Consider the following 131,144-nt stretch of genomic DNA (forward strand, 5'->3'; position numbering starts at 1 on the left):
ATTTAGCGTAGGTGGAAACATAGTATAATGTAACGATGAATTAGTCAGCTATTACATGAAGCCTCAAGAGGCTTGACTCTTTTTTCTAATTTTCTTTTGATAATCATTCTGTGAGGCGCGTACTATTACACGATGCCTCTTGAGTCAAAGACTCAAATTTGACATTTCTCTTTTGATTTAAGTATTGTTGTTGTTGTATTCCACCAAGAAGCAAAAAGAAATGAAAGGGAATGTTGAAAAAAGAAAGAGTGGAAAAAGAAACGTCAAAAAAGAGTCTCGGAATTTTGGCCCACGACTCTCCGGTCAGATAATTTTTTGTTTTATCTTCTTTCTCTTTTGTACTCATTGGTTTTGAAAAGAGGCACGCCTCTTGAGGCTTCATGTAATAGCTGACTTACTGAACTACTTTTAAGATAAAAGTCTGAACACACTACCTACTACTGCAAAGGTAGAAATGTGAACGGACCTTTAGTAATTAAGAAACTAACACATCCCAAAATATCCCACTAGACTGGAAGTATGAAGCGCCCCTCCTGGAAAGGAAGTATCGAGAAGCAAAGACGAGAACCTTAGAAGATATTCTCGAATCTCGAAATTCCGGTATAAAGGCTTGGCCACACCGGAGGGTATGCGGTAGCGGTACGGGTAGAGGTAACGGTACTTGTATGAAAAAAATTCCAAACTGATATATCAACGTTCAGATGTGGAATTTTGTTCATACAAATATTGTTACCGCTACCCGTACCGCTACCGTGTACCCTCCGGTGTGGCCAAGCCTTAAAAGGGCAGCGTAGACACCGACCGGAGACAGTTTAATCTTGAAAGTGAAAGAGTACAGTACAAAGTGAAATAAAGTGTTGCGAATTGTTATGGCGTTTTCGATTGGAAGTCTGGAAGCGTACGGAATCATTCTGAAAAAGTTTTATTCACACAAAACTATTAGTTTTGTGCGAATAAAACGCTTTCAGAATGATTCCGGACGCTTCCGGACTGCCAATCGAAAACGCCATTAGTAGTAAATAAAGTGATTTAAAAGTGTGTTTGTTTGAGCGAATAATAAAAGTAAATTGAGTTGAAATAAAGTGTGTTCTTATTTGAACGGAAATATAAGTGGAAATTAAATAAGTTTTATTGTGAACCCGGAATAAAACATTATAGGTCGTTTCAAATCAAAAGTCCCATGGAAAATTGAGCAAAAATAATAAAAACTCATTCGCTTACTGGAAGGAAGCATTTATGAGGCAGCTGAACTTTTTCTAAAATTACGATAAAATAATGAAGAACAGTTCTTGATATCCCTATTTTAATTAATTGATCCGCCTGTAAGATTCACTGGGTTAGCCTCAGAGAGCGGAGGCAAGTCTCCCGGGCTTGCAACACTCCATATCCGCGGGTAATACAAAAAAACATACAATTATTTAATTGTTTATCATTTGAAGGCAGTCTGGATAACTTTGCCGAAGATATTGTTATAGAACTAGGTGAAGATGGACCAGAAATGGCCAGTTAATATGATAGCAATTCATAACTTAAAACTCTATTCACATCTTTTCATTTGTATAATTGGGCAGTAAATATCTTATTTTTATTTTTCAATTATTTTGGAGTCGTCACCATAGAAATCATTAATAAACAAATTCAGATTTTTCGTTTTCTTATTTTTTACTCTAGCATTTATTTCATTCAAACAAGCATGATTTGTTGTTATTTTTGAGTTGATTTGTCGCAATGAGCCAATAAAATTGAGTTTTTTGTTTATTTGTTCTCAATTTTATTGGAAGGGAGAAAATAAACTCTGAGTCAGGACTTTTGATTTGAAACGACCTATACAATAAGATAAGGTGATATCCGTTTAAAATAAGGTTATTCCACTTAAACTCAGTTAAATTTAATGTGAACTTAATCTTATTTTAATGTAAATGTTCATCTTAAAAAAAAACGACTAAAAATAAAAATTTTAAAGTTATAGTCACACTTTAGATTTACTTGCAGTTTATCATACTTATTTCCAACAGTAAGATAGCACAGTGGTAAGGCACTGGCCTAGTAACCCACCAGTTGTAGGTTCGATCCCCGGTGGCTGCCCGTTTTTTTTTTTTTTTTAATTTGCGCATTCAAGAGATCTATGTGACTTGTCACCTTAATTTAAAGGGATGTCACCTAAATTTAAGGTGAAAGTCAAAGCAAAAAACCATGCAGAAATCCGCTGAAAATTAAGGTCCGATCCGCTTAATTCTATGTGGTCTGTTTTCTTCGTGTGTTATTAGGTGTGTTTTTTTGTTTATCTATATAGATTTTGTGCAAAAAAACGACATCGGGATTTTTGAAATCCATGCAAACATTTGGCACCACTGTACATATATTTGACAGCTGTCTGTCAAAAATGTTGCTTTTGTTTTTTTTTTTATTTTAACTCCGAAGTGGGAAGGCCATTACATCCATGTTGGATGCAAACAAAAATTTTCATATGGCCATGGCATCCATGTTGGATTCAAAAAAATTGTTTTTTCACAAAAAACCAAAAATGATCTGTATATTCTTAGCTACATTTTAAGACCATGACCATTAACATTAGTTGCGTCGTTCTTGTGTTATAAGCGTTTGAAGGTAGCCATATTGAATTTTTTTTCGATTTTTTAAAAATCAAATGTGAAAACTTTTTTATTTTTATTTCTAATTTTTCGACAATACTTTGGTAATTTTATATACATATCTGTTCAACAATCTTATCATGATCCATTTAAGACTTTTATCTGAAAAGTGCATTGCCTATATCTCGAGATATTAACATTTCAATGCAACCATGTCAAACAAATTTTTGATTATTTTTTTCTATGAGAGTTTTTTCAAACCTCGTTTTCTCCGCTTTTTTTTTTTTGTTAATATTTTCAGATATTTCTGTATGAACACAACAATTAAACTACCTTGGCACTACTGTTTTTATCGAGAGAAAGTAAAATCTGGATAATTATCTGGATTTTTCAAAAATCTATACAGATAAAGTTTTTGTTGTTTTTAACACGTAAATTGTTTCGATTTCAAAAATCTCGATGTCGTTTTTTTGCACAAAATCTATATAGATAAACAAAAAAACACACCTATTGCTAAGTTTGACCAAAAATTGTGTGTTGAAAATCTTTTTAGCGCAACTTCTTCAGCATCTTGAAACGTTTATAGAAATTTAAATCATCAATTAAATTGAGACATGAACTACTTCAAGAAAGATTACTCAGTTGCTCAGATAATTGTTATTCCCAAAGCCAGATTCGAAATTTTATACTTAACCCAATGTAAGCACACCTCTTTTTTGCGAATTTGGTTTATACTTTTTCATTTCCCTAGAACTTTTTTCGGTCTCAATATTTTATAGAGAATTATGTATGAAATTGATGTAGAATTTTCTGAGGATTTCGAATATTGCATACACAATTCCAAAAAAAAATTATTTTCACCCTTATAAGGACACTTTTTACTGACCACCTTTTATTTTTGTCCTGCCAAATTCGCACCCGTACTGGCAACGTAGAAAATTAACTTAAAATAAAGATTGAGTACAAAAGAATGCAAATGAATGACTGTTTATTGGTGATTGCAAATTTGAAGTTGCATTCGTCAATTTAATTCAACGAACGCATTCTTTTGATTGGATTCATGAATGCTATTTTTTTTTTTAGATTCCTCTCAAAACTATTACAATCATTTCAACCTTGTACTCTACTTCGACTTGGCGAGTATGGATTACTCCTCTGCGAAGACAGATTCCGCGAACACATATGTAGCTCATCATCATCACCTCGTCTAGGGTTGTCTTATCTCGCTGAAAAATTCTCAATCACTTTTTTCCATTTGTTATATTTTTTTTTTTGATGAATATATTTGGTCTTAATGAACAAGTGTGACAATATAAGGAAGAAGAAGAAGTGCGTGGTAACACTCAAGTCCCACTAACAAAGTTAAAAGGTCAAAATTCTGTTATAACTATATTTCATTATAATAACCATAAATCACCGTTAAATCCTTTGCATATTCATTAATGTAAGTATTCCAAATTTAAAATCATTCGAAGGTCATCTGCTTTCGCAGCATTTCCATCAGTCAAAAATTCCACCAACTTGTTTCTCCATATCAAATTTATACATAAATGTAAAAAAAATTATGAATGCAAAAAGTAAAAAGATCATCAAAAAATTAATATATTGAATAATGCAATTTCTTATATAAGAATATACAACAATATTATTATTATAATTGATTGCCAATTGCAATATGACTAAGGGTTAATAACATACAGGAAGCTTAAGTACCATTTCATGAAAACTAGGTATATGTATAAAAATGTTTGTTGCACCAAGTAACATGAATACCCACATCTATCAAAGCCTCGTGTCATCGTCATAAATTAATATATGGGGATTCATTGCAATCTCAAAAACTTAAAACTAAAACTAAAACTAAAGAGCCAAGTTTTGGTTGGCACAAACGAAGGCAAAAGAAAATTTAATGTGTGTGCTGTGCTTGTGAGCTCCTCCAACCCATCCAATCCACACAACACACCAACCATCCATCTCTCTGTGCTCTGCATCGGTTAAGTTAAGTTCGGTTGAGTCATTTCTGATATATTCGTTAGCCAAGCTTGCGAGCTATTAACATTGTGTGGGACAAGATAAGCTAGCAAGACTTCGTCGTCGTTATAGGTATTTCATTTTCATTTTTTCGTTTGTCGAATCTCGAGCTCGACTCTATATCGACTTGAAAAAATTATAAGCCTCAGCGGTTAGTAGTTTCAAACTGACGATTCAGTTAGTGTCGCGCATACAATCGGGCAAGGTGGAACGGATCAGCCAACACTATAGATACATTTTGAAAGTATCTCAGAGCTCTCTGCAAAAATTTCCTCTTTCATTTCTTTTAAAATTTTTTGTTTCGGGTACCGTCGTCGATACCCAAAATACTGGTTTCCCAACCACTCCATACCTCGATTATACCTGTGTGAACAGAGATTGCGCTGCTCAAAGTGAGGTAAAGATACAAGAAAAACAAAAAATGTGCAATCGTTGTTAGATACTTAACACTTGCATTTTATACCACTACCACTATTACCAATCTATCTCTTTTATTTTACTACCGGGATGGTCTTGAAGTCTCCAGAATAAAATTTATGTTTCCACAATTTAGCAATCGAAAAATGAGTCCAATTATAAATTTTTGCTGACATTACATAAAAATACAAAAAACCAAAAAAAAGTTTAAAATCGGGCCAACTATATAAAAAAAATCCGACCTACATAAAAGTGTTCGAAGCAATTAAGCAGACTTGACATTAACATGGAAAAAAATTGTTAACTTCTTTAGTAGCGCATTACTGGAAAAGATATTATTTAACAATTTTCAAAAAAGATATATCTTGTTTTTTTTTCGATTCTTCCTTGGTCTTGGTACACAAATCTACCTTTAAAAAGCATTGTAAAATGGACAAGACGTTATTGCTTTTAGCATCAGTTACTAAAGTGATAACTTCTTCTATTGAGTTTGTGTACTTTTGCGATAAATGTTTGCAAATATAGACATTTTTTTGATGTTGTTGTAATGTTTGTTGTCGTGTATCTAGTGCAACAAAAGCAAAAAAAAAAAAAATAAAGTGAATAATTATAAATTTCAAAATGTTTTTTGTGTGATTGTTGTTTTTTTTACGCAATTTTTTGAATTCCAGTTTTGAACATACTTTTGCAATTTTGTTTTAGAGGTGATATCCTAGTATTGATACTTTGATACTATTATTTTGTATATGCATAAAAAAAAGAAGAAAAAACAGCTGTGTGTGTGTTATGCAAACAATTTTTAATCATAATTAATTTCAAAAGGTGGTTTATGTTTGATTTAAGTATAAAAAGAAGAAGAAGAAGAAAAAAAAAGTTAATAGTTTGCACTATGTGTTGTGTTGAAATTAATGGATACTCTTTGGTATGAACATTTTTTTATAAATGAACAGTGAACACATACCTAATCACAAAAAACAAAGCAAGAAATGTAAAAAAAGGCAAAAGAAATAATAAAAAAAAAATATTAATAATAATTATTATTATTGTTGTGCAATTAATAAACAACAACTTAAATATTCATCTTTTTAAAATATTTATTGGATTTGGATTACGTCAAATCGCAAGTTTTTAAAATATTTGTTTATTCTTTTATGATTTCTTTAATTAAAATTCTTAAATATAAATTCTTGATTAATAATGTGGGGTATTTATTTTTTTATTATGTATCTAATTTTTATTTTATTATCTTCAATTTAATTCTTCGACCAGTTTTCCACCTATGTGTATATATAATTTCTATATCCTTTTTTTTAAGAGGAACCAAAACTGAATATTTCTTAAAATATTAAAATGAAAAATATAATGGTTTTATACCCCTTTGCTGAATCGAAACTTAAGCTTTTAAGTTCTACATAAATCCTTATGTGACAGTTTACTCAGAGGAAAAAGTAGGGAATAAGAGAATATGGTCAACATAAATTATTTAAGTTTCAATTCAGCAATTTATTGGCCCTAGTAATTTAATTTTATAATCGTGGTTTTAAAAGTATCAGAAATTATTTGATTTTTGAAAAACTAATCACAATTTAAAATTTAAAATCCCAAATTTCATATTTCCTATAAAATTCTCCATACTCCTTTGATGTCATGCATTATTTTTATTCAATTTAATACCCATTTTTTAAGGCTTATGAAAAATTATCGAATTGAGGATTTTAATAGAATTTGATAGCTTTAAAAATTCGTTAGCAATTTTTAAAAAGTAGCACAAATGATTAATATAGGTATAGCTTTTGCAACTGCAGAGCATAGAATTATTCACTATATTGCAATGAATTTTAATGAACCTTTTAAACTGTCTAATATTTTTGGGTTAAAAAAATTTTTTTTGAAAACGGGTTGATGAATTTTTTGGTAATAAGTTTCTTGGATATTATTATTTAAATGGTGTTTAAGAAGTTAAAACATATTTTTTATTTGTTTACACATTATTTATGTAATTCCTTAAAGAAATCAAATTTTTCCTAATTTTGATTTTTACCGACTTCCAAAAATGAGGTCATTTTTTGTTTTTATGTTTGTTACCTCATAACTTTGGACTGAGTGGAAAGCCGGTGCCTGCAGTGTGGTCCCATTTCAATTTCGTCCAGTTCTGGCTATAGAATGTATGAGAAAACAATAAAACCCATGGAAGTCGGTTTGGTTTTTTGATAAAAATATTTTTTATATTTTTCAAAAAAAACCTTTAAAATTAGTACAACTCTTACCATAAGATGATGAACGTCGTACAATTTGCGAATCCCTAAAGCCGTTTCCGAGAAAATTCAATACCTCGAAAACGTTGTATGGTGAAAACCACTTTCTCCCTTATCGTAATGTTGGTTTAGATTTAAATAAAAAATGTTTGACACGAAACCAATACAAAATAAATGGTGTTTGATTTATTGTATAATTTTGAAAATAGTTATAAACGCTTTAAAAAAATTATAAATATTAATTTACAAATTTTTTTTCAAATAAAGTTTTTTATCCTATTTTGAAGAAATTGTTAGTCAACATCTCTTCTCTCCGATCGATGTCTCAAAATTTCAAGTAGTTTCACTCAGACAATGAGAACGTCAAAAATCTTAACTCGTGACAGGTAACGCTTAACTAGCTCTAAAGTTATTTTTTTTACGAATTTAAAATTGCTCTTTAGTTCTGCACCGTTTAAAAAAAAAGGTACTCATACACCCCAGTGACCCTCTATCTGAGTGCACCCTTTGTCCGGTGGATATTGTAAAAACCCCACCAGTTCAAAAGATTCAAGAATGGAAAGTTATGAATTGATGTAAATTCGTTTACCCTGCACGAACAACTACCCTTTTAAAAACACCATTTAACCTTATTTAACACCATTTTTTACCTCTCACCTTTTCCAACAATTTATATCTCGGGAAAAACCCAACAATACCCAACATACCTCATATGTAATATATTAATTAATTGTGGATGTGGTTAGGCAATTTAACTTCAATAAATTATTAGTTATTTATAGTTTAAAATAAATAGTACCTACTTAGAACACTTTTTAATGGCAAATTAAAATATATACATATCTAAATGCGGTTCAAATGTCAACCATTTGCATATGAAATATTCACCCCTATTACGAATGTTATAAGAATTTGTTTAGAAAAAAAGAACTAGGTATTTAAAAAAAAAAAAAAAAAAATAAATAAATAATTAGTAAATGTGGAAATAGACCCTACTTATTCTTTACTTTAAAAAGCCTTTATGTCAAAAATTTGCCATAAATTTAAAACGAAACAATAAAAGTATAGCATTCCATAAAATGATGCACTTTTATTTCCATAACAATAATTATTGTCAAGTGTCCAACTCTCGCTAGAAAAATGCCATTTTTTATTGGAGAAATTTGCTCTTTTTTTAAAAAGAACTCGAAGCTATTTTTTTATTTCTATAATGTGTTGTATGTGAATTGAATGCAAAAATAAGAGTAGCTTATATTATTTTCAAGTTCAATATCTTATTGATAGACCTATTTTTAATAAAAATATTGATTCTTCAGCTAAATATTATTATAAGTTTAAAAATTTGAATTTTGTCTGATTTTATCCGAGACAATTCTACAATCATATACAATATACATGCATACAAAAAAATTATACAAAATTATGTACATCATTTATAAATAAATAAATATAAATAAGTCGTAGGAGAAGCTCCAAGAATCTTGAAAAAAAAACTTCACTCGATTGGAATCGAAATTGGAATTAAATATTCTAATCATGCAACAGCCTTTATGGGATTGGAAGTCTGTGTATACATAGAGACAACAACAAAAAAAATCTGTTCGAATAATTTCACTTGCCCATTTATATGCTTTGTCAATCATCAAATTTACTTTTGTATTTTAGTTGTTGTACATTATATTATAAGTAAATAAGGAATGAGAAGTCGAGAATTTTTAACTTGAAAGTAAAATCGGCACTCGAAGTGTCATTTTAGTTTGAAATAGAAACAAAATTTTGCACCCGCTTTTGATTATATCCAATTCTTACTTATAATCGGAGACAAGAAGAATTAAAAAAAGCTTCTCAATTTTGTTTACTTTTATTTCTATTAGGGTCATTTCCCCTATAATCGAACACCTAGTAGCTTACAAAAAAGTAATCCTCAACTGTGAGGAAATCGTTCAACTTAAATTCGTTATATTAAGTTAATTAATTGCTGGAACTCAAATTGTTTTTATTAAATTTAAGTTTCTTTTATTTACTTTTATTGTTTTTTTATAAAAAAATAAAAAAATGAAAAAAAGCCAAATTTCCCAGTAGTCGAACACTTGTTTCCTGAAGTCGAACATAGAGTTTCCTAATTTCGAACGTAAGATTTCGGGCACAGGTTAAACATAAAAAAATGTTAAAACTAATTTTTGGAATTTGTATTTCAGTTTTAACGAACAAATTCATAGTATTATGAAGTTTTTATTCAATTTAATTGAAATAGGTACGAAAGTAATAAATAAACCTTACAAACATAAAACAAAAAAAAACATAAATAGCAATATTCTTCAGCAAAGTAATTTTTGGAATTTTTTTTTAAATGCAATGTAATGTATAGTGGTACATAGGTACTAGGTAATAAAAGTAAATTAAATATAATAAAATAAATACAAAAAGTTATAAAAAACATAATTCAGTTTTTTTTCACGGTAAGTTTATGAGCCAATCTGCGACCTTGCGTTCCTCATCTTCTGTAAGGACTGTAGAAGGACCCATGCGCTTAAGCCCATCTGCAAATTTCCCAAGAAACGACTAAATTTAGCAACTATTCGAACAAAGGAAACCAAAAATAGTAAGTTTCCTTGATCCGAACACCCGATAAAAATGGGTTCGAATACTGGCCCACCCGATAAAAATGTGTTGGAATACTGGCCCTTAAGATTTTGCTATCTTTATCGTAAGAAAATCGTGAGAATGATTTATTTTCCTATAATATTTCAAGCTTGAGCGAACGAAAACTATTTTGACGAGGTTGCCTATATTCGAACACAAGTGTTCGAATAGCAAACTCGTTCAAATTAAGCTTCCTATGTTCGAACAGTTAAAATATTAAATAAATATTAACTTTTTGGATACAAATTGTATGTTTTTGAATAATAATAGATTTAAAATAAAGAAAAAACTTTTAAGAATGTGTATTGACCTCAATTTTCACACAATACAAACAGTTTACCACAACACTCGCAACACTTTTTTTTTTCTACAAAACCCTTAAACGATGGCACTCTCTGAGGCTTAACACAAACTACCATTCTTATAAACGTTGACATGAATTGTACTAGTTGAAAAGTTCTCAAGGTTTAGGGTAGTAACACATTTAGACTATTGCATTTACATAAGTTGAAAATCTAGAAAATTACACAGTTTAAAAGTGTTCGACTACTGGGAGTGTTCGGATTTAGGCGACTCTACCCTATTTGGGGTTCCTGAAGTTTGTCAATTAAAAATTGGACTGTGAATAGACAAAAAATTAGTGTTCCATCTTCTAGTGGTTCTTCCATATATTCCCGTACAGAATAGTTTTTTTTTAAACAACATTTAATATTTCAACCTTATCCCATGAAAAAAATTAATTATTTAAATTAATGCATTACTCCTGAAATAAATAAATAAAGTAAACAGCTGAGTTTAAATACCTTATAAGTTACTAGAATTGATAATAATAAATTTGTTTTAGCCTTGAGAATATCTTGTTTAGAAATTTAATATTTTTTGATTTAAGAAGAATTTAAATTTTTTAATTTCTTGTTTCACTCCAACTACTGGTTTTGTTCTAAGACAAAAAAAAAAGTCCCAAATAATAAAACAAACAACATAATGTAAATATTCAAATTCAAAATTTGAATGTTTTTGTTAACTTTGGATTCAAAATAAAATATAGGAGAGATTTATTACCAGAAGACATCGTTAGGTAGCAATTACTAAACAAGTTTCAATTAACTTCACATTAATATGCCACATTTTAACGATACTGCATTCAAAGAGTTTATATGTTATATTAATGTCAAAGTGCGATATTGGTTGATTATTTTAATCTTTATCATTTTCCAAAATAAATTAAATAAAAACTACGCAATTATAGAAAATTTATGTTAAATTAATTAAAATTAATTTGAATAAATAAAGAAACCAGTATACAAAATAAACAATTTTGAAAAAAACCACAAACTTGAATATTTTGGTATTTTCTTATTTTCTTTGCAAAATTAATTCTCTATGCTAATAAAGGACAAGTTAGTTATCAAGCAGATTATTCGTTTTGTTTTGCCTAAGAAGAATGTAGAATAACTATCATTAAACCGCACATAAACACAACTTTTTTTCCTATATCACCTACTGACCTAAATATATTTTAGTTAAAGATTTTTTAATAAATTGACGTAATTCTGCCAAACTGATTTTCGCAAGATCCGTTCTCAAAATTAATATCTCAGCTTATTTTTCAAACAATCATTGATCGTGGAATGCGTAGTCAAAATCATATTGATATAAAATGAAAGGGATTTTTACTGTCTTGTCTATAAATCTGTACCAAAAATATTTTTCTACATTTCACAAACTTTACCTACTCCTCAAAAGGTGATTTTATAGCATGTTAACAAGTAATTCATTTGTACTAGAATAAAGTGTTTATGTGTACCCGACTTCGTACTTATGTTCGTTTGTATGTATGCATGTTTATATTTTTGTTCATATGTTCCATCATAACTTTTAAAATAAGTATCTTAATTTGGCAAATGAGATATCGCTGGAAGTTTCTTGCTTATTCCTTGGTTATTGGCACCACACTTTTTTCACTTTCATTGTTTTGACCTGAGGAGGGCGATATGTGTTTTTTAAGTAGGTAGGTTCATTTGTTTCATCAAAACTTCTAGGCAACCATTAACCCTTTCGAACCCAAGCTATGAAAATCAATAGTAAAAAATGTTTTTTTCAGTATTATCGTGTCAAAAACATTCCAACTAAGAAATATAAATAGCAAAAAGTTATTTTAAAAAATAATAAATAGCAAAACTAATGTGTTACTCTCATGTTACATGTAAGTATTATACACTGCCTATGACCACCAAAAAAAGTCGGACAACTGAGAAAATAACTTTTAATGGAACAATAATGTATGCTATTTCTTCTAAGCCAAAAAACAAAACACTTTCTGGATTAACATTTTTTATATCTTTTTTTTTCAAAATTATGGCTATTATAAAAAAAAAAAACTTTTGCAAAAAAAAATACAAAAAATGTGAATTTCAGTCCCTTTTTTCGATAAAAAAATTAAAAGTATGATATTTGACTAATTTTTTGTAATAATCCAGTAACTAGGCATTATTATTAGAGATGCCGCGAACATTGGCCGAAAACAGAATATTCGGCCACGCTCTTCGGCCGAATACCGAATATTCGGCCGCCGAATATTTGGCCAAGGACACTCAGAAAAAAACGTGGGTAATTTCAAAAATTTTATAATTTGTTTCAAGAATAGATGTAGCTTAAAAAATTCCCAACAACATCGTATTGCAACGATGAATAACTGAACTACTTTTAAGATAAATTCTGAACACACTACCTAGTACTGCAAAGGTAGACATCTAAAATCGAATTATATATGAGGACTGTTCGCCAAGATCGAACGGCGGACCCATACAAGTGGTGGTCAACACATACTACAAAATTTCATATTTTGACAACATTTGAGGAGCTGATTTCCAGCTATCGGAAAAAAATTGGAAATGAGATATGCATGTCATTTTTTATATCTTTTCAACGCGCGTCTGATTCAATCAAAAATAATTTTCTTAACAGCACACAGAGATAGTTAATCAATGTCAAAAAACGACTTTATTTCCAAAACAGCCTATTGAACACCAAATATTTTTTCCAAAATGGCCTACGCAAAATGTCCTTTCCAATCAATTCAGTAAAAAAAATATCAATTTGACGTATGATAAAATGCCTCATTACGATGATGGAGGAGTTACAAAAGTAGTTTTCGTCATCACTTAGTTCCGTTCGTCCATCTGTACAGCGTGCTAGGACCTAAACGGTCTAACGATTTTAATTAAATTTTGTGTACTTAAGGGTTTTAGTAAATAATATTAAGAATCTGTGTTTTTAGTTTTTCTCAAAAATTTGGATAATGCTTGTGGTTTTTTTGCGAAAATCGACTTATTTTTTAGCTTATTTCGTACCAATTTTTTTCAAAATTTACAGACTGTTATTTCTTATCATTTAAAAGAATGAAATATAGAGCTATTCAAATAACCAAAATAGACACTCCAAATTACAAGAGCAAGTACGTGCGATCCAGAAACGCATTTTAATTCAATTTCATTTATAAAAATGTATTTTTGTTTCTTGTTATAAACTAAAATACTGATATTGATAAAGGTTTATTTACAAAAAATTAAAAAAAAAAATCGTGATTTTACCTGCAAAAGAATATTTTTTTAATAGTTTTACTTCCAAAAGAAGACATAACGCAATTATACTCGTACTTCCAAAAGCAGATATACCGACTTTTTAATAAGGAATTTTCAATATAAAGACTTGAGATATATTTATTTTGAAAACTTTAATTTTATTAAAATTTCGTAAAGAATAAATTTGTAGAAGATTATTTTGCTCTATATCTTCTGTATTACGAAGTAATGGTTTTTGGCATTTTACTCAAAACTACCTTCAGGCCAGATAGCTGGTTTTGGAAATCACCTCCTCATTTGTCTATATATGAGTCGTTATAAGTGAAATTGGTACTATTTAACATTCTCTAACCGCCAAAGATCCTTCCTGGGGCTAGAAAATGCATAAGCAACAAAATAAAATGTATAGTTTAAAAAAAAAAACTAAAAATACGCTTTTATCATGCACTAAAAACTATAAAATAATTTATAATTGACTTATAGGAAATATAATTATTCCTATCTTTGTGACCTTTTTTTTAAAGAATTTAAATTCAATCCTAAGTGGGTTAAAATTTTAAATAATTTAACTGTTAACTCAAAATACAACGTAAAAAACGCTTCATCGTTTATTTCAACTGTTTCACCAGTTATTTTAGAACAAGGTAGTATTCTTGTTTCGTTTGATGTTGTATCTTTATTAACTAATATTCCATTAGTATTAGAATTGGTTGGAATATCATTCAAAACCATACAAGAATTCAAAAGTTGAAATTCCTAGAAATATTACGTTTTTATGTAACAAGACCTCAAGCCCACTTAGGATTGAATTTAAATTCTTATAGGAAATAGTGAGATCAAAAATAGTCGAGCACTTTGTTCAAAACTTTATGAAAGTACCAACAACAAAAATGCGCTCTACGCTTTTTGATCTAACCATTTCCTATAAGTCAATTAAATTGTTTTATAGTTTTTAGTGCATGATAAAAGCGTATTTTTAGTTTTTTAAACTATACATTTTATTTTTTACTTTTTAGTCTCATCATGATTTAAAGTATGTAGGTTTAATTCGACTTGGGTTGTATTGTATTAGCCTCCAAAATCCCTCTCTTTCGCTCGTACCTGCAAGGCTAAAATTGATTTGGGGTGTTTTGACTCCCCATGCCCCTCCCCACTAAAATATTGTGAATTCATCCGAACTACATATATGTATATGTACAATATTTCAGTTCGATACGATAATTGGAAGTAGGCCAAAATATATTTGGGGTCTTCAACCCCCTCAATGCCCCTCCCCAGGGTCCGGACCACTAAAATATTGTGTTGTCGTCCGAACTACATATATGTACAAAGTTTCAGTTCGATACGATAATTGGAAGTCCCAAAAACAATTAAGCCCTACGAAACCAAACCCATTGCAGTGTATAGGAGAGTATAGGAAAACTCAACAAACTTTGCAAGATAAACAAAGTCGCTCTCCACTAGAAACCTGAGCACTTTGGTGTGGGAATGATTAGGCAAACTCCTTAGCAAAATGTGCCCCGAACCGTATTGCGGCGAAAACCAGAAAAGCACAAGATTGCAAAAAGCTACCGAAACTGAGACAGACCAAAATGATTCTATAAATGAACCAAGAGCGTTTCAAATCCTGTAGGAGTTTGAGTAAGAATTGCCTCCGGATAATCACAGGTTTCCTCACGGGACAATTCAAACCCAGTAAATAATGCGGCATGCAGATTCTGCAATGAACAAAAAGAAACACCAAACCACATTCTCTCCTGTTGCAACGCACAAATACATCAAAAATTCAAACATTTGGGCTGCTACCAGGCCATAGAGGAACAATTAAACCTTATGAAAACTCTATGGTTTTCATGACACGTTTGTCACTTTTCGCATCTGCTCTTCTTAACTTCTAGATGAATTCTACGGTGCATTGCGGATTGGCCTTCAATTTGGTATCAATAGTATTTATAACGGAAATTGTTTGTTAATTTCTAATCATGTCATCAACGTCTCTGTTTATAATTTTTTTTAATTATAAAGGTGCATTCTAGGTTTCAAAAACTCGAAAATACATATTTCGAAATAATTAAAAAAATATATATATATTTGTAACACTAATACCTATTTCGAAATAAAAAAAATTTCTTTAGTACAATTTTGATCTCTTTTTTAATCAATGAAAAATTCGATTGCATGTTTCCGATTGGGGCAATAGCATTTGCCATTGAAAAAAAGATATCAAAAGTGTATTAAAGTATATTTCTTGATTTCGAAATATTTTCGTGTTTTTGAAAATTATGGTTCATGGTCAGGTCTTTAGAGTCGAGAGGGTAAATCAAGAACATTCTGTTTACTGCTTGATTCAATTATAATAAAGTCGATGACTAGATAACGCGTACTTGCTCTAATGGTCAATCAAAAAATAATAGATTATTAAAACGATTACATTATTTATAGTTCCGTTTAATGCATAGTTGACATGAATTGATATTCGCCAGTAGCGAATTTTTTATTTCTGTTATTTTATTCAAATAACATGGGACATTTTGGAATGTTGTAATTTCTAAACAAGAAAACTTCATATGTGTTACTATTTGTTGTTTGGTTAAATTTTGACACTAGCCTGGTGAATGTAGGTTAAAATTTATTGAGCTGTGGAGCAGGCTAAAATGGGTTTAAAGTTGAGGTGCAAGTGTAAGAAAAATATAAAAAAATTAATACAAATAACTTTGAATTCATCATTTTGGAAAATCGCCATACCAAATCATTGTTATGGATTTTCTTTTGAAAATTATTACAGATATCAGCTGTGAAAACTTGTTTTCAGTGTTATCACACTTAAATAAACCAACTATCCAAAATGAGAATTTTTTTTGAAAATTTTAATCGTGGTAGAAATTTTAACCCAAATTTTAACGCAATCACGTGCTTTTCAAGAAATTTTATTACAAAACACTAATTTTGGCTCAACAATCTTACCCGACTAGAGCATTTCACAAAGAGCTATTTCCTTGACGGACTATTAAAATTGTATGTACTTATCAGTCAAAAACTTTTTCAAATTCTGTAAAGACAATATCACCTTGATAACCCTTTAAGAAAATTTTAAAAGAAAGTAATTAAAAAGGTGGACAAGTGGATCAATATTGATATGAAGATATTATCTCTTATAGGTCCACTTGTTATAATTTAACCTTCTTTTGAAAAATTATCAAAAGGAATAATCGAGTTTAGGTAATCTTTTCACATTTTGCAAAGGCTTTTGACAAAGAATATATAATGACTAACGTAATAGGGGTAAATAAAGCGCAGTCAAAATAGTAGCAGGCTGATTTTTTGAACACAGGGTGATATTGAGTTGCCCTTAAATCTGTGAAAAGTCCTGAAGTTTCCTCCGTGCGCTATTCCCGTTGTATGGGGTGTGTGGTTAATTTATTTGCTTTGCCAAAACTTATAAAAAATCAATTGGTTAAAGAACTCAGATCAGATTCTCTCTATACTATACCAAAATATCAAAGGTACAAAATGTCTTCAGTCGACCCTGGTAACTTCTCTTCAGTTTTGTTCAAACAATCTCTAGGAGAATCAGTGTTTTGTTATTAGAATGATTATCTAAACCAAACAAATTTTAAAGATATTTATTGTTTACATTAACTTTAATTTCAAGTGAATAAATTTGTAGAAGATTATTTTGCTCTATATCTTCTGTATTACGAAGTAATGGTTTTTGGCATTTTACTCAAAACTACCTTCAGGTCAGATAGCTGGTTTCAGAAACCACCTCCTCATTTGCTAAAGTCTACCTTTCTTCTCCTGGGACAAGTGTTTACAGTTAAAGACTATTTTTCGAAGCAGGAATAGTCTACGAAGATAAATGTAATCGTTTACTACCAACAAATGCGGAACAAATAGTTTTCACAACACCACAACTTGCCTTTAGTAGATTTTAAGTGCTAAAATTAAAATTTTTTAATAAAAGACACATTTTGGTATAATAATTTATGTCTTTTTTCTTCTCCATTTGGTATTAGGTATTTAGTTTAGGTATTTAGTTTAACTATTCGGCCGAATACCAGAAAAATAGGCCGAATACCGAATAGTGGCCGAATGTTCGCGGCATCTCTAATTATTATCTTTCAATTAAGCCATCGAAACCTAAAAATTATTTCATGGAATATTTTTTACGAATTTTTAAACATATGTTACATGAGAGTAACGCTGGGTCCGAAAGGGTTAATAGTTTGAAAAAAGAGGTAACATTATAAGTATTTTGTTCTTCTGCTGGGTAAAAGCAATGTAAAATCCGCAAATGCAGACCTGCCGCATGAATTGCGACATCAGCATCCGACTCCGCATCCTCAATGAATCAATCATCAATCAATAAATCCATACGTATTTTAATGCGGATGCGGATGCAAAGAAGTTGCTACAAGAAAGAATTTGAGCGGAGCCGGCGAATGGCGAGTATCAATGAAGTATGAAGTTTTTAGAATTTGGAATTCGAACTGACTTAATTTGCGAAATTATCAAATTTGGGCTGCAGTGAAATAGAGATCTTTCTTTTCGGACAAAAAAAAGAGCCAAAATGTGGAGGAAACCTATCTTCATAAAGAAAACTTTACCGACAATTTCTGCCCACTCCATAAATCAGTGTTCCTAGAGAACAATTGTTAAGTAGCGCGGGCTTAATTTATCAACCTCTGTGTGACCAACTTGATGCAGAGAAAGAGTCTTGGGTTTCTACCAGCTTTTCATAAACATTTACTATCTAAGCATGCGAGTACTAGATCACAGTTTTTGTCCTTAGCTAAATCCACACTAAACCATTCCACAAACAATTAAGTTCACAAGAATTATGGTACCAAAAACAGCGTAAATCAGCACTAGTTGAGCTTTTTTGCGCTTTAGAGGTCACCTTTTCTACCTACTTAAGTCCTTGTTGTTCCTAATCATTTCTTTTAAATTCTTCATGCACTCATGTTTCTTTGCTCTGTTAGCACAATACCCTTAGCTTTAGTACACTTTTACTGCCCCAAACCAAAACCATACTCATTAAATAATAAATTAATTTTATTTAATCTAAGTATCACGTATAAGTTCTTATTTTGAGCTATTAAAGTTAATGTTGCATTCTTATTTTAAAGTTGCTTGTTTCTTTTTACTGGATAATTACATTTAATGTTGAGAAAATAACTTTTTGATTGTATTTCTGACTTTTTGAACAAAAAACCCGTACCGATGTCAAAAAACTCCTAAAATTACTAATTTCCTTTCCAAAATAACCTTGGCTTTAAAACTGAGACAAGTATCACTTAACCACGTAAGACTATTGATATCATCAAAAAGGAATAAACTCATTATTATGAGACTGACAGACGACGCGTAAGAAATAGGTCAATTAGAAATGAATTTCATTATGATTTTATGATGTTGACAAACAACGAATTTAATGTTTTCATAATTAGCCACAACTTAAATTTACTCAGACAAATGAAGATTTAAAAATTGCATTTTAAGAAATAATACAATAATTATACCTTTTGTCTGCTATTAAAAAACCTTAAATATACCTACCTTAAATGTTTGACTACCTGTTTTTGCATTTTTTTTTCAATTTGTGTAATTTTAATAGGAAAGGTAGGTACCTATACATAAACCCCTTAAATAGTATAATAATTATTTAATTGAATTTTATTCTAATTATTTCTGTCAATAAAATGCTTAAGTGAATTGCGTGCTAGAAGTAGCTAGTAGCTTAGCTATTCGTAATATAAGCAATCCACTCACGAATTATAATTGTGTAAACACTTCCTTGGCAATTGCTGACATTTTGAAATGCTAGTTAAACTAATGCGCGATGCTACAAATGTGATATCAAAGTGGCCTACCCTATCAGAGGAACGTGATGTGGACCAATGAGCTTAATTAAATATTTTTTATTATCAAGATAAAAATGTTCATTTTCATTTAAATTATTAGAAAAATGAAAATGATTATTTTGAAATAATAATAAAAGACATGGATATTAAATTTAACTTGTTGTAGAAACATTTTTTGATATAATAATCACAACAAAAACATTACTGTTAAAAAAAGAGCCAAGTTCTCCTATGTTGAAATTATGCTGGTACAAAAAGTACTGAGATGTAAAAGTGTACCAAGTTCTAAAGTTTGGGTTCAAATTCGTATCAATAAAATTTTGATTGTTCTCTTGACAATTTTTCTTAATTATCGATTTTTAAAGTTATTTCAAAAATTGCCAAGTAAACAATCAAAATTTTATTGATACGAATTTGAACCCAAACTTTAGAACTTGGTACACTTTTACATCTCAGTACTTTTTGTACCAGCATAATTTCAACATAGGAGAACTTGGCTCTTTTTTTAACAGTAATGTTTTTGTTGTGATTTCACTACTTTTTGCAAGGTATGGCTGTAGAATATAAAATCTCTATATTTGATGAAAATTCAGTGAAAATGGGTGGTTGCCACGCCCCCTGCCTGAAATTCTCAAACTTTAAATTTTTTCCTTTGTGTAAACTACCAGCTCCAACATTCTACCAAATTTCAAGATTCTACGACAATCAGAAGTGCTCTATAATATTTGATGAAAATTCAGCGGGAATGCCGGTTGCCACGCCCCCTGGCTGAAATTCTCAAATTTAAAATTTTTTCCTTTGTATAAACTACCAGCTCTACCAAATTTCAAGATTCTACGACAATCAGAAGTGCTCTATAATAATTTATGAAAATTCAGCGGAAATGGGCGGTTGCCACGCCCCCTGGCTGAAATTCTCAAATTTTAAATTTTTTCCTTTGTATAAACTACAAGCTCTACCATTCTACCAAGTTTCAAGATTCTACGACTATCAGAAGTGCTCTATAATATTTGGTGAAAATTCAGCGGAAATGGGCGGATGCCACGCCCCCTGGCTAAAATTCTCAAGTTTTAAATTTTTTCCTTTGTATGAACTACCAGCTCTACTATTCTACCAAATTTCAAGATTCTACGACAATCAGAAGTGCTCTATAATAATTTATGAAAATTCAGCGGAAATGGGCGGTTGCCACGCCCCCTGGCTGAAATTCTCAAATTTTAAATTTATTCCTTTGTATAAACTACCAGCTCTACTATTCTACCAAATTTCAAGATTCTACGACAATCAGAAGTGCTCTATAATAATTTATGAAAATTCAGCGGAAATGGGCGGTTGCCACGCCCCCTGGCTGAAATTCTCAAATTTTAAATTTTTTCCTTTGTATAAACTACCAGCTCTACCATTCTACCAAGTTTCAAGATTCTACGACTATCAGAAGTGCTCTATAATATTTGGTGAAAATTCAGCGGAAATGGGCGGATGCCACGCCCCCTGGCTGAAATTCTCAAATTTTAATTTTTTTCCTTTGTATAAACTACCAGCTCTACCATTCTACCAAGTTTCAAGATTCTACGACTATCAGAAGTGCTCTATAATATTTGGTGAAAATTCAGCGGAAATGGGCGGATGCCACGCCCCCTGGCTGAAATTCTCAAGTTTTAAATTTTTTCCTTTGTATAAACTACCAGCTCTACTATTCTACCAAATTTCAAGATTCTACGACAATCAGAAGTGCTCTATAATAATTTATGAAAATTCAGCGGAAATGGGCGGTTGCCACGCCCCCTGGCTGAAATTCTCAAATTTTAAATTTTTTCCTTTGTATAAACTACCAGCTCTACCATTCTACCAAGTTTCAAGATTCTACGACTATCAGAAGTGCTCTATAATATTTGGTGAAAATTCAGCGGAAATGGGCGGATGCCACGCCCCCTGAATTGAAAATCTCAAATTTTCGATTTTTTCCTTTGTATACACCACAAGTCCTATCACCGTGTAAAATTTCAAGTTTCTACGACATGGGGAAGTACTCCATAATTTTGATGATCTGTCAGTGAGTCAGTGAATCAGTGAGTCAGTGAGTCAGTGAGTCAGTTACGGTTTTTGCTATTTTTGAAGCCCTATATCTCAGTAACTACTCATCGTAGGAGGCTGAAATTTTGTGAGGTGTTTGGTTTCGACCAGCTCAACAAATGTAGTGAGTTTGAAATTTCTAGCATCTTTGGTGTAGAAGTTAGAGGGGGGTCGAAAATGGCCTGAGTTGTTTCCTGTAAATAAGGGTGTAGTGCCAAAGTTGCTAGAGAACTTGGCTGGGCACTACCGTGCCCCTTGATTTTTATCTGATATACAAAAATAAAGGGCAATGTGGGAAAGGATTAATTACACTTTAATCGCTGGTTAAAAAACTATCACACGTTTTTTAAACAGCAGAGTACAAAGAGGACAGAGCAAAAAAGCTTAAAAAAATTTAAAAGTGTAAATACAATTTATCAACAGGGAGTAGTTATTCGATTCTTACATTACACATTTAAATTAAGTAGGCACACACTTGTTCGGCGAGGCTATAAAGGTTATCAGATTGATTCCCAAAACACCTCTGCTTGACCGGACGAGCGTTTGTGTCTATCAGTAAATTGCCGCAGCGTCACCGCACTTGTGTGTAAATCAAATGATTGCGTCATTCAGCGTGTATGCGCAGCACCAGGCTTTAGGTTTCTATCCGTTTGCGTTTTGTCAAATGAAGTAGGTATATACCGTAAAGTGCAATAGATTGCACAATGCACACTCTGCATCAGAAAACAAAACTGAAAGAAACGGAGAAGTCTGCCATTTCGGGAACCTACCTCATAGAATGTCTTTGTTTTATTATCATGCGACGCCGGCCGTACGAATTGTTCCCAATACTATAGTTGGGCTTTTTAGGGAACTGACCCAATTCATAATGATGTGAAACATCTTCACTAGAACGTTTAATGTTGCATACCTACTTAAATTCACGAAACTTAAGGCCCAACTATAACATGAGGCTATGAGAACAATAGTGGCGTAAGCCATAAAATTCAGTTTTAAACTACGAGAGATTTAAGATAAATGTTTTTTTTAAAACAACACTTTTTTTTAGTACCATCTAGTTTTCAGTGTATCTAGATGCATAAATCTGTTTTTGTATTAAAATAGATATATTAAGAGACTAAGTTTTTATGAAAAACTCATTTTTGAACAAAAGTGGGTACACCGCTATTGTTCTCATGGCCTCATATATTATAAAAAAAATAGGTACATTTAAGTCCGTAAAGTGCGATAAGATTCGCACTTCACGTTCGAAAACAAAACTGAACGAAACTCTGCAATTCTCCATTAAGCGGCCCATACACACCACACTTGTGTGCACACTTGAGCGACAAAATCAAAACTTTATGATTTTTTTTGTGTCGGTGTCATGATAGGTGTGCCGTCTATGGTGAGGTGTACACACAAATGTGCGCACAAGTGTGTACACAAGTGTCTTGTCTATGGGCCGCTTTATGAAACAGCGGAAACATATGAAACCAACTGCCGCGGCCATTGTCTTAAGACAGAACTATAAGCTAATGTCGGAAGCTAATATCGGAAGCTAATGTCAAACTCCTTACTTAAAGTTTCTTTTCGAAATATCAAAAAAATTGAATTATATTCAATCGCTCCACTTAAAATAAAAATTATTTTAATAATTTTTTATTATTTTTGTTATTCTTCTTCGTTATTATCAAAAGCATAAGTTACCCAACAAAGTAAACGAAATGCGAATCTGTTTTTACACTGACACTTGCTTCAGTCGATTGCGGTTGAGAGCGCTGTTCTCCTCCGTTTCGTTCAGCTGAATTGGGCTTTTAAGCAATCTGTCTTAGTCTTTTTCCTTTCTATCATCATAACTGTTTATTAAAAAAGTACAAGAAAAAACCAACCAATCAAATTAAGGCAATTCTGAGGAAAACAAACGCGTACATGCATAATACACGCCACTTTTCCTCAGAATTGAAATGTCAAAAGTTTTTTTTTATTTTTTTTTTCGACACTGACGTTTGGCTTAAAAATCAACTAATCGATAAGTTCCTATTGGGAAGTTCGAACATTTGTCCTTGTCTTCTCTTTCTTTTTACATTTATCATTTTGACGTTTTAAACTCGGTGAAAACCAAAACAAACCACATTTTTTAATAAATACAGCATTGAAATGTATTTTAAATTTAGTAGGTAATTTTTTTCAATTTTCAGACACTAGATTAAGTTTTAGTAGAACGTAGTTACCAAAAAAACACTTGAAATCGATTTGTATAAGATTTTTTTACAAAAAAAGCTTTTAAAAATGCGCGCGTTCTTGAATTTTTTTTTTGTTTTTGTTTTCACCCGGTTTACTGGTTTTTTTTTTATTTTTTTTTGTTTGTTGGTACTGACGGCTGTGCGAAATTCCGAATCCGCCAACTTTAGGTTTTATTCCATTTACTTCTTTATATTTGCACCCTGATGGATTACAGTTCTGCCTTTAGCCAATGAATTTGAATCATTCAACAGCTTCGTCGTTTGGCCAAAGTCCTAAATAAGAATTAATGAACAGAATGCAGTCGCGCGACTGACTGTGAAATAACTTATAAAAAAATGCAGTTAAAAAATCGAATATTTTTTTCTTTTTCTTTTTTTTTGAACAAATAGTTCTACTAACCCACTTAAGAAAAGAAGCAAAACAGCCCCTGAAAAATCCATAAAAGTCAAACTTCGCGCAACGAAGTTGAAAAGAAGTTCAACTTTTTAGCGAATCCCTGAGCGACGAGCGACTGCATTCTTTTCGGCTCCTAAATCTTCTCATGCTCTTCTGATGGAGTAGATGAGTTGAGTTGAGAAAAGCATTAATTTTGTTGAGAATGCCTTGCATGAAAATCGGTAGTAACGTACTTATGAGTTATGAGTATTGTTTACCAACTCCAAAAGTAACGGGGCTACTGTGTCGTTTTTTGTTCGTGGCGCAAAATTTTAAACGAAATAGAAAAATACTAAAGCCCTTTTAGTAATTTACTAGGTTAAAAGTGAGTACGATTTTTGACTTTGTAACTAATATAAATGGGTTTAGCATTTTACTAAATCCTTTAAAATTTTGCGCTGATGTTATTAATTATTTCATTTTAGTTTATTACAAGTAGTAGTGCGCTAGAAGTCTAGGTTTGTATCTCAGCCTCCAACACCTAAAAACATTTTTTTTCGGGGGTGTTCCTACTTTTGAGGAATTGAAAAAGCCTCCAAGAGTATCATTGCCATGAAAAAGTGCATCTTGGCTTAGCCATACTTGTAGTAAAACTGTAAGTTCTTGTAAATTAATAAGTTGCACGTTACTACGCCTTTTCTTTTCAATTATAGGTGTCGTGCCCCAAATCAAGGGGCACGGTAGTGCCCAGCCAAGTTCTCTAGCAACTTTGGCACTACACCCTTATTTACAGGAAACAACTCAGGCCATTTTCGACCCCCCTCTAACTTCCACACCAAAGATGCTAGAAATTTCAAACTCGCTACATTTGTTGAGCTTGTCAAAACCAAACTCCTCACAAAATTTCAGCCTCTTACGATGAGTAGTTTCTGAGATATAGGGCTTCAAAAATCGCAAAAACCGTAACTGACTGACTGACTGACTCACTCACTCACTCACTCACTCACTGACAGATCATCAAAATTATGGAGAACTTCCCGTTAACGTAGAAGCTTGAAATTTTACACGGTGATAGGACTTGTGGTGTATACAAAGGGAAAAATCGAAAATTTGAGATTTTCAATTCAGGGGGCGTGGCATCCGCCCATTTCCGCTGAATTTTCATTAAATATTATAGAGCACTTCTGATTATCGTAGAATCCTGAAATTTGGTAGAATGGTAGAGCTGGTAGTTTATACAAAGAAAAAAATTTAAAATTTGAGAATTTTAGCCAGGGGGGCGTGGCAACCGCCCATTTCCGCTGAATTTACATAATTTATTTTACCTCTTCTGATTATCGTAGAATCTTGAAATTTGGTAGAATGGTAGAGCAGGTAGTAAATACATAGAAAAAAAATTAAAGTGAGAGAATTTTAGCCAGGGGGCGTGGCAACCGCCCATTTTCACTGAATTTTCATCAAATATAGAGATTTTCAATTTTACAGCCATACCTTGCAAAAAGAAGTGAAATCACAACAAAAACATTACTGTTAAAAAAAGAGCCAAGTTCTCCTATGTTGAAATTATGCTGGCACAAAAAGTACTGAGATGTAAAAGTGTACCAAGTTCTAAAGTTTGGGTTCAAATTCGTATCAATAAAATTTTGATTGTTTACTTGGCAATTTTTGAAATAACTTTAAAAATCGATAATTAAGAAAAATTGTCAAGAGAACAATCAAAATTTTATTGATACGAATTTGAACCCAAACTTTAGAACTTGGTACACTTTTACATCTCAGTACTTTTTGTGCCAGCATAATTTCAACATAGGAGAACTTGGCTCTTTTTTTAACAGTAATGTTTTTGTTGTGATTATTATTAAAAGGAAAGGCTAAGTTTAAATTATTTCCATTTGACATGCTTCCCTCTTTTTTAAGCCAAATTGTTGCGATTGGTAACAAAAAATGATAAATCAATTGCCAAATAATGAATAAATGAATCGCTGTTGCAAAGAAAAAAAGTAAACATTTGTTGTAGAACTATATATCAACATTATCAATAATTTATTATTTAATATTATTACAAATTAAAATAAATGTCAAAGTTGATAAATAGTTCTACAACAAATTTTTGTTTTTTTTTTTTCTTTTTAACAACGATTTATTTATTCATTAACTGGCAATTGAATGAATTGATTCATCATTTGTGTTACCAATCGCAACAATTTGCCTTAAAACATGAGGAGAGCATGTCAAATGCAACTAATGTAAACAAACAATTAACATATCAACTTGTTTTTTGTTTTTTTTTTTTCAAAACATGGTTTTGCAAAACCGTGATCACAGCCACGCTACCACCACACTGTTTGCGAACATACCTATTTTTTTTTTATAATCTTCTATCATTCTAATTATTATGTATTCAATATGTAAATTTATATCATTTTAAATTAAATTTAAGAGCGCGAATGTTTTTTTTTGTTATTTTTAAGCCAGATTATTGATGTTGTGTCTGAATAAAGAGAAATTCATTAATTTGGCCTCCAAAAAAGCCGGACTTAACTAATTAAAAAAAAAAAGAAGAATAGGAAAATTCCTGAGTAGAATATAAGTGGCTGTTTTTGGCACTTGGCCCAACTGGCAAATTTCTTTTAAATTGATGACTTTAATTATTATATTATTGAACCTTGGAACAAAACGTTTCCTTTTTCAATTTATTATTATTGTTATTATTGATTTATAAAGAATAAAACTAACATTCTATATTAAATTCACGAAATAAAAATTTGCCATGAAATTGAAGTGAAACTTTAATTGAGGTGAGTTAAAAGTAAAATGAACACTTGAGTAGTTATAAGGTGTAGATGGAGGACGATTTTTTCAATAATTCAACAAATTATAAACAAAACATGTCAAACGTTAGAGCAAAATTCCGAAAACAAAAAATCTCAAATTGCACTTAGCCCAAAACCTATAGTCAGCCCAAACCAAGTATAGGGGTTACGCATCTCACTGTTTTCGCAGGGCCCAAACTGAACTCTTATGCTTTGTTTTGGGAAATTCATTCCTTCAAAAAAAAAAAAATGTCATGAAGGACATTACTTCCCGAGAAAAAAAAATTGAATTTTTAAAGAAAAAAAACAAAAAAAATCTTGACCCCCGCACCACAGCTGCACCACCGCCGTCTGGCGGAAAATTTCGGTGCACCACCACCACAACTGCACCACGTCCGCACCATTTCATTTTGAATGAAAAATTCGGTGCAACAGTGCCACACCACTACATCACCACGTCCGCACCATTCCATTTCGTACCATTTCCAACGCCTTAACCACTCGACCACCAAGTCATGTTTGTATGAACTGGCAATTTGTTGCTTAGGTCAAAATAACTTTGGAGATGACTTAAACATGGTGCAGACGTGGTACGGCGGTGGTGCACCGAATTTTTCATTTAAAATTAAATGGTGCGGACGTGGTGCAGCGGTGGTGGGGCGGTCAAAAACTGGTGCGGACGTGGTGCAGCGGTGGTGCGGTATAATTCCATTTTTCCTCGGGTGCACACGCTATACTTGTGGACTAGTCTGTCCTTTTAAAATAGAATATAAATTCATAATCGAATTATGGGGTTATGTCCCTCCGAGAGGTACCAAAACAGTAGCAAAAGTACCAAACATTTGGCGAATCAAAACGATTTAACAACTGTGCTGCTAACAATCACAATCATTTTATTTATATTTTATTTTAACACATTTTTCAATTACAAACCAGACAGCAAACACACTAATTTAATGATAGGTTAACCCTCGGGTTTTTTGTTGACTTTTACTTTACATTTTTTTACGTAATCCAAATTGAGAGTTATTAACTGAACGTGCCAGTAGTGCGACGAGGTGTTTTAAAGTGAGCATCTAAATATCTTGAGATGCATCTTATCAATTAAATCAAAATATTTAATGAACGTCATCTCAGTCATTACCATGTTGTTATTCTATGTTTGCCATTCAATTATATTACTTTACTTTCAGAATATTGAATGTCAAATAATAATTTCAAACAAACAAAATTGAGTGCACTAGGTATGACCAATTAAACGTGTGACATTTCCGTTGAATTGGCAATTATCACATGCCATAGCAACGTGCAACTTAATCTTTGAATAAGGATGCTGAAAAAAAGGCAGTGTCTTACATTTTTTTTTTCTTCTTGAATCATGGTTAAACCAACTTAAAAAAAACTACACTTTCTGGGTAACTTTGATGATGAATGCGCGAAGAACTGGATGAGACAATCCATACATCCATCATACGTGATGGACAGCTTACGCACATTTTATTGTATTTGCAATGCACTGTGATATTGCGCACCCAAACTGCCAATAACCGTATAACCTTGGAATAGCGTACGAAATATATATGACAAGTTAGTGTGCGTTGTATGTATTTGTATACCCTGGCAATAAACATTTCCATTGTTGGGTTAAGTATAAAAAAATATTTAGGTACTCTATAGCGTATATGTGGCAACGTGGTATTTACCAATTACGTGAATTGTATAATAACTGGTATAATTTAAGCAGCGACGGCGAAGCGATGGTGAACAGTCGCAGCAGCTCTGGGATATCATTATAAGCTTTTTGGAAGCGATTGGTATTTTAATTAAAATTGTTGTCCAGAGATTGTGTTATTTTTTGTATTTAAATAAAAATGAAATATTGGTCACTGTTTTAGTGGTGATAAGATGCAGCTCACTCAGGGAGTTGGATTTTTTATTTGATTCATCTATTTTTTATGAATTGATATTGAATTCAGGGGGTCGAATTACGGCATACGTTCGTTAACGAATGGTTGCTATGTGTCCCTATCGTTTTCTAATAATTAAATAGAGACAGAAATAGTCAAAACGTTAACGTATGATCGTAATCGTGTGCCGTAATTTGACCCCAGATTTTCGTTCATTTTAGCGTTTGATAGTTTTATCTTTTGTTTCGAACTAATCGAAGGCAAGAACATATAGAATTGAGCCTCCATTACATATAATTTAACAGTTTAAGTATTATTATTCACTAAGGCAGTTAATGTATGTAGGTGCATTTATAACCTGATTGCAATTTATGGCCCATTGGGGCAAGCGGGGCGCACAGTGCGACGATTGTATGGAAATGGTGGAAAAAATCAATTTTCCAAAACTTGGTTGAGTTTGAAATTTAGTGTAAATGTAATAACAACAAGTCTTACGGGTCAAAATCATGGAGGTGGAAAATTTGATGTCCAGGCATTTTTTTTAAATCAAAATAACATTTATTTAAAGTTTTTTTCTCATTTACCAATTAAAATAGTAGGCACGCATCTACGAATATATTTGTTTCGGTTAGAAAAGTTTAAATTTCTTTTTTATTGCATCTTATATACCCAAAAACAGCGTTCCCGGACATGTCCATAACTCAAAAACTGATATTCAAATGACTTAAAAACACATTAAAGTCAATTATAGGTACACAATACTTTTCATAAATTGGTGCATCTCTTACAAAAAAAATTAAGTTTTGTTATTTTTTATACATTAATAAAAGTTGTCCCAAGAAAACCAACATTTTTCTTAATGTATTGTAACGATGAATTACTGAACTACTTTTAAGATAAAAGTCTGAACACACTACCTACTACTGCAAAGGTAGAAATGTGAACGGACCTTTAGTAATTAAGAAAAATATCTCACTGAACACATCTAAAAATATTCCACTGAACACATCTAAAAATATCTCACTGAACACATCTCAAAATATCCCACACTGAACACATCTCAAAATATCCCACTAGACTGGAAGTATGAAGTGCCCTTCCTGGAAAGGAAGTTTCGAGAGACAGGGACGAGAGCCTTCGAGGACGTTCTCGAGTCTCGAGATTCCGGTATAAAAGGCAGCGTAGACACCGACCGGGGACAGTTTAATCTTGAAAGTGAAAGAGTACAGTACAAAGTGAAATAAAGTGTTGCGAATTGTTAGTAGTAAATAAAGTGATTTAAAAGTGTGTTTGTTTGAGCGAATAATAAAAGTAAATTGAGTTGAAATAAAGTGTGTTCTTATTTGAACGGAAATATAAGTGGAAATTAAATAAGTTTTATTGTGAACCCGGAATAAAACATTACATTGGTGTCAGAAAAGTGGAATAAAACTTATTTATTTGTGCGAATCAGATAATTTCGCGAATAAAATAAAAAGTGCGCGTGTGTTTTAACAATAAACAAAGTGTAAAACATTTTGAAATAAGTAAAAGTGCTCGCGTTTTGAAAAGTTAAAATGGGTAAAACACTAAATCAGTTAAGTTTGACTGAGTTGAAGGCGGAATTAACTAAGCGAGGTCTTCCTACTGCTGGATCAAAAAATGATCTCATTATCCGTCTACAGGATTATTTAACCCAGAAAAACGAAGATTTGGATACATTTCAATTCGAGGTTGAAATGATAGAAGAACGAGTAAGTACTAGTTCCGATATGTCATCCATGATGGCTGTTCTCCTTGCAAAATTTGAAGAACAGAAAGATCAAATGGAACAACAACGTAAAGAACAAAAGGATGAACAGAAGAATCTTCTCGAACAAATAGAGACACAACGCAAGGAACAGAGAGAACAATTAGAAAAACAACAGAGTAGTGTTCTCGAAAAAATTGAGGCACAACGTACCGAGCAAAAGAGTGAACAACAGAATCTTCTCGAAAAACTGGAAACCCAAAAGAACCTTCTAGATGAACAGAAAAACCTCATCGAAGGTAAGCTTGATGCTATCGAGAACAAGTTCGTTGCTCTTGATGCTTCCATCAAAGGTGTTGAAAAACAATCTCAAGAAAAGTTCGAGAAAGTTGAAGAAAAACTCGAGAAAGTAGAAATAAAATTCGATGACAAATTGAAAGGAATGGAAGTCAAAATGCAAAATTTTACCGAAGAACTTGACAAGGTTCGAAAAATTAAGGTGCGAGAAAGTTCTGGTGAGTATTTAAAGAAGAAGGAAATGCATCCACCAACCTTTGATGGACAAAGTTCTTGGTCGATCTACAAGAAACAGTTTGAGGCAGCTGCCACAACAAATGGCTGGGATGACGAAGACAAATGTATAGCGCTGACTCTTGCTCTTAGAGGTCCTGCTGCTGAGTTGTTACAAACGTTACCACCAGAAAAGAATGGTAACTTTAACGCTCTTGTCCAGGTCATTGAAAAACGCTTTGGAGATGGCCATATGCAGGAAGTCTTCCGCGTCCAACTCAATACAAGAGTCCAGAAAAGAGGAGAAACTCTGCAACAACTTCAAGCAGATATTGAAAGGTTGGCTCATCTGGCATATCCGACAGCAGGAGATGACATTATCAATCAGTTTGCGACAGAAGCCTTTGTACGTGCTGTATCTGATATAAATCTTCAGCGAGCAATTCGAACAGCTGGAAAACGTTCCCTTCCTGAAGCATTAGCGTTTGCACTGACTATGGAAGCAGCAGAACAGGCTTCTCAAGGCGTTCATCGGGTAAGAGAAGTTGCAGTGGAGGAATGCTCTTGTCAAAAACTCGCATTCCAAAGAAACCAGCGAGACCTAGCTGCTCGATGCTGGAACTGTAACAAGACAGGACATCTCCAGCGGCAGTGCAGATTGCCACCAAGAAGAACTGCTTGCGAACACTGTGGAAACAGAAATATTGCCCAACAACAGGTAAGCGATACAACTAACACGCATGCTCATCTTGATTCCCATTCGGGAAACGAGTAAGAACCAACTTCGAGGGGCAGAAGCTGGTTTCTGGTATCGATGGCCCCAGAACCACAATTCAAGTCTCACAGACTAAACGAGACAACAAAAGTCTGACAGTGGAGGCGACCATAAACAACAAACAACACGTGGCTACAATTGACACCGGTGCCACCGCCTCCATTGTACGAAGAGACTTGGTGAAGATGACATGGCTACATAACACCAACAGCTACCGTCTGAAGACCGCCACAGGAGAAGCAGCAAGGGTGTACGGTGAAGTTCGTCTTACGATCCGTATGGCAGAACTAGAGTTTTCGCATGTGTTTTTGGTGGCAGATATATGTGACGAGTGCATCATTGGAATCGACTTCATGAAGGAGCATGGAATCATTTTGGATATCGGAAATCAAGTCCTGAAATACAGAAATGTAGAGATTCCAATGGTCTATGGCACTGAAAACTCGACAACAATTAGAACTGTCATCAAAGAAGACATGTGCCTGCCTCCTTCTTCAGAAGTTTTTGTGTGGACCAAGTTAAAGGGGAACTTTGGAAGCCATCGATACCTCATGGTTGAACCAGAAGTTGAGCAAAGTTCCGAAAACATCATCATCGGGAAGACTCTTGTGGCACCAAAGAACAACATGGTACCTGTACGGATACTTAACATCAAACCGTACCCAATCAAGCTTAAGAAAGGAGAAGTTGTTGGGCAATGTGAATCTGTGGCCGCAATAACTAAGATCAACGAAGTGGATACACAGATGACTACGAACTCGGAGAAACTAAAGAAACAAATTCTCAATTCAGACAACTTGAGTCAACATCAGCTTAATGTTGCGGGAAGGCTTCTTCACGAATATGCTGATATCTTCTCTTCCCCCAGCGGGCAGTACGGCCGAACACAACTAGTGCAGCATCGAATCGATACAGGAGATGCTAGGCCGATTCGTCAACCAGCAAGACGTCTTCCCTTGGCCAAACAAGGTGAAGTTGAAGAAATGATATCGACAATGAAGAAAGATGGGCTGATCGAAAATTCCAAAAGCCCTTGGGCATCACCGGTAGTTCTCGTCAAAAAGAAAGATGGAAGCACTCGATTTTGTGTCGACTACCGCAGGCTGAATGATGTGACAAAGAAAGACAGCTACCCACTGCCAAGAATCAGCGATACTCTAGATGCAATGGAAGGAGCACAATGGTTTTCGACTTTGGACTTGAAGAGTGGCTACTGGCAGGTAGAAATCCATCCAGAAGATCGGGAAAAGACGGCTTTCTCTACAGGAAATGGTCTGTGGCAGTTTAATGTCATGCCGTTTGGGCTATGTAATGCCCCAGCTACTTTTGAGCGCTTGATGGAGTGCGTTTTGAATGGATTAACCTGGAAATCTTGCCTAGTCTATTTGGATGATGTCATCGTTTACGGAAAAACATTTGATGACCATTGTGAAAACCTAAAGGCTGTATTCCAGAGGCTACGAGAAGCACATCTTAAGTTGAATCCAAAGAAATGTGCACTTTTCAAGACCGAGGTTAAATATTTGGGGCATATCATCTCATCCCAAGGAGTGAAGACTGATCCTGAAAAAGTTGACACTGTGAAGAACTGGCCAACCCCTCAGGACAAGCATCAACTTCGGAGTTTCCTCGGTCTGGCAACGTACTATCGACGATTTGTGAAGGATTTTGCGAGAATCGCCAAAAGCTTGCACCAACTTACGGAGAAGGGTAAACCCTTTAAATGGTCAGGTGAGTGTGAGAAAAGCTTTCAGGAACTGAAGCTGCGGTTATGTGAAGCTCCTGTGCTGGCCTATCCGACTCCAGGCAAACAATTCATCATTGACGCAGATGCAAGTAATGTTGGAGTTGGTGCTGTTTTATCGCAAGTTCATGACGGAGAAGAAAAGGTCGTTGCCTATTTCAGCAAGGTACTCTCGAAACAAGAAAGAAACTATTGCGTGACCAGAAGGGAACTTCTAGCTCTAGTATTGGCAACAAAGCACTTCCATAAGTACATCTATGGACAGAAGTTCCTTCTTCGCACAGATCATGGTGCACTAAATTGGCTTTTGAACTTCAAAAATCCAGAGGGTCAAGTAGCAAGATGGATCGAGATACTTCAGACGTATCAATGTCAGATTCAACATCGAAGAGGAAAACTGCATTCAAATGCAGACGCATTATCTCGGCGCCCGTGCAAGCAAGACTGCAAACATTGCACACGACTAGAAGAAAAGGAAGTTGTCGCTGTTAGAAGAACGAGAGCTGATCCCATTTGCGGCTGGAGTAATGAAGAACTCAGAATGGCCCAACAGGAAGATTCGGACATCGAACCCATCCTTGCATGGAAGGAACATCAAGAGAAACCAGAATGGGCCGACATCTCCGACCGAAGCCCCACTCTAAAAGCATATTGGGCACAATGGGACTCACTTCATGTGCAAGAAGGGCTACTCAGGCGTAAGTGGGAATCCGCAGATGGTAAATCCTATGTAATGCAGCTAGTCGTACCTCAGTCAAAGATAAATGATGTTCTCCGAGAGATGCACGGCGGAACTTCTGGAGGCCATTTAGGCATCAACAAGACGCTGGAAAAGCTACGACAGCAATTTTACTGGTTGCGTATGAGAGAAGACGTTGAAAAGTGGTGCCGAAAATGTGATACTTGTGCCGCTAGCAAAGGACCAGCTAGAAAAATCCAAAGCAAGATGCAGCAGTACAATGTGGGTGCACCTTTTGAGAGAATTGCAATAGACGTAGCAGGTCCTTTTCCCGAAACAAACAACGGAAATCGATACATCCTTGTAGTGATGGACTACTTCAGCAAATGGCCTGAGGCATTTGCCATTCCAAACCAGGAAACCAAAACAGTTGTGGATAAGATTGTCTTTCATTGGGTGAGCAGGTTCGGAGTACCCATGGAACTTCATTCCGACCAAGGAAGGAACTTCGAATCTAAGATTTTTCAAGAGGTTTGCTCACTCCTTGGCATCAAGAAGACGCGAACAACACCGCTTCATCCACAATCTGATGGGATGGTTGAGCGATTTAACAGGACACTCAAGGAACACCTGTCAAAAGTAGTCAATGATAATCAACGAGACTGGGACCGACATATTCCATTATTCTTGATGGCTTATAGAAGTGCAACACATAGTTCTACTGGACATACACCATCGGAAGTCCTATTTGGCTCAACAATACGTCTGCCAAGTGAGATAAAATTTGGAAGTGTTCCAAACGAGCCACATGAAATGGATGAGTACGTAGATAACCTGAAAGGAACACTGGCTGACATTCACCAACGGACAAGGACAAATATAAAAGCGTCTAGTGACAGGATGAAAACAAGATATGACGCACGAGCGACAGCAACAGGGTTTCAAGAAGGAGAACTTGTGTGGTTTTACAATCCCCACCGACAAAAGGGACTATCACCGAAGCTACAACAAAACTGGGAAGGCCCTTACACAGTAATAACCAGAATTAACGACGTGGTTTACCGTATACAAAGAGGGGTAAGAGGCAAACTAAAGGTAGTTCATTGTGACCGTTTACATCGTTATAATGGTGATAGAAGCAATGGAGTTGTTCGGGACGAACAATCCTAAGAGGGGGGCAATGTAACGATGAATTACTGAACTACTTTTAAGATAAAAGTCTGAACACACTACCTACTACTGCAAAGGTAGAAATGTGAACGGACCTTTAGTAATTAAGAAAAATATCTCACTGAACACATCTAAAAATATTCCACTGAACACATCTAAAAAATATCTCACTGAACACATCTCAAAATATCCCACACTGAACACATCTCAAAATATCCCACTAGACTGGAAGTATGAAGTGCCCTTCCTGGAAAGGAAGTTTCGAGAGACAGGGACGAGAGCCTTCGAGGACGTTCTCGAGTCTCGAGATTCCGGTATAAAAGGCAGCGTAGACACCGACCGGGGACAGTTTAATCTTGAAAGTGAAAGAGTACAGTACAAAGTGAAATAAAGTGTTGCGAATTGTTAGTAGTAAATAAAGTGATTTAAAAGTGTGTTTGTTTAAGCGAATAATAAAAGTAAATTGAGTTGAAATAAAGTGTGTTCTTATTTGAACGGAAATATAAGTGGAAATTAAATAAGTTTTATTGTGAACCCGGAATAAAACATTACAGTATCAATATTTTAATCATCTAACGTATAAATTGTGCTGCAAGCAGTTTTTAAATTTGATTTTATATAGATTTATCATTCCACGCTTATTTTTATGGATAAATATATAAAATGTATGTAAGAAGCTAGTTTTAGTTTCATTTTTAAGTAGCGTACATCGTACGTCATTCCGGGAACGCTTGTTTTGGGGTATAGTTAGATTGAAATTTTAATTTTTTGGTGATATTATGATCAAAAATTGAGGCCACTGCAATATAATCTCAAAAATATTTCGTTTAACTTTGTGACATAAAAAATAAAAATAAATTAAGGTCAAAACGTCATTTCCGGGAACGCTCTTAGAATCTGAATAAATAATGCAGTCTCATAATTTTGCATTTTTTGGGTATTTTTACTCAGCAATCTATCTAAGTATGGCTGTAATATACACTTTTATCAAAAAAGTTACAAGAAAACAAAAGAAAAAATTACTTATGGCCTAAGTGTTTCGGAGGTGCATAAAAGCATTTTTTTGTAGAAATCGGTCTCTGTCTTAAGAAATAAAGTTATATTTAATTAATTTAGGACCTACTTCCTTAATATAATAGTGTATCATTCACATTGATACTATTTCTAGACCCCTAAAGTCGTTTTGAAGAGATTACCACCATTTCGAGGAACGTTTTTCTAGTACTAATTTTTGGGGATTTTGCGGTAAAGTGAAAAATATACATTTTTGTGCTCTGCCCGTTCATGAAATTTTTATCATAAAACAAAGTTGATTTTTTAAGAATTCGGTCATCGAAAGTTCCCACCTCCATGATTTTGACCCTTACAAAGTTGAGCGAAATTTTCACGCCCCCGCCCCCTTCTGAATATAATTATTTATATCTAGAAAACGGCTTGCACGATTTGAATAAAACTGAAGAAATTTGATTATCTAGGCGAATTCAAAAACACAAAATAATGTCGACCCTGCCACGCCTACTTTTGTATACATGAACTTGAACTTGTATGTATGGAAATTCAGGGAAAAAGTAAAAAAAAAACAAGTGTTTTTCTAGGATTTCTTGATCTTCAGGCTCTAAATTTTAACTCCATTAACTGAAAAACACAACGCACTCGGGCTGTTGAGTTGGGAAACCAAACATCAAAAAGCTCCCTGTTTTAACACATTCTTTTAAAAATACTCATAAACAAACACTTATATTGCTAGTAAAAGTGCAAGTTGCTGCAAAAAAAAAAACTTACTTTTTTTTAAAAAGATATGATTGTTTTCATTCCTTAAGTTAGAACACTTTTTTCCCATCTGACACCTCACAAAATACATGGCTTATCAAAGTCAGTACAGTAAAACGAACAAAGAAGCTTTGATTTGGATTCTCAACTCATTTAACCGGGAACTACAAATCTTACTCCCATTATTTGTTTTTTTTTTTTTTATTGATCTTCTGAGGATCTCTGACAACAGAAAATTTAACTTTACCATAAATTAACTGTCGATTTATTCATTTAGACTTATTATCTTGAATTTGGCATATACTTGCTTGGCAAATTTTTTTAAAATTTGTGGGGCGGTGCCCCGGGGCCCCCAACACTCCAGGGCCCTGACTGGAGACAATGTAGATAAGTCAACTTATCATAAAAGTAACGAAGCAAAAAGATAAGATATTTGACATGAATCACTTCACATAATATTTCATCTACAAAAAATACTACCTCAGGGGCCCCAAAAAAAAGAAAAATGTGCGACCAACAAATGATCGATACATCAGGGGCAAAACAAAAAAAATGTAGGGCGTATACGTACTTTTTTATTTGTTCTTATTTTCTATATCAAAAGGGCCCCCAATATGAAAGGATCGCAAAGTCATCCATTAAAAGCAAATGCAGTTTTTAAATGACTATAACCCCAACAGAAAAATAATTGCCATTTGACGAGTTCGCCGGTTAATTTGTCAGGTTCGCCTGTTGATTTGCCGGATATGTCCGTTAATTTTGCCGAAATTTTCTGTTTATTTGCCGAGTTTCCCCCTTTGGTTTGCCAGGTTGACCTGCTGGTTTCCGGATTCGTCCGTTTATTTTGATTTTTCAGGTTGGCCTAGATTTGCCGGATTCGTCTGTTGATTTGCCAGGTTCGCCTGTTGAAAAAAGTGAATCACACTGTCCTAGATAGAATCTTGAAGGGGCACGGTCGGTAGTGCCCAGCCAAGTTCTCTAGCAACTTTGGCACTACACCCTTATTTGCAGGAAATAACTCAGGCCATTTTCGACCCCCCTCTAACTTCCACACCAAAGGTGCTAGAAATTTCAAACTCGCTTTATTTGTTGAACTGGTCAAAACCAAACTCCTCACAAAATTTCTTCTTACGATACGTAGTTTTTGAGATATAATTCTTCAAAAATCGCAAAAACCGTAACTGACTCACTCACAGATCATCAAAATAATGGAGAACTTCCCGCTATCGTAAAAACTTGAAATTTTACACAGTGATAGGACTTGTGGTGTATACAAAAAAAAATGCTGGTACAAAAAGTACTGACATGTAAAAGTGTATCAAGTTCTTAAGTTTGGGCTCAAATTCGTATCAATAAAATTTTGATTGTTTACTTGGCAATTTTTGAAATAAATTAAAAAAATCGGTAATTAAAAGAAAAATTGTCAAGAGAACAATCAAAATTTTATTGATACGAATTTGAACCCAAAACTTTTTTGTTTTTGTTTGTGATATATCTTTCTTGCCAAGCTTCAGCATTACCTTCTATAGCAACTATAGCCCAACTTACAATTTTGCTTCAATAAGACTTTACACAAGCAATAGAAAAACCAGTGAGGCCTTACAGAAGCATAATTTTTTTTAACAACACTTAACTGACAGTCATGGTTAATTTTGTAACTGTCCTTATGTGTCTCGTACCACAATATTTCCGCCATTTCCATATGATTTAGCTGCCCCTCGACTTCACCTCCAGTCTCATCACAATATCTTCTCTTCCCAATTGATTCCAATAAAATGTTTCATTTGGCAACCCTATACAACAATCCAAATATTATTTACTATCAAAAAAAACCAAAATGAATTTAAAAAAATGCCACTAAAAAAATTGAGTAAGAGTTTATTCAATAAATTTGATGCTATGTCTGAAATGTTAACCTTTTTCGTAAGTCTATCGCAGTGCGTTAACCTGTTTTAAACAAACAGTTATTGTAATCTAGGTCATTATACCTTGCCTCTTGCACCGAAATCAAACTCAACACACAACAATCATTATCCATTATGCAAAGAATACCGCCTCAAGGTCGCGTCCGAAAAGAAAGCCGACCTTGACTAGGTATATAGCAAAGCTAAGTTTTTTTTTTTTTATTTCGTCGCAGCGAATGATCGGATAATTTTATTTCATGTTGTTGAATTTATTATCATGATGATGATGATGATGGAATCATCGCCTGAGATTTTTGTCTTGAGAAAAAAAATGCTTCACCGAATGACGACTTTAACGCACGAGAAATGACGCACGCATCGAGTTCGGGCCTATCAATAATGTGCCCATCTATAACTTTATCATCTTGGTAGGTTTTGGTAGACACAAGTGATTGTTGTGCATTGTTGTTGTTAAAATGGGTATCTGTGTATTGTACCCTTAACTTAACTTGTATTTCGCATCAACAAAACAAATATTATGGGAAAATATGATGAGTTCGACTTGGAACGAAGACGAAATGTAAAGTCACCGAGTTAATATGCAAATAATGACCAATAAATATAAAAAGCAAAATATTACATCATTTGCTTTTTTTGGTTTTGTATGTATATTTTTTTTCTTCTATCGAGATGTTGTTTTTGTTGGGGCAAAGAAATATTAACATTTTGTAAATGATGATAACTCATTTGCAAAGATTTAAATACAAAATCCATAAGTCAAGCATTGATCAAACAGAAAAGTGTTATTATGGGTGAATATGAATAGATGATATTGGGGAATAATAACAATAATTAAAATAGCAGGCTCATCAAAGCCGAGATGCATGACACCCCAACTAATTTATGCACTTAATTATAAAAAGTAAGTAAGCGACTTAATAATTACTTTGTATTAAAATATGAACGCAAAATACAGGTGAAACTTAAATTAGAAAAAAAAAAGAAACAAACTGTCTGCCTTTCAGAAAATTTTGTATAGCAGGCTCAAAGTTCTTTTAATTGAAAATAGCTATTGAAGATTTCAATATTTGTAGAGAAATACAAGGTGAGAGTTGTTTTGAGACTACATCAACTGTGATCTAGGGTGGGTCAAAAAAATCTAAATTAATTTTTTTGATTTTGTACTCCGAAAAATCGATTGCTAGATACCTACCTCTAGAATATACAAACCAAATATGAACTCCGCTTCGTAATTTTCCATTTTTACATCAAGCTTCTACTAGAAAAAAATCATTCTTTTATTAATTGACTTTTTAGCAAATTCCTTTACATATCGTTTTTTGTTCTTAATTTTGTAACAAATTGAAAAAAAAAAATGAAAAACAGATTGCTATCCATAAAAAAGTTCTTGTTAACTTTTTTCATTAATCTAACCATTCTAAAGATTTGGATACGAATATCTTCTAAAGCAATCAATTTGATGCCAAGGAATTTTTTGTAGAACGTTTAAGCTCCTACAAGAATACATCTTGCTAATTTGAAAATAATAAATTTTCAGTGAACTGGAAAATTTTTTAAAGTAAAAAATGTTTTTATAATTTATTTTAACTTTGACCTCGAATATCTTTAGAATGGTTAGATTAATGAAAAAAGCTAACAAGACCTTTTGTGTGAAGCAATCTGTTTAACACAAGAATATTTCTTGTGCGTTTGATTATTATAATTTTTCAATTTGTTACAAAATTAAGAACAAAAAACGAATTTTTGAAGATTTTCTCGATTTTTGGACCTCAAATATCTAATAAACGGTTAGATAAACAAAAAAAGTGTTTAAGGCCTTTTTTGTAGAGCGATCAATTACCTAAAAGAATATGTAAAGAAATTTGCTAAAAAGTCAATTAATAAAAGAATGATTTTTTTCTAGTAGAAGCTTGATGTAAAAATGTAAAAGTGAAGAACTTCCCATTAATATAAAGAGTTCATATTTGGTGTGTATATTCTAGAGGTGTCTGGCAATCGATTTTTCAGAGTACAAAATCAAAAAAATGAATTTAAATTTTTTTGACCCACCTTACTGTGATCACAATTTCTGTCACTTCACTATTGCACACCGAATTTTTCCTGGGTTGATCTCGAAAAGCAGAAGCAAGTGTCCTATTTTGAATGGCTTTTGCGATATTATCAGAATGTATGATATTACCTCTTTGATGGGATTTGTCTCCAAATGGCCCTACTTCTGAATTGAAAAGCTTAGCATTTATTCAACTATAAATTATAGTTTCCTTTATTTTTTTTTTTCCAATAAGCAAAGATTTCGACAACTTTGCACAGTACACAAATAAAAGAACCACTCTTTAACCTAATTTTGTTTAACCCATTTATTCCCAAAGTCCTTTAAAACTAAAAATTCAAATTTTTGGTAACAAAACCTTTTTAAATACGGTCATAGGAACACAACAAATATTTTTAATTTTTTTAAAAAAGTAACTAATATGTTTATTAAGCTGTACCCAAGCAGGTACAATGGGAGGATACGGGTTCTAATTTTTCATATGAAATTTTTTTAGAGCAAACATTTTGAATGTTTGAAGCTTAGAATCTTAGTAGATTTTAAGAAAAAACACACCGAAATGTAATGAACCACGTTTGAACAACATTTCACTAAAATGTAGGCAAATCTTCTTGGAAACTGGCTGCGGTTTTGTAATAATTCCAACAGTTTACCAGTGTACAAGTTAGCACTAACGTAAAACGAATTGTTGAACTGGTGGAGATGGTGTAGTTCGGCAATCCATACCCTTATTACCCGCTATTGCCTATAATTCTATGTTTCCGTGGAAAATGCCCCCTTTAATCTTTTTGAAATATTTCTTCTTATTCGAGGTTCTTATTTTATTTTAGTAGTAATAAACATTCAGCCCTAGAATCAGGTTTATAAAGTTTTCCTCTTTTGGACTGTTTTGAACTTTGATGACCAAATTATTTGATCAATTGTTTTGAAATGAAATGGTCATAAAAGGTCTAATTTTAGCCATTTATTTTTCGAACGTGGAGTGAATGTTTTCCAATCTGGTTCTCAATTTTTATATTGCCTACTTCAAACTTATTGCGAGTAATTATTGTCAAATCATCCACTTTACACAACAGCTTGGTTGAGATTATCTGAAGATTGAGGTTGTTATCACTCACAAATCAACATCAGTCTCCTAAGCAACATCCAGTGCTACCTGAGAAGTCACTGGCGAATGGATCATTGTTCAAATTTTCAAACTACATATAAATTGTCCTGGTGTTTACTCTACTTTAGTATGCTTCAAGGTCAAAGACGTCATTTTGGATACTTTCTTAGCTCATATTCAGAAGAAACAGGCATAAAATGTGGCATTCTACATTGATTTGAAATTTATTCTAAAATAAAAAATATCTACAGATTTTCCCATTGTACCCAAGCGGGTACACCTTACTTCAAAGTTACTAAAATCGGGCAGTAATAATTTTTTTTTAAATTTTTCTCTTTTTCCTGTTTATAAAAACTATTTTTAAAGTTTTTAGGAAAAAACAAAAGAATAATATATAAAAAAAATATTTGATTTGTTACCAAATATAAAACAACCTCAAAAAACGACGAAAACGAAAATCATACCTCACTCATAGTAATAAAAAAAATTAAATTTTTTTGTCATGAACTGAACTGCAATATTTTGTCAACATGTCCAGAGACCAACAAAAATAATATTTGATCAAAACAAATGAGAGATAAGTCAACGGTAAAGCGAAATATTCCATGAATATTTTGTATCCAAGCGGGTACAGTGGTAGTAAATGGGTTAATGAAAACTGTTTATTCTTACTTTCTATTCCAAATGTAACGTTTTTACCAAATTTGATTACGGTGGCTCAAGAATTTTGTTTTCACTCAAAAAAAACTAACATATTTGCTTAATTTCGATAGGGCACCACTACTATTACTTAATTTTTCAAATAAACCTATATTTTCTCTACACCTTAAAAAAACACCCTTTCACCTTTTTGCATAAATATATCTATAGATACTATTAGAGACTACAGCTGACGAAATAATAGAACCGATATTGTTCTCACGATTTTTTTTTTTTTCGTAGTACCAACGCCGATGTAAGGTACGGTTACAAGCTGTTGGAAAACAAAAGCAAAGTTTGCAAATTTATTGGTTAGTCGAAATTGCATCGTGACAAAATATAAACAAATATATTAAGTGAAAGTTTAATAATTGAAATTTGTGATAAACGATATGAGTACCTACTTACCAGGGTGAAGCGGAAAAAAATTTCTCAGATTCGAATCTCTTTAATTTGCACAACCCAAACGCGAAGCGGAAAAAAATTTTGCCCACGGCAGAATCCATTTTGAGGTGTGGAAATAAAAATTCGCGCGAATTTTTATTTCCACACCTCAAAATGGATTCTCCCGTGGGCAAAATTTTTTTCCGCTTCGCGTTTGGGTTGTGCAAATTAAAGAGATTCGAATCTGAGAAATTTTTTTCCGCTTCGCGTTTATTGAGTTATAACACTAGCATATCTTTGGAACAAACATTAAACTGTCAAAATATTCTCTTTGAAGTTTGCGTTCTATTTTTTTTTCCTTGACAAACTGAAGTAAGACAAATTTTATATAAAACTTATTCTTTGAAAAGTTAGAATGATATTTAAATCATAATGGTATTATTTCGCTTTAATAAACCGAAACGAGGCACCTTTTTTTTATTTTTTTTTCTGAAAATAAATTGACGTGAAAGAGAAATGAAGCCAAATGTTGAAAAAAGCTTTATTTCTCTTTTGAAAACTAAAATTATGCCAATTCTCGAAAGACTTCCTTATTTCACTTGGGCGTATTTCATGGCACCAAAAAATAATCTTATGGGTTACTTAGTACCTATGTAATGAACATTTATATTAAAAATATGTATATAAAATTGTTTTTACTTTATTCGGGACTTATGTCCCATTTTCGACTAAAAAATTCAGGACTTCTGTCTCAGTAGGGTGGGACACAATTCCCGAATTGGATTCGGGACTTATGACCCAGTAAAGTGGGACATTAGTCCCGAAAAAAAAAATTCGGGACTTGTGTCCCGGGGACTTATGTCCCTGCGCCATATGTGACCTGTTATGATACCTTCTCACACATAACTCGACCCATCAAAGAACACCCTTTCACCAAAAATATTTGTAAGAACCTTATGAATCCTTTGTCCCTGCTTTATCCTAAACCTTCATGAAGAATTTCATCAGTGTATCATGTTTTTCACATGGATGTCGGTTTTATTTTACCCGATGAAGTCAAAAAAACAAAGGAGAGCAATTGTATTGACTTTATTTTTACGTCATTAGATTAAGCATCAAAAAATACCTTAAAAAAAATTTCTTTACTATAATATTAACCTAAACTCTCACCCTCTTGTCTGCCAAAAAAAACTCTTATACCCAATTTTTGTATAGACTTTTTTGTCCTTGGTTTTTATCCGAAAAGCAAACTTTTTGCCAAGTTTAATGAATGTAATAATTTTTTGTATTTGTTGATTTTCTGTACTATTTTACCTGTACTATTTGGTTGTAACGCAAACAAATATATGTATGTACCTAAAATAATCTTCTATAATAACTGTTTACATAAAAAGCTTTAACATTCAAACCATTTATTCAGTCGCGTATTTTATTTTTTCAGAATTTCTTACCTTAGAAAATATTTAAATATAATAAGAAACGAGCCTGATCTTACGGGTCCAGCTTTGTAGCGTATTATTATTCTCATTAACAAAAAAAATGTCCATCAATTAAATTGAAAACAGTCACACCCAATCATTTGTTATTTTTTTTAGACCTTGAATTCGATTTAAGATACAGTCATCATCATCATCAAAAGAAAGTTAACTATTGCTGAAGATTTTTAATGGCTCATTTCCGAAATTTTGTTGGTTTTGTTTCTTAAGAATTTTTTTTTTTACGGGATTTCTTCAATATTCGAGTACTAAAGTTGTTATTTTTATTTATCATTCATCATTTTTCGTCAAAGAATTAATTAGTTTTGATGGATAATTAAAAATTTACTTTGAGCAAGTTTAGTGTTTAATGTTCTCACTAACTCGCCTTAAAGCTTCATTGTTTTCTGCCAATTTTATATTCTTTGAAATACATTTCAATGTTAAAAGAAAATTGGTTCACTCTAAAAAAAAAAAATATTTTTTATTCCATGTCCCATAATGTGGAACAATAAAATTAAGTATCTCGTTGGCATTTCTTTAAAATAATTGCAGAGACATAAAAAAAAAAAGAAATCAAAACTTCACCTTGAAATATGTTGGGATGGACTGTTTTTTTTTTGTTAAAAGGTGTTAACTGAAGTAATCAACACCAAAAAAAAGATACACTTGTTATGCGTTTTAAATTGATGAGGTTGACCTTTGTTTGAAATATTACAATATACCTTTATACTTTTAATATTGTTTAAATGCTGATAATGCAGTATTTTATTTTACATGACCGTGAACTAAAAAAAAAAACTAAACTAGGTCCCTTTGTAGTACAAATACATTGTACCTACTGCAATGACATGGCAAAGAACAAGTAGGTTAGTTTCTTTTTATACAAAATTAAAAAAAAAAAACACACAGTAAATAGTGTAAATATATAAAGAGTTTTATTTTGCGGTTAAGTAAGAAACATGTTTCAAATGATCAATTGTGGTTTTTCCCCAGATACATTTCTAAGTACTGTTTGGCTTAATAAATTTGTATTTAAATTTATGGCCATACCCAAAAAAAATATATATAATTTGCAGCTATAAGCTGAATGGTATTAATTTTATTTAAAAAAATGTTTGACACTGATGATATATATGAGAGTTCTTATACTTTATACAAAAGGTTCAGAAGAGCTCCAGAAGGTGGTTTTTTGAATTAATGAAGCATTATTATCTCCTTAAAAGTTAAAAACATTTTGGTACGTAAACAATTAAATGATTATTTTAGAACAAAATTTTATGAAAATGTTGACACATTGGTAAATAGTTTTAGTTTGCCAAGTTTAAAGTTCCCAAGCTCCGATTGGGGATCATAACATTTGTACAAAAGAGTTTCAATTTAACTGTAATAGTATTTAATATTTAAATTATTTCAACTATTTTTTACTCCACTCACATTCAATGCATTTCTTTCAACATTTTTAAAAATGTACGTGAAAATTTAATTTACTGCCCTCAATTTACATTATATAATAAGGTTTAACAGATGTTTCATTAACTAATTGATTAATAAATTATCTTGGTTAACGTCGGCCTCATAAGGAAACCTCGTAACTTCCAAAATCAAAATTTTGCAGGAGAGGCAAAAGAGTAGAGAAACAACAGAGTAGTTGGGGAGTAAAGTGCTGTACAAAATTTAAATTTAAGTCTATTTAGAGTTTTCAGAATGACTTCAAATTGTCAGGGTAGCTCCGCTGATATATTTTCTAAAAAATGGCATTCAAAAGGCATTTTCGAAAAAAGGTAGAGTTACGAGGTTTCCTTATGAGACCGACGATAAAGTGATTAAACGATTATTGCTACTACATTAAACTTAATTATAACTTATGTAAAAATAGAAATACCGGAGTGTCATACACTGTTGAATGTTATCATTACGTAGAAGTGGGTCACTGTGGTGTATGCGCACTATTTTTTTCCCAATTTGTCTACAAAATTATTTGAACTCTCAAAACTTTTCCGATTGGAATATGCAAAAATATGTTTTCCAACGAAAGTCATCTTTAGGGACAGAGTTTAATGAATTTTTCAATGAAAATGTTACTAACTTGTATCTTGCATCGTAAAAAAAAAAACTACTAATAAGGTGTGAGTGTTTTGAATAAGGAGGTATGATCTTTTCGAATAAAAGAAAATTTTGCCGACCTAAAATTTGTTATTATTTGTAACTACAAGTCAACAATTTTACAGAAGTTCAGAGAAAAATAAGATTGTAATAGAAATTATTGATGTTTCACAGAAAAGTGGCTTCAAAGAAACAACCGCCTCACAAGAATGCTGCTCAAAACTGATAAATTCCAACTGAATAGTTATTTAGTGTACTAAGTCTTAAAAAAAAAACAAACAAACAAACAAACAAAAAAGTGGATCGTACCAAATAAAAACACCAAGATGTCCCAAATTAATAAAATAAATGCTTATTTCCTATATAGATTAAACAAAACAACAACAGCAACAACAAAAACAACAACAAGACAGTAATAAATTATAAAATCAAACATATTCTTGCAAAATTGAGGTCAAACACTTGGAACTTGGAGGCATGTGTGTCCCAACACACACTTCTAGTTGCCAAAGTCCGACTGACGGCATATTGACGATATTTTTTGGTGGTCAAATATTGCATAAATGCACGAAGCGGACATAACGTACATATTTTCCGGAATATAAGCAAACGCATGCTGGTATTCCATTCTATTACCCTGCACCGCGCACCGCATCGTAGTAAATAAAGTGCACAGAGAAGCAATCAAATCGAAGTTTATACGTTCCATTACACCGATCCCCATACAAAAGCAACAAAACGAACGCAGCCAAACTTGGTCTCAGTTTTAACGATACCCGTTTGCATTATAGCTGAGTGCACTATTTATAACCCTTAGGGGCAGTGCCTACGGAAAGCGAAACGATAAGCGGTATAGAATCAATGATGCGATTAGTAACTTGTCGCCTTAGGACTTCAACAATCCTAACTACAGTGATGATCAATCAATTTTGCTTCTATAAGGCATTGTTTTACTTACTTAAAGAAGCATTGAATTTAGTATCCATACATCACGTCAATTGTCATATCGCCGATTGCATATCGCTCCCGTGGACATTACCCCTAATGCGTAAAAGAAGCTCACAACTACTATAAAACCGCAATAAAATTGAAATTGAGTTTGAATTGTTGTTTAGTGGGCAAAAATTGCCGCCGCACTCTGCTGCTGTTGATGCAGATATCGGAACACACAGTGCAGCGTACTTCCGTGTTATTACTCGTAGAGTCGCAGCCATCGGAGCAATGAAAATGCAAACCGACTTTTTGTTTTCCTTTTTTCGCTCTGTGGTTCTGTTCCACTGAATAAAAATACGTACTGGTATATAATTGCGATTCCGTTTATTCCATTCGGTGCCATCTCATAAACCAGGTTATATTTGAAATGAAAAGAAATTGTCAAATATGTACCTATGCCAAGTCATGCTGGAGAATACTCTACTAAATGGTGGCATGACTAAGGAAACCTTTTGAGTTAAGGTTTTTGATAGATCTTTGATTTTTCTCCATCATCAATCACGTTCAATGGCCGTCCAGTAAAAGTAGATCTGACATAAAAGAGCTGTTTTATATACAAAGACAGACTGACGCTGACTGACGGACGGCTGGCTGACCCAATAAAAGTGTTTTTTTTTTTTGTTAAGAGTAATGAACTGGCATCGGTGGTCAGTGTGGGAAACGGTAAGGCAAGATGATAGGAAAGTTACATTTTATGCAATCTTTTCATGTAGGTACTATTATAGATACATAATTTAATGATGAAGTGGGGCACCTTTTTCTTTCTTAGTATTTTAAATGGAACATTACTTTTTACATGGAAAGTGTAGTTTTATCTTACTCAAAACTGGGCTTACACATTTAAACGAATTAAGGTTTTCATAGAATAAATTTATTGTTTGACGAAAATACAACTCAAACTTTAATAGAAAAATACAAAAATTATCAGGCGTGTTTAATTAAACTTTGCAAAGTACTTAAAAATATACTTAAAACAGCTTTGAGACAGCTTTATGGAAAAGATAGAATAAAATGAAGCTTAGAATACTTTTTAGTACACGCTGTCTTATAAAGTCGTATTAACTTTAAATGATGTACTTATGTATCTTCATTTTCAGTACCTTGAGACATTTGACTTATATTATTAGATTTTTAAAATTAAAAAGATTTTTTTGGCCTTCGTCATGTTTCTATAAAATACTAGCTAACCCCCACCCGCTTCGCTGAGTGCACATTTAAAAAAAAAATAGAACCTGTTTGAAAATAAATTAAAACTGAAAAAAAAAACTGGTTTATTGTAATGAACATTAACAAATTTATTGTAATTTAAGCAGTTATTGGACATTTTTAATGGAATAATGGCACTTGATTCTGAAGGCCGAATTACACTTCAAAACAATTTATAAGTGTATTTCCAAGTATTAAAACAAATTACAAAAATCATGCTTGGCTGAGTGAACGTGCAATAATGGCTGGTACAAATAAAAATGTTTCTGAAATCAATGCACAATTTTAAACGATATAAATGCACAATTTTTTGCCTACAAATCGGTTGACCCTATCACAAAAATGAATGCAATGTATCAAATTACCAAACGGAGTTTTTGAATTCATTGGGTATACCAGGACTGCCTCAACACCATTTAGAGCGGAAAGAAGTAGCGCCCATTATTATGCTTCGGAACATACAGCCACCTAAACTTTGCAATGTACAAAGAAGAAGTTAATGGCAAATCTAATTGAAGCTACCATTTTTTGTGAAAAACTCAAAGGCAAAGATGTGTTGATTCGTCAAGGTCCAATGATTCTGTCAGATTTCCTATTTGAATTCAAGCGTCTTCAAAAAAAAATTGGTATGCCATTTTGTAGAAATCATTCATTAACATCTAAAACCAAAATTTCAAAAAATTCCAATGTCCCGTTTTCCAAAATTTGATTATTCAAAAAAAAAAAAATTTCAAAATCCAAAAATAATTTTTTTTTGAAAATTTTATTTTTGGCTTATTTTAAAATTATATAAATGCTTTTTTAGAAAAAGTTTGGTCTAAATCGAATAAGTAGTTTCGGAGTAAATTGGATTTAAAAATAAACGGTTCTATGGCAGGTACCGTTAATAATGATTTTCAAAATAAAATTTTTTTATTGAAAGATAGACCTTTTTGTAAAACTTTTATTTGAATTTTTTTGACAAAATCCTTGGAGCCGTTTTGGAGATATTTCAATTTTACTAAAATCGGTATATGACAAGTACTGTTTTTTTGGCCCAAAAAAATTAATTCCCAAAACTCCTCTGGAGAGTCGCTAAATAACACCAAGTTTGACATAAATCGGTTCATCCGTTTAGGCTGTAGCTTCGTTTACAGACAGACGGACTTCCGGGACCCACTTTTTTGGCATTCTCTATCATCGTAATGTCAGGGGGAAAAATGTTATCTCAACTATTTTTTGTACGAATGCAAAACTTGATATACATATAGTACCTTTATCGCAAGTAAAAATAAAATTTTTTGGTGCATGCTGTCGAAATGTCTTAAATTTTTTTTGTCCTATTTACCTGCGCGTGAATTCCATAGGAAACGTCTTTTGGAGCTTTTCCCTTTTTGTACGTTATTTTGTATCAGAAAGTATGAATTCTTTGACTTTTTTAAGACTATAAACAATAATAATTATTATTTTGAAAGCCTGTCTTAATATATTTTTTTTTACAAATTAAGCTTAGTTAAACTTTTTAATAAGCTAGAGTGTTTCTTCACTCGTACAAATTGACAGCTATGTGAAGATGGGAGAAAAGGTATTATTTTTTTTTGATACAAACCATCTACGAAATAAAAAGAAAGGTAGGCCTAAAAACTCCTGGTACAAGCAAATGCAAAAACACCAGCATTAAGTTGGCCTTAGAAATGGAACAATACAAAACCGGGAGGCTTGCCGCCGATTTCTGAGGTCAACCCGGCGAACCCCACAGGCGGATCACTAGTGTGAAGCAGATACGTGGGATAGTTATGATCCCCTCGACATCGAGATCATAACAGCGCCGAGAAAAAGGAAGAAGAACAAGCCATCTACATATTAATACCTTTCAAACAAAACAAAAATTACCAAAATCGGACCAGCCAAACGCGAGTTTATCCGCCACACACACTTAACGAACTCTTTTTTATATATAAGATTAACAAAACTTTAGAATTTAAGTTCTATACAGTTCTATGTTAACGAAACTTAAGTATAAAACCTTATGTAACAATTTGCGCAGAGAAAAAAATAGTAAACAAATGTAAACAAATATTTTAAGATATATTTTTAGACCACCATACAATTTTTCAATTGGCTAGCTGATGCTGCTTTATTTGTTCAATCTCTTAATAAAGTAAGTCGTAGCTCAGTAAAATTGTGCACTTTAAACAATAACAAATAATTGTTAAGGATAAACAAAAAAATTTACTTTATTGGGCCCTAGAAAAATTTCTTACAAATTTCTACGAGTATAAAGTATAAACTCTAAAGAGTCAAAAAGGCGTCCATTTTTTCACTCTATTGCACCTCAAAGAACTAGGTACACTCCGATGGAACTTTTTATAGGTGCAGAGTACTAAGTTGCTGTAAACTAAGTCCAATGAGATACCTATAGTTCCCCTTTAACGGAACTTCATCCATTTAAACAATTTAAGCAAAGTGGACTTCGTTTCCAAATTAGGTGTGAGAACGGGCTCCACTTTTCTGTGGGAACTAAGTACACATTCAAAAATTTGAAATGGGATAGGATTTAAGTTGGGTACAAGGTTGAGCTTTTGCAAACTTTCGTGGAAGGTTTAGAAGTTACAAAGTGCAAAGGAAAAACTTTTGATGAAACCTTACGTACTAAACTGTGACCCACCATAAAATGAAATCCGTTTAAGGAATACCCAATTAATCCAATTCTCAAATTTAAAACTTTATTACCTAATTAATTTTGTCAACTAAATAAATTACTCTTATTAATTTTCAAAGTTCAAATAGAATAGCTACGAGTTTTATTAAAATTTCTTTACTTATCTTATAAATATTTAATGTCTTAATGCTGATTGATTAATTATATTTAATTTATAACCAATAAGCATTCAATATAATTTATCAATTAATTTATTGATGAAATGAAATTACTTTTTCGATTAACACATTTAGTAAGTTCAATAAAGGGCATTTTCATATGCTCATTATATTTAACAATTGTATAATTTAATTAGATATGAAACAAACACAAGGAGTTTAATTGTGGTAGATCACAGGTTGAGGATACGACCACAAGTAGCACCAAATTACTTAAAGAAGAAGTAAAGAAAACTTACTGTACGCAAATGTATATGTTTTTTTCATTTCTTCTTTTGACGAAAATGTTAGCCCAAAAATAATTCTGTTGAATAAAATAATAATATATTTAAGAATTTAATTTATATTTTTTTTTTCAAACAAATCTTAATAAATGAAGCAGTGTTATATGTAATTGCTTCGTATACCGATGAATTAATCAACAAAATATTTAAAATCTTTCTTCTTATTTTATTATTTTGACGCACTATTTCGAGCAGAAACACACCTTTTAAATTGTATTATCTTTTCAGAAAAATAAATAGCTAATAGCTCAAATTAATTTTGAAAAAAAAAAATTAATAAGTATCTGCTAAACCAAAAGTAAATACAATAATTTATTTTTTTTTTCTTTAATTTCAGGTCATTTGTGTGTGCCACGTTTTAGAATGGCAGCAGTTGAAGTCCGAAATGGATACAAATATTATGGCAGCTCATCGAATCCAAAGATAATATTAAATTATCTGAATATGAATGTTATGCGTGGATCAATGTGAGTTGAATTTTAAATTTGTTAAATTGTTTGTTGTTTTTTTTTTTGTTAATAAATAAACAAATTAGAAGAATTTATTGTTATTTTTTTCTTTATTTTATTAAAGTTATGGTCTCCTTGGTGCGTCAGGTTGCGGCAAAACAACACTTCTATCGTGCATTGTGGGCCAACGTCAATTCAATAGCGGAGATGTGACAGTGCTTGGACTACAACCCGGCTTACCGGGAAGTGGAATTCCAGGAGCACGTATTGGATATATGCCACAAGTAAGTATTTAATTTATATTGTTTTACTTTCTGAGTGTATTGTTTTGCACAGCACACAAAAACGTTTGAATTGATGGCAGTAAATTGTAAAAACAAAAGAGCTGGCCAGCGAACTCTTTTTTGTTTCTTTTCTTTTTTTTTTGTAACTTGACTGAGATTTATTGTATTTTAAGGAAATAGCTTTGGTTGAAGAAATGACTGTCAAAGAAACCATTTATTACTTTGGACGAATATATGGTCTGAATGATGAAAAGATTCGCGAAAAGTTCAAAATACTACGTGACCTGCTTCAGCTACCTCCACCAAAGCAATTAGTGAAAAAATGCAGCGGCGGCCAACAGCGGAGAGTATCATTTGCTTGCGCAATGATTCATGACCCTGAACTTTTGATATTAGATGAACCTACAGTTGGACTTGATCCCATGCTGAGAGAAAAGTATTGAAATCTAACTCATTTGTGATCTTATAATTCAAATTTCGTTTTCTTTTTTTTTTTTTTTTTTGATTATAAAGAATCTGGGAATTTTTAGTAGAATCAACACGAAATAGTAAAATGGCTGTGATTATAACAACCCATTACATTGAAGAAGCCAAACAAGCTAATTGTGTAGATAGACATTGATGGTTTATTCTAATTTTTGTGCATTTTTTTAATGATTTTTCTTCTTATTTTAGATTGGTTTAATGCGAAATGGAGTATTACTCGCTGAAGATACACCAACAAATATAATGGCAAGCTTTGAAGTCAATTCTATAGAAGATGCATTCTTATACTTAAGTTCGAGGCAGGGAAAATCTGATGAAGTCGATGCTAGTACAATTACAAGACGACAAGTGCCGGCGGCGATAACACCAGCAATAACATCGGTCGATGTGAGTGAACCAGAAGTTTACGAGGACAAGAATGCAAATATTGAAAAAATTGAGAAACCTCCTCTGGTTTTTCACGAGAACAAACGTAAAGTACTCTTCACAACACAAGGAAGAGTGAAGGCTCTGATGACAAAGAATTTCGTTCAGCTATTCAGACAGCCATCGTAAGTTTTTTTTCAACCATTTTTTACAGATTTAAATGCATATTTCTTTCTTTATTTTTCAGAGGGGTAATCTTTATGTTAATGTTTCCTATAATACAACTGTCATGTTTCTATTTGGCAATTGGAAAGACACCTGGCAACTTGAAAATTGGCATTGTGGACAATGAAATTGCAGATTACGAATCATGTTTTACACATAATTTCAAATCAGTTTACAATCGAAATGGTACTTGTATGTTTCATAAGATATCATGTCGATTTATAACGGAATTAGGTGATGACATGGCTGAAAGGGTAATGTGTCTTTTTTCAATTTTTTATGAATAATTTTAAAATGATGTATTTTAGGTATTTTTCAATAGTACGGAAGAAGCTCTGGCAGCAGCTAAACGAACTGATGTTGTTGGATTTTTACATTTCCAATCGAATTTCTCCGAAGCGATGCAAGAAATTTTAGATAAAGGAAGTTATGCCGAATCGAGTGCTTTCAAATGGGGAGAACTTACAGTTCGAATTGATATGACGGGTATACTTATTGAAAATATTTTATTTTAAAGGACTTCTTGTAATGAAATTATTATAATTTTATTTTATTATTTTAGATCAACAAATAGCTTACTTTATCGAACGTCGTTTAAGAGGTGCATTTAGTACGTTTATGAAAAATATTCTTCAGGATTGTGATTTACCAACATCATTGGCCAATACTCCAATTCAGTTTCAGGAACCAATTTATGGATCACTTGATATTGAATTTCAACAATATGTTGCTCCAGGTGTTGTGATGACGTACGTACTTAAGAATGTATTATTTACTATTGACAACAATTTCTGTGGTATTTTAACGAAAATTTTATAACTCTATACTGTTTTCTTAGATTATATTTAAATTTTTATTTGTTGTACAGTATTTTTTTTTCTCCCAAATATGTATGTATCATAGAACTATTTCTGTTTTCATGTAGCATTTTTCTCGATTTCCTTCTAACACCCTTAGCAAATTTGCAAGAAAATTATCAGGATTCATTTAGGAAAAGCTGTTTGATATTTTTTGTAGTTTCTTTCATTCATTTACTTAATTCAAAACTGCTTAAAGCAAATTGCAGGACTATATCCTCAAATTCTCATTAATATAGTAAAAAATATTTTGGACGAACAGACAAATTAGCAAAAGCTTCTTCATCTTTTGTCTCTACTTTTAAAAGATAGACGTAAAATCGTGATTAATATAATAATTTTAGGTTACTGCAAATCATTTTTTTTTTTTCAAAACGCAAATAATTTGCGACGTATTTTTTTTTGCAAATTCGAGATATTTGATTTCTTTGCCTTCTTGGTCAAATGAGGTAGTTGGTTGAAAACTATTAAACAGCCTGCTTCTCTAAATATTTTATAGACTGTTCTTTAAGAAATATACATAGATGCTGGCAGTCGGAATTTTAGCCAGAAATAATAACGTCAGAACTTTTTTTTATTAAAAAAAAAAAAAACACCGCAATATTTTTTTTATCAAAACTGCAGTGAACACATTAAAATAATTTGGATAGTATATTGAAAATTGTGCCAGACGGTTTTGAAAAAGAGTACGAAAATAAAATAGAAATAAGTGCAGTAAATTAATATATTCAGCTTTAATTTCCAAACTTTATTTTGGAGATAAGAGCTCTTATTTTGGAGACAAGAGCAGAAAGGGTAGAAACTCTCTTTCCTACCTTTAATGAATTTTGTAAGTTAATGGTTTTTCCCTTATATGTTTTCAAAATATTTATGAAATACCAAAAAGGACGACGTTGATTCCTCTTCCCTGCCTAAAACTCACGGTCCTGGGGGTCACCAGTACCACTTACCACCTAAAAAAAAGAATACACTAATTTTTGCATTTTTTGAAGTTAGGTACATACATAATGTGTATTAGACTGATTCCGATTCCCAAATATTAGAATTAATCATTTTCTTGTATGAAATTGAACGCTCTACAATTCGAAGTTATTCAATTTTAAAATATAAAATGTGATTTTTTCTTCATTTTTTGACGAAATTATTTAGGTTTTTCAAAAAACTTATGTTGTTTTTTGGTTTCACAGATCCTTTTATTTAACTATTAAACTCCTTATACAATCGTATACGAATTTTTCAATAGATTCGAATTATTTATTTTGTCAACTAAAAATTATTTTTATTAGTTTTTCACGTCGGGAAATAGAAATTTGCAATGCGGCAGTACCTACTTAATATTAATATTAAGGGTTGTAACTTTTACGTTGTTTTTTCATCGTCATTTCCAACAATATTTTCGATATAACTATGAACGATAAAAAATAATTTTTTTTTGAATCAGTCTAATGTGTATCTATATATGTACAATGTACATATGTATGTACATCATTAGCACGTTATAGGAATAAAATTTGTTTTCCCAAAAAGATTTTTTTTTTGCCTTCTTTTTCTTGAATGTAGTTACAGGGTTTTCCGGTACAGACTGGATAAATCTTAAAAAAAATCTATCCAGTCCATGAAAAATATTAACTTTTTTCGTTCAGTGTATTTTCAATTTCATTATTTTGCATTTTCATTAATTTTGAATTCCATTCTATTCATTTTATCAATTTTTTTCAATTTTATCAATTTCATTTTGTAATGCATTTGTTTCCCATTACAAATTAAAAAATAAAATAATTGCATTAAAAAAAATTTATTGCAACTGAAAAATATTTGCGTTGAAAATAAAAGTTTTATTGCAAATATGTACACATATTTTGTATTTAAAAAAAATTGAATATGTGCTGAGTTTCTTACAATTTGTGCTATTTGACTATACCATAGGTTCAATAATATTATAGTTGAAATACCTAATGTATGGTCAAATCTCCAAAATTGTAAGAAAGTGGAATAATAGATATTAAAAAAAATAAAAATATTTAATGCACACATTAAAATTGAATTTTTTTTTAATGCAGAAAATATTTTATTTGCAATCAATTTTTACTTGCGATATAGGTACTATATATCAAGTTATGCATTCTTACAAAAAAAAAAAGTTGAGATAACATTTTTCCATGACATTACGATGGTAGACAATGCCAAAAAAGTGGGTCCCGGAAGTCCGTCTGTCTGTCTGTCTGTCTGTCAGTCTGTCTGTCTGTCTGTCTGTATAAGGAGCTACAGCCTAAACGGATGAACCGATTAATGTCAAACTTGGTATGTAGCGTTATTTGGCGACTCTCCAGAGGGGTTTTTGGAATTAATTTTTTTGGACCAAAAATAACGGTACTTGTCATATATCGATTTTAGTAAATTTGAAATATCTTGAAAACGGCTCCAACGATTTTGTTTAAAAAATTCAACTGTTAATTTTAAGCTAAGGTCTATCTTTCAATGAAAATTTTTTTTTTCGAAAATCATTATTAACAGTACCTGCCATAGAACCGTTTTTTTTTTTTTCAAATCCGATTATCTCCGAAACCGCTAATTCGATTTCAACGAAACTTTTTGTGAAGAAGCATTTATATAATTTAAATATAAGCCAAAAATAAAATTTTGAAAAAAATAATTTTTGGATTTTTAAAAAAATTTTGAAATTTTTTTTTTGAAAAATCAAATTTTCGAAAACGGAACATTGAATTTTTTTGAAATTTTGTTTTTAGATGTTTACTAGTGATTTCTACAAAATGGCATACCAATTTTATTTTAAAACTTTTTTTCCAAAATATTATTTATAAAAAATTAGTTTTTTAAAAAACGGCTCTAACGATTTTGAAAATTTTTTTTTCTAAAAATGTATGTTAATATATCAATCAAAACTGCATACTTGTTTTGGAGGGCGATTTAATTTCAGATTTTATTTTATTTTTTTTTAAACAAATTTTATTTTTTTTCCAAATTTCTATATAAAAAGTCTTAAAAATTTAAGCAACTTTAACTCTAAGGCCCAATTTATTCACTCTCCATTATTTTTAAAGGCTCCATTAAAAATTATAAAACTGTCAAATCGCATACAAATTTTAAAATTTCCCTTTTTTAATGGCGACTTTAAATTTAATGGAGTGTGAATAAATTGGACCTAAGGCCCAATTTATTGACTCTCCATTAAACTTAAATCGCCATTAAAAAAGGGAATTTTAAAATTAAAAACCAAATTCGTTTAATTCAGTCTCTTTTAAGGATTTTTTTGAAGTTTGGCATCATTAACTAATTGAGCATTAAATTTAAAAGTCGTTTTAGTTAAAACACCAAATTCGACCTTTTAAGAGGGATTTTTAGAGCAAATGGAGGTTTTAAACAGGATTTCTATTTATTCACTCTCCATTAGCGTCAAATGTCATTTCATTTATTATTTTATTAAACAAATTTTCAGTGTCAGTTTACAATTAAAAATGAATAAAATATGAATGAATATGGAAAAATGAGATGGTAAAAATGTGTTCAATCAATTTCATAATACCAACGTTTGGTAATTGGTAATTTTGGCTTATATCATAGCAAGTCGTTTTTATGTTGACTTAGTTCAAACGACATGTACGTTATAGGGATGAATTCAGGTTTTGGTCACTACTGGCATATCTCTCTCTCCAGACAAGAATCTATGGGTATGAGGGTTAAATGGACAACACTTTCAAAGAAATTAATGCATTTCTTTTCCACTTCGCAGAGCGCAGAAGAGCACAGAGAATATCTACACGACTAGTGAAACTATTTTTTTTATTTTAAGCCTTTGGTGCATATATCGTAACACCGTCTGCGGATTGTTGCCTGGCGTTTTAGCTGCAAAATACTTTTGGGTTATCATTTTTGTGTTTTTATATTATTTGTCCTTCAAATCTTCAAATTTAAATATATTTTATTTGACAAAAATGTAGCTTTTGACAGTTTAATTTTTCAAAAAATAAAAAATCCCTGGGATATTTTTAATGGAGTTTTAAATTTAAAGTTTCCATTAAAAGTAAAGACTTTAACTAAAACAGAGTGAATTAAATGAATTTTTAATGATGTAAACTTAAAGACGTCAATAGATTAACAAAGCTTTTAACTAAAACGACAAATTTCAAAATTTAATGGAGGCTCAATAAATTGGCCCTAAGAGCAAGTTCGTGCGACCCAGTCGTGCATTTTATTTTTATTGCAAAATGCAAAAAAATTTTAAATAGCTACCTGTGGTATAAAAAAAATCTATGACGTAGGTGGAAAACTTTTAGCCGTGTTTTATTGGTAACTCAGTACTTAGCTCAGTAAAATTTTACACGGAAAACAACAACAAAAGATTGCTAGGGATAAACAAAGTTTTTTATTTGTTGGTTTATAGAGAAAATTTTTTTCTAAACATATATTTTTTACCCTTTTTAAAAAATTAATAAAAGTAATCAATTTTTGTTGCTTACAGCATAATTTCTTTACTCAGTAAAATACTGAGTACCAATAAAACACGGCTTTTGTAAAATTTTTATGAGTGTCTAATGAAATTTTGCACCAACCCTTTTGTTTCAATTTTATTAACAGGGAACTTTTAACTTTGGGTTTCAAATTGTTATCAGTTCAATATTTTTTTTTCTATATTTTTCATAAGGATGGTATTTTTCTTGGCAACTTTAATGACGGCAGCTGTTTTCATATCTGAAAGAATGGATGGTGTTTGGGATAGGACGCTTGTTGCAGGTTTAAGTTACCAAAAACTTGTTACTCCTATTCAATATTAACCAATTATTTCATCAAATTTAAAGGTGTCTCTGCAACTGAAATGCTCTGGGCTCATCTTCTAACGCAATTCATCATAATGATGTTCCAGTCCTTCGAAGTGATTATGTACATTGGACTTGTTTTCGATACTTACAATAGAGGTGACACAGTAACGCTCATTGGATTGTTAACTCTAACAGCTTTTTGTGGAATGTTATTTGGACTATTGATATCGGTGTATTGCCGGTCACATACGACTGCAAATTTTGTTGCAACTGGAGCCTTTTATCCAATGATTATTCTATGTGGTAAGTGTACCTTAAACCCTTAAAAGACTATGTTTTAATGTCTTTTATATTTTGTAGGTCTTCTTTGGCCACTAGAGGGCATGCCAAAAGCTCTGCAAGAAGTCGTTATGTTCTTCCCATTCACAATACCTTCAATATCAGCCAGAAATATAATTGAGAAAGGCTGGTCAATCACAAATTCTCAAGTCTACAATGGTTTCATTGTGATGACAGCGTGGATTCTAATTTTCTTTATTGCATGCATATTGGGCTTAAAACGAAAGGCATAGGAGTCCACATATTTGCTTAACCTCATCTCCAAACGACACACAATTTATTTTTCATTTGTTTAATTTGTAAGATATAACTTAATGTATATTTTCTCTCTCTCCCTTTGTTATATTCTACATAAAACACATTCCTTTGTATCTATATTTAAAAAACAAAAATCAAAATCATGTTGAAAATGTTGTACCTTTTTAAGTATGTAAACATTTTAGCACATTCATTCATAATTATAATAATTAAGGCTATAAAAAAATCTTTTAAAAAAAAAGCAAAAAAAAAAACAGCATACACATTCAAAATCATGCATGGGGAAGTGATGATTTTTCATTGATGTAAGGGTTTTATTTAATTATTTAGTTCGCTAGTTATTAGTTTTTAGATGAATCTTTTGTATACAAATCTTCTGTTTAATATTTTTAGTGTTATTGCAATATGTGATTAAAAAAAGAAATAAAAGTAAACTAATTGATAGAAACGATTTACCAAAATGAAAATGTCTTTTATTTCGTTCTTATTCAATGTTTTTTTACAAAAATTATCTGCAAGTCACTGAAAGCCGCCACTGGGTCGATGCTGAACCAAGAAACAAATTATGAGGAATGCTAAAAATAAACATTTGTAGGTACTACTTTGGCCCGCAAGCCTTGGATTTTGGGTGTGAATGACAGCGACAAATTATTGGTATTTTTGGAAAGGTCTTAAAATGGTTAGGATGAGGTCGAGGTGTTCAAATTTTGCAAATCCTAATACAACTACAATAACGATGTAGGTTTTTTAAATAACAATACTGATTAAAAAAGGATACGAAATTCCGTAAGGGCCAAAAAACGTATCATTTCAAAAAATTTAGTTTCGTAAAATGTTCACCAATTTAAAATTTTTGTTCACAACTGTTTTATAAAAAAGACGTTTACACCTTTTTAACAATAAATAAAACATGTGGTTTGGTTTAGCCACTTGGGCTTAGACTATACTATAAGCTGAACAATTTCAAAAATTCCATTTTTTCGTTATTTGCCCAACTTCGACAAAACAACATGCTGTTTTAAAAATAAAGTCTAAAAAAATAATTATTTTTAAACCTAATAACAGGGGTATGGTATATGTAATGCAACGGTGTAAAACTCTGGGTAAAACTGGTAAAATGAGAAATCTGGTAAAGAATCTTTCAAATCCATACCAAACTTTGATTCATTTACCACTTTGCTTCGTTGACCAGAGCTTACACAATTTCATAAAAAATACCCCTCAAGAAACACATACCTATACAGTTACGGAATATTTTAGTTTGTGGTTATGTTTTCAACCAAACTACTGAGTATTGGTTTGCAAGGAAATCTCTTCTTTTTGAACTGGTAAAGACATGAGTTGATGATTCAGCAATCGGCTCAAAAGGAGTATTTCTTGCAACTGTGTAAACTCTGGGTAATCCTGGTACAATAGCAAACGTGGTAAAATAATTGTCAAATCCATACAAAATTTTGACACATTTACCAGTTTACCACGTTTATCAGTTTTACCCAGAGTTTACCATTTCATGAATACCCCTTATGTCATTTTGAAAGAGAGCAAAATAATTTCGTGGGACAAGTTTCTCACTTGAATTCTATTTTTTTTTTTTTTTTCAATTTCAATCTAAACACTTCAATATGTCACCACACAACTGCAACTTTTCTTTAGCATTCAATTATGAAAAAAATTATTTCAAAATTTATTTTTTAGTGAAGCAAGCTCAAAATAATAGAACGGTGAAAACTCCGGGTAAATCTGGTAAAATGGTAAATGTGGTAAACGAACTGTGAATCTCATACAAAATTTTGACACATTTACCACTTGATCACGTTTAACAAGTTTTAAACGGTTGAAATTTGGATAAACTCCTAACTACATTGACCTAAAAAGTGATGATAATGATTACCCGAAAAATTACAAAAAGCATGTAGAAAACTTTCTTTTTTGATCCAATAAACAATTTATACCCTCTTTTTTACAATAAATAAAAATATTTTCACTTTTGTACTTTTGCAAAAAGTGGCCAATGTAGTTAAGGCTTTTTTCCAAACATTTTTGTAACTTTGATTTGGAATTTATGAAATCCTTAGGCCCAGTTGTACAAATATTTAATCCGTGGTTCAGCAACTTTTATCTTCTGAAATCGGTGGTAAGGTTGCGGTTTAGCACTGGTTCAAGGTTCACATATGTAAAAATAGCCACATCCATGCTTGAACCGAAGTTGACCCGCAACTAATCCGCCGAAATCGGTGGGTTAAATTCCTGATCCCAGGCTGAACCACGTTTATACAACTGAGGTGCGTTCTTTTTCTAACAATATATATTGTTAACTATTGTTAACTATCGTTAACTTTTATCGTTCCTAAACTACAAAATAGTTAAGCCAGAACTATAATTGGCGGATGGAGTCGGATGCTAATGTCAATTGTTGTTGTTTTTCCATAAGTTTTCATCCGTCGAGTGCGGTTGCGAGCGCACTCGTCGGATGAAAACTTATGGAAAACAACAACAATTGACATTAGCATCCGACTCCATCCACCAATTATAGTTCTGGCTTTACGATTTGTAACTATTTGACAGATGAACATCGTTCCTAAACTCGTTTTGAAGTGTCAAAAAGTTACAAATCGTAGCTATTTCCAACTCACCTCCATGATATCCCGACTAACAAATTTGCTTCTATAAAGCTTTACATGTGGTAATGTAGCTCCTGTAAAGCTTTATAGAAGGGATAATGTTTTTTGGGATGAGTTGAACATTTATGATATTGTTGATTTGTCAAAGTGGATGTTTTGTTTACAAAACGAACACAAAGATTTTTTTCTTTTGAAATAAATAAATAAAGCTAGCGCTAAATTTTAGCTCCCATACAAATTATCGAAAATTTTTGCCGAGCTAAAATCTATCCCATACAAATTATCGATAACTTGTATCGGAATCTTATCTCGGCTAAAATTTAGTGCTGACACATCAACAATATTTTTTGACATAACAACCATAGTTGACTTTTGTTAGAAAACTAATGATTTATTTTTATTTTATCTGTTCATTCAAATATGTAGTTTGTTCTTAAAGCCTGGTACGCTGCTCGCGCTAAATTTTAGCTGAGATAAAATTCCCATACAAGTTATCGATAACTTGTATTGGATCCATTTTATCTCGGCTAAAAATTTTCGATAATTTGTATGGGAGCTAAAATTTAGCGAGAGCAGCGTACCAGGCTTAAATAGCCTTTTCACACCAAGCCAAAAACGCGGTTTTTGCGAAAAAACCCAAAAACCTATATCAAAAACACATATTTTTCCATACATTTTTCATAAACCACAAGTTTTCGTAAAACACAAGTTTTTGATTAAACTCGCCAAAAACCTGAAAATGAAAACATTCAACTCCAAACGAAATAACCAAACAAACCTTTTGAAGAATTCAGCACAAATTCAGCAGACAAAAAAATGATAACAGACAAAAAAAAAGAACTGACAGAATCAGTTGTTTTACAAATGCAGTTTGTTGATTTTTGCAACTGGTAAGAAATATTTTTGTATTCATTAACAAAATATTCTTTATAATTAATCAAATTTCTTTTCATTAATTATAGAAAATGGCAGAGCAGACAAAAAAATGTCCAAACGGTTTTCTGGGAGTTGAGTTTTTCTATTTCATCAAAAATCTCTTCTCATCTTTACTAATTTAGCTATCTAGGTGCTACTTCGAAGTCGTTTTTTTCCTTGTATTTGGTGTCTCAAAGAGGAAGAAGCTTTGCAAAACTTTTATATATGTATTCCTCTGTTTTATGCTGATGAATTAAAATTATTTATTTAAATTGTCAGAGTTCCTTTTATTTGATCAATTTTGTGAGCTCAAGCTGATTTAAGCAACACAAATTAAATCCCATCGAAAACTTGATATTTGGATGTCAAAATATTTTAAACGTCAAACAAAAACCTGTAAGCTTTTAGTGTGAACGCTTTTCAGGTTATTGAAAACTTTTTGTCATATACCGCGTTTTTGGGTTTGGTGTGAAAAGGCTATTAACGAAATTAAAAACAAATTTTTTAAATTCATACTAGTGTGTTCAACCCCTTAAATAAGTAATTCGGAGTCAGACTCCGAAAATGCATTCCCGTCTGTCATCTGTCATTTCTGGTTTTCGAATATTTTTTATTTTTATTTCGTCGAAAAAGCAAAACCAACATCATAAAAATTTTCCTCAAAATAATAAAAAGTAAAACAAATTGGAAAAATGCACGTAAATTTGGATCCACTTTTGGTGGACAAAATCGCCAATGAAGTTAAATCCCAAGGTGTCTTTGATCAATTTCGCAAAGATTCAATGGCCGATGTGGATACAAAACCTGCCTACCAAAATCTTCGTCAGCGCGTCGAAAATACTGTGAATAAATTTTTGTCCGCTCAAATGTGGACACCAGAAATGAATAAAAATCAACTTCGTGAGAGATTACGAAAACATATAACAGAGTAAGATTTGTTTCTATTCTAAGAGTATTTTGGTTTATTAAAATAATAATAATGGTGATTAACAATAACATCGTTCTTATTTTTTTCAACAATAGTTCTGGTGAAGCTAATTCAATTTTAAAGTTCAAGTGACCTCAACTCCAAATTAATATAGCGTTTCGCTCAGGTACGACAGTGGGCTCATCAGTTAGATCTGTCGTACCTGGGCGAAACGTTTTGGAGTTGAGGTCACTTGAACTTTATAATTGAATTATATTCAATCGCTCCACTTAAAATAAAAATAATTTTAATAATTTTTTATAATTTTTGTTATTTTTCTTCGTTATTGTTCTGTTGAAACTTTCTGATACTCGGTTTTGCTGAAGTGATAACAGATTGGTAGGTTCAACTTGAATCTCCATCTTCTTGTACCACAAGTTCTGGTCTCTCGAGCAATATTCTCTCCCTTGGTCAATGGTAAGCTTAGAGATTGAATGTCCAAAGATTGATTTCGTCATGACTTCGTATTCTTTCATTACTTCAAAGTCGTCAGCTTTTCACTTGATAACATAAACCATAGGGAAATGCGTATAGTCATCAATGAAAGATACAAAATATCTAGATCCATTCCACTTAACTTTATCAATGAGTCCACACACATCGGAGTGAATTCTTTCTAACACTCGAGATGCTCTGTTTCGTGTGCCATTGAAGGGGTCACAACTATGTTTTCCCTCTAAACAAATCGCTGGCTGAGAATTATAGGGTTGTATGTCAACTCACCTTAGTTTTGAGAAAATCGATCTCAAAGTTTTTTAATGCTGGTTTTCGGATAAAATAGTTACATAGCAGTTAAGTATTGATGCAATCTTATAAAGGACCCTAAAAAAATCTTAAAACCATGAAAAAAAACATTAATTTCACCAGAAAAAAGGATTCTATGAGCATTTTTTAAAAATGACATAGAACCTTTTTATGAAAAAGTTTGTACAAAAATTTGAAAAAGGTTCTATGTTCAACATAGAACTTTATAGTTATAAAGAGCTTACATGTAATAAATGGATTTTATATGAAAAAAAACTAACTAACTTCATCGTGAAATAGGCTTTGATTTAATTTAATTTTATTTAAGTTTTGCACAAAACAGTCAAATTCTATTTTTAATAACAGAAAGAAATACCACAAATCACGTTGTTGCATTTATAGAAAACAACAATTCCTGCTTTTGTGAACGTACACAGAAAAAAGACACGCTAAAAACAATTAGAATTTGTATTAAATCAATCGGATTTTGGCATGCTTTTTTGCCAAAAAGACAGTCGTCTTAAAACAGTCATCTACGGTGCAAAATGTATGCCAAAAAAAATTAAAAGTTTGTTTAATATTTTAACCCTTAAACCACTGACATTAAAAAATAAGAAATTTTTTTGTAGGAATTTTGATTCTAATATGATTTTAGGCTGAAAAATACGAATATGAAGTCCGTTTATCCAAAAAATGTCACCTGGAAGCGCCAGGTGGAAAAAACGGAAGACCGTCTGTAGACGGTCTTAGTGGTTAACTACTAAGAAAATATGACAATTAACAAATGATTCAAATCCAAAATAAATGTTTTATTCATTTCAAAATCACAAATTATTTTCTAAGAAATGTTATAAAAAGCTCTTTAATTTCGAAAAAAAACACTAATGCGTATTGCATTTGGTACAAAATGTGTGTTTTGGACATTTTATACAATGTACAAATTTTTTTCGTTCCCCATCTTACCCCAGATCACCTTTCTTTACAAGTTAAAACTTGTCGTTGAACGATATAATATTTTGTGAATTTGCTCAAACTTGTTTTTTGATAAACAGTCAGATATAAGCCGAAACCCATATTCGCTCCAATGCTTCGATGTTGCAATAAGGAAAAATCGACATACTAATCAAAACTCAAATATACCTTCGGAGTCCGTGTTTGGCAACCTAGAATTTTGTTTAGACTTTTTTTTATATCATCCCGATTTGTTACGAGGGATATCAAATCTATTAGACCGTAACGGTGGAGAAATATGAGAAAAACTTAAAAGATGTTTTTTTTTTTATTTCAGGCGGAAAATCAGCTTTCCCCCTAAACGTAACTTCATTCCTCCATTGAAGCGACCAGCTGATGTCATACATAATTGAAAAGCTTGAACCTTCTTCTTTGTCTTAACCGGCGTTGCCACATCTTGTTGCTACTCTTGCACATGCATATTTTCTTATGTGTGCAAAACTAACCAGCTCCATTGAAGCCACCAGCTGATGGCATAGTTGAAGGTCCTGAAGCTTCTTCAGTAGTTAACGGGGACGGAGTCCTTTTTCGGCTCAAACAGAGTTGCCACATCTGGTTGTTGCTCTGATAAAGTTAGCTCGATTAGATCTTCATCGTGTGTAACTTTTTTTTCCAACTCCTCTTGACACTTGTGGTAATGCGTCAATCAAATTCAAGCTAAGGTTGCTCACATTCTAAGACAAATTAACAGCACAAATGACGAAGTGTCTTTGAGCTGCAAGCATTCATGAATAAATGCTGTCTTCAGGTGGAAGCTCATCACAACTATAGTCCAAATCTCCAATGTATTTTTTGAAAACCTTGTTATAATCTTCGGATTCACATCTGCAATTTCTTCGTCATTGAAGGCAGATAGATTTACTTTTTTACACCTATCACAAGCCTTGTTTCTATCACTCCGACGAGACATTATTATTTTACTAAAAAAAAAAGCATAAAAACTTTTGATTCTGGTAAACAAAACAAAATAACACTGACAAAATAACTAAGAACCAATAAGACTTTGGTGGATAATTTTGGACAATTTTTCATTTCTTAGCCACTAAGACCGTCTACAGACGGTCTTCACAAAAATTCGATTTTCACAAAAATTTTGTGTTTTACAAATCAAATAAAAAACAATATAGGAAAATATTATACTTCATTATTTACCAAAAAATTCCTGTGTTGATTGAACAATTGGAAAATATTTTTTTTAATAATTCAATTTTACCAAATTTTCCAAATAATTTTTACACCTTTTCGCATCAAATTCTTGATAGAATTGATTATATCTATAGAACTATTCTACCCATATGCTTCAAACTGGTACTGTTGTATAGGTAAATTCAATCTGCATAAAACTTCTTTGGAGGTGGGAGCGGAAAAATTATTCAGTTATAAGACAATTGGATTTAAGCGAAGACCATCTGTAGACGGTCTTAGGGGTTTAAGGGTTAATTTTAGTACATAAAATTATTAAAAAAATCATTTCAATCTTAGTAGGTATCCACACTTAAATTCTTTTTTAAAAGTAAATTCTTGTTAAAATGAAGTTCACTTTGATTTTAGTAAAGTTTAAACAAATTTTACTTATTTTTATTAGAAATCTTATTAATTTAAGAAGATTGGATTTTAGAGGAGTATCATCTTGGTTCTAAGTGCCTCTTCTTTGTCTCCATGTATAACGTAAGTAAATTTGCTTCAAGTTAAAAAAAAAGTTTTATTCGATGAAACTATTAATAGAAATAAAATAATATAATTGTAAAGATGAATAACGAAGAGTTCACTTCGGTTAGTAGAGTAAAATCTTGACTTAAAAAAAAAAAAACTCAATTTTTCAACTAAATACAACTAAAAATTAGTTAATTTTTTGTTTAATATTTTTGTTTTTTGGGTACTAAGGTGAAAGCTGAATCTCGTTTGCTTTATCCTAGTATATCTTGCCATCGGATTTAGGTTTGTCCGAAGGTACTTTTTAGGTACTTTTTGAGTTTTGACTTCTTTTGTTTTAAGTTAAGGAATCTAAGTATTTCTTTAACTTTTGGTTTATTAATACGAACTATGAAATTCCCAACGTCGATTATGAAAAAAAAGTTTTCAAAAAATCACTTCCAATTCTTGGCACACAAAAAACATTACTCTAATTTAATTATGATGTAAGAATATCTAGGTTAGGTAACCCGAAAGAATTATTGCAAAAGTTACAGTTGGATAGTACATATTTTGGTTTAAAGAGTACAGAACGAGATACAAAAATTGTTTGCTGTTTAGCAAAAGCCCTAGAGTGAAATCCGCTAACTTGATAGTCGATAGTTTATAGTCAAAAACGACGAATTATGGAGCAAAATCGTCGTTTTTGACTGTCAACTATTGACTATCAAGTTAGCCGATTCCACACCTGTTGTTCAATACCCGCAAAAACATCAAAAGATCTTTTATTTTTACTTAAATTAAAAAAAATATAATTTCCATAAGATTTCATTTTGAAAAATTTGGGTAAAAAAGTTCTATGTAACTTAAATCAATGTATTTTTTTGTTTGAAAAAAAAATCAGTAAAAGGGTTCTATGTTGCAATTTGAATAACATAGAACCTTATTATATTAATACATTTATGTGAAATCATGAAAGTTGTATGTCTTTTTTACCTGTACCGTCGCCAATAATTTTTTTCTATTTTTTTTTTTTTTTAATTTTATCTTAAAGCCGTTGAAATTACGAAAATTTTGGTGTATAAAACTCATTTTTTGTATTTTGTATGAAATACACCCTTATAATTCTCAACCAGCGAAATATCACAGAAATTAATGCCATCAGCGGAAGTCGTATTGAGTCTTTTGCTATTTCTTTTAAGGCTCCTTGTCCAACATATCCCAAACGAATATGCCATAATTTTGTATCAACAGTCTTGCATTAAGTTGTTAAATCTCAAAATCAACTTCATACAAACTACCATTTAGATATCCTTTGGCAATGAGAAGTTCATTTTTAATGATTTTGGCTACATCGCACAGTGGGACGACCCATAGCAATAAATAAAAAAATCGAATATTATTGCGGTACTTTTGAGTGATTGGTATGTCATCCCAAATATATTTAGGTTCTAACTGCATCAAAATTATTTGCGTAGTGCAAAAGTTATAGAGTGCTACCCATTGTCTAGTTTAATTTTTTTTTTTGTGGTGAAAAATCATGTTGTAATTTGTCTTACTCCCAAAATTTTTTGTGCGGTAAAAAATTAATTTAATAATGGATAATAACACTCATCAAGGTATATAAATTAATATTTAACTATAGAAATTTTTTTGTTTTATTGAGTTTTGTTTTTATTAGTGATTTTCCAAGTGTTGGTGTTGGTGTTGGTGTTGACTTTGAGTAAGATTTTCTTTTTTACACCTAAAAGACTCTCTGGGGTTTTTATGGTTTTATACTCAGGAAAGTGTCCTCTACAGGAATCAAGAAAAAAATCTTGCCCCAATTTGCCCCAAGTACTTATAATCGCGTTATTTAGGTTCGACCCCCTATATCAAAAATGGCAAAAATTTAAAAACTTGGCTGGATAGTGCGAAAACAGACGATTTGATCGGTTTCTGTTTGAAAATTCAACAACTTCTTGGCTTAGAGAAGTCAACAGGAGATGTAGAAGCTCAAATACAAGAAGTAACTAAATTTTATTGCCTCAAAGTCAAGTAGAAGATGGAGCAGTCTTCTAGAAGACTCAATCGGTTCATTAGCGCTAACGAATAATGGCTGAATTCTAATCTGAATATAACTAAAGCTATACATGATTGCGTAAGTGATAACATCAATTTAAAACAAATAAATGCTCTTTAAACCAATATTATTTATAACATTTTAACATTTTTTTCAAAAATGATGGGATCAAATTGTATAAAAATGCAAAAATTTTTAGCAGTTGTCAAATTTCCAGTCAAAAAGTTCACATATATCAAATTATGATCGAGATATATACCAATATTCATCAAAAAATTATATAGATCTCAGTTTTCCCCTAGAATTTAACCCGGACGACTTAAGTTATACCTCCGAAATCGACAATGAATAAAAAGTTTTGTTTCTTTATTTTGTTATTTTCTTATTTGTTTGAATATTCAAATTATAGTGTTTTATTATCTATACTCTTATTAGTTCTATATCCCAAACGAATATGCCATAATTTTGTATCAACAGTCTTGCATTAAGTTGTTAAATCTCAAAATCAACTTCATACAAACTACCATTTAGATATCCTTTGGCAATGAGAAGTTCATTTTTAATGATTTTGGCTACATCGCACAGTGGGACGACCCATAGCAATAAATAAAAAAATCGAATATTATTGCGGTACTTTTGAGTGATTGGTATGTCATCCCAAATATATTTAGGTTCTAACTGCATCAAAATTATTTGCGTAGTGCAAAAGTTATAGAGTGCTACCCATTGTCTAGTTTAATTTTTTTTTTTGTGGTGAAAAATCATGTTGTAATTTGTCTTACTCCCAAAATTTTTTGTGCGGTAAAAAATTAATTTAATAATGGATAATAACACTCATCAAGGTATATAAATTAATATTTAACTATAGAAATTTTTTTGTTTTATTGAGTTTTGTTTTTATTAGTGATTTTCCAAGTGTTGGTGTTGGTGTTGGTGTTGACTTTGAGTAAGATTTTCTTTTTTACACCTAAAAGACTCTCTGGGGTTTTTATGGTTTTATACTCAGGAAAGTGTCCTCTACAGGAATCAAGAAAAAAATCTTGCCCCAATTTGCCCCAAGTACTTATAATCGCGTTATTTAGGTTCGACCCCCTATATCAAAAATGGCAAAAATTTAAAAACTTGGCTGGATAGTGCGAAAACAGACGATTTGATCGGTTTCTGTTTGAAAATTCAACAACTTCTTGGCTTAGAGAAGTCAACAGGAGATGTAGAAGCTCAAATACAAGAAGTAACTAAATTTTATTGCCTCAAAGTCAAGTAGAAGATGGAGCAGTCTTCTAGAAGACTCAATCGGTTCATTAGCGCTAACGAATAATGGCTGAATTCTAATCTGAATATAACTAAAGCTATACATGATTGCGTAAGTGATAACATCAATTTAAAACAAATAAATGCTCTTTAAACCAATATTATTTATAACATTTTAACATTTTTTTCAAAAATGATGGGATCAAATTGTATAAAAATGCAAAAATTTTTAGCAGTTGTCAAATTTCCAGTCAAAAAGTTCACATATATCAAATTATGATCGAGATATATACCAATATTCATCAAAAAATTATATAGATCTCAGTTTTCCCCTAGAATTTAACCCGGACGACTTAAGTTATACCTCCGAAATCGACAATGAATAAAAAGTTTTGTTTCTTTATTTTGTTATTTTCTTATTTGTTTGAATATTCAAATTATAGTGTTTTATTATCTATACTCTTATTAGTTCTATTTTACATAAATTAAAATTATTTAAAAGAAAAGAAAAAATAATAATAAAAAGAAAATCCTAAAAAAAGAGTTCGCTGCTCAACTCTTTTAATTAAATAAAAAATGAATTTACTGGCTAAAACGTTTCCATTTATCTGGTTTTCATGTTTAATTTATAGATTTAGGTGTAAATAGACGTCTTAATGCAACTTTGCGTAGTTTCAGTCACTAAAACACAAGATATTAGAAATGCCGATTTTTCCATACATTCGTCCCACTGTGCATCGTTGGCAAATTGGACATCAACACCAAGACTTATCAATTTTTCGAACGGAAAGTAAATTATTCCCGTGTTACTTCTTCCCAGAGCCACAGCCAGGGATGGACAATGCCCTGAGTTAAATTTCAAATGACCTTAAAACTCCCATACCTTGAAAAATGCCCTATCACCAGAAATGCCTTACCTTCAAAAATGTCCTACGTTCAAAACTACTCTTATAAAAATGCCGTTCCTTCAAAAAAGCTCAAATTTTAAAAAATCCCTGCTTTAATGCTCTACCTTCAACTTATGAAAATGTCCTACTTTCTCTGGCTCTGGCTTTTAAAATGCCCTTAATTCAAAAAGGCCACACTTATAAAAATTTTCAAAATTGGTGCAGCTTTAAAAATTCCCTTCCTCAAAAATGCACTACCATCAAATTTAATATTTATAAAAATATTCTACCTTCAAAAATGACAATGGATTCTAGTTCTAAAGGCAGTCAGATTGCAATTTTTTTTAATGAAAAACAAAAAAAATTATATAAGCAAGTACTTGATTTTTAAATGATAATTTCTGATTTTTAAAGGTTTCAAGAGAATTATTTTTTCCTAGATACCATTTGAATTCTCTTCTGTAGATTTTGTCGTTTCTTGCCATAATGTAATAATTATTACATTTTGGACAAAAATTGTTGTTTTGTTTTTCATAAAAAATAAAATGCACAACTTTGTCGCACGTACTTACTCTTTGAGTTCACTTTTATATGCCCGGATGGCAAAATGATAAAAAGGGCCTGCTGCCGCTGCTTGCTCCACGAAAATTAAAATACACAAAACTTTTTTGAAAATTTTATTAAAAAATGGAATAACTTTCTATAAGCAATGAGTTTTAGATCTATAAACAAAAAAATTCAATTAAAATAATCCAATATTAAATATTATAAAAAACAAGGATTTCGACTAATTGTATTGAGTTTATGAGATTTGTTCTTTCCTTATTTTAAAAACTTTTTTTATTTCTATAAGTTCTGAATTTTAGTTCAGATTGTTTGCATTCATTCAGAGTTAAATTCAGAGTTTTTTGGAGCCGGAAACATTCACTCTCATTTTCTTTATAAAAAAACATGTTTCAGATATCCAACAGGATATCCTTTTATTTATTTTTGGGTGTCCTGTGTCGAAAAGCTCACAAAAAGATCGCCTCCGCAGTCTACTAATGATTTTGGAATTGAAATAATTTTAATTTGTATTTGGAATTCACAAAATCCATCCATAGTTGTACAGACAGGACCCGAAGCCTAATACGGCTAGCCAACCATGCATTACGCGAAAAACCATATAATTTGTATCTATTCTGTTTCTGTTGATTCAAGTCCTTAAGATAGATACTTTAGGTGAAAAACGGAGTGCACATATTAGGTATCTGTTCCATGGATCATGTTTCAATTTAACGTTGGGCCTTGACATATGTGGGGGGTCTCGGGGCACTGCCCCGACTGCCCCAAGGGTATGTACATTGTACAATTTATACCCCAAACCTTTTCACTAATAATACAAATCTAATACAAATAAAAACATAGCTTTCAAATAGTCCAATTTAGGGCCTGCACTTGTTAAACGGGCCCTTCTTCGTGAAACTACTTTTTAATGTTTGAAATATTTATTTTGACTTGTTTTTTAAATGATATTTATTTATTTTAATTTTGTAACTGTAGGATAGCTGGGTTACATGGTCAGTCCGACCCTGATCATAAGAACCATCTCTATATAAATTTTAAAAAATTGTTCTGGTTGATATTCGAAAAGAGAGAAGCAGATAAAATTTTTATTCAATTAAAAAATTTTTTTTGCTTTTTCACTTTTTTTAGGAAAACTATATATGCAGTTTGTTGCAATTTGAATATTACATGTACAAAGTTTACAAAGTTTAATCAAAATCGTAAGAGCCGTTTTTGAGGAAATTGCAATAACTTAAAAAAATATGTAAGCTTTCAAAGCGAGATATAAAAAAAAAAAACAAAAAAAAAAACTTTTCAGAATTCTAAAAAAATCATCTATACCAAATTTGAAGAAAATCCTTTCACCCGTTTAGGCTGTGGAAATGTGTACATATGAGCGCATAGACAGACGGACGGAATTACGAGACCCACTCTTTCGGACTTCTCCATCATCTTAATGTTGGTTTTGATTAAAACCTCAAAACTTTTTTAAATGATTACCAATGCCTTACCTGATATTTTGATCAGACATACCTCTTTTTGAGTTCTTACTGGGCTTTTAATCATGTCCTGATTCAGAATTTCGACAACTTCTCGCTTAGTGCCCTTGCTTGTTGCACTTGAAACATTTGCCTTGAAATTTGAAGCGTTTCTTAAAAATCTCTGTCATTCAACTTTGCTTCTTTTAAAAGCAGTCTGTCTTTGGTAATTTGAAACGTTAAATCATTGCCACTTGGATTTTGTAAAGCAGTAACCAACGAATTAAATTTTTCAGGAAGGGTAAGAAAAAACTGAGCTAGGAGATCACTTTTCTTTTAATGATGCTCCCGATATCTTATGCTGCCTTGCCAAATTTTCAAAATCAGTGATGTGCTTTGCGATTGAATCACTATCTTTCATTTCGAGCTACAACAATTGCTTCCTGAGCTGAACCTGATTCACCACAGAATTTCTTGCAAAAAGGCAAGAAGGCTTTTCCACATCTTTTTAGCTGTAGTCTTCTCACGAATGTAGTTCAAAAAATCATTATAAACAAACGCTAAAATTCGTTCTTTAGCTTTCCTGTCTCTTTTTAAAAAATCTTCATATCCTTCATCAATTGCTTTAACGACATTGGTCAAAACATCTCCTAGATTAAGCTGGTCAAGATGGGTCTTGACCCTGAACTGCCAATTATAAACTATTAGAGTTTATAATCCAGTCAAATAAGGGTTTAACCTCGGAATGAATGTTAGTAGAATTTTTTTTTGCTCAATATCTTCCTTTTGCCATTCTATAACATATCTCAAAAGTCTAGAAAAATCTCATGTCCGCTTGTCGCGATTTCAAGGTCAAATCGCGAAATGGAGATTTTCAAAATTAGCAAAAATAGGCTATGGTATTATATACACATATGATACATGATTTCAAGGTATTTTTTAATGTTGATTCCAAAAAATCTAAAATCAAGACAATCTGACGTCTCTGGAAAAAGTTATACCTGTTTTTCATCTGTCAACTCATATTATTATAACAGTTGCAAACTTACTGCCGAAAAACCCTTAAAAGTTATGGTAGATGAACCAAATTTTGCATGAAGATTTTAGAATCCATCATTATTAAAAATCAAAACAATCCATTACAAAAAATATATATAACTACGAAATAATGGCATTTTTTTGATGGAGGGGCAAATTTTAGGATATGCACTAAAGAAGATTCTTGTTCATCTTAGGAATAAGTGCTAATAGGCTAATTTTTTCATTTTAATCTTTGTTTGGATGTTCTTTAACTACCCTCAAAAATCTAAAAAAATCTCATGTCCGCAAGTCCTAATTTTCTTGGTTTGAAAATAAGGTGCAGATTTTAAAAAATTAATAAGAAAAGTTTAAATTTTTATATGTATACCAACATAAGCGACATGATTTAAAGGTATTTTTTAACACTTATTCCAACAAAACTCACAAACAAGTCAACCTGACCATCCCTGAAAAGTAATGCACTTTATTCATGTTGATCTGACACAAATATCTGAAGTGTAGTTTTTCAATTTTTTTAAAATCTGCACCTTATTTTCAAACCAAGAAAATTAGGACTTGCGGACATGAGATTTTTTTAGATTTTTGAGGGTAGCTAAAGAACATCCAAACAAAGATTAAAATGAAAAAAATAGCCTATTAGCACTTATTCCTAAGATGAACAAGAATCTTCTTTAGTGCATATCCTAAAATTTGCCCCTCCATCAAAAAAATGCCATTATTTCGTAGGTATATATATTTTTTGTAATGGATTGTTTTGATTTTTAATAATGATGGATTCTAAAATCTTCATGCAAAATTTGGTTCATCTACCATAACTTTAAAGGGTTTTTCGGCAGTAAGTTTGCAACTGTTATAATAATATGAGTTGACAGATGAAAAACAGGTATAACTTTTTCCAGAGACGTCAGATTGTCTTGATTTTAGATTTTTTGGAATCAACGTTAAAAAATACCTTGAAATCATGTATCATATGTGTATATAATACCATAGCCTATTTTTGCTAATTTTGAAAATCTCCATTTCGCGATTTGACCTTGAAATCGCGACAAGCGGACATGCGATTTTTCTAGACTTTTGAGATATGTTATAGAATGGCAAAAGGAAGATATTGAGCAAAAAAAAATTCTACTAACATTCATTCCGAGATTTACCCCTTTTTTCTCCTTATTTTACTGTATTATTATTGCTTTATTTAAATAATAATAATGATGATAAACAATTAATAGTTTCTTATCGATTCATTGTCAAATACAAACAAAATTTCTTTCCAGAGCTGGCTTCCTAGATGTTGGCGTTGAACGCATAGTCGATCAAGTAGTCAATCCCAAAATAGCTACAGTCTTTCAACCAAAAATCGAAGACATCGCCTACAAGTATCTAGGAATACCAAAACCACAACCAACAGTTGTTGTCACTTCTTCCGATGTTCCACCTCTGAATGGAATCTTGAAGGTTGAGACGGACTTACTTCCAACAGATTTGGAACAGGTAAGTCCTGATTCTGATAAATGTACAATGAAATCCGATTCGAAAGATGAAATGGAAACCGATGACAAAATTGATGACTTTGAATCTCCCGCCTTTGAGCCAATTGAGAATAGTAATTTTGACAAAGACAAATTCGAGTCTAAAGTTGAACCCAAGCCGGAAGAAGTGAAGGAAGTCAAACCTGAAGTGGTGACTCCTCTGACAACTGAGCCACATTCATTTGCATTCAACAAAAGGTATCAATCGCAAGTCAAGGATGAAAGTTCATCCGAAGACTGGGATGCCGATGAAAACAATAAAACACCTCCTCCGGAACCACCACAACAAGTGAAGACTGAGGAAGTCACTGCTTGTGATGAATCGCCAGGCGATGCCACACAAGAGTCCCAGTTGTCTCAAGTTTCAAGCGATAGTCGTCTGTCGATTGTCACAAATGGAAACACCCAAGATGAACAATCAACAGCTTGTGAAATCAAAGAAGAGAACAACGTGAATATATCCGAAGAGGCACAGATGCCAAAGTTCAATGAGAACTCGAACTCTTGCTCTGATCAGAAACCTTCAGAGCCACTTCACTTTGACATAAAAAAAGATGAAATAAAATTCGAAGGAACCGAACGCAAAACCGAGCCTCCAAGTGAGGATACATCGCCGAATATTAGCGATGAACATCGGGTAGATAGTTCGATGGAGAACAAGACCATTGATACATCTGAGACGAGTGATATTCCCCTGCCGTCGCATGAATTTTCATTTGAAAAGGATTCTGATTTCAAATTTTCCAAAATCGAAGTTAAAGTTGATTTGGAAGAGGCTACCAAAACCACTTCCTTAGATGACTCTGCTGACAGAGAGTTGCACATAATTGAAAAATCAGAAATGTCTCAGTGTTCTATGTCGCAAAACTCCTTGAAATCTCCGATGGTTAAGCCAAAGTCACCATCGGCGACTTCGTCTCCACTTCATTCGCATCAAAAATCATCAAGTCATCGTGATAAGGAACACTCATCATCACGACACAAAAAATACTCCAAGGATAGACGATCTGACAGAGACAAAGATAAATACAGTAGTAGCAGTCATAAGCTACCATCGTCATCCTCCTCGAGACATCATTCATCCAAATCGTCGAGTAGTCAGAGAACACCGTCAGATCATCATCACCATCATCATCGTAGTAGCAGCAGTTCGGTGCATAAATCAAAGAGTTCGTCATCACGATATAGCAAATCTTCACGAAGTCATCATGATTCGAAGGAATCACGTCGTAGTCGTGATCGTAGCAAGTCAAGGTCAAGATCGGATAAAACAAGAGATAAGTCGTCGAAGGATAAATCTGATCGTGATCGCAGTAAAATTACAGTTGACGATCATTATTCATCTAAGCACAAGTGGCGCAAGTCGACAGATTCTAATGATGAGGACAGCAGTCAAGAGGGATCACAACCGCGTGGTCCTAAAGAGAGTAGTAATTCACAGGATAATGGAACGAATGGTACGCATAACAACAGCAACACATCGTCGGGAACGTCAAGTGCGAATAATCCAAATGGAAAAGGTAAATATGATTTTGTTATATGAATTCTATTTTATAACCATTTTACAGTGTAACCTAAGGGTTACAGGTAATTGTAACCTTGCAAGATTGATATCAGCCTTAATCAATTACTATCTCCACTAATACGGTCCCTGATAAACTGTCCCCAATTTGACACATAAGTTGTTTTTAAATTTTTGGAGCATTGTTCATGTTGAACTCTGTCAAAAGTCTTAACGAAATCTGTGTACAGAATATGCACTTGCTTTCTATTTTCCATAGATCTTAAACAGAATAGTGAAAATGGACACAAGTTAGTTAAAGTTGAGCGACCACTAACAAACCCATGTTTATTTGGCGATATGAATTCATTGACTAAAAAAAAATTAGCCTCTGGGCAACCAACTTTTCAAATAACTTTGGCACCTCAGAGAGTTTTGACATTGGTCTGTAACTTTTAATCAAGTATTTTAGGCCACTTTTAAAAATTTAATTCACATAAGATATTTTCCAATCACTATTTTAGCTATAAAGTCTCAAAAACTAATTTATATATATTTTTCAGTAGTATTTTGCTTTTTTTTTTTATCCAAATCAGGAATCGAAATGGAATTATTTCAAACGTGTTTTTGACTTGTTAATACTCAAATATTTCAAAAACGTGACGTGGCAGTGAAATTTGGACTTCACATCAAAAACATCTTTAAATCAAAATTTGTAATAAGAGAAAAAAATACGTAGATCATATACATTAGATTAGATTTATTACAAAAAGTCCATAATAAGAATAAACCATTAGATTAGATTTTAGATTCTTTATTCTGAATAAATTTACAAGCTATAGAAAAGTTCACTTACTTAAGTAAATAGTTATTTAATATATAAGAAAAAGAATAGTTAGTGACATTTTTTCTAGGCATCTACAGCAGCTTTTACTTAGATATCTTGAAAAAAAAAGAATGTCTAACTGAAGCAAAATACTCATTAAGCTCATTTGCAAGGGAAATTGGATCTGTAATACAATCATTTTCATTTATTATTTCTAAAGATCCATCCTGATTTACTTCATTTTGATTAACAATGATGTTGACTACTTTCCATTCTTGCTTGATGCTCTCCTGAGCTTTTCTTAATTTGTTATGATAGTAACTATCTTTACCAGCTCAAACTTTCTTACTTATTTTCTGACACATCTATGCAAAAGGCATAACAGCATAAGTCGACTTATATCGAAATTGAGTTTTACACAATCGGGTGGACAATAATCGAATCTGTCTGCCATATTTATTTCGTATTTTTATCTTAACCGGTTTATAAATTACAGGCAAAAGAAAAATGGTGTATGTATTGATTCGTAATAGCAAGTCCAACATTCAAAACGCTCTCCTGAAAAAGTTGTAACAACTGACTTATATCGTTTTTCCTTTTTGCCACAGATATGAATGTAACGAGTTTTTTAATTTGAGTTTAATGGATGTTTATATAATTTTGTAAGTTTCCTCCTCAGCATATTAATCATCCCAGAGAGCAGAAAGGAAATCATGGTTTAGTTTATTATAATCAATTTTTGTCACTTCATATGGGATAAAACCAATATTTGTACTTTTCTGAGCCTTCAAAGAAGTAAACAAAATTATTTTCATACAATGGTCAGAAATTTGAAGGTCAACATTTATACCAAAAAACATTAATCTGATGAAATTGTTTAGTTTTGTGAAGTCGGCCTTATTAAAATTTTTCTTAACGCAAGTAAAAGTTTCACATTAAAATCATAAAATTAAAAATTTACATAAACTACTTTATAATAAATGTGTTATTATTTTACCAAAAATCTGATTCATATAGACAGTATTTAATATCATTATTACAAAAAAAAATTTAATGTTCTATCTTATACATGTATATTTTTTAGCTTTGATCTGCATCTTTCCTTCACAAATTCTTTAATTTGAACCCCAATTGGCCAATTCGCTGGATTTAGTGCATCTGCGAAAGCATGTTCCGGTATTGCGAGTTTGAAATTAATAAAAGGCATCTTAGAGATGTCGGCATTATTTCTAATCAATGCTTTACACTGAAGGACATTTGCCGGTAAATTTAGTACACTAGCTGCATACGACTTGATGTGGTTTTCGCTTACACGTATGTCGAAACGAGAAAGATGCAGGTAACGAAGTTTGAGAACTGATGATAAGCTTGTGTCAGCAGAAGTTAGACTTGCTGTACCAAACACTTCCGTAGTTTGTCGAACTTTTCGATTTTTTTCCTTTACCCGTTCACTTTCAGACATGAAGATTTTTAAAATAACATCGTCGATAATTTTGTTAGCTTCTTCTTTAATTTGACTTTGTTTTTTTAATGCAGTTGGAAAAATAATCATGTTTGTATTGTTTACTTCAGTTTTATGAGCGATTTCAGGTTCCAAAGCATATTGTTGTTGTGATGACGTAGCTTCAGTTTCAATATTTGAAGGATTTATGCTTTGATGAGAGCTTTCTATTTCATTTTGGGATTGTTGTTGTAATTTAGATAATTCCAAATCGATAGGTAAAATAAGTGGCAATTTGGATGTTTCATTTATTTTATTTGTTGTAGTGATATCACTATTTAGGTCAGTTTGTATAGAAATACTTTTTTTATTTTTAGGTTTGTAAATAGGGTCATTCAAAACCTCAGACAATTTAGATTTAATTTCTGCAACGTCTGATTTTAGTTGAACCATTATGGAAAGCAAGGAACCACTGCTGATAATGCAGTTAGTACAGCGCCACAACAAATTGCGATCTGCTATAAGGGCTTCAGCAGATTCTTCGCAAATGTGAGCACACTTTTTGTGAAAAATTGCACCACAGAAACCTTCACACTTGATAAAGTGACCTCGAAGAATTCTAAATCCGCAAACTGTGCAAATATTCATTCTTAATATTTAAATAAATAACCAGATAATTTTATGAAAATTGTTTAAGAACGTACAAAATTAGGGAGCGCTATAAAAACACGTCTGACTCCGAGAACGAAAGCTTTCTTTTTGTGAAAGCTTTTCGCTCTCGGAGTTAAAATGCGTCTGAATAGACAAAAAATTATTATGTTGAGAAGGCTCATACCTCTGTACTTGGCACAATTTAGAGAGTATACCTTTTTGTAAATGTAAATTTCCCCAACGTGAACAATTTTTTTTTTGACAAGCTGGAAAAAAATACGGACCACTTTCTATGCATATTACATATGTCCCACCCTAGCAAGTAAGAGAGCATTCTCTCTGTTGAGCGATGGAAAAAATAATAGAAGCAAGTAGCTCTCTAATAGCTTCTTAAATTTTTGTATGTATATTTACATGCAAAGATAAAATTTAAGTATGTACAATAGAGTGACCGCAAGAAATCGATTTTCGAAATTTGGTCGGGGGAACCCCATAAAATGTTAAGCCTTTGCAGATTTTTAGATAGCCTAAATTTCAGCTCGATTGGATAAGTTTAAATGGTGCCGACACTCGCTCAAAGTATCAAAAATCTCTGCTTTTTCTCTGTTTTGCGAAGAAAATTAGCTCTAGCTCCCAAACAGATGGGGTCATTTTCACTTTTTATATATTAAATTAAAGGTAGTGTTTTTATACATAATTCAGATACTTAGTTTGTTAAGGCTTACTTAAAAAAAAACTATATTGTGTTCAATTTAAATTTTCAGTACTGACCTCAAAAAAGAGTTGAGGTGCAAACTCTGTTAACAATGAAACTTTCTATGTTATAGATTGATGTAAGGTTTTTGATCGAAATGCTTCTTGTATAATTTTGATGATAAAAGAAGCACTAGGGCAGAATCCAATTGATTTTATAGTTTCAAAATCAGTCTTATTTACAAGAAGAACATTTTTTATTTGAAATGCTAGAACAATGAGGAGTTTCACGTGGTGTAAAAGTAATAAACCAGTTCATAGTTCTTCCATAAACTGTGATTATATCGTTTCTAAGAAAAACTTACTATTCATCGACATTAGCTATGTTTTTTTTTGGCATTGATATCCGTATCCGCAGTTGGATTCAAACATAATGAACAATAATATAATGAAGAACTAAGCTGACATAAGTTGAGTTTTGCCTCTAATTCTCCTGTATTCTGGGTTATTACATCAAGTGTTTGGTGCTTATTAACATTTTTTTACTAATATCCTCGCTTTATTTTTTAGAATCTGTTTTGGACCATAATTTTGAAACCTCTTTGACTACCTTGCAAAAGGAGGAGGTTCTCAATACGTAAGTTTTTTTTTTTTTTTTTTCTTGAATGTAAGGCTGATTTTGAAATTTCAAAGTTAATTTAACTGTGCCCTGATGCTTGTATTGTAGTTAAAATTATACGAGAAACATTTCGATCAAATACCATACATCACCTTATAACATAGAAAGTTTCATGGTTAACAGAGTTTGCACCTCAACTCTTTTTTGAGGTCAGTACTGAAAATTTAAATTGAACACAATATAGTTTTTTTTTTAAGTAAGCCTTAACAAACTAAGTATCTGAATTATGTATAAAAACACTACCTTTCATTTAATATATAAAAAGTGAAAATGACCCCATCTGTTTGGTACTAGCTCCCTATTTCTAGAGATTTTTGATACTTTGAGCGAGTGTCGGCACCATTTAGACTTATCCAATCGAGCTGAAATTTAGGCTATCTAAAAATCTGCAAAGGCTTAACATTTTATGGGGTTCCCACGAAAAAAATTCGACAAAAAATTTTTTCTATGGGAGTTGCGGTCACTCTAATGTACAATTACACTGGTCAACAAGGTTTTTGCCACAAGAACCAAAATATACTTTTCTAGTAGTTTTTGGGGTACTGAATCCAAATCTGAAGTCAGAAAAATTTGATTGGCCTTCGTTTTTGAAATATTACCGTTAGAAAATGTCAAAAAACGTAATTTTGGCTGTTTTCAAGGTTATGTTTTTATGTGGAGTAATTCATTATAAACAAATTTGTAACGGTGCCTATAAGAACTAGTTTTCTTCTTTCAAAAAATGTTTAAATCTTTCCGATATCTCTTTTATTGCCCGAGATATTTAAAATTTAAGTAGCGGTCTTTGAATCAAAAACAACACTGGCCAACCAAATTAAACTTTTTTTTGCGACAAGAATCAAAATATACTTTTCTAAAGGTTTTTGGGTTGCTGAACTCGAATCCACAATCAGAAAAATTCTATTAGCCTTCGTTCTTGAAATATTACCGTTATAAAGTGCAAAAAAAGGGTTTTTTTTATAACGGTTATATTTCAAGAACGAAGGCTAATAGAATTTTTCTGATTGCGGATATGAGCTCAGCAACTCGAAAACCTTCAGAAAAGTATATTTTGGTTCTTGTGGCAAAAATTCTGTGGCCAGTGACTTAAACTTTAGATTAAGTTTAGTTTCTCTGTGGCTTATTAAATTAAACTTAAGATATCTCGAGCAATAAAAGAGATATCGGGAAAATTTAAACAGTTTTTGAAAGAAGAATATCGGTTCTTATAATAACCGTTACAAATTTGTTTATAATGAATTACCCCACATAAAAACATAACCTCGAAAACAGCCAAAATTACGTTTTTTAGCATTATATAACGGTAATATTTCAAAAACGGAGGCCAATCAAATTTTTCTGACTTTAGATTCAGATTCAGCACCCCAAAAACTACTAGAAAAGTATATTTTGGTTCTTGTGGCAAAAAAAAAGTTAAATTTTGTTGACCAGTGTTATCAAATGTAACATTTTATAAAAATATAGCCTTAAATCTTCTTTTTCCAAAAACTAAAAACATCAACACATTTAAGCTTGAAAAAATAATTGAACTCATCTAAGATATTAAAAGAGATGCGGTCCACAAAAGTTCTGTCCGTAATGATTGATGTAGAATTGCGTTTTGCGAAAACTAAACTTATCTTTCATGACCCACTAATTTACTAGTAAGACAGGCTAGATTAAAGAAATTCGTTTCAGTCGTTATCTAGAATTTTCATCAACCTTATAGGACCAAACTATATCACCAACGTTGAAGTCACCTAACACACATGGAAACTGGTCAATTGTTAATAAAATAAAAGAACATTTTATGAATTACAACAGAACATTTTATTGATTACAATTTAATAAGGAATATAAACATTTTTAAAGTTATATATGTATTTTGAGCTTGAGTTGATTTCGTACGCAAATGAATATTCTAACAAATTGTTAACTCTTTCCCCAATACGTTTATATTTGACATGTATTTAAGTTAAGCATATAGACAGAGAAAGTGATGATGAAGAAGCATAATGTTAGGTTTGTTCTGCCTTCCCAGCAGAAAAAACTTAGTTTAATTATTTAATTTTTTAATTTGAACCCCAATGGGCCAAATCGCTGGATTTAGTGCATCTGCTAAAGCATGGTCCGGTACTCCGAGTTTGAAATTAATAAAATGCTTCTTTTTATTTTTAATCAATGCATAACACTGAAGTACATTTTCTGGTAAATTTAGCATACTAGCTGCATACGACTTGATGTGGTTTTGGGTTACACTTATGTCGAAACGAGAAAGATGCAGGTAGCGAAGTTTGGGAACTGATGATAAGCTTGTGTCAGTAGAAGTATGACTTTCTGTACCAAACACTTCCGTAGTTTGTCGAACTTTTCGATTTTTTTCCTTTACCCGTTCACTTTCAGACATGAAGATTTTTAAAATAATATCGTCGATAATTTTGTTAGCTTCTTCTTTAATTTGACTTTGTTTTTTTAATGCAGTTGGAAAAATAATCATGTTTGTATTGTTTACTTCAGTTTTATGAGCAATCTTAGCAGATTGTTGTCGTGATGACTCAGCAGCAGTATCAATATTTGAAGGATTTGTGCTTTGATGAGGGCTTTCTGTTTCCTTTTCGGGTTTTTGTTGTAATTGAGATAGTTCCAAATCGATAGGTAAAATAAGTGGCAATTTGGATGTTTCATTTATTTTATTTGTTGTAATGATATCACTATTTAAGTCAGTTTGTATAGAAATACTGTTTTTATTTCTAGGTTTGTAAATAGGATCATTTAAAAACTCAGAGAATTTAGATTTAATTTCTGCAACGTCTGATTTTAGTTGAACCATTATGGAAAGCAAAGAACCACTGCTGACAATGCAGTTAGTACAACGCCACAATAAATTGCGATCTGCAATGAGGGCTTTAGCAGATTCTTCGCAAATCTGAGAACACTTTTTGTGAAAAGTTGCACCACAGAAACCTTCACATTTGATAAAGTGACCTCGAAGAATTCCAAATCCGCAAACTATGCAGTTAACCATTCTTAATATTTAAATAAATAACAAGATAATTTTAAGAAAATTGTTTAAGAACGTACAAAATTGGGGAGCGGTATAAAAACACGTCTGACTCCGACAACGAAAGCTTTCTTTTTGTGAAAGCTTTTCGCTCTCGGAGTTAAAATACGTCTGAATAGATAAAAATTTATGATGTTGAGAAGGCTTATACCTCTTTACTTGGCACAATTCAGAGAGTATACCTTTTTGTAAATGGAAATTTCTCCAACATTAACCTTTTTTTGTCATCGGGCTATCATGAGTCACGCTATATCTAAAAAAATCTGGCTCACCTAGATAAATACATCCAAGAAAAATAAATTCCTCTCCAGGCCCAGAAAAGTCATAGACAGGATTGTTATGGTGTGAACATGACATAGGTCGATAGGAGAACATGCGGCAAAGCCGATTATAAGCCACAATACTTAAAATTCGTTGTTGTTGGACCAGCTGGAAAAAAATACGGTCCACTTTCTATTCCTATGTTAACTACTTGAAAACGACTGCAACGATTTTGTTTAAACTTTGCAGACTTAATATTCAAAGCAATTGTAATAAAACTGCATTTAGTATTTCTAAAAAAGTCCAATAGCAAAAAAAGTTTTTCATTTAACAAAATTTTGCCCTAAATGTCGGCTCTTCCCAAACACCAACAAAATTTCTTTAAAATTTATACAGAACCCGCTCTTAAAATCTACAAGTAAACTAACATAAAAGTTTTAGTCCTGCAAGAGTTAGTACGTGCGACCCAGTCATGCATTTTCTTTATATTAAGGCTCATTTAGTTAAATTATCCAAGCCCATTTGAAGGTTTAGTCACTATTGCTTGGTACTTTCAAAAATAATTTGTAGTCATCAGCATAATCAGCAAGACATTGGCTAAAATTGATATGGTTAAAAATGCCATCAATGCATATAATAAACAGCAATGGACCAAGATGGCTGCCCTTTGGAACTCCTGAAGAACAACTAATGGGGCTTTAAGTAGGCTTAGTCTGTTGAAGTAGGCTTGAGTGAATACCGAATATTTCAAGTTTACGAATCATTATTTTTGATTAAGCTTTCAAAAGGTTTAGGAATTGCAGATAACTTGCATATTCCCCTGTAGTTTGCAATGTTGTTTTTTAATCCGATTAAAAAATTGATATCAAGTAAGATGATTTCCATTCATCCAAGAATATTCCAGTACACAAGGAAAATAATGCAAAGAAATGTAAAGGGAATTTGAACATCTTTTTAATATAAACCGCAGAAATGGCGTCAGCACCAGGTTTTGCATTCGATTTAAGATTTTGCAGACTAAATGGAGATGAAAACGTCGATAAAGTTTCATTCCATGTATCCTATATGCATATACTTTAGGTTGGTTATTTATTCAGTCTAGCTAGTTGGCACAAATACATAAATCATCTGGATTTGTATAATGTATACCGAATTTGATTCTTTTCAAATCTAAAATATGCCATAAAAGTGTCGCTCTAATACGTACATAAGTATGAGAGCGCTCATTCCTAAGATCCTAAGTGATACCTCTGAGAAAATGTTTGCTTTTCTCAATTCACCAACACTGTTACATTTTGGTTTCCGACGCCGATCAATATCGAAAACAATTAAACTCAATTTTGCAGCACTTTTGACTTACGTATGTATTCTCTTTTTGAGCAATATGGGAGAGCAAATCTTTTGCTCATGTTGAAAAATGTTAAATTCTACGCATGTGTTAGAAAAATCGCATCTGCAAATTAATTTTACTGCAAAAAAGAAATAGTTGACAAAGATACTTAAACGATTAAGTTCATTGGAGACTGAAGAAAAGTTATTAATATCCTCACTAACATTCATTATAAACTATCTAAATCAATCATATCATAAATCGAAAACCATTAAAAAAACATCTCACTAAAATTAAATTAAATCTATGGTGTTTATAAATCTTATAAAAACAATTTTCCAGCTATTTATAGCAGCATGCATCATAGAATTATGTTTCGAAATATACTGGGCCTTATTGTTTTTGCTTCATTATTTTGTTTGTTATAAATTTTTTGGTTTTCGAAGAATGCGTTAGGAGGTATACAATATACATACCTCGGCACTCTCCAAGGAAACAAAATTAAAACTTAGCATCTCGACCTTTTTGTTCGCAATAAAACTGATTATATTATTATTTTCTTAGCTGGAGGCATTGTTGCAGACACAACTACAATATCCAATTTATCTGGTCAGAAAATTGTAATTTTGGATAATTTGCTGAAAAGTCCAGAGACAAATTTCATCGAAATTGGTAATGCATGTGTTCAAGTAAACTCAAACAAAAATCAAAAAACAATAACAACACCAACAACAACGATGGTCCCTAAAAACGATGAAGAGTTTTTGTTTTATTTTGAAAATGAATCAAAAACCAAAGACGATGTCGAAACTCGCATAAATATCCTCACAATTATGATGGAGAATTTCCGAAAACTCTTAAAATCAAGTTTGGGAAATTCACGTGAGCCTTCGACAACCGAATCGGAATCGGGAGGTAATGCTAGCCATGGAACAGAGACCAATTCGGTTGGTGATCGACAAAATTCTTTGTCACCTGTTGCTGAGGGTAATGTTAGTGTGAAAAATTCCATGGAAAGTCCCAATGAACAGGCCACCCTTACAAGTGCAACACTCACAATTGATTGCATACAATATGATGGACCTTCAATTTCGCATTGTTTGACCAAACGTTTCAAATTTGACGAAAATTCCAACAACAAGGTTTCACCAACATCATCGGAATTGAGTGTTAATTCGAAAGAAAATGATTTTTTGGATAAAAACTTACAAAGCGATAGCGGTAATTAGAACTTTCAATATAAATTTTTCAATAATTATATAAATAAACACTTTTAATCTTATAGATTCTTTGGGTTCACGAGATGCTGGTAAATCTGAAATGAATAAGGTTATAAGCGCTGTTGTTAAACGCAAGGCAATTGTTAATCGAAATCAACGATATTCAAGTGAAGATTTGTATAAGCCTCGTCCGATATTGAGTCAACGATCTAGGAGAAGAGGATTGGATGCAGTTATCTGAATTTATATTGATGACCATTAATTAATTATAGAATTATTAGAATTTTAAGTAAATGGTGTTTTTGGATTCATGCACTCTCATATAATAAAGAAGAATTTTAATTTGTTCACCAAATAAATTAAATATTAACTTACACACATAGTTTTATGGATTTTGAGAACAAATAATGGTGCAACCAGTGGTGGATATGAAACTCAAATTTTAAATTTATCTCTCAACTGTTACTAAACAAAAGCATAAGAAAATGTAAAATGTTATTATAAAATTTTACATGAAAAGGTCATCTCAACTTCAACATTGTAGCTATGGTTACTTTCTTCTTACGGTTCTTCCGTTATATTTTTTTATCTAAACTTGATACAAGATTGCCTAGTTTTTCTTAAGTTAAGCCTAGTGACTTCAAATATCTTCTTAAAATAGGTTCGTACCTTCAAAAATACCATAAAAAAATAGTTTGCTTTCTCAAAAGTGTTGTACACTCGGGCGTATGCGTACTTTTTTATTTGTTTTTCTTAAATCTCAAAAAATTGTTTGTCACGCTCTATCGTAACATGATTTTGCCATTGGGTAAATAAAAAAGTAAATCTCATATGAACCATGGAATATAATACATATTATGTTTATTATATGTTTATTTACGGTCAAAGTTCAACTGTCAGAAGAAAAGCCACACATGATTTTTGTGTGCAAGCCACCCTTGCAGAAAGATAAAAAAAAGCATCAATCAAAATAAAACAGGTGATCACGACAATTCTAATAATGATATCATTTTGTCACATCACAACTCAATTCCGTTATTTACTGGAGGATTGCAAGTTAAATTATGTAGCTCAACTGCAAGTTTGTTGAAATGTTTTGACTTAAAAACTTCTTAAGTATCGTTGTGATTTAAAACACGATCAAACAAAAATAAATTGCACGACTGGGGTCGCACGTACTTGCTCTTATGCTTAAAGTAACTATAATTTTAAAGCTTTTTATTCAAGAAATTTAAAATTTGATATTTTGAAGAAATTTCATAAGTAGTATAAAAAAATTAAATCTGTTTTTATAATTAATTAAACTCCGTTTTAAATTAACTTAAAATAAAAAACAAATATGCCATTTTATTTCTCGTATAAAAAGGTATTTTTAGAAAAAAATTTTCGAAAATTGTAGGAGCCGTTTTTTAAAAAAATAATTTTTTGTATATAAAAATTTTTTAACATTTTTCAAAAAAAAAGTTGGTATGCCATTGTGAAGAAATAATTAATTTACACATAAAAATTAAATTTCAAAATTTTTCATTGATCCGTTTTCAAAAAATTGATTTTTCAAAAAAAAATTTTGAAATATTTTTTAAAAAACCAAAAATGCGTTTTTTGAAAATTTTCTAAAATTTTAATATTATCTTTACTTACACACTTTTGTATAAAAATTTTCATTTAAATCGGGTTAATGTTGTACGAGATATTCAGAAACGAAAAAAACCGTTCTATGACAGGTACCGTTAATAACGGTACAAAAAATATTTTTTTTATTTAAAAAGTTGGCCCTTATGTGTAGTACTACACACAAAAATTTTAATCAAAATCGTTAGAGCCGTTTTTGAAAAAAATTAACTTTTCTATTTCCGTTATATGGCAGGTACCGTTAGTTTTGGTCATAAAAAAAAAATTTCAATTTCCCCTCTAGGGAATCACCAAAAACTGCTAACTACCAAGTTTGAAGAAAATCACTTCACTCGTTTAGGCTGCAGCTCCAGATAGAGACAGACAGACAGACAGAATTGCCGGACCCACTTTTTTGGCATTCTCCATCATCGTAATGTCATGTAAAATTGTTATCTCGAGTTCGATTTTTTTTACGAATCCTAAACTTGCCCTATAGTACCTATATCGCAAGTAAAAATGACAGGAAAAATTGATGATTTATAATCAATGAACAGCTTTAACTTTAATAGATATAAAAATCGTTGATATATTATTTGATAGGTATAAACTTGAAAAAGAGCACTAAGAAGGGATTTTGTTAAATTCAAATATTTAATAGGGTAAATTGGGGTAAAACGGGATGACATAAAAATGGCTATTTTCTAAACGGTAAGTGGTAGTGAGTTGAATTGTTTTTTAATCGACAGAAAATTTTATTGTAAGGTAAGAGTATTGAAAAAATTTCTAAACCATGTTGTGAAAGGTTTTTTTTTAAAATAAAGACATATGATAGACATTTGAAAAAAATTATTCGTCTTGTACGGATTTTTTTTTAGGTGTTGCGTTTTGAAATATGAATTTTTGAAAAACACCTATTTTCGGTTTTTTTTTATTTTTAACAATTTTTCTGACAGTTTTAAAATCTCAAACTTAAAGGACATACATATAGGTATTGGCAATGCACATGCATGTGCAAATTGAGACATCAATCAAAATTTTTGAAGGTTTGAATTGCGCACATGCTTTTTTTGTATAAAACCTCTTGTTTTTAAGATATAAGCTATTGTGACCTCACTCCTATATATTGCGAGCAAAGGTGTTATGGTAGCATTACACGTACAATGAAATCGATCAACACGTTGACTCTGTCAGAATTTTCTGAACGTTAAAAAACGTTGACGGCCTCAATGACCCTCATTGGCATTGAAGGAGGGTTGACAGAGTGAATGCATTGATTTTGGTGACGTCATAGTCAACGCGTAGACCGATTTCGTTGATGATAAATAATATGTACCTAATAAGCTTTAAAAAAAAAACTGTATTAAAGTAACAGTTTTAATAAAGTTGTAGTACCTTATAACCGACTGTGAAAAGATCGTTTACCCTGGCGTATGAGTACTTTTTTGTTCAATACATTTCTTTGCACTGAAAAGTACAAAGTGCTCTTCTATATCTAATGATGTATGTATGTATAAGGTTTGAAAGATTTCGCACACTAAGTATCAAATTTAAAAAGTGTAACAAAAATTGGTAAGACTGTTTCAAGGAATAATCTAATAAAATTATCTGAATATAGTATTCCGGTGGGGTCAATCAGTTTATAACTTTGTCAAATCAGTAGACTAATTAAGAAATAATTTGTCCACAAACTAAAATACAAGACTATTTATTTTTAAATCAATATTTTATTGTTACTCTCGCAATATACAATATTTTACAAACAAATATATAATTTTTTTTTTAATTCTTTAATTTAATAACGAAAATCGTGACTTTTTTGTTGTATATCATTCAACTTGACTGGTTTTTTTTTTTTGTTTCATTGAAGATATAAACCATTTTGAATTATTTCTTTCAAATTACCATATTCTAATGTGATTATTATTATGTACATTCAAAAATAAAAACAAAAAAAAAAAAAGAACTATTTCTCGTAGTATGTTGTCTCGTCGGTTATCAATTACTTCAGAAAACTTTTAATTTATATTTTTTTTAAATACTCTATACCCAAAATGGGTGTGTCCTTTTCTTCATGAGTCAATCTCGTTATAATAATTCTAATAATAGTCTGAGAAAGATTTATTCTTAGATTTTATTCAACTTTAAAAGTTCATTCATATTTTGTTTTTTTATTTATTTAATAGACAACATGTACACAGCTATGCTTAATAAACAAAAATAAATTTAAAAATTAAAAAAAAAAATAATTAAATATAATACAGGAAACATCAGCACAAGATGTCGTCTTTATTTTTTGTTTTTTTTTTTTTTTTTTTTGCAGAGAAAAAACTACAATAATATAATTTTATGTGTGTGTGTGTGGGAGGAAAGGGCAGAAAGTGTTGTATTTTGTATTTTTTCTTTAATGGTGAAGTGTTGTGAGAGGAGAAAGTGAGAGAGAAAAAGAGAAAGATAAAAAAGAGAAACAAGCAACATAGATACAAAAATATATTTTTAGGGATTTGATTTTTAAGGAAACTTTGTAGGTAATTTTTTTGTTTTGTTTTCTATTCTTATTTTAACAATTTCGTGTAACAAATAGTTTTTTAAACAATTTTGTTACTCTTATTATTTTTTATTTCAACTGACTCTTTGCTTTGAGCAGATCAGGATTTTTTTCTTATTTTTTTGTTTTTATATTAAATACGTTTCAATTGACAAATGAATATCACTTAAACAATTTTGTGTGTTTTATTATTATAAACTTTTTTCTTGTTTTATGTTTTTGTATTGTCGGCAGACATTTCTTCTACTTTTATAAGAACATAGAATTTTTTGTTTTTCTTTTTTTTTTAATTTTAATTTTTTATATAGCATTCGCTCTAATTAATAAGACATTAACATAATTATACAATAATATAGTTAATTATAACAATATTTATTCTGATATTTACAAACAAATTAATAAAATAACTTTCTTTTGATTTTTGTTTTGTTTTGTGTTTTTGTTATTCGTTCGTTCTCGAAATCTATCCTATTTTTCTTAAAATATTTTTTATTGGGTTTTATTTTATAGTAATTTCAAAAATTAAAACAAAAGTAAAATTAAATAAAACAAATATCATTTTTTTGTTTGCCTCTTTTGTGTGATACAAAAACACCACCTAAAAACCAACTCAAACAACTAGTCTCAGAACATAATGATGGATTTCTATATTTATTTGTGGTTTATTTAAGCACAGCTTCGGCATTTTTCTAAAATAGAACTACACTTTTGTTGATGTTGTTGTTGTTGTTGTTGTTGAGTGAGGTTTAACTTTGATTTGAAGCTAATTACGATGAGTTTTTTGTTCCTTCAACCAAAATGCTTCGATTGACAAAGAATATTCTAAAATTAGTTTTTTTAATTAGCAGCACAGCACCAGAGAACCATTATTGGACTAGACTTGTCTTTAGCACTTTTTTTTAACATCATTTATTACTTACTAATTATTTTGTTTTAACCATGTAAGCCTTTTTTTTCTACAATTTAATTTTGTTTAAGCCTTTTAAGGAAAAAAGATCTTGAAATAGTTTAGACAAAATTTAGGTTCTCAAATCCTTTTCTTAACGAGAAATCTGGAACGTCCCCATTTGAAATTTTTAAATATTAATTTTTCTCAGATCCATCTGCCGGTTAAATTGTAAAATTCAATTCATCCAAAAAATGGTTTTAGCTCACGAATATTCTCCATGTTATTTTGTTTACGATTTTAGAGTTTATCTCAGTACGATTCTATTTATTTAGTCAAAAAGTATTTTGATTTCAAAACACCATCGAAGACCAGATTGTTGCAAAATAGAGGCATATTCTTAAGTATTGGTAAGGCCGCGTATTCATTATGCGTTGAAAAGTTTAGCATAATTTTTTTTTCTGCAGTCACCTCGCGTTGGACCTTTGTCTTGTGTAAGCTTTGAAAAATCATTTCATCGGAAAAATTAAATTATGTACCTCTAAAAAAAGTTTTTACCACCACCATCTATGACCAGGGTATACAAGTTTTACATACTGTTAGAACTAGGACGGATTTCATTTAAAAAAAGCCCCTCGAAAATTGCATAAAAATAACTGGTGATAAAAAACATGGATTTGTGCGAAACCTAGGGCCCTTTTTTTTTTGTAAAATGTTTATCGTTGAAACTACTTTGTTATCGTTGAAATACGATTACATATTACGATTATTTTTCAACGATACTCGTTAATCTTTGCGACTTTGATTTTTGTTGTCGTTTAGCTTTCATATTATTGCCTCTGCATGTGAGCCTCAAAAATATATTTTTTTTTGGTTTAGTTTGGCCTTACGACTTTCTTATTTCACATAATCGCTCATTGTCGTGGCTATGGTATACTTCAGTATCGTTTACTTGCCGCTCGTTTCGTATTAAGTAAAGACCCCCTGATTTAAGAAATCATAAATTTTGTGGCACGAAATGTCATACTTGCAACACCCCGTGAAGAGGCAAGGCCTAGTGACTAACAACTCTCAACCATTCTTGTGTGCGTGTAATTAAATTGCAGAATGGAAGGAAAGTACAATTATTTGGTTAAGCATACAATAATACTTTTGGGGGCTTTATAAATTTTTCGCAAGATGCAGTTGGTACCCCTTAAAATCTTTCAGATTTTAGGTGGTGTAGGCTGGGAATCGAATCCAGACCTCTGGCGCCTTAGTCCATTGCACTAAACAGCGTGCCACGGGGTAAGATAAGCTATTACTTTTCTATTTAACAGGCGTTGGAATCAGTGTAGAGCACTGAGATTAATTGGAAATGGAATCCAAATGTACGAAGTGCGATTGGGTTTGGATAAGATTTTCATTTTATCTATCTTGGGAAGTAATCAGCTTCTGATTGGAAATGAAAATTTATATTTTATTTATTTATTTATTTTTTTTTTTTTGTTTGACTCGTCATTCCTTTTCTTGATTTTTAACGTCAATTTTTATGAGCCACAACACATCAATTATTTTTGATCGCATAGCTAAAAACAGCCATAAAATAGAGTTGCGATTCGTGGACCTAAAAAATCCGTTTTTTCGTATCAGCTTGTAATGGGGAAGATTTTAAACGAAATTGCTTTATCTTTCAACTTTTATTGGAGCTGTCTAACTAATGACCAGAAGAACCCTTTTTGTGGTATTTACTTTAAAAAAATTTGTTGTAAAATATTGTTAGCAATGATTGAGAACATTGATGACTCCCGAATTGGGACAGAGGACTAGAACTTGAAGCATTTCAAGGGATAGTCCCAATATTTTTCTGGCATATCGATAAGAAAAGAGATACATAAATGGGTCAAAATAGAAATAGTTTTTTTTTTTTTTTGCTTAAGTTGATGAGTTGTTAACTCAAGTTTAACTCAATTTAATTTTGGGAATCAAAACCTAATGAATTCGCTCCCCATGAATGTTTATATAGACAAGTGCCTTTTATGGTTCCCGTTAACAACCCCAATTAAACCCGTATACACATATAACCTGACCTGACAGCACAGAACATAGAATATTCGTCAATAACTTTAGCATTTGGGCAATAAATATTTTCTTTTGTATTTTCGTTTTTTTTAAAACATAACCTTTTTCTTGGTTGAAATCACACAAAATTAAAGTCTAACTTTACATATTCGTAATAATTGAAAAAAAAAAATTAAAAATAGGACAATTTTTATGAAGAATTTATAAAAAAAAAAAAAGAAATATGAACAAATTTGATCAATCACTTGATTTTGCAGTCAACCAACAACAATTTCTTATTTTATAACGTGTGTATAAATATTGTGTAGTATAATACGCGACGTATATAACACATTATAACTGTTTTAGTGCTGAAAAAGCTTTTTAAACTTTTTCTCATTTTTTTGTTTTTGTCGTTGTTGTTGTTGTAAAGAGATCACTCGTCGTCATCGTTTAGAATACGTCGAATCGGAGAGTAAAGACAAGACAAAAGATTTCTGAGATATAAAGAAGAGAGTTATAATGTGTGTGTGTGTGTGTGTGTGGTGTATTTGTGTACGATGAGGGGTGGGTGGGTCGATTTTGTATGTATGTGTGTGTGTTTTTTATATGAATATGTTTTCTTATGATGGGATTATAATATATATAACAAACTGCAGCATGCAAATTCCCTTCGATTGGCTTCCAATTTTTTCTATTTTGTTGTTTGTATAGTCTCATTTATTGTTTGTTAATTGTGTGTTTTTCTTATGGACTTGAAAAACCTCGATCAAAGGGACTTTTTACTTCTGTATGCCGCGTATTCATGTTCAATGCCGGACTTGTAACATGGCTAGATAGTTCGCACACCGTTTTGATCGGTCCTGCCGATGGTAGCTGGGCGTGTTGTGATGATTCTCGAATTAATGCTGGTGTTTCATCTGTCGATGATGTAGACGTTGATGAAGGACTTTCTGCTTCGGAGGTGGTTGGTGGCAGGACGTACATGCCTTCACTGCTATCACTGGTTTGGCTGTTCGCTTTTAACGATAAATCGGCCACAATTACTGCTGGTATCAGCGAAGACGTATCTTTTGGTTGGAGAAGATTTTTTCCGCTAATTGATGATTTATATTGATCTCGGCCTAAGCCGCCAAGATAGTATTTGAAAAATTCATATGTCGACCAGCAAATTGCTGTGGCAGGCATTGAATATAGCACTCGGGCTGTCATTCCTCTAAAGAAACCACCTGCACCAGCAACAGAATAGATCTATAATACAAAAATATTTTTTTAAACTTACGTTTAAGGATGTAAAAAGTACATGTTTAATATAATAAGTATTCAGGGGGTTTTTACAGCTTGAGTTTATTAATAAGCAAGCATTTACATGAGGATTTCTTCTGTGCACGTTCATTCATATAACAAAACTTAGAAATCGAAGGTTGAAAAGTGTGATCGGGAGCTACCTTGAGAATTTGTTGATTGGATTGGTCGTTCTTCGTAGGAAATCGTCAATGCAGTTTTAAGATGTAATGCTAATTTCACTTATGATTCCGAGTCTTTTATAAAATATTTAACTGACTTTAGATCCTAGAACTTAACGTTTAGTTTGTGGTTAATAAACACTCTGTTATTAAGCTAAACAATATGTTTATAGGCCGATCTTTTAGGAAAACTTAAAACAGTGAAGTGGTGAACAATCGACTTTATGAAATAAAACTTAAGCTATTTACATTTTCCCATTAACCCAAATGGCGCACGTCATAAAAGAAGAATTATTGCATTTAAGACTTAAACATTTACGAATCAATTAAGAATTTTGGGAGAGACTAGGGAAGTGCTCGCTTAGAGACATGACACACCCTGTTACCGAAGGCATTTATCCTCAAATAATATCCATAGCGCAACAGGTTGGACACAAGATTATAAATTTGAGAAACGAGTTGGACGGTAGGAAGTAAGATTGCTCGAAGTAACGAGCTTCGAGATGAGTATACAAAAAGTTACAAGTTTTACTATAAAATCACTAAGCAGCATATTGACCATTTCGAAATCCAATGCAAATGCTCCCCAAATTGAGTGTGGGAAAGAGGTAAAAAATTGATCGACCAAAAAGAAAGTTTTTTTCAACTCATAAATTTACGTTGAAAGTCCACGCTGTTCTATACGAATCTGTTTTACACAAACTTACTGATTTGGCTCAATCGTTTAATTTGTGACAAAACACAAATCATTTAGTTGCTCAAATCGACAACTAAATGCATGTTCGCGCGGTCCCATACAAGCCGACGTGTTTCATTTTTTTGTTTGTGCTCTAAGATGCATACCGAATAGTCAACAGGGAAAAAGTAAATTTAACTTCAAGCCAAGAATCGGAAGTCCTTTTAAGAGAGGTGAAAGAAATGTCTCCTCATACTGCTATTCAAGACATACGATAAAACATGAGAAAAGGCGCAATCATCTTTAAATAGTCGTTGCAAGAAAAAGAAATGGTCTGGACATTAGTTAAACAAAAACTAGTTAGCACGCTTATTTTAAAACTTCAAGTATCTGACTTCCCAGTCGAAGGAGGAAGTGATTCGGTTTAATACTCCAAAAAGGAAACAGCTGTTGGACCACACAAAATACCCTCAGAGTTTTGCAAAAAGATGCGAGGTATTTAGATAGCTCATGAATCTTGTCTTCAAGCTTATAGATGGTGATCGCATGCCTATCAATGGGGAGAAAGTTACCTTCTTCCAATCTACAAAGGAAAGAATACGGATGGTACACAAATTTGTGACAATTACCCTTCAAAGCTGGTATGGAATCGGCTAACGCGATAGTCAATAATTGATAGTCAATAAACGGCGAATTAAAAGAACGTCGAAAGTGCTACCTCCAAACCTTTTAAATGGTTTCAATAGAAACCACAGAAATTACTGGAAAATATAAATTTAATCTGGAGAGAACTGCGTGAGTAGTTTGTCAAAATATTCAAGGTGCTTTGCAAATGCTCAATGTTTTACCGATATAGAGGCGGATTTTGATTCTGTGAATAAGTGAATCGCATAACTAGCTTTCACATTGATTTCACTTTTTCGATTCATATGTTCTCTACACAAATCCTCGTTCTGTGAAAAAATTATTAGAAGTACATATTTCTTATGACTTCAAACCATCTTCCAATTTCTTTTGCAGCGCACATATTTTTGGTTTATTTCTCTCAGTTCTCACAGAACGAGAATCACATTAAAGAGTAAAAGATTTACGGTCTCATGTACTTATAAATATTAGTCAAAACTGTGAATCACAACAAGTAACTTTATCAGCTAAATAAATTTTACGCTATAACGATCCGCATTAACTTGAGTTGTTTAATTAGATCCATTAATCATTAAATCATCTTTAAAAAAAATATAAATACCAACCTGTTTAATAGCTTCAACCATGCCACGCGTGAAGCCGGTTTCTTGAGTATTCAGCAAAGTTTTCACAACATCAAGTGGGGTTGTTATTGCGGCAGCACATGCTCCTGCTGCGCCACCAGCTACAACATGTACCGGTGGATTGTACTTTCTTTCTTGATTCAACTAAAAAAATAAAATGACGCATAAAAAAAAGAACAAAAGATAACACATCTACAACAAATAATCGATTTTTTTGTTGGAGCCATACCATATTTTGGAAAAATTCATACGTCATAAAGTGTATTGTTTGATGAGGGATATTCATTATCAGCTGAGTTGCATATGACCGATAAAAGGCCTTCGGCCCTTCATTCTTATAGACACCTTTCATACATGCAATGACCGATTTATATGGCGAGTTGTACATTTGTAAGCGTTGTTTGATAACTTCTGTAGGATTTGATACTGCGTCGTGTATAAGTGTTGCAATTACAGCAGACGTCACTATATAATACAAAAATTAAATTAAGTATAATATGATTAAATAAATATTTATTTAATTTAAAAATTACTGTAATTAAGATTATTGTGTGTTGTAAATTCTGATAAAAGTTCCTTTGACATTTCATATGAACCAAAGTATAAAGCATGAGCAGGTCCAGCACCAGCAACTACGGCCGTCACTCCTCGAATAGGTCTACAAATATTTCGATAGTCTTAGTTTTTATTTTAGTTTTTAGTGGGTATTTTCCAAGGCATACCTGAAAATTCCTTCATTTTTTATCATATTGAGGAACGTCGCAGAGATGTTGAAGCCGGCCGATACAGGTGATAAGCTTTGCATTCTGGTCTGTAATATAAATTTAAGATTATTAGTAAAGCATGAACAAAACGGTGTGATTAATAAATGTTTTTAATTCTTTAACTGCGGTTATCTATTTATTTTTAGTAGACTTCTGATTAATAAAATAACATTAAAATTTTCCATAAAGGAAAATCAATAAAAGAAATTGATAAAATTGCAATATAATAGAACTTTAATGCCTAAGAAGTTGTTGCTTGCTTTTGGTTTTTAACATTATGAAGTAGTTTGTTCAACCAAGCAATAAGGCAGAAAATACCAAATAATCGAATAGCTACGCCTTCTATGGAGCAAAACTTATAGTTAGAAGTTATCTGTCAGAAGTGGACCAATTTTAACTGGGTTCACCCAGTTCTAAATTCTGAGGTTACAACATAAAAAAAAAAAAAATTAAAAAAACAGGCGAATTGAGAACCTCCTTCTTTTGGAAGTCAGTTAAATAAGAGGGGTCAACTTCAGGAATGAATAAGGGATAAATGGCATTTCGGTATAGATTACGTCCCATCGTACAAACTATTTGCTTTTTCATATTTTTTCTTATTTTAGAAATTGAAAAGAATCTTTTATTAGAATATAATTAAAACGAATGCTTTATTGAAAAACATAAACCTTAGTTAGCTTGCTACCACATTACATTTCATTCGTTAGTAGCTTACATGTGCACATGAACAGTGCTTAAGGGTCTATCTCCAAAGTTGGTATCATTTATCGATGATTTAAGAAAACGATTATTTTGGTACACATTATTATAGCACCCACAGTTACCCACAAACGTTCAATTAACATTTTTCTGTTGCAGAAGCTTTTATGTAATCTTGTATCATTATAGAAAATTTCATAAAAATTGTTTGAGTTGTTTTGATGTTGTTGAATTTTGACGCATTCTCCATCATTATTTTATATTAACCAGAAACTAAGAGCTTTTCTTTTTATAAAAAAAAACCCTTTTGTGAATGCAGTTTCAAAGCATGTCTTTTCTCTTTACTATACTATAAATCAGAAAGAGGTAAAGATATTTGTATATACTTTTTTGCAGTGTTTCTAAAAGAGAACTTATTTTGATGGATAAATAAAATAAGTTCACCTAATTTAAAGAAATAGGTTTCAGAGTTACATAGATCAGTGGGCGGGTTTCTTAGTTAGTGGAGCAAAAAAACTATTTAAACCTGTTTTAAGGGAAAACGGGACATATTAAGTGCCTTATGTCGTTTTCTATTGACTTTTGAGATTTTTGTGTAAAATTCTCAGATTTTCCACTGCAAATAGAATATGAAATCTAGTTTTGTAATTGTGTGCGAAATCTGTGCGTATAAAAAAAATAAAACAACAACAAATGTTCAGACAAATGTCAAACAGAGGAGTGTATGTGAAAGTGCTTGTGTTTGTATGCGTGAATCTTGATAAAAATCCAGAATCAGATTCTTGAATCTCAGATTCATTTTTTTGTCATTTTTTTGAATCTCAGGACGCAAATAGATCATGAAATCTGAGATTTGTCCACTATTTCCCCTCTTCACCCCCCCTTTCAGCTGTCAAATTCACAAATCTCATTCTGAGATTCGTCAATAGAAAACGACATTACTTCCGAAGTAAAAAAAATTCGGTAACTTCAAAAACAACTTAAGTCCAACAACAGTTAACTGATGGACTTAAGTCGTTTTTGAAATGACTGATTCAATTAAATTTTTCTCTGCAAGTAAGCTTAGACTTTGAACAGTTGAAAGATTGATGCGTGTCTAGATCATCTATATTGATAATCACTTGAAAATACAAGAGGATAGTTGCGAAAACGAAATTAGCAGTTTGGTTGTTATTTTGGAGAAATAAAATTTAATCTGTATATCCTGGATGCTTTTAATTATTACTAATTGGATTTGGGAAGAATGAACTGTTTTTGCATGAAGATCATAGCCATAAGGTCAAGGTAATTGTTTTTGGTATTTTGGTAAGAATGATCTTGATTTTTCCTCGTACGATTACGAATTTGTGCAAAATCACTTTCGAAATGGCTTTTGTAGAGTTTAGTGGTCTTTTCGGGCCTCTAAGGTGAAATAACGAGCTATTCACACCGTAATAAGACAAGTCTGAAATATGTAATTGCAAAAGTTATACTACTCGAAACCTAATAGAGTTTTTGAGAGTATTAATTCAGTAAAACAAAATCAATAGTATCGATAGAAATTATTTTATTTTTATAATTGCGTCTTTTTCTTTCCGCTTTTCCAAATAAGACAAATGAACTTATTCTATTGAAAGGTCTTTTAAGCATTAAAATAAATTGAATTAATGTATTGTTTTAATATTTTTGGAACTGTCTTTTTCCTATAAATAAGTTATGAATCCTTGAATGTGCATCAGTGAACAGATTTTTTCTTAAGTTTTTGCAGGTGAAAAATTCGATTTTTTGTCATTCACAAGGTGTACCTATTTCACTGAACTGCAGCGTAGTTGTTTCCTACAGACTGTTTTGTTACGAAAGGTCATGCTTGCTTACAACTGGTTCAGTCTCAGAATGAAATTTCATTGTAATGCAAACAACACTTTTCTATTCCGTTTTGAAGAACAGATGATAATTCAATGTTAAGGTCAGTAACGAATAATATCTGCAGAATGCATTATAAACTGATTGCAACTTTAAAATTGAAAAAAAAAACATCAATATTACTTACAGATTGATAAATTGTACTCTTCGAGCTATATCATCAATGCCAATCTCATTCCAAGAAAAAGCCACATTATAACTAACGGCTCTTCACAATGTATTCAATTTTAATGTATTCAATTTTAATTGGAGTGAGTTTTATATTCTTCAACTGAATATACATCATTTTATTTAAAATAATAAATAAAATGAATCTAGTTTTTGTTTTTCTAAAAATTATCTCCAAGAGAGACTTTCTACCCACCCCCACCCCCCTTCTATAAATAAATTAAAAGATTTCGGGGATTTTATTTTTTTTTTTTTCATAGTTAAAAATTGATGATTTCATCAGCATAGAAGAAAAAAAGTGCATGTGTATAAATAGCAATATTGTTGCATATTAAATGCAGACAGCAATTGTCAACAAAAGACTTATATATTATTATTATTTTGTATTGTTGTTGTTGTTATCAACACACAATTTCTCGCGAAACTCTAAATGCAAATTCCTACGATATGAACTTTCATTCGAATGACTTGCTATTTTTAATTTTTTTTTTTTTTTGCGATGCAATTTTAATTTCATCTTGATAAATAAGGTATATCTACTTGTGTACACACTCTTTCATACTTCATTAGAAGAAAAAAAAATCAACAACAAACTCGAGTAGACGATCTTGTTAACTTGTAACAATCACCGTAATATGAATGAAAAGTTAATAGAGTGATTAAGAGAACATCTGTTATACATATTTGCGATCACAAACATTAAAGGGTGTCACTTTCAGATTTCTAACAGAGTATAATCTGTTATTCAACTTTTTTACTTGCTATAACAGAGCAAGTATTGGTTTCGAGCCAAAAAAAAAAATTGAGTTCGCGAACCCTTTGATAAATAAAGCATTTTTTATTTAAAAACCTATATAATATTTAACTTCCTTACAAAATCAGTCTAATTATGTACATAAGATTTAACTTATTAGCAAAAAAATTCTACCGTGTTGGTTGAAATATTAAAAAAAAATCAATTGAAATTGTAGGATCCCTTTCAAAAATGTTTTTGAATTATTCGTTTCAATTGAAAGTTCTTATTTATCAAAAAATTTAAATGACTGTGTTGTTTTCAAAACAAGTAATTATGGATAAGTTTCTTAAAGAAGGCTTGCACTTCCGGTGCAGGTGGAAGTGGCTGTCATAGATAAAAGTATTGACAGGAGTATTGGAATTAAGAGCTGAATTATTGATGTTTCTACAAAATTCAAAATCTGAAAAATCCTTTTTTCTGACCCACCCTGGCTTCTAAAATTGTCCTTTCTTTCTTTTTGACCATTTAATTACTTGAATAAGAGCCACCAAGGAAAAGAGGAAAACATTATAGCTGCAAAAGACAAAATCAGAGTATTCCTGGGAAAACTTTGGTTATAGTTAACAAGCAAATAATTTTGATTCACGAACTAAACCCTGCATTTGAAAGATTTCTTGAAGAACTTTCATCGGAAGAATTCTGTTTAGCTCCCAAATTCCTCTCATGGTAAAGAGTTTATTTAATTTTAAGGTAAAACTATTGACTTACTTTCCAGAAATGGTTTCCGAAAGTGAAAATGGAAAAAGGTGGTTTTCAAATCCTTTTTTGAACAATTCGGTTGAACTTACTCATTTACTAGAATAACACTGCACTAGAATATAAGTAAATCTACAACATCCAGTAAGTGCAACCCAGTCGTTAATTTTTTTTTGTAATTTCGCAGAAGTGTGTAATCAAAAAAATTCTATGATGATTCACCGATAAGACTTCCGACTTGAGTAGAAGCAATTTTCCATCCATTGAACTTAAAATGAATAAATCCCCTAGTTAAGAAAATAGAAAAGAACATCAATAAAATGCACCATTAACGAGATTGGGTTATGACTGGAGAAAAATAAACTATTAGAAACGTTACAATGCAATTCCTAAAGATTTTACTAGTTGCAGTTTTGAAGGAATAATAACTTTGTATCTTAAAAAAAAAAAATATTTCAGTTCATCATTGTTGTTGTTGTTCTTAAAATTCATAGTTTTATCACGTTTAGATAATAAACACCCTTTATGTAATGCAAATAAACGCAATTTCATTTGAAAATTCTCAGAAAAAAAAAAGAACGCTCCAATAATTACAAAGAGAATTATTATAATTACAAACAAATAAAAAGCAGGGAAGATTGGGATTTTGTTGATATTCTATATAATTTAGAAAAAAAATACAATAAATACAAAAAATATGGCACGAGTGCGATTTATTTGGTCTGGCTAGATTGCATCACAGAGAGGCTGGTTTAGGTTTCGGATAAGCTTAAATGTCAATCTTAATTATTTCACAATAAATGTACTTACAGTGCAAGTAAACGTGTAGGTTTGTGTAACCACATGTATTTATTTATAGAATTTAAAGCTCAATATGCAAATTATTATTGACACCAATGAATAGGGTTTAATTAAAAAACAGAAAAAAAAACAAAAAATACACAAAATAAAATTGCTTTATATTTTGTTGTGATTAAAGCACATTGACATTGAAAATAATCCTAAAGTCTAGATTTTGCAATTTTTTACACACTTGTTCGCTTCTTTCTTTCGAAATTGAACATAATTAGAAAAACAATTATAAATGTATGTAATTAAAAATCGAAATAGAGGAACAAAACAGTGATATTAAACAGGCTTGTCGTGGCTTTATCGCCACCATTATTCGAACTAGCCCATACAAATGTTTATCATAAATATAAGCATCTAAGTTTTTTTAACATTTATTGTTTGTTTTTTTTTTTAATGGCAGGAATAAAAAAAGTAACAAGTTAAAAAAAATTAACAATTTTTAAGTTATTTTTGAGCATAATTCAAGAAAATAACATTCATTGGAAATAACATCGATACAAAATTAAACTTTTTTTTTTGTTACAGAAACCAAAATACACTTTCTTGTGATGAACTCGAATCCGAAGTTTCAAAAGCTCTATTACAAAAAACTTTTGAGATATTTTCGTTAGAAAATTGAAAATGTCTGTTTTTAACAGGTTATGTCCCTGTGCGTGGAAATTTGTTTAAATATAATTTGAGACGGTTCTCATCTTCTACTCATCTTCTATTTATTTTTTTTTATACAAAAAATTCATTTTTTATGAAGGGGCACTGTTTATTGTTACATGACCTCAAAACGGAAGTTGACTGGCTTTTTAAAAATAGTTCTATAACATCAGGAACTTTTATTATTTGTATATGATTAAAACATAATTAAAATCTTCGATATTTTTATTTTTGTGATACCTTTGAAGCTCATTCTCCAAAAATGGTACTTGGCTTGGACCATATAAATTTATTATTATTTTTATTATAAACACATTACAACGCACATAAATATACGAGGTACAGACACTTAACTGAGACCATTGGCTGAGACAACACAGGAGAGAGACAGATAGAAACTAGGATATAGCACATAACGGAAAATACGTGGCATAGAAGCGGAGACATAGTAGAAAATTGTCTCATGTTATCGCATCGTTGACGGCAGTTAATCTGGCGTATTAGAAACATTTATGAGCTGACCCTTGGGTTTGAACCCACGATGCCGGCTCTGCAGTCAACTACCTGTTCCTATGTGCCATGTCCAACCGCATATAAATATCTCAGATAAATAGCCTCTTGAGACTTGAGCTTGAACCAATGAGAAAAATAGAATTTTAAATGATTTTTTAAGTTATTATAGTGTGGTTATTGAACAAAATTAAAAACAAAAAAAAGTTTCCATTAGTCCGGGATAAAATCATTACAAATCAAGAACTCTTTATTTGACAGTCGGTACTTGCATCACTTGCTATAGTCCAGTTCGAAATCCAAATCAGATCAGAGTGTACGAGAACGGGAGAGTTATCATTTCTGATGGAATGAAAGTGATCTACAACGATCAAATTTTCTATTAAATACTGGTAGGGCAAAAAAATATTGTTTCAATGACACATAGAATTCTCATCTTCGTATAAACTTTTGCGACAGAAAATTCTTGCTGTTTTATTTCGAATATGTTGCAGGATTTTGCTAACCGATATCCTTACAGGGTTCTGAATATCCGTTAGATTCTTAGCCACAATATGCAACAATCGTCTAGTTCAACAAATGGATATCGAAAGCAAGAAACATGGAAGAAAGAGCTGAGTTATTGTTTCCGTATATACTTAAAATATACAACAGTTCTATGAAAAAGATGAAAAGTTATTAAAATTGTCTGTTAAATTTAAGTATTTGTTTAAGAGAAAAAATAAACCACTTCATGTTGACAAAACAAACAATTTGATAAGCGTGGTTATTATTTATTAGCTACCTTCGAATTATGTCTCGTTTTCAAATTAAACGGGCTCATTGAGTATTGGTCATTGATTCAAATGTCTTAACTAATTGGATATGACTATCTAAAATGATTTGCGGTTTGTATAGTGTCACAAATTTGTATTGTATACCTCCAATAAGTGGGTTATTGTTTACCACTCAATGCAGATAGCAAAAAATAATATGAGTTGTACTTTTTTGTTCTTATCAATTTTATGAGGTATTTTTGCTGATGGACGGACAATGTTTGCATTCGCTATAAATACAAAATGTAATTTGTGTGAAGCACGTAACTTGATAAGACGAAATGTGTGTGTTTTTTTTTAATAAACCAATGAGAGTGTAGTAGAAACATGTGGAAATTTTAAAAACGATCATACTTGATAAGATATTAATCGCAGAGCTTCTTTTTATTGGTTTTTAAGATTATCCGTTTCATAGATAAAACGAAAAAAAAAAATAAATTATTTAACCTAATTAAAATTAATGTTTCTAACTGACGAAACAAATTAAGTGAGAAGGTAATTTTTAGTTTGACCAATTGAGATTATCAAAACGTGCTTAGTAGATTAGCTTGAATATATTTTAATATTAAACTTTACAAAATGGAATATCATTTCCACAAGACCATTTATAAGAAACTTATCTTATTTATTCGTTTATGGCTCATAAAATATCCGGAGATAACTCTTGTCAACCGCTACTACTTTGGTTTGAGAACGTATCTGACCAGCAAAGCTTTCTCTCGTGAACAAGCAACTAATTTGTCTTATCATCCCAGTCCCGTTATATGGTACAAAGGATTGGATTGTTTCGAGAGAAAAGTTCTTCGAGCGATTTTTGGTACAACAAGGAACTGTACCACTGTACCGGTTTACTCTAAGCAAACCAAACGTGTAAAGTTGAATCTACTGAGAGGGCTAGGTAATGTGTCTTAGATGTCACATATAACCCTCACAATGTATCATCACTGAATCTTCAATTTTAACACTCCCAAGTTAATAGTAATTTTATAATTTTTATAATTTTATTTTCTTCTAAAAAAAAAAAACATTTCAATATTTATTTATCGTGCCTTATAATTTAAGAACCGCTTCATGTTTTTCAACTATTGAAAATCATCTTTGCAAATATTTATGCATATAAAAATAGGTAACTGAAATTTTCTATTTATAAAATGTAATTATAATGCAATTTTAATATGCATTCATTAATCAGTCTGTTTATCATTTTATAATTCTTCGAATAAAATGACACGTTTTTCATGATAAAATGAAAAATAAATCACAACAAACAACCAACTTTGAAAAATTAAAAAAAAAAAAACTGCGTATAAATTAAACAGTCACTAGAATTATTTAAATGACGTGGAACAATATGAGGTATCCACACTATGGTTCAAGAAATTGAACACATTTTAAAAATAAACTAGATAATTTACATTGGTTTTTAAAGGAACTAAATATGTTCAGCCTTATTCTGAAAGAAAACTCCCGGGGAAATGTTTTCGAGAAAAGGGCTCCTAAAATGGGTAAAATGTTTAAGAAGAAGAATGCAAGGACAGGCAAAAATCCTTACTGTGATGATCGAGGGATGTAAAAGTTTCATTTATTTTCTTATCTTTTTTTCATTTTAAAGGTACTTCTCTGAATACCATCCAAAAAACTCCGATGAGTTGAAGGAGCACCAACCCAGATATGGGTAATAAACTTCAATTTTGGTTTAATTTAAACTTGTAGATTCATCATAGGATGAAAATAATTACACCGCCGCAGAAAACCTAAACATTACTAATCCAACGAAGCAGAGATTAATCAATACCAAATTCATGCATTTTCGATAAAAGAGCTTGATGCCAAATTCTATCAAATGCCGTAGAAATATCCAAAGCAATAATTTTACTTTCTCCAAAAAAATATAAGGATTAGTTCCACTGCTCTGTGAGGTAAATCAACAAATCTCCAGTGGGCCATGGAAAGAAGGGAAATTATGTAAGTTCAATTAGATGGTGAGGAAAATTCGCCTTTTAAAGAACTGGTTGAAAAAAAAATGCTGTTTTCCATCCACTCGGAAAGAGACCAGTATAATATGACATATACAAAAACTTATGCAGTGGTTCTGCCAGCCTCGAAGAACACCTTTTTAGAAAGATGGGGATGAGGAGGGAAGGGTAGGTTTACTATGCGGGCCAGCAGATAAGTGTATGCTGAAATCTTTTAGGACTTTTGCTGCTACGTAAGTGCGAAAGAACATTCGCTTTATGAAATCATTTACGCTGACAAGCACAGGAGGAGTCCTGACACTATTTGGTAGCTTGAAGTTAGGTAAAATCTTTTTCTAAAGAACTAACAAAAGAGTGTCATTTAAGAACGTGTGTTGGAATCGAGGAGAATCTTATGTTTTTCTTTTTACAAATATTTAATACCTTATGGACATTGTTGTATATTTTATCTTGTTGGTCATGTAAAAATTAAGTTTTTGGAATATGAAGAATAAACGCTTTTGATTTTTGTTTAAAATCAGTCCGGTTTTCCTTAGTTGGTTTGATAGATTTAAATCATGTTTGGGATAAAAGTTTCATTCGTCACTATCGAGGAAGAATATGGTGATAAATTTGGTGATAAGACAGTAATCCGATGTATTTAACTGCAGAAAAATTCGTTTACTTTATCCCGCAAATAAATCAGCCACCAAAAGAGACTATACATAATATCCAACCAATCGATCCGCACTGTAAATACTTTAAAAAATAATAACAATATAGTTGATAGCACGATCATTGCATAAATAATCCCGCAAATTTTTAAAATTTCAATCACCTTCTCTTCCACCCACACACACACTCCTAATCAGCACCAATTTAAAAAAAAGGCAAACATTTCCACAACAATTAGTTACGAATACATAATTTTATCTCATTTTCGTGATATATTTTGAGTACAGTAATTATTTTCCAATTAGAAAAAAAATCCAACAAAAATTCTGTTTGAACTCACAGACTTAAATACGATAGAGATAAAACCACCTCGTTACAATCATTCCACATGTGTTCGTCCCCTCCATCTATCTCAATCGGCAGGCAGACGAGACTCTAGCTGATAAGATTCTTTACTTTGTTTACTTAGTTAGCCTTGATGGAGGCAAAAAAGCAAATGCAAAAGGAATTTTCATTTTTTTCCAATTTGAACTTAGATAACTCAATTTCAATTGGAAAAAAAAGAAGAAAAAAATGACAACATCAACAAGTGCACACATCCTTTTACATAATTAGTTGTAGAGAGTGACAGTGCCAATATATGGGGCGATATCATAAAGAATTTTCTAAAGAAAAAGACAAGATACACTTGGGTATCTACAATACTTCTAATGAGATAAGATAAGACGCACCGCAGCAGCAGAATGACATTCATGACAAAGCCAATTTTTAGAATTCAAATCCAACCCCCGAAGATGAACAAACAGATGTGTTTGTTGAGTGGCGAATCTATTTTTAACAAACAATTCGCGCGAGTAAATCTATTTTTTTTTTTTTTTTTTCTGAGAGAAGAGTTCACATGACCAGAATGAACTCTGTCAAGAAACCAATGATTCGATTCTATTCCCTGTTGGATGACATCAAATAAATAATTAGCAATTCTAAGTGTCCGAGAGGCAATAAACTTCCAAACAACCGGTGCACAGTGCGGTATTTTGGTCTAAAAGCTGACCAAAAGACACTCTTTCACATCAAATACTAGGTACCAAAATGACTAAAAAGTTAATTAGGAGAAAAAATGTTCATTTTCTTTATACAGTAGAACCCACTTAACCCTATTATATGACAAGAACTTATATTTTAAAATAAATAACATGTAAGCACTTGCCTTGCATAAATATAAAACATGTACTTTTTAACCCTTTCGGACCCAGCGTTACTCTCATGTAACATATATTTTAAACCTCGTAAAATATTCCATTAAATAATTTTTGTAGGCTTCTTGAAAGATAATAAGGTCTTGTTACTGGATTAGTAAAAAAAGTTATTCAAATACCATACTTTTAATTTGTTTTATCAAAAAAGGGACTGAAATTCACATTTTTTTTTTCTACTAACAAATTTTTTTTTATATGGTCATAATTTTGAAAAAAAAAAAGATATAAAAAATGTTAATTCAGGATGTGTTTTGGTTTTTGGCTTATAAGAAGTAGTATACATTATTGTTATATAAAAAATTATTTTCTGAGTTGTCCGGCTTTTTTTTGGTGGTCATAGACAGTGCCTCTTACTTACATGTAGCATGAGAGTAACACATTAGTTTTGCTATTTATTATGTATTTTCGAATATAAATTTTTGCTATTCATATTTCTTAGTTGTATTATTGATTTTCATAGTTTTTGTTCGAAAGTGTTAAAAAATCAACATCTTAATTTTTTAGTCATTTATTTCGACATTATTTATGAATCCAAATTAAAAGTGTAAAATGCTGGTTTTTGGAGTACATTATTGTACTAAAATTTAAACAACAAACAATTAAATATTTACTTTTACACACTTTTCGAAAGTCCAAGAAGAAAACCTTGTAAGTTAAGAGAGAAAAAATACATATATTTTCTGAATTTCATATTTTTGTAGGCATGGGTACATACATACATATAGTAGGAGAGCTAGTGGCACATTTGACTAAAGTAGCTCTTTTAAGGCTGAAAATTTGTACAGTGGTAGTTTTCAGCATGCTAAGTAAGAAAATCTTGGTCTGGCAGGCCTCAGCGGTGCACATCATATATATATTTGACCTTGAAAGTTTAATTTTCAACTTTTTTTGCCCAAAATTTGACTTTGAAATCGATTATTTCAAAAAGTATTAATTAAAATAACTTGATTTAAAAACTAATATAAAGTGTAATATTCTGCCTTTTGAAAAATGTATCACTCATAACTGTCGGTGTTGCCGTCGTTTTTAAATATTTTTTTTTTTATTTTGAGTTACTTTTTTAGAAAATTGCCCCTCCCTCCTGAACGGGGGGAGATAGACCCCCCCTTCCCATAGTAAAAAATGCTTGTATTTAACTCCTCTGCAAGAATCCGTTACTAATTTTCCCCGCCTTAGCTATCGTAATTTCCCCAAAAAATATAAAATACAAAAAAAAAATTTGAACCAAAAATGGTTTTCTAAGGCGGAGAAAATTAGTAACTGATTCTTGCAGAGGAGTTAAATACAAGCATTTTTTACTATGGGAAGGGGGGGTCTATCTCCCCCCGTTCAGGAGGGAGGGGCAATTTTCTTAAAAAGTAACTCAAAATAAAAAAAAAAATATTTAAAAACGACGGCAACACCGACAGTTATGAGTGATACATTTTTCAAAAGGCAGAATATTACACTTTATATTAGTTTTTAAATCAAGTTATTTTAATCAATACTTTTTGAAATAATCGATTTCAAAGTCAAATTTTGGGCAAAAAAAGTTGAAAATTAAACTTTCAAGGTCAAATATATATATGATGTGCACCGCTGAGGCCTGCCAGACCAAGATTTTCTTACTTAGCATGCTGAAAACTACCACTGTACAAATTTTCAGCCTTAAAAGAGCTACTTTAGTCAAATGTGCCACTAGCTCTTGGACTAATATTACATATCAAGAAAACCCAATTTTCAAAATAAACTGTCAATAAAATACTTGTAACGCAATTTCTGTGAAATATTTTTTAGTATTCTCTAAAATAGTATTTAAAAACTTATTTCATAAAAACAAAGCAAATTTAATGTATTTTAAGAATTCGCGATGTATTTACAAAAATATTGAGTTCCGTTATTTTTGTAGTAGATCTCCTAGAGGACTTCCACAAAGAGGTGTCTGGCGGTGAGGAAGATATCTCTGATCCAAATTATTTAAAATAAGATAAATCAAATGATTCGTTTTTAGAATAGACGATTACAGGTAATGGACCAAGGAATAATCAAAATTTTGAATTTTGACAAAATTTCGGTTTCTTAAAGAAAAAAATCGTTTTTTACAAAAAAAATTTACAAAAAATTATTTACTTTTTCGTTCATTACGTGACAAAAGTATCTAAGATCGTGTGAAAATTTCATCGGTGCAGCCGTTTAGTAGAAATTTTCCTCACCGGCTTTGAAACACACAGTTTCGAGAAAATCGCGTTTAAAAATTTTGGAAACCATGTAAACTAAGTCAAAATGTATTCAAAAATACGCTAATTTCTCTGAACCTAATTGCCGTATCGATGTGAAATTTTCGGACAGTATTCTTAGATATATAAAAATTCAAAATATGCAAAATTATTAGATTTTTCTCAAAATTACAACAAGATATAACCCCTTGAATAATAAAAGTCTTTTAATAATGGTTGTTTTTGAGGAGGTTTTTTAAAAGGCTCATTTTTTTCGGGGGCCAAACTCGGCAAACTTTTTAAATGCAATATTGTTCTAAATGCCCTGCAGTTCAATAATATATACGTCAGACTATGTTGTGGCGTGTTGCCCATATTTAAAAGCACTAATGATAAAATAGAGTTGCATATACAAATAAATTTGTTTTAGAATTCTATACATGACTTGATTGTCGATATCCATATCAAAATTTTTCATCATAATCACTTTTAAGTTAAAAAAATATATAGTTTAAAAACTATAAAATAATTTAATTGACTTATAGGAAATGGCAAGATCAAAAAGCGTCGATCGTTTTGTTCAAAACTTTATGAAAGTACAAGCAACAAAAATGCGCTCTACGCTTTTTGCCATTTCCTTAAAATCAATTAATTTATTAAATAGTTTTTAGTATGTGATCAAAAGCACGCACGTATTGTCATGTTCAAAGGAGAGATCCTGAGACCTCCGTTAAAAAAGCAATATCATACAATGTTCCACCACGAAGTAAAAAGAAGGGTAGTCCTAAAAACTCCTGGTACAAGCAAATGCAAAAACACCAGCATTCAGTTGGCCTCAGAAATGGAACAATAAAAAACCGGGGTCAACCCGGCGAACCCCATAGGCGGATCTAGTGAAGCAGATACGTGGGATAGTTATGATTCCCTCAACATCGAGATCAAACAGCGCCGAGAAAAGGAAGAAGTGCGTGATAAAAGCGTATTTTAAGTTTTTTTTAACTATGTACAGTGCTGTGAAAAACATTCCGGATTTTTTGTCATTTTCATCAAATGAAATTTTATAACACAAAACTGGAACAAAATATTGTTTTAATATTTTTTCTAGATCGTCAATATATCAGTTAAGGAATTTGAACACAAAAAAATGTTCTTTAATACATTCAAAAATTTTAAAAATTGAAAAATGAAGGAAAGTCAGAATTTAGTCTGTGCAAAACTAACCGGATTTTTCAAGGATTTCGATTCTCGGTGTTGAGGTAACAGTTTTAAGCGCCATTACTGTAAAATTTTTGTTTGTGGTGACAAACAAAGTTGTAAGCTTTGTGAATTGTATAAATTATTTAATGGAATAACGGAAAAAACGCATTTTATTCATAAAATTCGTTACTAAGTCGTAGAACACATTCAAACCGAAATAAAACAAAAGTTATCCCTTTGGGATGTAGCAAATTACAACGTCAAGTGAGTATGATATCGTCAAAAAAGCACAGTAAGGAAGGCTTTGAGAGATTTGGTCTTAATCTCTTTCCGCTCGGAAAAAAGTCATTCCTTAATACTAAGCATTGTCTAAAAAGGTAGGCAATCTTAAGAAGAACTTTAAATTTTAAAATAAAAATACTTCATCATGGTTGTACTAACAAAAAAATCATCTGAAAAAATCATCATTTCAATGATAAAAGCAATTTTAATTTGTTCTATTTCGATTATAAAATGGCAGCCAGGCGCTCCAGCATGGACATGTTTGAAACCAAAACAATAAGCTCCCTACCGTGAGTACAGCAGAGGAACATTGATAGTTTGGGGTTTTTCTAGCTGCAGGCTCTACCCCGTTACACCAAATCAACGGAATTATGGATCATTTCCACAATGGAGAGATGTTGAAGTCGATAACGACCTAGCAAAAATACTAAAACAATTGTTTGTTTTAGTTTTGTGTTATAAAATTTTATTTGATGAAAATGGCAAAAAAATCCGGAATGTTTTTAGCAGCACTGTATATGTATATTTTATTTTTTACTTTTTAGTCTTATCATGATTGAAAGTAGGTTCAATTCGACTTGGGTTGTATGTGCCTCCAAAGCCTTTCTCATTCGCTCGTACCTGCAAGGCTCAAATTGATCTGGAGTGTTTCGACCCCCCAATGCCCCAGAGTCCAGACAACCAAAATATTGTGTTGTCATCCGAACTACATTATATGCACAAAGTTTCAGTTCGATACGATAGTTGGAAGTGGGTCAAAATTTAGTACCAAGATTTTATTACATTACAAGTTACAAGTGAAGCTAATAAAATCGTATTTAAAAAAGACTTGCAAAATGCACTTGTTTTTCTAAATCCCCAAAAAAATTTGTCTTTACCCAAATAGTGCAAGTTACAACTGATGGTATCGCGAACCGGGTTGACCAATTTATAGATAGATTTTACTAAAAAGTAGCCTGACTATATACCAGTTATGGGACATAAGCTTAATCCTGTGGGATAAATTTGAGAAATTTGATTTATGACCAAGTTTTAGGTCAAAATACCGCACTGTTCAGTGGTCAACTTTTTTTTGTTAAAGTTGATATTGGTTCACGCTCGTGTCATTCTCAACTATAACACTGCGCTGCTAGCGATTAAGTGTTTTTATTCAATTGGAAATGAATGTAAATTTAATACACACGGCATATCACTCAGGCAATGAAATGAAGTTTATAGAAGCCTCCCCAAATTCATTCAAAAAGCTATGAAACCACTACACAATCAAGAGGACAGACGACGACCAACCAACCAACGACGTCGACAACAACAACAACAAATACACAAAAACATTGCAATTATAGTTTAGTTTAGAAAAAGATATCTCATTCGACTCGACTCGACTATTGAGAGAAATTACATCACAATTTGAGGTTATGACAGCGCTACAAAAACTAAAATACTCTTTTTAAAAACAGTCAAAGAAATATAAAACTGATTAAGATTATTATGTTGACATTTTCGTATCTTACCTTCACAGAATCCAGTGGATACATGACGCAGTGCTCCAAGACGCCAGCAATCGCTCCAGCGGTCATATTGGTCGAAACACTTGTCGTTGGAAGTGTTTCATAGTCGTCAATGTTCATTTTTTCGTGCTTTTGCTTTTCTCCTTTTGCCGATTGACTTGTAGTTTCTAGATGGTTTTTTTTTTAAGCAAGATTTAAAGCTGGAATAATATCCAGCAGCTGGTTGTTGAGAATGAGGAGGAGAATCTTTGCTAAATTCGGTTTTTAGTAGAGTGAGGAGTTTTTTTTTCTTTCGTTCTTTTGACGAAATGTTTATTATCTCTCCGTTCTACTTTTTAAGCAAAGCAAAAATACATCAAAAAAAAAAAGAATTGAGGATGGAATAACACACAACTACTTTTGGAATTTTGGATTTCAATTGAAAAATTAATAACAAACGGGGAAGAGTTTAATACTTTATTTATTTATTTTATAATTTTGATTATAAAATCACTTTATTCGAAAAACAAATGAGAACAAGGTTTTTTTTTTGGAGAAGAGTTGATTTCTATTTTTCGGTTTATCCTAAAATTCGGGCCCTTTTTTTTACAGTTGTTTCTCTCCGAATTGTGGAACTGAGTGGCCGTAGTGCTTTTTGCTGGCTGTTCACATGGGGAAAATTTTTTTTTTATCTGCCAAAATGTCAAAAAATGTGTGGTGTCAAAAAAAAAAAAAATTGAGAGAAAAAAAAACAAGTTGATTTTGACAGTTTAAAACCGCCATTGATGATTATAGCGCCATGGTTGTAATTTGTGAGTTTTCTGTGAACTAAAAAATTAACATGGCAGCACTTAAGGGGTGTGTTACATTTGATGGGTAGTACATTTTTTAGTACAAATGAAAATTTCTAGCACAATGGATTATAAAAATTCATCTGTTTTGGATTTTCTGTGAAAGGAATAGGAAATTTGGATTGACTGCACATTGAAATATTCAAAGAAACATACTAGATGTGTTTTTTTTTTATAACGCATGGGCTGAGTTGGTCAAATAAAAACGTTGTTGGGGCTAGGCAGTTTACATGTTAAATGCAACAGAGATTTAGCCCTTTGGGCTTAATACCCGTATGATACTTCTTTTTTTTTTATTATTTATATAGGTATTTGAAAAAAGAAAACAGAGCAGTATGACATCTTCGAAATACAAAATCACGGGAAGATTGAGTGCGTAAGAAATATAAACAAAATGCCAAAAACGTACTAAAAAAATGTTCTAAAAAAGAAAAAAAGTTTATTTCTTTCAGCCATTTTTTCAGCTTTTTCCGACATTTCTAACTTCAAATTAGGCAGATCAATTCAACTTTATTTATTTTTTTGATTTTATTAATGACATTTTTGATTGGTTTTACTCAAGGATTCACTCATTCTGTAATCGAATTAATCAGTTTTTCGATAGGTTTAACTCATGAATTCACTCATTCTTAAATCCAATAAAATATAGTTTGAATTGTTTTCACTCAATTCTGTAATTTTGACGTTTGAGTATTTAAATATAATGTCGTTTTCGATTGGACGTCCAGAAGCATCCGGAAGCATTTAGAAGACTTTTGAAACTGTTTTATTAGCTTGAAAATGATAGCCTAGATTTAAAATCGGAATTCACTCAAGAAGCACTAACACATCTCTTCTAACAATTTTGCTTCTATAATGCTTTACAGAAGCAACAATAATTGCATCTGTAAAGCTTTATAGAACCAAAATTGTTTGTCGGGATGAATATTTAAAAGTCAAATCAATCACTCAATCATTTTTTTTTTTTTATTTTTTGAAATAAATTATTGTTTTCGGAAATAAATTTTTTAATTAAATTTCAAAATTTAAGCCTTATAGACCGAGAGCCAGGAGCAGATTTCTTGCGTGAGAGGTAACTGATTCATATGAATGTCAGAGGTAGTCTGGGTCATGGTGATGACTGATGACGAATGCCTTAGTCTGCCTGCATTTATTTGGGTAGTTGCGTTGTCGAGAAAAAGCTCCCTACTAACAATTTTGCTTCTATAATGCTTAACAGAAGCAACAATTGTATCTGTAAAGCTTTATAGAACCCAAATTGTTTGTCGGGCTGATAACAAATATACCAATGACAGACATTTTAAGTGGGGCCAAACCCCCGGCAGACTGTCCCGAAAATGCGTTTTTTTTTTGGCGTTTTTAGACTTTGGGGTAACTACCTAAAATTAGTCGCATCCTGTAGCGGTGGACTCCCTGATAACAAAAATACCCATGGCAGACATTTTGAGTGCGGCCAAATCCTCAAAAGACGGTTTTGAAAATGCAGTTTTTCTGAAAATTGATTCATTTAGGGTAACCACTTGAAATTAGTCGCATCCTGTAGCGGTGGACTCCCTGATAACAAAAATACCCATGGCAGATATTTTAAGTGGGGCCAAACCCTCGGCAGACGGTTTCGAAAATGCAGTTTTTCTGAAAATTGATTTATTCAGGGTAAACCACTTAAAACTAGTCGCATCCAGTAGCGGTGGACTCCCTGATGACAAAAAACCCCATGGCAGACATTTTAAGTGGGGCCAAAATTAAACCTTCGGCTTAAGAGTTAGGGTGGTTTTTTTTTAAACAAGTCAAAGGGTGATTTTCTTATTTTCGTCATATCTCTTTCATTTGAGCTTTTTTAAAAATTAATTTGAAGCAAAAGTTGTAGGCAGATCTTTTTATTACCTTCATTTATTACATTAACGGTTTTTCGATTTGACAGACCGTTTTCGATCAATTTTTTATATATAAAAAAGCTACATATATATAAAAAATTGCAATCTTTTTGAAGTTTTATGAAAGAAAGAAATTTGTTTTTACTTTTTGTAAATTTCCCACTTTTTCACTTTTTAGGTCATTGTAGTTAAGCCTTTAACTACAATGACCTTAAAAGTGAAAAAGTGGGAAATTGACAAAAGTCAAAATTTTTGTATTTCTTTCTAGCGCTTTTTGTTTGTTGAAAAAAAACTACAAAAATTGTTTTTTTTTTTAACCAAAAAATAAGCTTTTCACTTTTTGACTTTTTGCAAAAAGTGGCCATTGTAGTTATACCTTTACTTAAAATATTTTGGAAACCAACTTCCCCAATAATTTCTTGAACTTTACCATTTTTGAACAACTCAAAAGTTTTCGTTTGAAAGAAATAAAAAAAAAAAAAATTAATATAAATATTTGACATTTGAAATTTCACAGAAAAACACACAAACCAAAAAAAAAAAAACAGAATTGAGTGGAAGCGATTTGACCTGTTCGCTGTTCCATTCGATTTCAGAATCGTTGAGTGAAACCAATTGAAAACGACATTAGAGATTTTGAGTGAATTTTAATTTGAAATCAAGAATAGAATTTCTCGTACACTACCTATACGAAAATCTAGAAAACAATCGAAAACAGAAAAAAACAGAAAAAACTTTTTCATACTGATTAAATTAAAGATGTAGTGTTACTTACCTACTTACCTAGGGTGGCCAGCGCCGTAAGATTCCAAATCCCATTTGGGATCTTAAATGTAAGTGTGACATTATTATTGTGACCACCATTATTGCAACCTCCTTGTATTTAAGAGCTTAAAGGCCCCGAGGTTATTTATGTACTAACCTCCCAAGTAACAATTTTACTTGCATAAGGTCCATTTTGTTCGATTCGACAAGCTATAGTTTGTATACGTTTAGTTTAAGGCTTACTTACGCAAGTCATCCATTTTGGAAAGAAAGGAGGTCTCCTTAAGGCTATCTAGAAGTGTTAAGAAGAAGCCTAGTAAATATCAGTTAAAGAAGACCTTTATAAGTCCTGTTTGAACCGTTCTAAAGAAGCCTTGTATTTTCAAGTGACAGAAGGCCTCTATAAGACCTGTTCCAAGAGGTTCTTGCAAGTAAGCAATGTTTTCACCTGTAAGTATGCAAAGTTGTTATCCTGCAGATATGCAATGTTTGTAACGCATTAGAAAAAACATTGCATTTCAATGTGAGCTTTAAATTAGCTCCCAATTTTCCACTCATCTTTAATATTCGAGCATGGTCTACTGGTAAGGTGCTGGCTTGATATGCAGAGGTACGTGGGATCAATTCCTGGCCGAGCCATGATGAAAATAAAAAAATGTGTTCTTTTTCAATTAAAATAATTTTCTCATCATTTCAGAACAACAGAAAAAGCAGTGGAATTTCGAAAAAAAGGTACAGAAACAAAATAGGAAAAAATTAAAATAATATGTAGAAAATGCGAAAACAGAACAAATCAAAAGAAAATAAAAAAAATTAAATAAAATTTAATAAATTCTTTTTTTTATGCATAAATTCAACATTTTCTACAACACCTTCACCAACTTCTATAAGGCCTTATTATAACATCCCACGCAAGTAATCCGGTTTGAGCATTAGATAAACCCTCTGCAGGAAGACCTCCGTAAGGCCATTTTAAGCTGTTTGTCACAAGCTATTAGCTTGTGGATTACCTGTGAAGGAAAGTCCTATGCAATTTCGGTAAAATGCGCCAAAATGATTTGCATAAGACCTGTCCTTCTTGTTATGAAAGCCAAAAAATAGCTTGCATTGACCCTTATGAAAGCTAAATTGTTACTTGGGCTAGAGGGTCACTGTGGTGTATGAGTGACTTTTTTGCATTGACAAATCTTAATGGTTAATAAAAACTCTTCTATTCTAGTTTAAATATACTAGATAAGATTAATTTTGTTCATTCTGTGAACTTTCTAATGGTTAAATTGGTTATGATAAGTTTTGTTGGTTGTCATTACTAAATCGAATTCCAGAAAATTCACCTTTTAATGCAACACCTATCTTGTATGAAAGCAAACGTAAGGAAAATGTTACCATGGCCGGGATTATCTAAAAAAATTTGTGAGAAATAAAAAAAACAATCTTTTGTATTTATAACTTCATCTTTTATTGTTAAACAAAATAAAATTTAGTGCGTTTTACTTTTTTTCTGATTAAAAGTAAAATGCAACACGAAAAACTTAATAAGTAAACTTATAGCATATACATTACAATGAGGTATTTTTGGGTTAGTAATGTCAAGTCACTATTTTTACCCTGTTGAAATGCATTAAAGTTTATTTTTTTTTTCGTTTTCTTTTTAAAATTATCTTTCTAAAGGAACACTAGATGAACAAAATAATTAAATAAGTAGTTTTTTTTTTGTGCCAAATGAACTCTGATTGACTTGAAGAAAATAAACAAAAAAAAATCCTACGCAAAAACCTATTCAGTCCATGACTATGACATGCTAATCGACTATTTATTGTCTTATTTTTTCCATTTTTTTGTTTCAATGTTTATGAATGTTTTATATCAATTTTGATGTGTTTGTTCTCTTAAAGTCCTTTGTTGTATGACACAACTGTAAGATCTGGATTCTTCTTTTTAATAGCTTCCTGGACTTCGGGTTCTAAGCTGGAAACCTGTTGGAAAATCAAAGTGCTTAATAAAATGATATGTAGTAATTGAAGACAATTTTATTTACATTAATGGAAGCTCTTTGACTGAAACAAGCACAGCCTAACGGTGTTGCAAATATAAGCACAAAACCACAGAAGAGGGTTTGAATTGGTGCATTGGCCCATGGATATCGTTTGATAAAACCACGTTTGGTGAGAATTTCCATGAGAAGTGGTGTTAGCACTAAAATGAAAGAAAAAATTAAATATTTAAATTAAGGGAGAATAACTGGCGCCCAATGCGAGTCTATTATAGTCGATTATATTATTTCTCACAATAAAAACAAGCAATCTGGACTTAAGTTACGAATAATTATAGAAAGTTAGAACTAAGACTTACCCATTCCAGGACAAGCCATGGCGATACGACTCAAAACTACAGTTGAAATTCCAGTAGCTGCCGCTTTTTTCGAGACTCCAACTTCGTTGTTTTGATCATCAAGTAACACAACACCGTTACGAAGTTCCCTTTAAAAAAAAAGAGAATTAAAGTTAATATAATACAATTTTTAACATAATTATAAAACCTACTGCATGCGCATCATTGGAATGTTGATGCAGTTAGCGGCAGCTACAGCTGTCAAAGGGACAAGTCGACCAATTAAAGGATTTAAATTCTGTAAAATGGAATTTTATTAATTAAAAGTACCTAGCACAAATAAAGTTAACTTACTTTAACTAATCTATTTAATGTAAGGGCTGTGGTCAAAGCGCCACCTGTCGCCAAAACATATGATGTGGCCAATTGACTGTTAGACAAATTTAAAAAAACGAATTAGTCGAAAAATCATAGTTTTATAGAGTTTTTTTTTCTTACTTTTTAGATATTGGAGTTGAACCTGATCGATTGGTATAATTGACAACTGCATTAAATGTTTGATTAAACCATTGCCAAAATACAACAGCTGGTGTAGTCTTGTAGAATGCCATCATACCTAAAAAAAAAAAATACACAAAACAGATTAAACTAAGTTTTTTTTTAAGTTAAGCTTAGTTGTACCGTTTATTCATTTTGTATCGAAATAAAGAAAATTGATAAAGGACGATGAGGCGCAAACTTGAACGAATCGAAAAGGATAGGGCTTATAGTCTAAGACTTGCCAGTAGATTTTATGCAAATCGAATCTTATCAAACAGGTACCTACCCTGAAAACTCCTGTTTTATTGGATTCAAATTTTTAAATATTGTTCGTTATATTTTGAAAACTTTTATATATTTTTAAAAACAACAATAACCTGCGAAAGTTACTTACTACAACTTTTTCAGTGTGATTTTCTTAAATAAAAGTTGAAAATTGAGTTTTATTATAACTTTGAACTTCAAAGAATTGCAAAAACTCAAAAAAATCATTATGGACAGGGGAGGCAAAATACTAGTTCAAAGAATTGGTTTTTAGAAATTTCACAAGAACTGCATTTAATGGAAAGTACAAAATATTTTATATGAACAAGTTATCTGAGAGTCCTTTAAAAAGGTCTTTCAGCATATTTAGTTTCGATCATTACTTTTGGAACAAACTGTGTGTATAGTGTATATACCTGAAATGTTTGAAATAACTGCTAAATAACTAATTGCATTCTTTTTATAAATTACCCTAATAAAAAAGCGTTTTCTTATAGATAATAAATTCTAAAACTGTTAGGAAATAAATAATTTTTCGCTGATTCAGAAAGAGATCAATTTTTAATTTGCAACAGTATTGTAATATTGGCGCGATATGTGTGGTAAAGATAAACCTGAACATTTTTATTGGCTACACGCTTAAAGATAAAATACGTGCTATTAAATATTTTTTTTATAAGCTTAGATAAGTTTAATTTATTTTTATATAAAGCACCCTTGCAAAAGTGCATTTAGAAAATGAAAGTGAAGACAAAATAATATTGCTTTAATTACTGATATCGTTGCGTAAAAAGTTGGAAAAGCTGAGACGATTGGAATATCTGAAGCTGGACACGGTTAACAAAATAGGTCTTCAAGCTGTTAAACTAAATACGTACTCTGTGCTGTGTGATAGCTTGAGTATCACATTGAGCTTGTTTTGCACCAATGAGATTTTTTTTTTACTGATTTAACAAGTGCTTAAGCATGCTTTTTCTTTTTATTTTTTGTTTTTTTTTTCTACACTTTTTTTAAAATTTTTTTTAATTAATAAACAAAATAATTAAAATAATTAAATAAACAAAAAATAAATATCCATTTTCCAATCTGTCGTATCTTTTTTAAAAAGAAGAACGGTTGGCTTCATTGAACTATTTAAAGCAAAGCCACTTAAGAGGTTGAAGAGGTTATATCAACTAGATAAGTGCGAAAAAACGTTCATGTACATAAAGCAAATTTAATGTACTAAAAGAATTCGCTGTGTATTTAAAAAATATTGGATTCCGTTATTGTTGTAGTAGATCTCCTGACGACCTCCAAAAAAAGGTGTCTGGCGGTGAGCAAGATATCTTTGATCCAAATCACCTAAAATTAAAAAAAAAAACCAAAAGATTCATTTCCAGGAAAGACAAATGCAGGTAATGAAGGAAGGAATAGTCAGAATTTTGATTTTTGACAAAATGGCGGCTTCCCAAAGAAAAAAATCGTTATTTTTCACGAAAATTTACAATTTAAAGTGGCTTAAAAAATTGAATTACTGTCAAAAACCTTATTTCTTCATTACCTGACAAAAGTATCTAAGAAAATTGTATAAAAACTTCAAGCCGATCACTCCAGCCGTTTCGGAGAAATTTTGCTCACCGACTTTGAAAACACAGTTTCGAGAAAAACGCGTTCAAAAATTTTGGGAACCATGTAAACTCAGATAAATAGATTCACAAATACATTTTTTCTCGGAAACTAATTGCTGTATCAATGCGAAATTTTCGAACAACATTCTAATATAACATATATACATTCAAAATATGCAAACAAAATTATTTAATTTTTTTTCAAAATTACAACTAGGTATAACCCCTTAAAATCTTGGCATTAATATTTTTTTTATTTAGCTTTGGATTTTCGATAAAAAATATTTTCTTGTTTTTTTTTTTTCAAAAGAATAAAAAAAGAACAATAAAAACCACGAAAAATTCCTCGTCGTAAGACCTTAAAAGTACGACAATTTTTAAAACCTTTACCAATTGAATTACCCAAGTGATGAAAATGAAATTTTGAATTTCAACTTTTATCTATCATTTATCAATTGGTGATCGACAATCTCAATATAGGTACATGATGAGTGTAATTGTTTCATGAAAACTATAGGTTTCCTGATACAATTGAGTGAACTTTTTACAGTTTACTTCAAGTTTGTGTTATGTCTTGTTAGGTTTTTTCCTTATTTTCATTCATAATTCTATGGTAAAACGTAGCCTTCCAAATATTAGGTACATTATTAATTAAGCTTTTTTATCTTTAAAAAGCACTTCACTAATAAAAAAAACTCGGATTTTTTAATGAGAATTGAACACGACAGTTTTTAAGGCAACTTGTCAAAATTTTGCATTTTTATACACTACAGTCCATTAAATTGGGGTTATGTAAAATTTTTGAATAATTACTCGGGCAACAAAATGATGTAAGGTAACTTTAAATTTTGGAATAATTTAGCAATGTTATACAAGGCTCCATATTTAAAGAAAAATTTGAGAAAACTTAATATTAGTAATAACGGAAATTTAAAGACCATTTGTTCGATTTTTGTTTTCGAATGCCTTCAACTCACAAAATACATGGCTACGATTTTTTAAAATTATTTTTCTAGGGCAATTTATTAATCAATACGTAAAATGCATATAAGCATCTTGAACTTTGAGATCCAGTAGGTGCAACGTAGTAGTTTGCACATATTATTATTTGTATTAATCATTCGTGCATCTTATTCAGTTAATCAATAGTTGTAAAAATGTAATAAAACTTTCCACATTTTTCAAAAATATTAAATGCACTTATTGACTTTTATTTTTATCGAACAAACAAATCGCATTTACCGAACTCATCACACACAAAAAATAAACAATCTCTAAGATACAAATTTGTAAGCAAACAATTTCATTCCATAACTAATTTATATGCAAATGTATACAGAAACAATACTTATATTGACTGATTTTTTCTTCGAATTTTGACCTTGAAATTTTTTTTACTTTTTATATAAAATTGCAGATATAAACATTTAAACAAAAAAAAAAACAATAACAAATTCAAATTAGCCTCCCAACAACAACAACAACTGTTTAAACAGTACAAGTCAATAGACTTGTTGATTTTTTTTTTAAATAAAAGGTTTTTTTTGTACTCACATCCAGTAATTAATGTATTCATTGGCACCTGTGCCGACATCCTTCCAATAATAAGTGACTTCTCCCCCGTTTCAGGATGATAAGCTGAGTCATACAAATACTTGGCATTCCACAAATCATCCACCGTTTTGCATTCTGGCACCGGCTTGCCCGCCTTGTAATCCAGTACAATCTTTCGGGCTCGTTCGAGTTCAGCATTTGTAGCGAGAACATTCAAAGGATTCGTCAGCAGGAAGAAATGCTTAGCTCTGTTCAAATAAGTACTCTGCTCGTAACGAGGGTTGTCAATATCGATTTTTGGTAACGCTGTCATAATGACTATGTCTTCTATTCGAGTTCACTCTATAAAATAAGGGAAAATCAATCTAAACAAGAATTTCAGAAAAAAATCTACGCAAAAAAAAACATTAAAAACACTGCTTGCTATCAATTCTAATTCGTTTTGATTTGAGTTATCAGTTCCTAATCACACACAAAAACAATCAGAAATACAGAAACAAAATCAGCTTCAGTTGACCCTTGCTAGTTTAGAGTCAATGATTATGCTGGCTTCGAGTAAAGCGATAAAATGATTAGGGAATTACTTTGCGTATAGCAAACAAAAAAAAAAACAACGTTGATGACGTTTTTTTTTGCTTATTCTGTATCTGGGCTGAAGTAATCAATAAAATGTTTTTTTTTTGAATATAGGCAAAGCCCCAAAACTTTTATCTAGTTTAATTTGATATGATAACACTATAGCAATTCAATTGTTATGCAATAAACAATTATAAAACGCTTATAGGAGTAAATTTTAATCAAATTCTTCGAGAACTAATTGAATTGTTAAATAAGAATTCTAATTGAATATTTATTTTTGATTTGTTAGCAGAACTTACTAAAAAGTATGAAAAGTAAACAAAATAGCTATAATCTTTGGGTAAGGTTTGCGAGAGGTTGTTTAAAATAATGGATTGGAAAAAATGCTGGGTGGAAGAAGATACTGAGGAAGACACAGCACACACAAAATATCCAATACCGCACGAGCGCACGATTAAACGAAAAGATACTCTTACTACGACGACCTATCAAGTGCGAATGCGAACCTTTTTCATTATTTTTTGGATTTCAGACAGAAGGTTGTCAGAAGTCGAGTCATGTCAGTAGGTATCAGTGGATACCGAGAAACTTGTTCGTGAAACAAATCGATAAATTGATTTATATTTTTAAGTTGCGAGCTTTCTGGTATAAACAATTTTTTTGCTTACTCAGATTTCTTAACTCTTTTTTTTTCTGAAGAGCAACCTAGCAATTTTGACCAATTTTCTTACAAAGTTGTGATAATTAACAGTTGAGCGCATCCAATAGTACCTTTATCTGATGGTTGAGCTGGGAATTTGTATAAATTAGTTCCGTTGATATGTAAACAAATAAAGGAAGAGTATAAGCAATGTAAGCAGTTTCTTGTTTGAGACTCTTGGAGTAGAGTTTGTTTTGAAGAAACTACTCGTGCTCTTATAATATACTTCGTATTTAAAGGTAGCTTACAGTCCGCATCGAATAAATAGGTACTATTTTATTTGAACGCATTTGTATACTTCCGAAATGTATGGATTTATTTTCCGAGTGATATTACTGAATTACAAATTCAAACCAAACCGAATGCTGCAGCAGTGTACTAATGATTATGCCAGTAGTAGAGCATATCCGGGATATGCTCTACTACTGACATAAACCACTGCTTACTTGTAGGCGCCCATCAACATTTTTAATTTTCAAAAAGAATTTTAGATTTTGCATTAGGGCCGTGTGTGAATTGGGTTAAAAATTTAACCTCTGTTAAATTTTTGACACTATTGGATTTAATTAAAAAAATTTCAGCTGTATGGCTTATTGTTTAATATTTTTCTCTGCCTCTTTTCTGCCATGATACTCTTTTTTAATAATAATAAAAAAAAAAAAAAAAAACAAAACCATCTGCCAACAAAATTTAACCTTAATTTAACTGGGTCCCAGAGCCCATTAAATTTTTAACAGCTCAAAAGGGTCAAAACAAATATCGTGATTGATTTGATTGGGTCAAAAATTTAACAGAGGGTAAATATTTAACCCAATTAACACATGGCCTAAGTATAAATTTTCAAGAATATTTTATCATAGAATTAGGGTAGTGCCAAGGTATCGTTGTGTTATCGATAATAACACTGGTTTACAAGAGTCTTGTTGCCGACACAAAAATATACTTTTTTGAAGGTTTTTGGTGTGCTGAACTCGAATCCGAAGTCAGAAACAACTAATCAGCTCCCGTTTTTGAGATATTACCGTGAGAAAATGCAAAAATACGTTTTTTTTTAATTTTTCGGACCTTATTCTTTTGTATAAAGAAAATTGTTTGAGCATATTTAGTAACGGTTTCTATAAGAACTGTTTTCCATCTTTCGACACCTGTTTAAATCTTTTCAATATCTTCTATATTGCCCGAGATATCTCAAACTGAAGTAAGTGGGTTTGGCTTCATATATCATAAAGAAGATAATGACGTTATAAAATTTATAAAAATACCAAACAACTTAGGATATCTTGGGCAGTAAAAAAGATATCGGAAAGATTTAAACAGATTTAAAAAGGTGGTAAATAGTACTTATGAAAACCGTTACTAAATATGCTCAAAAAATGTTCCTTATATAAAAGAATAAGGTCCGAAGTACTGCATTTTCTAACGGTAATATTTCAAAAACGGGAGCTGACTAATTTTTTTTGACTTCAGATTCGAGTTCAGCACACCGAAAACCTTCAAAAAAGTATATTTTTGTTTCGGCAACAAAAAAAAAATTTAATTTTGTTAACCAGTGTAATTTATACAGAAATATCAAAAGAGACACGTTTTGGTATTTTCTCTATGTGGCCGAAACCAATGTGTTTATGACCTTTTTGTTAATGGTCTTGAAATGTAGCTTAAGAATATACAAAAGTTTTTTGGTTTTTCAAAAAATTTGTTTATTTTCACTGCAAAATTTTCAACTAAAAATAAAGCAGAGAAAACGAGGTTTGAAAATCACTCTCAATAGAAAAAAAAAAATGAAAAATTGTTCGACATGGTTGTATTGAAGTGTTAATATTCCGAGATCTACGAGATGTACCTACTTTTCAAATAAAGGTCTCTAAAGAATTGTGATAAGATTACTGAACGAATATAAACAAAAAATTACCAAAGTTTTGTCGAAAAATTAGGAAAAAAAAAATAAAAAAAGTTTCCACGTTTGATTAGAAACAAAAATCAGTAGCTACCTTCAAACTCTTATAACATGAGAACGCCGCAACTTAAATTAATGTTTATGACCTTAAAATGTACCTTAGATTATACAAATTGTTTTTGGTTTAAAAAAAAAAAAAAAAATTACACCCTCATACCTACCAACATACGAAAAATACTTAAAATATCTACCAAACACACGAAACGTATCAAATACATAAAATATACGAAATGTACGAAACATACGAAGCATGTGAAAGTAACGAAAGTAACGAAACATGCGAAACACAAGAACCATGCGAAATATACGAGATATACGAAAAATGCGAAACATACGAAAGTAACGAGTAACGATATTATTGATGTGGGTACTAGTATCAAAAGTAACGTATACATGCGGGTACTCATTTTGTCGTCATGCGGGTACTCATTTTGTCGTCATTGATCGTTGTGTTATCGATAATAATTTATACAGAAATATCAAAAGAGACACGTTTTGGTATTTTCTCTATGTGGCCGAAACCAATTTGTTTATGACCTTTTTGTTAATGGTCTTGAAATGTAGCTTAAGAATATACAAAAGTTTTTTGGTTTTTCAAAAAATTTGTTTATTTTCATTGCAAAATTTTCAACTAAAAATAAAGCAGAGAAAACGAGGTTTGAAAATCACTCTCAATAGAAAAAAAAAATGAAAAATTGTTCGACATGGTTGTATTGAAGTGTTAATATTCCGAGATCTACAAGATGTACTTTTGAAATAAAGGTCTCTAAAGAATTGTGATAAGATTACTGAACGAATATAAACAAAAAATTACCAAAGTTTTGTCGAAAAATTAGGAAAAAAAAAATAAAAAAAGTTTCCACGTTTGACTAGAAACAAAAATCAGTATAGCTACCTTCAAACTCTTATAACATGAGAACGCCGCAACTTAAATTAATGTTTATGACCTTAAAATGTACCCTAGATTATACAAATTGTTTTTGTTTTAAAAAAAAAAAAAAATTTACACCCTCATATCTACCAACATACGAAAAATGCTTAAAATATCTACCAAACACACGAAACGTATCAAATACATAAAATATACGAAATGTACGAAGCATGCGAAAGTAACGAAAGTAACGAAACATGCGAAACACACGAACCATGCGAAATATACGAGATATACGAAAAATGCGAAACATACGAAAGTAACGAGTAACGATATTATTGATGCGGGTACTAGTATCAAAAGTAACGTATACATGCGGGTACTCATTTTGTCGTATCTTTTACAGCCCTAATGTTAAGTACATCAGAGAAGAGTTTGAATACTTTTTGGTTAGCGCTGGAAATTTCTGTTCAAGATTTCAACTAGCTTCCGCACTCTAACCCGTTTTCGTTTCCCATAAGCTATATTAATATGTTTGTATGGGAAAATAAAGATTTATCTTACAAGTCACCTATAGAAAGTAACGACGTTTTCATCGATCGAAATCCCAGTTCTTCTTCTTTGGGTCCACTTTGAACCACTTCTTCAGCTAGCATCGAAAGATGAAAAAGCATTTATATAAGAGCTGAAACTTTAAAATAATAATAGAATGTAAGGTGAGGCTATATTAACGTTACGGAGTGTAAACAGTCCTTTTACTTGATAAAGAAGTTGCCTCAAAACGATTTCATGTTCCATTCTACATGAATACCAGTAGGTAGCTAAATAAAATTGTTTCGGATATTCTATCTAAACTGAACACAAATGTAAAATTTGTAGGAATGCATCATTTCATAACTTTAATCTATCAAATTCCAACTGGCATCCAATTAGAATTTCACTATGCTTGCATTTTTCCCAATTGGACAACTTTCAGGAGAAGCGCAAGAGGCCACAAATAAGAATTATAAATATGTATGTAGTATGCGCTTTGCGTATCACAGAGAGATGTCAAAGTGCACAAAAAAGGAATAGAAGAAACCCGACAAACAATTTTGGTTCTATAAAGCTTTACAGATGCAATTGTTGCTTTTGTAAAGCATTATAGAAGCAAAATTGTTAGTAGGGAAGGTTAATATTGCATAAACCAGCCAATCCACTTAAAAACAAACACTGGAAAGGATCTTAAAAAAAGCTGGTTTTTGTTTTT

The 131,144-nt window shown here is 31.6% G+C and overlaps 4 protein-coding genes across 4 annotated transcripts; 2 read left to right on the forward strand and 2 right to left on the reverse strand.

Annotated features, from left to right (window-relative positions):
* The first annotated feature begins 4,725 nt into the window (after positions 1-4,725).
* Positions 4,726-60,729, forward strand: LOC129915791 (ABC transporter G family member 20). The gene is made up of 12 exons (XM_055995472.1): positions 4,726-5,019; positions 52,583-52,712; positions 52,819-52,978; positions 53,152-53,414; positions 53,492-53,585; positions 53,654-54,015; positions 54,078-54,309; positions 54,364-54,541; positions 54,618-54,804; positions 59,576-59,664; positions 59,730-59,993; positions 60,051-60,729. Exons 2-12 carry the CDS (start codon positions 52,609-52,611, stop codon positions 60,260-60,262), a joined length of 2,145 nt encoding a protein of 714 aa, XP_055851447.1. The 5' UTR covers positions 4,726-5,019; positions 52,583-52,608; the 3' UTR covers positions 60,263-60,729.
* A 3,692-nt stretch (positions 60,730-64,421) lies between these two features.
* Positions 64,422-88,984, forward strand: LOC129915789 (dentin sialophosphoprotein). Its single transcript, XM_055995465.1, has 4 exons — positions 64,422-64,751; positions 76,714-78,488; positions 87,955-88,611; positions 88,676-88,984. Exons 1-4 carry the CDS (start codon positions 64,516-64,518, stop codon positions 88,849-88,851), a joined length of 2,844 nt encoding a protein of 947 aa, XP_055851440.1. The 5' UTR covers positions 64,422-64,515; the 3' UTR covers positions 88,852-88,984.
* A 5,146-nt stretch (positions 88,985-94,130) lies between these two features.
* On the reverse strand, positions 94,131-116,689 carry LOC129915793 (mitoferrin). Its single transcript, XM_055995478.1, has 6 exons — positions 116,027-116,689; positions 99,828-99,916; positions 99,639-99,763; positions 99,335-99,570; positions 99,088-99,249; positions 94,131-96,946 (listed from the first exon to the last, which is right to left on the reverse strand). The coding sequence occupies exons 1-6, from the start codon at positions 116,141-116,143 to the stop codon at positions 96,443-96,445; spliced, it is 1,233 nt and encodes a 410-aa protein (XP_055851453.1). The 5' UTR covers positions 116,144-116,689; the 3' UTR covers positions 94,131-96,442.
* A 4,238-nt stretch (positions 116,690-120,927) lies between these two features.
* Positions 120,928-126,877, reverse strand: LOC129915794 (sideroflexin-1-3). The gene is made up of 8 exons (XM_055995479.1): positions 126,670-126,877; positions 125,792-126,133; positions 122,322-122,439; positions 122,178-122,253; positions 122,036-122,121; positions 121,845-121,972; positions 121,531-121,688; positions 120,928-121,468 (listed from the first exon to the last, which is right to left on the reverse strand). Exons 2-8 carry the CDS (start codon positions 126,102-126,104, stop codon positions 121,382-121,384), a joined length of 966 nt encoding a protein of 321 aa, XP_055851454.1. The 5' UTR covers positions 126,105-126,133; positions 126,670-126,877; the 3' UTR covers positions 120,928-121,381.
* Positions 126,878-131,144: the final 4,267 nt, after the last annotated feature.

The sequence above is a fragment of the Episyrphus balteatus genome, chromosome 3 (assembly GCF_945859705.1).
Source record: "Episyrphus balteatus chromosome 3, idEpiBalt1.1, whole genome shotgun sequence".
In the NCBI taxonomy this organism is placed as follows: domain Eukaryota; kingdom Metazoa; phylum Arthropoda; class Insecta; order Diptera; family Syrphidae; genus Episyrphus; species Episyrphus balteatus.

Bases quoted from the DNA above. Each gene is read 5' to 3' on its own strand.
- LOC129915793 (XM_055995478.1), bottom strand. From the start codon at position 116,143: ATGAACATTGACGACTATGAAACACTTCCAACGACAAGTGTTTCGACC. The intron at 99,917-116,026 runs GTAAGATACGAA...TTTATATTACAG, and splicing joins ATCCACTGGATTCTGTGAAG to ACCAGAATGCAAAGCTTATC. The intron at 99,250-99,334 runs GTATGGCTCCAA...TTATTTTTTTAG, and splicing joins ATGAATTTTTCCAAAATATG to TTGAATCAAGAAAGAAAGTA.
- LOC129915791 (XM_055995472.1), top strand. From the start codon at position 52,609: ATGGCAGCAGTTGAAGTCCGAAATGGATACAAATATTATGGCAGCTCA. The intron at 54,310-54,363 runs GTAATGTGTCTT...GATGTATTTTAG, and splicing joins GTGATGACATGGCTGAAAGG to GTATTTTTCAATAGTACGGA. The intron at 54,805-59,575 runs GTACGTACTTAA...ATTTTTCATAAG, and splicing joins GCTCCAGGTGTTGTGATGAC to GATGGTATTTTTCTTGGCAA.
- LOC129915789 (XM_055995465.1), top strand. From the start codon at position 64,516: ATGCACGTAAATTTGGATCCACTTTTGGTGGACAAAATCGCCAATGAA. The intron at 64,752-76,713 runs GTAAGATTTGTT...ATTTCTTTCCAG, and splicing joins TTACGAAAACATATAACAGA to AGCTGGCTTCCTAGATGTTG. The intron at 78,489-87,954 runs GTAAATATGATT...TTATTTTCTTAG, and splicing joins GAATAATCCAAATGGAAAAG to CTGGAGGCATTGTTGCAGAC.
- LOC129915794 (XM_055995479.1), bottom strand. From the start codon at position 126,104: ATGACAGCGTTACCAAAAATCGATATTGACAACCCTCGTTACGAGCAG. The intron at 121,973-122,035 runs GTAGGTTTTATA...TTTTTTTTAAAG, and splicing joins ATTCCAATGATGCGCATGCA to GGAACTTCGTAACGGTGTTG. The intron at 121,469-121,530 runs GTAAATAAAATT...ATTTTCCAACAG, and splicing joins GTCAAAGAGCTTCCATTAAT to GTTTCCAGCTTAGAACCCGA.